At 34.8% G+C, this 142,997-nt stretch overlaps 16 protein-coding genes, 1 long non-coding RNA gene and 4 other non-coding genes across 27 annotated transcripts; 15 read left to right on the forward strand and 6 right to left on the reverse strand.

Moving 5' to 3' along the window:
- Window positions 1-4,801: 4,801 nt before the first annotated feature.
- On the reverse strand, window positions 4,802-5,815 carry LOC130510555 (calmodulin-binding protein 25-like). Its single transcript, XM_057006976.1, has one exon. The coding sequence runs from the start codon at window positions 5,680-5,682 to the stop codon at window positions 4,978-4,980; it is 705 nt and encodes a 234-aa protein (XP_056862956.1). The 5' UTR covers window positions 5,683-5,815; the 3' UTR covers window positions 4,802-4,977.
- An 8,850-nt stretch (window positions 5,816-14,665) lies between these two features.
- On the forward strand, window positions 14,666-17,052 carry LOC108829422 (UBP1-associated protein 2A). Of its 4 annotated transcripts, none has more exons than XM_018603077.2 (2): window positions 14,666-15,848; window positions 16,549-17,052. In XM_018603077.2, the coding sequence occupies exon 1, from the start codon at window positions 14,736-14,738 to the stop codon at window positions 15,825-15,827; it is 1,092 nt and encodes a 363-aa protein (XP_018458579.1). In that variant the 5' UTR covers window positions 14,666-14,735; the 3' UTR covers window positions 15,828-15,848; window positions 16,549-17,052. The 4 variants fall into 4 exon arrangements, with proteins under 4 accessions (XP_018458579.1, XP_018458581.1, XP_018458582.1 ...); XM_018603079.2 differs by having other exon boundaries at window positions 16,558-17,052; XM_018603080.2 differs by having other exon boundaries at window positions 16,574-17,052.
- A 200-nt stretch (window positions 17,053-17,252) lies between these two features.
- LOC108829423 (ABSCISIC ACID-INSENSITIVE 5-like protein 2) lies at window positions 17,253-19,188 on the forward strand. Of its 2 annotated transcripts, XM_018603081.2 has the most exons (3): window positions 17,264-18,444; window positions 18,541-18,612; window positions 18,931-19,188. In XM_018603081.2, exons 1-3 carry the CDS (start codon window positions 17,746-17,748, stop codon window positions 19,012-19,014), a joined length of 855 nt encoding a protein of 284 aa, XP_018458583.1. In that variant the 5' UTR covers window positions 17,264-17,745; the 3' UTR covers window positions 19,015-19,188. The 2 variants fall into 2 exon arrangements, with proteins under 2 accessions (XP_056865350.1, XP_018458583.1); XM_057009370.1 differs by having other exon boundaries at window positions 17,253-18,612.
- Window positions 19,189-20,670: 1,482 nt separating this feature from the next.
- LOC130512036 (U2 spliceosomal RNA) lies at window positions 20,671-20,866 on the forward strand. Its single transcript, XR_008945600.1, has one exon. It is a non-coding gene; the product is annotated as a U2 spliceosomal RNA (small nuclear RNA).
- Window positions 20,867-23,511: 2,645 nt separating this feature from the next.
- Window positions 23,512-23,707, forward strand: LOC130512037 (U2 spliceosomal RNA). Its single transcript, XR_008945601.1, has one exon. It is a non-coding gene; the product is annotated as a U2 spliceosomal RNA (small nuclear RNA).
- A 3,280-nt stretch (window positions 23,708-26,987) lies between these two features.
- LOC130512042 (U2 spliceosomal RNA) lies at window positions 26,988-27,184 on the forward strand. Its single transcript, XR_008945606.1, has one exon. It is a non-coding gene; the product is annotated as a U2 spliceosomal RNA (small nuclear RNA).
- Window positions 27,185-27,996: 812 nt separating this feature from the next.
- Window positions 27,997-30,252, forward strand: LOC108829418 (uncharacterized). Its single transcript, XM_018603072.2, has 2 exons — window positions 27,997-28,576; window positions 29,615-30,252. Exons 1-2 carry the CDS (start codon window positions 28,114-28,116, stop codon window positions 30,130-30,132), a joined length of 981 nt encoding a protein of 326 aa, XP_018458574.1. The 5' UTR covers window positions 27,997-28,113; the 3' UTR covers window positions 30,133-30,252.
- A 5,856-nt stretch (window positions 30,253-36,108) lies between these two features.
- LOC108829425 (calmodulin-2) lies at window positions 36,109-37,571 on the forward strand. The gene is made up of 2 exons (XM_018603083.2): window positions 36,109-36,358; window positions 36,975-37,571. The coding sequence occupies exons 1-2, from the start codon at window positions 36,283-36,285 to the stop codon at window positions 37,346-37,348; spliced, it is 450 nt and encodes a 149-aa protein (XP_018458585.1). The 5' UTR covers window positions 36,109-36,282; the 3' UTR covers window positions 37,349-37,571.
- Window positions 37,572-37,709: 138 nt separating this feature from the next.
- On the forward strand, window positions 37,710-39,756 carry LOC108829424 (putative transcription factor bHLH107). The gene is made up of 2 exons (XM_018603082.2): window positions 37,710-38,436; window positions 39,125-39,756. Exons 1-2 carry the CDS (start codon window positions 38,197-38,199, stop codon window positions 39,578-39,580), a joined length of 696 nt encoding a protein of 231 aa, XP_018458584.2. The 5' UTR covers window positions 37,710-38,196; the 3' UTR covers window positions 39,581-39,756.
- Window positions 39,757-49,288: 9,532 nt separating this feature from the next.
- On the forward strand, window positions 49,289-53,412 carry LOC108832060 (CDPK-related kinase 7). The gene is made up of 11 exons (XM_018605549.2): window positions 49,289-50,219; window positions 50,290-50,420; window positions 50,518-50,559; window positions 50,644-50,752; window positions 50,842-50,920; window positions 51,399-51,695; window positions 51,784-51,896; window positions 51,976-52,083; window positions 52,501-52,563; window positions 52,649-52,816; window positions 52,901-53,412. Exons 1-11 carry the CDS (start codon window positions 49,743-49,745, stop codon window positions 53,036-53,038), a joined length of 1,725 nt encoding a protein of 574 aa, XP_018461051.1. The 5' UTR covers window positions 49,289-49,742; the 3' UTR covers window positions 53,039-53,412.
- A 3,147-nt stretch (window positions 53,413-56,559) lies between these two features.
- On the forward strand, window positions 56,560-57,285 carry LOC130511958 (sigma factor binding protein 1, chloroplastic-like). The gene has a single exon (XM_057009921.1). The coding sequence runs from the start codon at window positions 56,645-56,647 to the stop codon at window positions 57,110-57,112; it is 468 nt and encodes a 155-aa protein (XP_056865901.1). The 5' UTR covers window positions 56,560-56,644; the 3' UTR covers window positions 57,113-57,285.
- Window positions 57,286-61,229: 3,944 nt separating this feature from the next.
- On the forward strand, window positions 61,230-62,093 carry LOC108832059 (sigma factor binding protein 1, chloroplastic-like). The gene has a single exon (XM_018605548.2). The coding sequence runs from the start codon at window positions 61,397-61,399 to the stop codon at window positions 61,850-61,852; it is 456 nt and encodes a 151-aa protein (XP_018461050.1). The 5' UTR covers window positions 61,230-61,396; the 3' UTR covers window positions 61,853-62,093.
- Window positions 62,094-66,266: 4,173 nt separating this feature from the next.
- LOC108832061 (uncharacterized) lies at window positions 66,267-68,216 on the reverse strand. The gene is made up of 4 exons (XM_018605550.2): window positions 67,875-68,216; window positions 66,910-67,516; window positions 66,562-66,826; window positions 66,267-66,476 (listed from the first exon to the last, which is right to left on the reverse strand). The coding sequence occupies exons 1-4, from the start codon at window positions 68,002-68,004 to the stop codon at window positions 66,426-66,428; spliced, it is 1,053 nt and encodes a 350-aa protein (XP_018461052.1). The 5' UTR covers window positions 68,005-68,216; the 3' UTR covers window positions 66,267-66,425.
- Window positions 68,217-83,428: 15,212 nt separating this feature from the next.
- Window positions 83,429-86,427, forward strand: LOC108814813 (uncharacterized). 2 transcript variants are annotated; one of them, XR_008944137.1, is made up of 6 exons: window positions 83,429-83,623; window positions 83,761-83,870; window positions 83,933-84,091; window positions 84,200-84,303; window positions 84,465-86,021; window positions 86,105-86,427. It is a non-coding gene; the product is annotated as an uncharacterized LOC108814813 (long non-coding RNA). The 2 variants fall into 2 exon arrangements; XR_001943704.2 differs by having other exon boundaries at window positions 83,430-83,631.
- A 5,811-nt stretch (window positions 86,428-92,238) lies between these two features.
- On the forward strand, window positions 92,239-93,940 carry LOC108830813 (bZIP transcription factor 17). Its single transcript, XM_018604387.2, has 2 exons — window positions 92,239-93,521; window positions 93,621-93,940. Exons 1-2 carry the CDS (start codon window positions 92,648-92,650, stop codon window positions 93,938-93,940), a joined length of 1,194 nt encoding a protein of 397 aa, XP_018459889.1. The 5' UTR covers window positions 92,239-92,647.
- A 50-nt stretch (window positions 93,941-93,990) lies between these two features.
- LOC108830814 (psbP domain-containing protein 6, chloroplastic) lies at window positions 93,991-95,573 on the reverse strand. Its single transcript, XM_018604388.2, has 3 exons — window positions 95,216-95,573; window positions 94,384-94,700; window positions 93,991-94,295 (listed from the first exon to the last, which is right to left on the reverse strand). Exons 1-3 carry the CDS (start codon window positions 95,520-95,522, stop codon window positions 94,125-94,127), a joined length of 795 nt encoding a protein of 264 aa, XP_018459890.1. The 5' UTR covers window positions 95,523-95,573; the 3' UTR covers window positions 93,991-94,124.
- A 10,206-nt stretch (window positions 95,574-105,779) lies between these two features.
- On the forward strand, window positions 105,780-107,834 carry LOC108861461 (WAT1-related protein At3g56620). The gene is made up of 7 exons (XM_018635326.2): window positions 105,780-106,061; window positions 106,170-106,232; window positions 106,330-106,446; window positions 106,574-106,802; window positions 106,905-107,063; window positions 107,156-107,307; window positions 107,408-107,834. Exons 1-7 carry the CDS (start codon window positions 105,874-105,876, stop codon window positions 107,622-107,624), a joined length of 1,125 nt encoding a protein of 374 aa, XP_018490828.2. The 5' UTR covers window positions 105,780-105,873; the 3' UTR covers window positions 107,625-107,834.
- A 567-nt stretch (window positions 107,835-108,401) lies between these two features.
- LOC130511428 (uncharacterized) lies at window positions 108,402-109,231 on the forward strand. The gene is given in 4 exon segments (XM_057008417.1): window positions 108,402-108,512; window positions 108,514-108,624; window positions 108,626-108,768; window positions 109,159-109,231. Coding segments are annotated over 4 exon segments (438 nt in total).
- LOC108829414 (uncharacterized) lies at window positions 108,946-111,790 on the reverse strand. Its single transcript, XM_018603069.2, has 5 exons — window positions 111,202-111,790; window positions 110,586-110,698; window positions 110,129-110,503; window positions 109,440-110,049; window positions 108,946-109,352 (listed from the first exon to the last, which is right to left on the reverse strand). The coding sequence occupies exons 1-5, from the start codon at window positions 111,440-111,442 to the stop codon at window positions 109,270-109,272; spliced, it is 1,422 nt and encodes a 473-aa protein (XP_018458571.2). The 5' UTR covers window positions 111,443-111,790; the 3' UTR covers window positions 108,946-109,269.
- Window positions 111,791-121,412: 9,622 nt separating this feature from the next.
- On the reverse strand, window positions 121,413-121,519 carry LOC130512077 (small nucleolar RNA R71). Its single transcript, XR_008945638.1, has one exon. It is a non-coding gene; the product is annotated as a small nucleolar RNA R71 (small nucleolar RNA).
- Window positions 121,520-127,795: 6,276 nt separating this feature from the next.
- Window positions 127,796-130,385, reverse strand: LOC108830812 (E3 ubiquitin-protein ligase RZF1-like). Of its 2 annotated transcripts, none has more exons than XM_057006835.1 (2): window positions 130,220-130,385; window positions 127,796-128,967 (listed from the first exon to the last, which is right to left on the reverse strand). In XM_057006835.1, exon 2 carries the CDS (start codon window positions 128,856-128,858, stop codon window positions 127,932-127,934), a length of 927 nt encoding a protein of 308 aa, XP_056862815.1. In that variant the 5' UTR covers window positions 128,859-128,967; window positions 130,220-130,385; the 3' UTR covers window positions 127,796-127,931. The 2 variants fall into 2 exon arrangements, with proteins under 2 accessions (XP_056862815.1, XP_018459888.1); XM_018604386.2 differs by having other exon boundaries at window positions 127,796-128,914; window positions 130,220-130,384.
- Between the last annotated feature and the right edge of the window lie 12,612 nt (window positions 130,386-142,997).

Here is a 142,997-nt window from a genome sequence, read left to right on the forward strand (position 1 = left end):
TTCGCCCGAGGAGACGCCAAACGTGCACTTTGCGGGATTCAACTTCATCCCGTACTTGTTTAAGATGGCGAAGCATTCCTTCAGGTGAGTTAGGTGGTCGTCGGCTCGGAGCGATTTGACGAGCATGTCGTCGATATAGACTTCCATTGTCTTCCCAAGCTGCTCGGCGAACATTCGGTTGACAAGCCGCTGGTAGGTTGCTCCAGCATTTTTTAATCCGAATGGCATCACCTTATAGCAGTAGGTTCCCCGATCGGTGATAAAAGCAGTTTTCTCCCGGTCGTCTGGGTGCATCAGGATCTGGTTATAGCCCGAGAAGGCGTCCATGAACGTCAACATCTCGTTACCGGCCGTCGATTCGACTAAGCGATCGATGCTAGGCAACGGGTAGCTGTCCTTAGGACATGCTTTGTTGAGGTCGGTAAAGTCGACGCAGACGCGCCATTTACCGTTCTTCTTCTTGACGACCACCGGGTTGGCTAGCCATTCCGGGTAACGAACTTCAGTGATTGAACCGGCACCGAGTAAACGCTCGACTTCCTCTGCGACTGCTTTGGATCGCTCTGGTCCCAACTTTCTTCTTTTCTGCCGGATGGGTTTGAAGTTGGGATCAACATTGAGTTCGTGGGTTGTGATAGCCGGGTCGATTCCCTTCATATCAGACATCGTCCAGGCGAACGTGGACAGGTTTTGCTTAAGGAACTCGAGGATCTTCTGCTGCATTTCGTCGGGTAGGAATGCGCCTACTCGGACTGATTTGCTCGGGTCCGACTCGTCAACTGGTACTTCGAGAACTTCTTCCTTTTGCGGGCAGACTTTGCTCGCGGGAGGAGAGACCGAGTTGACAAGTGACTGGGAGCGCTGGATTTTAACCGTGGCGATCAGGAGATCCCGCGCGGCTTGCTGATCACCCTTCAGAGTTTTGATCGACCCGTCTGATCCTGGGAACTTAACACACTGATGATACGTCGATGCGATTGCTCGCATTGAATGCAGCCATGGGGTGCCGAGTATAACGTGGTAAGGGGCTTTGGAGCCGACCACAGAAAATTTGACCGTCCGAGTGACTCCGCATGCGTGAACCGAGAGGCGGATCGTGCCCGCGATTACCTCTGACGAGCCGTTGAACCCTGTCAGGGTCCGAGTAGAAGGCTTGACGTCATTGAGGTCAATTCCCATCTTTACGAGGGTTTCGCGAAAGATGATATCGACCGAGCTCCCGGTATCGATAAGTACTTTTGTGACGTCGTACTTGTCGACACCGAGCACGACGAGCAAAGGATCGTTGTGAGGGAGGTGCACGCCGAGTGTATCGTCAGACGAAAAGGTAATCGGCTGATCGTCTACTTGCTTCTGGGGCCATCGTTGGGAAGTAGTTGCTTGCCTTCGGTGGTCTTTGACTGCTCTAACTGAATCGCCGCAGGGAGGTGATCCACCCATAATGACGTTTATCCGGGGACGAGTTTGTGCTCGCTTCGCGCGGAGCACATCGCGAAGGTCGTTACTCGTTTCGACAGTATCCCTTTTCTTGCGGTTAAGGGTTGTCCGCAGGTCGCCGATCTTCGCGTTGAGTTTGTCTCGCAAATCGCAGTTCGGCTTGTCGGCGCACTGCCTTTGGGAGGATTCTTGTGCCGAAGCTTTCGCGGCGCGATTCGAGTCGATCTGTCGGCGGAGATCGGAGGAGACTGGCGTTTCCTCGGTAGTGGATCGAAACTTTTGATTGAGGAGGGACCGAAGATCCGTAGTGTCGTCTGGGGTCTCCGTATCGTTGTCCTCGTCCGACGAGGATCCTGGTTCGTTCTTTCCTTGAGGTTGGACGCGGATTACTTCAATGCGCTGGCGGTTGGCAGGCTGATCGTCGTCCGCCGAGTCGTCATCATCGTCGGTTTCCCGGGCGACCTTCTCAGCGTCCTTCGATCGTTTGTCGTTTTTACGGTTTTTGCCTTGCGATTTGCGCTGAGCCTTCTTGTCTTTGTTTCTGCTCCAGCTGTTTTCCCCTTTTGGTTTGGGTTTTGGCGGCTGGATCTTGTAATCGCCGCTTTCGATCGAGGAGAGGAACTGGGCGTAGAGAGACTTGCACTCAGTCGTGTCGTGTCCCTTCACGTCGTGATACTTGCAATGCTTCGTGAGATCGATGGGAGTTCTGGTCGGTCCTGGAGCCGACTCGACTTTAGCCACGACACCAGCACCCGGGGTACTGGGAGACGCATCTGGAGAGTCGGTCTCTCGCTGATAAACATTCCACTTTTTATCGTGCATGACCATGGTTGAGACAGGGGCGTTGTTCGCGTCCACGACGTAAAGGAGACCTCCTTTTTTGCCGCCGCTATCAGCTGGTGCGTGCTGGCGCGGCTCTGGCCGAGCACCCGCACTTTTGGCTGCAACCGGCTTGGCAGCGTTCTGCTTCCGAATTATTGCCTTGGTATCTTCTTCCATTCGGATGAAATTGTGAGACCGGGCAATAGCGTCGGGGAGCGAAGTCGTAGGGTTGGAATACAAGTCCTTACGAAACTTCGAGTTGACGAGGAGAGTGTTCATCAAAGCGTCGATAGCGATATGATCAGGGACGTCGACTCGGGATACGATCGTCTTGAACTTTTCCATGTAGTCCTTGAGGCTTTGGTCTTTTGTTTGCGCCATATTCCACAGGCTGGAAGCGGTTGCTGCTCGCTTGGTAAACATGATGTAAGTCTTGAGGAAAACGGCTGATAGGTCTCTGAAACTGCGAATCGAGTTCTCGCTGAGCTGTGAGAACCAGGTTAGCGCTTGTTCGTTGAGTGTTTCGACGAAGAGCTGACAGTATCCTGCGTCCTTCTCTTCGTCGGAAAGGCGAGCTCTGGCCATAGCTATGTTGAAGGCTGTCAGGTGTTCGACGGGGTCGCCTCCGGGTTTGTACTCGGGAAGACGGAGCTTTTCTATCTTGCGGAGCTGGACCCTGGTTAGCTCGCTAGCGAAGGGCGAGCGCGAAGTAGAGGCGATGACGCTGTCGATCTGAGGGGCTGCGCTCGTCGCTTGGTGAATCTGCGAGCTCATTTGCTGAAGGCTGAGTTTGAGCTCGGCGATCTCGCGAATCGTCGTCGGATCTGCTGTCGTCGGAGTAGGGTGTACGGCGGGAGGACCGTTAGGGTCAGATTCGTCCACAGCGCGGTCTTCTGCCGGCGTCGGAGGGAAGAGATGCCGGCAGACGGGCTGGGAACGGTTCGTCGGTCCAGCGGGAGCAGTGAGGGCAGCCACGAGAGCAGCGAGCTGCTCATTCGTCGTTTTCTGGACTTCTTCTTGATGCGCGAGGCGAGCCATCACGGAGCTCATGAAGTCCGACGAGAGAAGAGGAGGAGGAGGCGGAGGCGTAAGCTCGGTCGCTTCGCCGGAAGAGCCGGGGTTCGAGTCACCAATCGTCATACTAGGCTAAGAAACGTTACTCTGATCGGCCCCACGGTGGGCGCCAATTGTTTAAGGTGAGTTTGGTCAACAAAAAGTAGAAGAACTCAAGAGTGGGATGAACAGAGACGTTTTATTAGAGTCGGAATAACGAGGGTACAAGAGTAAGAAAGCCGGCTAGTCGATGCTCGGTGAGATCCTAGCCGGAAGTACAAGAGAGCGGCGAGATACAAAGAGAATAAAGGAAACCCTAATCTTGCCGCAAGTCTGTCTGTCTATGTGGTGATGCCTTTCTTTCCTGTCCTCAACTCCTTATATAGTCTCCTAGGTCGGTTGGCTTTGACCTAATCCGTCCCCTTCGTTATGGGCCTTTTGGCTTAAAGGCCCAGTCGAGAAGACTGCTCGGCCCGAGCCGCCTGATCGTTTCCATCGGCTTCTCGTCGTTCAGCTATAGAGGTCTCGAGCCGAGTCGCGGCTCGTCAGAAGCCGTCTCCGAGCCGGTCATCCTTTGAATGGTAGTAATGGGCCTCCTATTCGCTGGGCCTTGTGGATGGTGCCAATCCATCCCCAACAAGATCCAACAAAACGATAAGATCATCCAAATCGTGTCCACACTGATTAAAGGTTTCAGAATTTGAAGTCTGTTTAAAGTTTACGTTATGTGTGTTAATGGGTGAGTTTAATCACAACAAGACATAGGCGGTGTCGTGTAGTGTTGGAGTCAAGTATTCAAACGCAAGTGACGTTTTACTGTCTAAACTAAGAACACGACTGATGATGGATGGATGATCACTGCTTCCTCTTTTGTAGCATTGACGTTGACTCAGCTTTTAAACTCGCCTGGCCCCAAGGTGGTATTGGAAAATAAAAAACTGAAACTTTGAACAACTTCAGATTGCTTGGGACTTTTCTCCTCCTCTTTAGATAACTTACTTAATTTAAATACTATATCAAGAAATAAATAGTCTATTTTCTTTCATTCTTTTTATATTTCACAACTTAACCTTTTTAATTAAATTTAAAATAGTCTATTTTAGTTAATTTTTTGTCTGATCACCAAACCCATTACAAGTGTTTTTTAACCTTTTTTTTTTTATGAACGATGTAATCTTTTGACTTGGGCTCTAGCACTATAGTTTACTTTGACATGGTCTCATGGGTGTAGTTCTTGGAAGATAACCTTCTCTTTTGTATAAACTGGTTACTGATTAGTTGTTACACTGAGCTTTTCTTTTGCAACAGTTTCTGGTATTCAATTAAAGAAAATTATATGGATTTGTATCAGTAAAGAACACATAATAATTGGTGGTGTGGTGGTAACGTATATGATTGTCTTATGTGTGATATTGACAACAAATGTCCATAGGGACCATCAAGAAAAGATATTCTTTATCTTGTGTGTTATTTTGTTAATCGTAACAAAAACTAAAAATCGCCATTAACCATTGATTAATTAATCTCCCAACAGTATGAACAAGAGACTCCATAGAATAGATAGCCACCAAGCTCAGGACAATAACAAGAGATGTTCATAACAAAACCAAGAGAGCTACATGGGACTACTACATCTACAAACACTAACTTTTAAATCCGATTCGATCACATAACTTTCCACGACTCAAGCGTCGGGAAGTAACTATCTAACTCCACGGCGGAGCCACCACCACCAACAACACCGGACTTCACCGTCGCCGCCGTACGCACCGGCGCTGAAACAGAGCTGAAATCGTTGACCATGTTCTCCTGGTGATGGTTCGACAAAAACGACGACGTATCGAGCGTGGGAACAGCCGAGGAAGATGGTGGAGGAGGTAGCCTGCTAGCGAGCCTATGCGGCTCCGGCTTCACGACCGGAGAGAAAATGCCGGGGGAAGAAGAACCGACGAACTTCGCGCCGGTGACTTGCTGAACCATATGCCGGAAGTTAGCCGCGTCCGCCGTTATAAACGTGGTCTGAGACTTCTTCGTGGAGACTCGAGACCGGCGTTTCGCCGGTTTGTCTCCGGGACCAACACGCTTCCGCTTCACACCTCCGACGACGGAGATGTCCGGATCTGAGACGAAGGAGACGTTAGAGAGGGTCTGAGGAGGAGAAAGATCGGAGACGGCGGCGGCGGCGGCGGAGTCAAAGTAAGCTGAGGGAGAGAAAGAATCGCCGGCGGGTGTGGTGGATGTGGAGATGGATCTGTGAAGAGCTTTGGCGAGTACGTCACTGTCGTGATCTGGAATTAACCAAGAGTCGATGTTGAAGCTTTGTCGGAACGACCAAGGCTCAACGCTCGCTAATCCATCAAACGACGCCATTTTTTTGTTTTTTTTTTAACTGCGGTGAAATTTGGAATTGAAGACGGTAAAAAAAAATCGAATAGAGATTTTTGGGGCTCTCTGTTTTTTGTTTATAGGAGTGGAGAAGAAGTTAGAGAGTGAAATAATGAAGGCGGAAGGGGAGAGATAATAAATAGGACGGCGGCGAGAGAGAGTGTATAGAGAGAAAACGCGTAGAGAGGAGAGAGAGAGAGAAAGTCAGACACGCGTCAGCAGTGTTGTACGGATGTCTGACTCAGCTCTGTTTGGTCTACGGTCTTAATTGATTAAACCCATAAATCCATGACCAAACTTATCCCGTATTAATTACGGATAATGACGTATAATAATATACTAGAGTTTTTTTTTTTAATGTGGACAGAGTTCTTTAGCGTTGTTTTAACTGATGCATCATTTCTATCAAATTTTCTATGAAGTTATGAATTTGTAATGTGATATAGTTTCTTTTTTTTTGTCACGGTGATATAGTTTCAAAACTATTAAATAACATTTTAAAAACCTATGTCGATGTAAATTATTTTTAAAAATTTAGGAGCTACATGCTAATATTTCACTTGTCTATATTTAAGGCCGGTTCTGTTCATAAACACATGAATGCAACTTGTTTACATGATCTCTTGTCGTGCACCGACTACATTGTCTGTTCCGTCCAAACCGTTTGGATGCAAACTTGAAACAAATAGAAAGAACGAAAGGGAAACGTGCTATATTACGTAATGCAAGTAAAACCTGTGTGAGTAATACTAACAGAAGAATATATAGTATTTAGCAAAAAAGAAGAAGAATATATATAGCACTTAGCTAGCTCCTAGACTCCTAGTCTTCTTTTAATGTGCCCTTTTTTTTTTTTTTTGTCATCTGATGGATTTTTATAGATTTAAACCGAGAAATACATACACAAAGCCGGCAAAGATATTATCTTTCTATCTTTCCGGAGTCATAAGCCGACAAGGTACATAATACCCCTTATGTATAGACGAATATGTATTTGATTTTAAAACGGTTCTTGTTTTGTGTTGATATTTGTTAAACTTCAAAAAATTAACGGTCGGTGAGACGCATCGTATCAAATTTTGGTTTCTATTATAGTGTGACAATGTACACTTATCTAAATTCTCTTGTCTGTCTAAATCTATACGAACCTACAAAAAATGAAACAAACATACATATCTAAGATTGCAAGGAAGAACATTAAAAGAATATCTGATAATAAATCCCACCATCCATGGTTTGACCCATTCGCCAACATACTACGTACGTGATCAAGTCATTTTCCTGTGGAGTATATATTATACATATATACCAAGAGTTTGACCTATTCAATGGTTTTTTTTTTCCACTTCCTTTATTTTAATGAGAAATTTCCCTATTGTCAAATGGGTAAGGCAATTAAAAGCTAAGTTAAAGTTGAGCAAGTTAATTGTATGGTGGTTTAACCAATGACAACACCAAAATTTTCCCGAAAAAATTGACAACAATAAATAGACACTGATTATAATTTATTGACTGTCGTTTTGATATTTAAAACCTAAACATGTAGCTTGTCTCTGTTGATCCGGAACAACCTATAAGGCTATAGCTTAGCTAAACTGATCTTCAATCTGGTATTTAAGTGGAGAGTAGTTTCGAGGACTGTTTAAATCCCCACTTAGATAACGTTTCTTTGCTAAACTGGTTTAATACCATTTCATCCGGTTCAATCTGTGTAACTATGTAAACCATACCCCGTTCGGAATGATTGTTAATCAAATATATTAAAAGAAAGCTAAACTGATATTAATATATGTGATTCAAAGTCGCAAGTTTATTGACTTTTAATTCCACCAGTGACTGGCCAATTTACACTCTTTGCATAGGTTTTATATTGTATAATAAAGGTGTACATCTTCAAACCCAAGACTGGTATACAGCAACGACGGAGAATTATGTCTATTTAAAATATTAATTAGAACAATACGTACTCATTCTAGTGTGAGATTTGAATTTCAGAATATTGACATATTTCTTCCACAGAAGCAGTACAGTCTTATACTGTATATAGTAGCTGAAATATGTTTTCAAAATAAGACATTGATTTGGGATCAATAAGATTCTGAATATACATAGGTGAAAAGGATTGGTTCAAACCTCAGTAGAAAAAAAAGGATTGGTTTATACTAATTAGCATGATTTCCCAATGTGAATGCTATTTTATACTATGTGAAAGTTTTATCTGGAAAACATATTAAATATCATGAATTGCTTTTTAATTTTCTTACACATGCATGCACTAGACTGGACATATATTTCGTTTAAATTTATACTTCTATCACATACATGCAAATTAACTTAATTAGTCGTATGTAACTGAAAGTAACAAGTGTGTCAAAAGCGACAAGTTTTTTTCCTAAAGCGACACACTTGTTACAAAAAAAAATGTTCTAAAATTATACTAAATGATACTGTAACGTGGGAGTCGTGACTGACTGTGAGAGCATCTCCATTAGTGAGACTGGGTTCGAATTCCAAAACAAAATTTTTTATTAATTTTTTTTTCTTTTTAATTTAAAAAAAAAAAAAATAGAACGGAACCAATCGCGGGCCGCCACGTGGCGTGGAGCCCGTAAAACAGTTAAGAAACAGGTTCACTCAGAAGGATTTTTAAGAGACAGGTTCAAAGTGAAAGTGGGTCTCACGATTTTTTTAATATATTTTTTTTTTTGGAACAGTTAAGGATTAGGGGTATAAAACCCCTAATGGAGATGCTCTGAGACTTTTGCATGAATCATGCATGGGGTAACTGAAAATAATTATTCGCCTCGCAATCTTTTTTTTCTCTTTACGCAAAACGCGTCTCGCTCTCGCGTCTCCCAATGTCTCATCCTGCTTGGTATCTTTACACTGTTCACCTCAGAGCCCCATTCTTATCTCTTCTTATTTTCTCCATTTCTTTTCAATAAGAAAAACTAATTCATTTGCACATGGCTTTGTTTTTTTAATTTATCATATAACCTATCAAATAGTCTTTTCTTTTCCTTCGCTGAATAATTATGTTTACTTCATATGTGATTATAAGAGCATCTCCAACCCATAACACTATTTTTGTGTCAAAATCACACTATTTTAGTGTAATTTTAACACTAAAAAGAAGTTCTTCTCCAACCACAACACCAAACTTCACACCAAAAGTTATTTTATAATATTATATGTATTTATCTTTTTATTTCTCATTTATTTATTTGTAAGTTTTATTAATAAAATAAATGAATAGTGTTTTAGTGGAGTGAATAGTGTTTTGGTGTAGTAAATAGTGTCACACTAAATTTGGTGTGAAATTATAGTGTTGCACTAAAATGGTGTAATTTTTACAGTCCCATTGGAGATGGTTTTAGTGTAAAAACTACACTAAAATAGTGTTTTGCAGTCCCATTGGAGATGGCCTAATACTGCATGTATATACCTGCATACATGTATCTAACTAAAATAGAAGCCACCAAACAGATGATAAAACATTTTAATGTCTTAAGATTCAATGTTTTGTAACATTTTAATCGTACAAAAAGCTTCAAAAAATGGTACAAAAAGCTTCCGTATTTTTTTGTGCAACTTCTCTTCTTGTTGATCTCACTTGCGAATTGAATTATTTAGCACAAATATTTAAATCATATAATAAGTCGTGATTTAATATTGTCCCTTACGATTTGTTTTCGCGTGCCTATTTCATCGCAAGTTCCTAGTATCATAAATCGCAGAATCTTAATTGGTCTTGTGATGTCAAATAAAGATAATACTCCACTTCATCTGGTTTCGATCAGATGTCAATAACTCCATATATATTTCGTTGGAGACATACTTAACTATGTTAATGTATTGTAACTCAAAAACTTGATTATCACAAGTATTAAATTGGAGAACGCATATGATACTTGAACTGAAGTCTCATTTTCTATATAGTTTTCATTCTCCTTACTACGTGAATATATCATTTCTCCCTTTTCTTTAACACAAATCTCATTTCTCAAATGTCAGTTAAACTGAATATAATAGAGGGAAAATTGGCTGCTATGCCCATAAACACACCCGTAATTAGCGAAGTATCTTTGAGGTGAAGTAAATATTTTTGTTCCGATTTTGACCCTACTGGTAGTTTACTAGGTGTGTCAAAGTGTTGTGAGCTTTCCTGTTGTGTCAGTGTGGTTGTCAGTCTTCTAGCTTTCTATATATATCTCTTATTATCCTAGTTCTAGTTTTCTTTTTCCTCTATCCTCTTTTTCTTCTTCCTCGATTGAAGTTCTTTTCATTTCTTCTTTAGTTTCTTTTTGTTTTTCTTTTGTTTTTTTTTTCTCTTCATCTTCTCGATTTTAAGTTTTTTTATCAAATTCATTTTTTTAACATTCTATTCACTACCAATTACATAATCTTAAGGAATTAGATTCTTAAAGAATGAAGATGAAGATTGAGAGGAGGCAAGCAAATTCTACCTAAAACTGGAAAGTTTTTAAAGAATCAAGATGAAGATTAAGAGGAGGCGAGCAAATTCTTGATTTTATTTTTTAATAGTTAACATTTAGGTTAACAAATATTTAACTTGTTGCACGATATTAGTTACACAAGTTCATAAGTGATTTTTTGGTAAAATTTTCACTATGACTATCTAAATTTGAAATAAAGTTATGCATTTTTATAGTTAATGTTATTTTAATGTTAATAAATCTTGTATCATATTACAAAATTTATTAACTCACTAACATATTTCGTAACATGTTAACAATTTTTTTAACATGTTAACAAATTTTGTATCTTGTTACGATTTTTGTTAACTCGCTAACATATTTTGTAAAATGTTGGTGGTCCAATTATTGATGAGTTATAATGTAGTTCTATCATAAACTTAGTAAAAGTAGATGTTATTTTAATGTTAATAAATTGTGTACCATGTTAACGAGATTATAGTTGATGTTATTTTACAGTTAACAAATTTTGTATCATGTTACAATATTTGTTAACTCGCTAACATATTTTATAACATGTTAACAAATTTAGTATCTTGTTACAAAATTTTGATAACTCTCTAATATTTTGTGTAACATGTTTAGTGGTCAATTTTCCCGTTTATTTATGGATTAATATCGTAAATAGAATGAATGAAAAAAAAAATAAAAAAACCTGAGAAGAAAGAAATGAGATAACGAGAATATAGATGATTTTACAGAAGCTTTATTTTCTGTGTATGTTTAAATATAAAAATCTAAACTGTATCATGAAAAAGAAAAAAGAGCAGTGTGTTCTTAGAGATAAACTGTAGGAAGAAATATGAAGTAGGAGAAAATAAAATGAAAAAAAAAGAAGAAGAGAACGGAGGTAAGATAAAAAAGAAAGCAATGCTACATTATTTAGCACACTAAACCGAGCAAACGAGTGGAAGAGAAGTCATATAGCTGGAGGCCTAAGATACTAAATAGGAACCTATGATATCAGGTATGTATCTTCAGAAGTCAGACAAACTGACACAATTGCTGAACATCATGTCAAAGAGAAAGACAATTTAGTAACTATAGAAACCGAATTGTATGCTCTTGATCTATTATATCAATCAATGGATACTTTCCTAATATAGATCTCCAATATGGATATTACACTAATTCTCCCTATAATAGATATGCCTTTTAATGAAACTACAAATGGTACCACCTGTACCACTTGTAATCGTTATCAATAACTCTTATACCGTTTTTATATCTATCAATGAAAGATCTTTACATTTTTACCAAAAAAAAAAAAATTCTATCAATGAAAGAGGTAACACTAATTGGCATTGATATTTAAACGAGGGGTAATACATTGCGTGATCGATATGAATCTAATTGCGTGAACAAAACTATCTTGAATTGGTTTAATAATATATATCCAAATTGTATAGATTAGAAAATTCAATTCCATATACAAAGCCAGACCATTCATTTCGTGTTTAAGATGCAAAGAGAAGAAGTGGACCATAAGAAGAAGAAAAACAGATGGACCAATCTTTTACATAGATCACCTTGTTGTGCCTTTCATTTTAGTGGCAATTATTGTAGTCATCAATTTTGGATGACGTAGGCATTGTTCATTCGATTTTATTCGTTTATGTAAATCATTAAGGTTTCGCATCATTTATGTACAAAAATAAAATAATTAATCAATTAACATCACGGAAACTTCGGGGGGTGTATTCAACCAAGAGTTTTAGGTAATTTGTATTAAAATAACAAATCTACTGTTATTCAAACATGAATTTTAAAAACTCATTTAAAATTCACTGTTATTGAACTTGACATTTCGTGAACTACTCTGAAATCTACTGTTATTGAAAATATTTTAAGTTGTGGAGTTTTAAAGTTTTGAAGTGATTTTAGGGTGTTTGGGTGGAGTTTCTTAGTTAAAAAAATTAAAACTCAAATTCCATTGTTTTAGGTGATATTCTAGAGTAGTTTAACAAAAATCACCTAAATCTCTGCAACTTATTAAAATCATCTAAAACTCCATTAAAAATCAAATCACATCAAATGTTAAATTGAATACATCCCCATTATAGAGTTTAAGATATTTTATACTCAAGTTTTATTCGTTTAGAAACTCAAAAACATATAGTAGTATTTTGAAACGAACTGTTTATTCATATATTAACAGTGAAAATGATTGTCATTTATTTAAGAAAGTGATACTTAACTTTTCTTTTAAGTGATATACTTATAGAAGTTATAAATAATAACGAGTCAGCACACAATATATCTATCTTATTAAAATAGAAACATTCTGTTAGACTTAACATTTATTTTGTAAGTTTTTAAATTAAATATACCTTTATACTTTATAGTTAAACCTACATTAAATCACTAATGTTCATTTCTTTATACTGCTATCAATGTTTCCAACAATATACTTGTTTCTTTATACTACTATCAATGTTTCCAAACAATATATTTTTATACTACTATCAATGTTTCCAAACAATACAATAATTAATCTTAGTTATTTTATATCTATCATTTTCTCTTTGAAATTTTGTAGAAACATCATAATTTCATAAATTGCAAAATAATGAACTTTAAAATTTGGATTATAATATTACAAATTATGAAAATATTACAATTTAAATCAAATTAGATTACATATCGGTCATCTATCAGTTCAATCGGCTAGTCTCGGGTTTTAGTGGATTTTTTAATATGAATATTTTAAAAACTTAAATTAAATTGTCAGATCTCCGGATTAACCGGCATAATCACAATCGGGTTGAATTTAAAAACACTGATTTAAATACAAAAATATTTTAAATACACACTCTTTAAAAATTACCAAAATATTTGTTAAGTTATTAGTGAATTTTTTTATCGTAAAATATTCCGCGTTTCCAAAATGCGGGTCAAGATCTAGTTAGTTGTACAACACTTACATAGTCTCGATCATTGACAATTAACCATTGTGAAAAGCTGAGAAACACATCAATATCAGCAACTGGACACTAACTTCTTTTTTCATTTAGTCAGCTTGGTGTCAATTATGTAATACTACTATATTATTATTAATTTAATACGGTCTTCAATATATTCGTATTCGTTGAGTCGACTCACCTGCGTTCAAGAGGTCCCGATAAGCATGAAACTGCTTAACTATACGTCAGTGAATTTTGAAACTCATTTTCTTTCTGTTCGATACTTTTATATTTTTTTCTGTTCTTGGTTAACGGATGTTTATATCATACTAATTAAGATCTAATTACATTTGTAAATTGTAATATGAGTTAAGCGGGTCTCAATTGGTAAAAGAACCCAAAAAATTTAGTTAATCCTACGAAATGCTTACTGTTATATTTCTGATTTGTATTCATTGGAAAAATGCAGTATTGATCATAATATGGGAGGAACAAAAGTCGAGAGACGCCAGCGATGGCGTCACCTTTTTCAAACGATGTAATCATGACAATATCATGACGGTGGGCGTCTAACTCTTAACTTTATATCCGTTATTAATTAGTTTAATCTTAAAATAATTCAAAAGTGATCAATAAAAAAGTAAAATTTGAAACAAAAAGAAAGAGGGACACGTTAGAATGTTGACTTGAAGGAGCGGTCGTGTCAGACGCATTGCCCCCAAAGTTTCTTCATCACTCCCAAGACACTGCCCACTCTTGTTGCCCAAGCTTCTTTCGCCTTTAAGACAATTAAGATTCCTTTTCTTTTCCTAAAAGGTCTGTTATATTGTCCTTTTTGTAGAAAAACAATTAAATCTGATATATAGGATCAGCTGATTAGAACATCATTCTGCAATGAAATTTGTAAAATTTGTAAAAACAATTATAGTCCTTTTTGTAAAAAAAAAAAGATTTTTTTGGTGGAAAATACTTCACAATGATCTCCCAGTTGCAGTGAGCTTAAGTAAGAGAGGATGCAAAATAAATATTTTATGTCAAACATGTGGAGAAGATATTGAAACTATAGAGATCATATGCTTCTTCAGTGTCGAGTTATTTGGGAGATATGGACTATGACACTTAGTGATATTAGCATACACCTGAATCGTAGAAGCACTGTGTACGATTTATTTTCTTATATCCTTAACACAGGTGCTGAAGATCAGAAGTCCATACTTCCAATGATGTTAAGCTGGAGAATATGAAAGATGCGTAACAAGATGGTATATGAAAATAAAAGAGAGCATAGAACCCAAGTCATTCATGCGGTCATAAGAGATGCAATAACTTGGACAGAGATCAACACACGTGGTGAGGAAACAAACCAGGTTACGTCTATGCCACAACCAGGTTACGTCTATGCCACAACACACGTGGTAAGGATCAAGTTCTACGTTATTCTACTCGTTTGCATTTTCCCTAAATGGGCCTTCGAACCTTAAGCCCAAAATTAATATAGGACTACATTTTTAATAGTCAGGGGTAAATTAGTAAATCTGGGATCATATAGCATAGATAAGAAGAGGATCAACTTCTTTCTTCTGGAAGAAACCAAAGAAAATTTCGAAACCCTAAGAAGACTCGCTGCTCGATTTACACCATGACGAAGAAGAGAAAGCTCGAACCATCGCAGAATCAGATTGAAATCGATAATCAGCTCAATCAATCAGGCGGCGATCACGACGACGATGAGCCGATTCAAGATCTGCTGGAACCGTTCTCCAAGGAACAGCTTCTCGATCTCCTCAAACAAGCAGCGGATCACCATCCCGACGTCGCGAATCGAATCCGCGAAGTAGCCGACGAGGATCCATCCCACCGGAAGATCTTCGTGCACGGACTCGGGTGGGACACCACAACCGAAACCCTAATCGAAGCTTTCAAGCGACACGGAGAGATCGAGGACTGCAAGGCCGTGTTCGATAAGGTCTCGGGGAAGTCTAAAGGCTACGGCTTTATACTGTTCAGGTCTAGGTCGGGTGCTCGCGACGCGCTCAAGATGCCTCAGAGGAAGATTGGGAGCCGAACGACGTCGTGTCAGTTAGCTTGTAAAGGACCTGTCTTTAGTGGTGGTGCTCCTGCTCAGGGTTTGAGCACGGAGAGGAAGATTTATGTTAGTAATGTGGGAGAAGAGGTTGATCCGGAGAAGCTGCTGGAGTTTTTCTCTAGGTTTGGTGAGGTTGAAGAAGGTCCGTTGGGACTTGATAAGTTTACTGGGAGACCTAAAGGGTTCTGTCTTTTTGTGTATAAGTCTGCTGAGAGTGCTAAGAAGGCTTTACAGGAGCCGCACAAGACGTTTGAGGGGAATGTTTTGCATTGCCAGAAGGCTATAGATGGTCCCAAACCAGGCAAGGCGCAGCAGCAATTCAACAGCAATAACAATGGTTACGGTGGTGCGCCTGGTGGTGGTGGTCATGGGCATCTCATGGATGGTAACCAAGTCATTGGACAGGCTTTGACTGCTTTGTTAGCATCGCAGGGAGCTGGTTTGGCGTTTAACCCAGCTATAGGTCAGGCCTTTAACCCAGGGTTAGCTGGAATGCCAACTGGTTATGGTACTCAAGGTATGATACCTGGGTACGGTGTACAACCTGGGTTGCAAGGTGGTTATCAGACTCCACAGCCTGGTCAGGGAGGCAAAGGCAGAGGGCAACATGGTTTGGGGCAATACTCTCCTTACATGGGCCACTAGATGTATCATGTAGCGACTCAGGTATTGCAATGAATAACTTCTTTTCACTTGTTTCATTTAACTTCATATGGAACTAACCTAACCTCTAAAGAAAAGAACTTTCAGTGTCTTGACCCATACGGTGTGCTTACATGATAAGAGACGTTACTTTTTTGCAGTTTTATTTGTAACAGCTTGTTACTTATAACTGTTTTTTTTTATTTCTGAAGGGTTTTCTGTTTTTGGACCGATTGAGATTGTGAAAAAGCTTTTCTTATTTTCTTAAATTGATTGTGCAGATATCCGAAAACAGTGTTTTTTAATATTGGCTTGGTGATTCTTCTGAAGTTTGTAAGGAGCTTGATGCAAATGAAGTCTTTATGAAATGTTTACTCTTTGGTCGCTCACAATGCCATACTCATAAAACCTTTTAATGAGTTTTTTTTTATTTTATTTTCACCAACTATTATCTTTATGCTATTCCTAGAAACAGTTTGTACTATTTTCAGTGTTGATGTCTTTTATATCTCAGTTTTCTGAAACATCCCCGTAGAATTTTCATTTGTAAAACTAAAAACAAACAACTATGCTCCTTGTTCGCGGTCTTCAAACTAGTTTTCAGGATTTTATAAATAGTTTTATTCGATCTATCTTCTTCACGGTTTTCATGTATTTGTGTATGTTTGAACAACCTAGCAGTATATCAATCTTGAATATTTTGTAATATGCTCTGGGTTGTTAGAGCTGACAGGGGCATATATGCTCAGGTGGTTTGGAGCCAAGGCCCTCTCTCCTATCCGCTTGGGGAGCTGAAGCTGCTGCTCTTGTATGGGCAATGAACTGTCTTAGATAGTCTTGGTTTCAGAGAGGTCTTGATGCAGGCTGTAAAGGACCAACAACATGGCCAAGACTATACAAAGCTTCACAAGAGACATCCTGGTAGTCTTGAAGAACTTCTCATTTTAATTTTCGTGGAAGACAAGCGAATGAATCTTGCTGCTGATCTTATTGACAAAACAACCTCTTCCTCGCCTACTTCTTTTCGCTATTGAATTATTGTATCCCCTATTGGCTTGAGTCCAACCAGTGATCTGAACTATAAAGGGAAAGAACCTATGTTTGTTGTTCTCAGTTCCAACACAGCTAAAAAATCCCATGTACTTCAAAATCTGTCTTCAGACAACACATTTGAGCTGTGTTTTCTCCAGACAGACGACTAAGATGTTTTCAGTTAAGTCTTTACATATCTGGATTGTGCTTTCGACGTTTTTGTTTACCCCAAAGGCTAAGCCAGTCTAAATGCAGAATTGGTTGAAGTTTAGCCGAGCACATGTAGTGTAGTGTTGTATATTCCGAGAGAATAAACTTGAAATCCACCTCTCTTCATCGAAATCAAAGTAACCACTAATTGCAATAATTAAAATAAACCAATCTTTGAAAGTTAACGAAGTGACACTTACTCAATCAAAAGGTTTCTCCTTACTTCTCTCCTGCGCGAAACAAAAGAAGTGAGAGAGAGAGAGAGACACAACACACAAACAACACACAGAGAGTTTAGGTCTGCTTTTGTAAAATCTCCATTTCTCTTTGCACTTAAATCATTTCTCTTTTCTCTCCCACTCACTCACCACTTCAATAAATAAAAAACCCAAATCTCTCTCTCTCTCTCTCTCTCTTTGCATAGATCTGATTGATCCTTTTCAAGCTCAAATTCGTTTTACCCTTTTTCCAAAGATCCTACCTTTTTTAATCTCTTCCTCGCAAAGCGTTTCTGCATCTTGCATTCGCTAGCCACTCTGATGCTGCATGCAGCTCCCAAGACCCTTTCAGATTGCATGTTCCCCAACTCCACCTTACTAAAAACCGTTCCTTTCCCCTCCTCCTCGATTTGAAAATTCAGATTAAAAAGTTTCAATCTTTTTATCTATCTGTGTTGTTTATGGATTCTCAGAGGGAACTTAAATCTAATTCCTTGAATAGGCAAGGCTCTCTTTACAGCTTAACACTCGACGAGGTCCAAACCCATTTAGCGGGTTCGGGTAAAGCACTCGGAAGCATGAACCTTGACGAGCTTCTCAAGAGTGTCTGCTCCGTTGAAGCTAACCAACAGCAGCAGCAGCAGCAGGAGGATCTCTCTCTCTCTCGTCAGGGGAGTTTGACTTTACCACGAGATCTCAGCAAGAAGACTGTCGAGGAGGTTTGGAAAGACATTCAGCACAACAACACTAATGGAAGTAATGCTCAGGAGAGGAGAGATAATAATAAGCAGGCTACGTTGGGTGATATGACGCTTGAGGACTTGTTGTTGAAAGCAGGGGTTGTGACTGAGACGGTTACTGGTGGTGGTGGTGGTTTAGGGGAAAACAACATACCTCAGGCTGCTGGTCCGTGGGTTCAGTATCATCAGCTTCCGTCGATGATGCCACAGGGTCAGTCTTTCATGCCGTATCCTCCGGTTGGTGACATGCAAGGGGCGATGGTGTCTCAGTCTTCTCTTCTGATGGGTGGTGATACGCAAACAACTCCAGGGAGGAAGAGGGTTGCTTCTGGAGAGGTTGTGGAGAAGACTGTTGAGAGGAAGCAGAAGAGGATGATTAAGAACCGAGAGTCTGCTGCTCGTTCTCGTGCTAGGAAACAGGTAACTGCAAATTGCCTTGCTGAAGATAGAGTGTGTGTTGCCTTTTCTCTTTGGTGTGTCTTAACATTGGGTGTTGTGATGATGATGGATGAGCAGGCTTACACTCAGGAGCTAGAGATCAAAGTTTCACGGTTAGAAGCAGAAAACGAAAGACTCAGGAGGCAAAAGGTAATCTTCTTCTGCAGCCTTTGGACCTTTTGGTTATATACATGCATTGATTGTGATTGGTATTTGAGATTGAAGGACTAGTCATTAGTAGTAGTGAGAATTGTCATTTATTAAGTTTTGGATTCGAATTAGAGAGAATAGTAGATGATATGATAGAAGTTGTAGTAAAGTATGGCACTAGAGAAACGCTATATAGATTGTTGTTTCTTTGCTTCTTGGAAGAGTCTTTTATGGGTCATTAAACACAACATATTAACACATGACAAGACACATCTTCCTCTGTAGCAGAATCTTACATTGTTTTCTTTACTTTTGCAGGAGGTAGAGAAGATACTTCCAAGTGCACCACCGCCTGATCCCAAGCGGCAGCAGCTCAGACGAACAAGCTCAGCTCCTTTCTGATCCCAAAAAACTATGTTTTTTTTTTGTTTGTTTCTGTGCCGGTTTGATTATAAAAGAAAAGAGAGGAAGGCAGCTTTTGTTTGTTTGTACATTCGGTTAGACTTTCTTTTGTCTTGGAGCGATTCTGTTAACTTTCTTAAAACCATCATGAGTTAATTTTAGTAGCAACAGCAATCGTATTTGTTCAGTGTTAATTATCAATTTGAGAGGTTGAGCGGAAGAAGAAGAATACAACAATACTTTTAGACAGTCTGTAACATGGATCACGCAGGAAGGAGAACTGTTTCAGTTTGCAAAGCTTTCTACTTATTGGTCACCTATGAACTGTCTACAAGCTGTTTGTGGAAATGCCTAGCTGAATTGTTTAAATATTTGATTGGACCGTTTTGATATATTGAGCTTGAATTCAATTACTTGAACTGGAGCTCTTTGTTTCTCAGCTTGTAGTTGAAACCAAACACACCAAAGGCATGTTTTGATCAGTGCTGCTGTGTGGCTTTTAATATAACAACTGCTGGAAATACAATGAGGAATTTTGGTAAGAGTGCTCATCTCATTCCTTCTTAGAAAACCTTGTCACAGACAAAATATGAATATCTCTCTTAAACCAGCCATGCACTAACCTATGGTTATATCAGAGTAAACTATATTCTAAGCCATGATTTTGTTACTTTATTGTTACTTTGTTGTACTATAGGACAAACAGGAGACTTGGGATGTTCTATCTGCTGCATTGGCTGTCATTGTAGTAGAATGCATCGGAGCTTTGATGTACAGAGCATCCGTCCCATTAGTTAACAAAAACGCGGAGCGTAGTCACCATGTTTAACTATTGGAAGACCGGACTCGCCATTGGATTGTTCCTAGAGTCTCATTCAAGTATGAAGTTAGGCACAACAAATCTTTTAAGCTCTGGTGATGATTCCAGTGAATGAAAACTCTTGGCTGCGTTACAGGTTTTTAGCAAAACCTGGCTCAAGAATTGACAAGAGTGGCCAGCAAAAGCTGTGTCCATTTTATACCTGAAACCAATACATGAATGCTGTGAAGACTTAACCACTCACTCAGGTCTCGGACTTTTCTAATCGCTAACTGCAAGACGAGGGACCAGACCTTCCTAGCTACTAAAAAGCAAGTCACCAGCAAATAGTGTTCGAGTCTTGTGAACATTGCCATGTATTTTGCTTTTGCCATGTATTGCATCATTGTAGATTGATAAAATTATAATAGCATTGATTCTCTGAAACATCGTCTCACATTGCTCTGTTTTTTAAGTCCTGTTGAGAAAATAACAAAAATATATGACTTTTGAACTCTCTGTACGCACAAATCACTAAGCTTCAAGTATCACGAGCTCACAGGTATCTTATGGATCTACATAGTTCTGAAATCAACGCCAAAAGAGCACACAAAGGTAGAAACAAAAAAGAGTATTTGAGACCTTATTCAAAACTGTTCAAACCCAAACAACGATGCTTTTCATAATCTCTGACAAGAACCAGATTGCCAAACCTAAAGACGAAACGGGAGACTCGACGTCGTATTGGGTGCTTTATAGATGAGTGACTATTTTAAAAAGTCCCACATCGGTGAGCCAAAGAAGTTTGGTCATATGCTTCGCAGTATATAATGAAGCGGAGTCTAACATAACAAATCATACCTTTCTCGGCCTTTTGGCTAAGATCAAGTGTAGTATCTGTTCTTATCAGTTTAATATCTGATATGTGGGCCATCGGCCCGCTCGATATTAACTCTATTTTTTGAGGGAGAAAGCCTATCAAGATAGCTTGCTATCTGGGCTTTCACGAGTCGCCCATGCGTTGCACTACTGCACGGGCCTGGCTCAATCCACCAATATTTAAGTCTAATTTAAAATATAAAACGTTATCTAGTTGAAATATCAGAGTAGGGTTTACCGCCCACATCACTTTTCAGTCTTACCGGCCCACATCATTGTTCAGCCTGACCGGCCCACGTCACTGATCTGTTAGATATTTGGCCCAAATTAAATCTTTCTTGATAGTTGTTATTCTGAGCTTGGGTTTCCAACTTCCTAAGAAAATTTGGCAATCTTATCAGTTCAACATGTAATCTCAATTTGTATTTGAAAATAAGCAATGGCAATTGAGGGCATGAATCTCGACAATGTTTTAGTGATTCAATTGAACATAACATAGACGACGGAGGAACAAAATCAAACAAAAAGATAACAATAATATATCACCAGAACCCAAATATTCCACCAATCAACCATAGAGAGCAAAATAATAATAGAACATAACCATGCAAAAACTCATGATAAAAGTACGAAGGAAGCTCGAAGCTAAATGTTTTCAAGTGTCAATTCTCAAGGGATGCAATGCTCACATTGATTGTGATTGGTGTTAAAGTTGAAGGGCTAGTTATTAGTAGTGAGAACTGTCATGTATTAAGTTCTGGATTCGAATTAGTGGAAATGGTAGATGATAGAAGATGTACTAAAGTATGGCACTAGAGAAAGGCTACATAGGCTTAATCTTTGTTGTTTCTTTGCTTCTTGGAAGAGTCTTTATGCGTCACTAGACACAGCATATTAGCACATGACAAGACATATCTTCCTCTGTAGCAGAATCTTACATTGTTTTCTTTACCTTATAGGAAGTAGAGAAGATCCTACCAAGTGCACCACCGCCTGATCCCAAGCGGCAGCAAAAGAGAGAGGAAGACAGCTTTTGTTTGTTTGTACATTCGGTTAGACTTTCTTTGTCTTGGAGCAATTTTGTTAACTTTCTTGAAAACATTAAGAGTTACTTTAGTAGCAACAGCAAATCGTTTTGTTGAGTGTTGGATTATCAAAACAAAAGGTTGAGCAGAAGAAGAATACAACAAATACTTTTAGACAGAGTCGGTAACATAGATCACACATGAAGGAAAACTTGTTTGAATTTGCCAAGCTTTCTACTCAAATGTAGACATTTATCTTAACTTTGATCATAAGAACTTGCTTGGTAAATGTAGAGCAATAGCCAAGCTTGAAGTTAAACCAGGCGACTCTATGCCAAGAAATTCACAGAGACAAAGGTGCTTTCTTACTTAGTATTTGCTTGGAGTTTTGTTCTCTTCTCTCTGCCACTTCCTCTGTTGGTCAGACACCAAAGGCAAGTTTTGTTTTTGTAATTTGGAAACATCAGTGTTGCTGTGTAGCTTTTCTATATAATGACAGCTGGAGATACAATGATGATTTTTGGCAAATATTGCTCATTCTGCTCATCTCATTCCCAGACAAAACATGAATATCTCTCAACAGACCCTAACCAGCCATTCACTAACACATGGTTATATCAGAGTAAACTATATCTAAGCCATGATTTGTTGCTTTAATGTAATAAGGAGTAGCAAGGCCCTTCAGTTTCTAACCCTATTTACTTGTACCAAACTCTTTCGTAAGTTTTCACTTATTGCACACTTCAACTTGTCCATTCTTGTGTCTTAGTTGAAGATCATGTGACTAAATTCATCTTTCGTTTTGCAGGAGAATGTCATTGACAACAATCAGGAGCCTGGTTGGTGGGGACAGATTAGATCCACCATCCGGTTCTTCAAGTAACAAAAGCTCCAGACGTCCAAAGACTAATCAAAGCCATACAAGATCTTATCAGAACTAAGCTTCTGTTGAAAATCCAGGAGATTAAGAAAGATCTCCCCAAGAAACTGTGCAACTGCTATCTGCTGCCTTGGCTGTTATTGTAGTCGAATGCATCGGAGCTTTGATGTACAGAGCCTCCAGTGAGCTTTGATGAACAAATCTTTTGAGGTCTTGTGATGATTCCAGTGAATGAACACTCTCTTGGCTGTGTTACAGGTTTTAGCTAAGAACATGGAAGAGACAACACAACTAAAACCTGGCTCAAGAGTGGGCAGTGTGGCCAGCAAAATGTGGCAAGCTGCGTCCCTGTTATGCCTGAACTGAAAACCAATACATGAAGGTTGTGAAGACTTACAAACTAAGGTCCCATACAATTTTCTAATCGCTAACTGTAAGACAAGGGACCAGACCGTCCTAACTTGTATTGTGAGTCATAACTATTGCATCATTGCAGATTGATAAGTTTATAATAGCATTGATTCTCTGAAACATCTTCGTCTCCCATTGCCCTGGTTTTGAAAACCTGTTGAGAAGTTAACAAAGATATGATCATTGAATTCTCTGTTCTGCAATCAATGCCAAAGGACACACACACATAAGTAGAAACTAGACAGAGCACTTGAGAAGATCTTCTTCGAAACTGTTCCAGCCCCAGACGGCGATGCTTTTCAAAATCTCTGACAAGAACCAGATAGCTAAACCCAAGACAAGTACATCGAAGAACCTAAAGAAGAAGATCGTGGATATTCGACGTCGTATTGAGTATCTATAAACGAGTGCCTTTTGTTTTTAAAGTCCCACATCAGTAAGGAAAAGTAAGTTGTTCATAAGCTTTGCAGTATAAATAAGAAGCCAAGCGCCACTTCCAAATCATACCTTTCTCGGCCTTTTGGCTAAGATCAAGTGTAGTATCTGTTCTTATCAGTTTAATATCTGATATGTGGGTCATCGGCCCGCTCGATATTAACTCTATTTTTTGAGGGAGAAAGCCTGTCAAGATAGCTTGCTATCTGGGCTTTCACGAGTCGCCCATGCGTTGCACTACTGCACGGGCCTGGCTCAACCCACCATTTATAAAGTCTAAAATTAAAATTTAAAACGAATCTAGTTGAAATGCTAGATTAGTGCTAAACGGCCCACATCACAGTTCTATTAGACAATTGCAACAACTAACTTTCGCCAATAATTAAGTCAAATATTAAAATTTAAACGAATCTAGTTGAAATACTAGAAGTAGGGCTGACCGGCCCACATCACTTATCTGAACAGAGTATTTGCGTTTCTTTAAACAATTTGGCCCAAATCATATATAACTTTACAGTTAAAATCAGGTCTTAGAGTGATTTTTCTTGGTCACCAGTTCAGTGATTTCTAACTGAATTATCTTTCTGTATTTTCACATTTAACAAAATAAAACTTAGAAAACCATAAAAGGAGGGTAATTTCTAATAACTAATGGTATATTGTAATAGTAAAAGCATTTATACTTCAGTATTTGACATGTGCCAATGGACCAACCTTAAATAAGAAAAAACTGTAAAATAAGTTTTGCTTTCTTCTTGGTTGAGAAGCTCTTTCTGTGGTTCTCATTCAACTTATTCTTCTTCCTCTTGTTCAGTTTGATTCCTTCTTCATCATGGTCATTATTCTTTTTTCTACTATGTTCATAAAGCATTCACCAAAGTGAGCCAATTCAAGTTGAAGTTCTGGTGATGTTTTTTTATTGGAACTCTTTAATTTCATTTAAGAAAATGGAGATAATAAAACATGCCCTTGTGTCATTCAACTTTTCTTTTCCTTTTCCTCTAGTTCTTCCAACAAAGTTTTTGTCAGTAAATTAAATTGGAGTCTAGTTGAAAGTTCATGTTCAAAAATAAAGTCTAGTTGAGAGATCATAATCATTTTTTTATTGGAATTCCTATGGGAAAAATGTTAAACAAATCCTAAACTTTGCGATTTGAACCATTATAATCCCCAGTTTTCAAAATAACCACAAAAATCACATATTTATTATCAACTATTTAAAAAATCTCTAGCTTTCGTTGAATGGATCAATTTAAACCTGACGTTAATTACACTAACAGAATATTTAAACTCAGTTAATTCTCATTGTTAACCAAAAAGACACAATGTTTTGTCGATTAAAAAAACACATCTCCTCTCATTATTTCTCAAATTGATTTGAAGGTTTTCTCTAAATTACGAATCCTAAATCACGAACCACTATCAAAAATCTTCGACGAACCAGATCGTATAGAGAAAAGATGGGTAATCAAAAGAACAAGAAGTCTTGACAAGAGAAATTTGGTGGTGTCAGCTCTGTAGCGTCTATGTCAGCGGCGTCAGGACAATCTCGTGGCGAGCTTCTCGGAGAATCATCCAAAGCCGTTGGGGCCAAAAGTGGAGTCGACGATTTAGATAAAAGGAAAAAGAGCAAAACAGATACTCTCGACGGCGAAGAAGAAGAAAATGTATTTTTTAATTGACAAAACACGGCGTTGTTTTATTTTACGAAGAAAATTAACTGAGTTTAAATATTCTGTCAGTGTAATTAACGTCGGGTTTAAAGTGATCCATTCAACAAAAAGTTAGAAGTTTTTTAGATTGTTGATAATAAATGTATGATTTTTGTGGTTATTTTAAAACTGAGGATTATAATGATCTAAATCCCAAAGTTGAGGATTTGTTTAACATTTTTTCCGAATTCTTATTAGTGTCATTTAAGAAAATGGAGGTACTAAAACTTGCCCTCGCCTCATTCAGTTGCTTCTTCCCCCTCTTCCTCTTGTTGAACTTTCCCTACAAAAATCAAATTTGGAGTCAAGTCAAAAAAACATTATTTATTTTAAAACTCAATTCAGAAAAAATGCAGATAATAAAACTTTGAGTTGTTGTGATATTCCCCATGAACTATACATACCCACGCTCAAACCCGCCAAATTCTTACTCTCATCAAAGACCCTCCCAAATTAAATAATCCAACCTAATTCCACATATTTAATAAAATTAGTAGAATCACGTTTGATACTCTTAATCACTTTTGTAAATTTGGAAGCATCAGTGCTCCTGTCTGGCTTTTTATATAATGACTGCTTGAGATACAATGATGATCTCATATTCTCATTCCTTTTTTAGACACCCTCGTCTCAGACAAAACATGAATATCTCTCAACAGACCCTAACCAGCCATGCACTAACGCATGGTTATACCAAAGAGTAAACTATATCCAAAGCCATGATTTGTTGCTTTAGTGTATGTAATAAGGAGTAGCAAGGCCCTTCAGTTTCTAAGCCTATTACTTGAGTTGTACCAAACTCTTTCGGAAGTTTTAACTTATTGCACACTTCAACTTGTCTATTCTTGTGTCTTAATGAAGATCATGTGATTAAATTCATCTTTCATTTTCCAGGAGAATGTCACTGACAAAAGCTCCAGACGTCCAAAGACTAATCAAAGCCGTACAAGATCTAAGAACTAAGCTTCTGTTGAAAATCCAGGAGACAAAGAAAGATCTCCCCAAGAAGCTGCTCTTTCTCTTGGTGGGTTTCTACGCTGCAACTGCTTTCTCTACGTTTATTGGACAAACAGGAGACTGAGAAGTCCTGTCTGCTTCTTTGGCTGTCCTTGTACTCGAATGCAGAGAATCCATTCCATTAATCAACAAGTCGCGGAGCGTAGTCACCATGTTTAACTGTTGGAAGAGCTGACTCCCCCCTTGGACTATTCCTAAGATTCATTCAGAATATGAAGTTAGACACAACAAATATTTTAAGCTCTTATGATGATTCCAGTGAATGAACACTCTTGGCTGCATTGCAGGTTTTAGCTAAGAACATGGAAGCGACAACACAACTGAAACCTGACAACACAACAGAACTGGAAGCGACAACACATCATTGCTGATTGATAAATTTATAATAGCATTGATTCTCTGAAATATCGTCTTCCGTTGCTTTGTTTTTGAAGTCTTGTTGAGAAGTTAACAAAGATATGACTTAGCTTCAAGCATCACGAGATCACAGGTATCTTTTGGATCTACAATTTTTTTATCAACTTTTTTTTTGGATCTACATAGTTCTGGAAATCAACGCCAAAGAGCACACAAAGGTAGAAACAAAAGAGAGCATTAGAGACCTTATTCAAAACCAGACAACGGTGCTTTTCAAAATCTCAGACAAGAACCAGATGGCCAAACCTAGACAAGTATATAGGAACGGGAGATTCGACGTCGTATTGAGTGTCTTATAGATGAATGACTATTTTAAAAAAATCCCACATCGGTAAGCTAAAGAAAGTTAGTCATAAGCTTCGCAGTATATAAAGAAGAGGAGTCTGTCTTAACAAATCATACCTTTCTCGGCCTTTTGGCTAAGATCAAGTGTAGTATCTGTTCTTATCAGTTTAATATCTGATATGTGGACTATCGGTTCACACGATATTAACTCTATTTTTTAAAGGAGAAAGCCCATTAAGATTGCTTGCTATCTGGGTTTTCATGAGTCGTCCATGCGTTGCACTACTGCACGGGCCTGGGCTCAGCCCACCAATATATAAGTCCAAAGTTTAAACTTAAAACGAATCTAGTTGAAATAATGTAATAGAGCTGACTGGTCCACTCAACTAAAATTTTCTTTTAACCATTTGGGCCCAACTGACATTTTCTTTTAAAGATTTGACCCAAATTAGAGTTTCTCAGATACTATATCAACTCGTGATGGGCTTTGCATTATTGCAGCAACTCAAGGTCTCTCACTCTCTTGTCCAAAGTGTGAAGTACATAAAGCTTACTGGTTTTCATAACTTGTATTCAGAAAAGTCAAAACTATATAGTTCTCACCATTGGCAGGCCATTGTATTCTCCCACTTTCGTACCGGATTTGCTCCTTCAATTGACTGATACATCATTTTCGGTTAACTTACAGGTTTATCTGGTTGACATTGAAGAAACTTTGTTGCAGTGTTGCAGTTAGCGCTGTACGTAATCTTCTTCATTCAAAACAAAGATGTTCTATCACTCTATGATCTATGACCAAAAATCTTTGTATCTATACATCACCAAAATCATTGTGAATTTTCTGTTTAAATAATATAGACTATTAAGCTTCATTAGTGGAAAATTTTAATAATAGAAATATAATTTTTAATTAATACGTTTCTTACTGAAAATTAAAGAAATATTTTATTATAAATTTCTTTATACAAGAAAGAAGAGGAATAGAGTGGTAAAAAAACATTATAAAAACACTGGTAATTCAAGTATTTGCCATGTGCCAATATGGACCAACCTCAATGTATAAAAACGTAAAATAAAGAGAAAAGAAATAAACAATAAAGGAAATAAAAACCTAAACAACAAAAAGGTATAATGATTTAATTACCGTTGGGAGTGAATAAAAAACATTATCGATGGGAGTTTAAGGTTTTAGATAGAGAGAACACAAAGAAGTCAGAAAGAAACAAAAGACAAAGGAGTATGAAGAAGAGCAAACAAGAGAGCTTGCTTTCTCCTTCATCCTCATGGCGGGAGACTCATAATCCTCCTCGGAGAACTTCAAACTCCTCCGCCGTATCCTCCGGCTGCCTCCCTGGATTCTTCAACCTCTTCCTCTCCACCTTCAACTTCTCCTCCAACCGCCGCAAATCCATCACTCAGGGATCTAAAAAACAAGAACAAAGAACGGTCATCTACGCTTCTCCTTCAGATGATACATCAAACCGAGATGGTAGAAGAGTCGTAGAGCCGCCGCTACCACACAACGAAGGACTGGAGGGAGATGCGGCGAGGGTGAGTCTTGTTGGAGCGTTAGAGAAATGTGATCGGGACTTAGAGGAGCTACGGAGAACCATCAACGTCATCAAAACAAGCTACCTTCTTCACAAGAAACTTGAGGTTTCACCGACGACGGCGCGTGATAGTTTCAAGTTCTGTAGCACCGGTGAGTTTCTCTTGGTTCCCATGTTAATAAATGTCTCTCATCATGTTAATACATTTACTAGATATTAATCGTAAAATTAAACGCAACTATACTTAACCTAAGTTAACATAGCAGAATGAGAATGCCAAATATTTTTGTCTCTTTGGTGGTGGGGAGGTCATGAGTATGTCCGATAGTGGAAGATAGTCTCATCATTTTCTTTTGTTTTTTTTATTAATACGAATAGTTTATATATAGAGATAAACAAATTTCATGCATGCTTTTTACCAAAAAAAAAGAAACAATTTCAAGCATGCATGGAATATGTTACTTGATTGAGTCAGTTGAGTTCGCTTCAAAGTTGTTGGCAATTGTCATTGAGGATAATGCTCAAATTGATATTAAGTCAAAAGATTGGGGAATAATTAGTAGTGAGTCTACTGACGTTTAGCCTTAGTCTAATCTAACATGATGTGTATCTAATTAAAGTGCAAAAGAGAGTGGAGAAAGAGGCATGTTAGACAAATAATGAAGGAAGAAACAGCTTTTATGGGAGCTTTATTCCTTTATTCATGAAGCCCACTTTTACTTTCTACATCATTTGGGCCCCCACCCATAATTTGATTTATTACTGATTCTGACCCACAAACTGTTGAATGGTACCAAATCAAGTATACCACTTTTTAAGCAAGATAATTCTGCATAGCACATAATTCATGTGTTGTCCAAAAAAGCACATAATTTATGTTAATTTCTTTTTGAATAATACATAAGAAAACAACCAAGAAAACGTTTTTTTTTTTAATCTATTGCTTAGAAAAATATTTCTGCTATTTAAAAGGGACATGTTAAGAATGTATGTCTTGTTTAAAAAAAACATGGATGAAATCAACTTTGTAAAATTAGTAACTTGGTCTTATTGTGATAGTCGAGATATACAAATAAGGATTTGGTTTACAGCAATATTATTATTTTTTTGATAACGACAATGATAAATAAATAATATACTAATTAAACAAACCTTGTCGTATAAATTATTGTATTTGCTTACAATGGCAGGTGATGTCGTCGTGGGGACGCAAACTAATAAGAACATGAAGGCGACAAGACACGAAACAGATACGGACACAACAATGCTGTCGAAGGTGATGAAGAACGATCAAGAGTACAAGGACAACATAACCTACAAAGTCAACCACAATAATCTAATCACTGATCATTACGCCATTCATGACGTCATTTCGAGGAGAACAACGATGGAGACACGTGACACGGCGCCAATTATGGTGCAGAAGGTAAGACAGAGCTTGCTGGAGAGCGTGAACGAGGTTTGTGATGACGTGGAATCTGGTCAACGAAGAGAGGTCGCTAAGATCGGTTTGGCTCTTCACGACCACATCTGTCGGGATTTGATCTCGGAGACAGTTCACGAGCTCTCCTCCTTCTCCGACTACAACTACGACGAGTGTCATAAGTCTACTGATTGTTACGGGGGAGAAAATGGACGCCGACACATCCGGCGTGGCAGTACCAACTCACTTCCGCTAGACGCGTGTCGGAGGAGACTAGTGTTTTGATGTGTCGATCTCTTTAGGTTCTTTGTCTGTCATAGTCGCGACAGTTTTCACCTACAACACGTTTTGTAGGTCTTGTTTTATAATGTTGTTGAATTCATAATCTACTAATAATTAAGACGATATGCACTTTGAATAGGGTGCAAATGGTTGGGTTTAATTAATGATAAACTAGGATCCAACGGCGTTAAAATTGGTTCAGAAAGTTTTTTTTTTTTTTACTAGATGGTTCAGAAAGTTAACTGAAGCGAATATCGGGTTTGTTAATATCTATCTTATTAAAACAGAAACATTCTGTTGGACTTAACATTTATTTTGTAAGTTTTTAAATTAAATATATTTTTATACTTTATAGTTAAACTTGCATTAAATCATTAATGTTTCTTTCTTTATACTATTATCCATGTTTCCAAACAATATACTTATTTCTTTATACTACTATCAATGTTTCCAAACAATATATTTTTTATACTACTATCAATGTTTCCAAACAATACAATAATTAATCTTAGTTATTTTATATCTATCATTTTCTCTTTAAAATTTTGTAGAAACGTCATAATTTCATAAATTGCAAAATAATAAACTTTAAAATTTGGATTATAAGATTATAAATTATGAAACTACTATAATTTAAATCAAATTAGATTAAATATCGGTCATCCAACAGTTCAATCGGTTAGTCTCGGATTTTAATTTTTTTTTTAATATGAATATTTTAAAAACCTAAATTGAATTGTCAGATCTCCGGATTAACCGGTATAATCACAATCGGGTTGAATTAAAAAAACACTGATTTAAATGCAAAAAATATTCTAAATACACTCTTTAAAATTACCAAAATATTTGTTATATTATTAGTGAAATTTTTCATCGTAAAATATTCCGCGCTTCCAAGCGCGGGTCAAAATCTAGTGTGTATTATAGTTCGACTAAATTTGAGATGATAAGATGTGAATGTTGATCGTGTATAACCCAAAAATTTAATTAAGTTACATTTAATTAATTTGTTTGTTTTTGTTGTGATGTCCTGTTGACTAAGTAATTGGATTGTTATTATTTTTGTTATGATATAGATTAATTTTAGTAGGACTACTTAAATTATTAAAAATCTAAATAGTATTTTGTTAGTAGATAAAAGTAAGAATTTAATTTAGTAGATTAGATTTGTCTACAGTTTACTATTTGCAGGAGCATATGTTTGTTCATGCAAACAATTTCACTTGTTCCCTTAGACAAAGAATGAAGAAAACTTACAAATTTTAAAAACGAAAAATTCATCTAAGCTACATCTATCTTAAAAGAGAAGTACACATTTAAAAATACCTTTAGTTTTCACTTTTATTTACGCTTCATGCCACTGTAATATTAATTAAGCTTCCTATTTTTATGCTTGTCTTTTTCACTTCAGTTAATGAGTTTTCCAAAATTAAATACACAATTAAATAATACTTCATATTTTAATGCTTTGTCTTTTCCACTTAGATTAATGTGTTTTCTAAAATTAAATTTGAATTAAATACATTTCATTAACTTTTCCATTAAATCAATATCAAATTAAAAAAAATTACATTTTTATTGGACAAACAATTCATATAAATTATAATATAAACTTTTCATTTAACGAATCTGAACGAAAAAAAATATTACCAAATTTGAACAGAAAGTAGATAATATCCAACGGATTTACCATTTTGGTATCTAAAGAACCATAACCAAACCTGATCCAAACGAAATATTTCGGATATTCAAATGTATTTAGATCATATTTATATACTTCAATACGTTAGCTATTTTTAGAGTTAATATCCAAGATATAAGCTATTTTAAAGTTGTTTAAAATATTTGAAATATAAAAAATAGTCAAAAGTAAACATCTAAAGTAGACAAACAATAATCAAAACACCAAAAATACTTAAAATATATATTTATTCTCCATCCAAATATTCAAGTTAAACCTATTTTAAATTTTTAATTTAGGTACTTTGGCTTACATTACTCAAATTTACATGTTATATTATTTTTATTTTTAGATTTAGGGATATTTAAAGATATATAAATTTTGAAAATTTAAAATAGTTTAAGCGGGTTATCAAACCCGCAAAGATCCGAATCAAACCGGAACCAAAATTTATAAATACACGAATAGAGCTATAATCTTTAAACTCGAAAAATCTCAAACCCGAATAGATTTTAACCGAATTCGAATAGGTACCCAAATATTCACCTCTAACTTAGTCAATATAAAACGATCAACTATTATAATTATTCTATTTAGTATAAATAAATAAAAACTAAAAGTGAAATTAATACCCGTGCGGTCACACGGGTCAAGATCTAGTACACTATTATTTTGCCAACTTACATACATGACTTTTCTTTATAACTCATGTTTTGTTTTCTACATATATGTAATCTTTTTGAAATAAATGTAACATTTATTCAATCAAAAACTTGTGTTACTTTCTTTCGATAAATCTATACTATTAAAGCATGATCCTATTGTGTTTTTTACCTAAACCTACCCTTTCTTTAACTAACATTTATTATTTCATTAAGGGCAATCAAGTAATATTAATAACACATTTTTATTGAGTTATTTTTTGGATCCAGCCCACTGCCCACATCATCTCTCTTGGGCCATTTGGGCCGATTAAGAAATCACATCCAATTCTTATTTTTTTCTCCAAATTCAAATAATTTATTTTCAACCATTATTTATATTTTGTGTAGTGAACAAAAATTAATAACTTAATTATTATGTTTTTTCTTTTTAATATAATTTAAGCATTCATAAAAAAATTTTGAATTCTTTCATTGAAAAGTATAAATCTTTATTAAAAGTATATAATTTTTTATTAAAAAATTAACCACATAATAAAATTAATATATCAGAGTTATACCAAGTTAATTCATTAAAAATAAAGTTTAATTTTCTAAACATAAATACTCACTAGACCTGGACGTTTGGATACCCATTCGGGTACGGATCGGTTCTTTCGGATATCGAGTTCTTTGGGTTTTGAAATTAAACCCCATTCGGGTTTTGAAATTAAACCACATTCGGGTATTATAAAATTTCGGGTCAGGTTCGAGTCGGGTCTTTCTGGATCCGGGTGGGTTCGGTTCTCATGCATAAGAACTTCCAAAATAACCAAATAACCAAAGTATCTAACGGGTTCAGTTATTTGTACTCAAAGTAACCAAAGTATCTGATTCGGTTCAAATTTTTGTATCCAAATTATTCAAAAGTAACCAAAAATATACATTTTATATAGTTTTTTGGGTAAACTTTTATCCAAACTATCATATTTTATCCAAAAATACTCAAAAGTACCGAAAATAACTACTATAATTAACTTATAATATCAATTTAAAAATTAAAATAATTATAAATATAATTATAAATATAATTATAACATATATATTTTAGATATATTTTGGATATCTTCGGGTACTCATTTGGTTCTCGGTTCGGATCGGATTCGGGACCGATTCTTCGGATATAGCAATTTAGAATTCATTCGGATATTTATCCTGGGTCTGATCGGGTTCGGAACCCTGATTTTCGGGTCGGTTTCAGGTTGGTTCTTCGGGTCCGGATATTGTGCTTTGGCCTATACTCTTTTAAAATTAAACACGATAAAGAAAAATAAAAAAGCTTAAGTCTTTTATAAAAAAAACAAATATACAAAAATATGACATTTACTAAATATTTGTCAATTTAAAAGAAAAAATAAAGGAAAATAAATCCGCGCTTTGAAAGCGCGGATAAAAATCTAGTCATTGATTATTACCATAACAGGTCCCAATCTGTATCTTCTTGTTTACTCATACTAGGAAATTGAGTAGATAAATATAAACTGTGGTTTAAATTACTTCCAATTTCCAAAATCTCACTAAAAATTTCCAAAGTGGTGGTTACTTCCGCTTTCTTTAAATTTTCATAATAAACCCTCAACTTTTAACAAAATTATGAAAGTGGCTCACGTGTTTGCTTTAATATTATGGTAGACAGAATTATAAACACAATTGACGTGATGTTTAACTCTATTAGTTTTACTTGAACATATATTTTATTAAAATTAATTAATTTATTACCAAAACATATTTTATTTTATTTATAGATAAAATTAAGGGGTTTTTTGTGAAATAACAAAAAAATAATGGGAAATTGGATTTTTAGTAAGAAGGTAGAGAGAGATAAGAAGAGAAATAAGGAGAGAGAGAAAGAGAGATTTTGGTTAGTTTGTGAGAGAAATCCAAAAAGTGAGGAATAAATATGGGGAAAATCCCATGAAAAACCTTCAAAGTGGCAAGTACTTCCACTTTAAACCTCCAAATTTTATGTTTCCATAATAAACCTTGAAAATAAAGATATTCTTAACAAAAACCTTCAAAATGACTAACGTGTTTTATGTGATGTTAAGATAACTAACGTGTTTTATGTTTCTTAGAAACGACGACGAAGAAGATAGCTTCTTTAAAGTCTCTGATGTATCTGTTCATCATTTTCGCCTACGGTATTGCAATTTCATCATCGGTTTTTGCCAGAGCACAAGATGAAGAGAAGCAAAGAGAAAATCATAGGATAAAGAGACAAGAAGCATTGGGCGTAGGTTCCTTCTAGATTTCAAGGAAATTCCGAAGAGAAGCAACATCACCTTCGAATAATCTCTTTGAGGTACTATCTTACTCCATGGACTCGAAAATCTAGAATAAGAAGATTCAAAATATTAGAATTATCTTATTCCATGTTGTGTATAACACGATCTCTTTTTCACTTATAAATGTTTTTCTTAGATTTTCTATTATTTTCTTTCACAAACACTTATGATGGCTCATGAGTAAAATAAAAAATGGTTTGTTAAAAATATAAGTAATTACAATAAATCACATGTTTTATCGAAAGGAGACAGAGTTAATAACAACATTAATAGAGTTTATTATTCTGTTTATTTTAACATCACATAAAACATGTTAACCTTTTGAAGGTTTTTGTTAAAAATATCTTCAATTTCAAGGTTTATTATGGAAACATAAAATTTGGAGGTTTAAAGTGGAAGTGCTTGCCACTTATAAGGTTTTTCATGGGATTTTCCCAATAAATATGTGTATGTTAGAAATAATATAAAGTAATGATATTTTTAATACTTTAATCTTCTTAATCCATATCTATGTGTCATAATATGTGGTGCTTCTTTAGTTTTTTCTTTTATTTGCCAAGCTTTTAATTTCTAAAGGTTATAAGATAACTGTTTCAATTTATTTTGATTTGTAAAAGCAAACTAATTCTATTGTTGATATAATCTTCATATATGAATTTGTTTATTATTAAAAAAAAATTATGATAAATTTTATTTGTTTACATTGCACCGAAGGAAAGATATTAAAAGAAAATTTAGTTTATTAAAAAGAAAAAATTAATAAAATATATGTTTAAGTAAAACAAATAGAGTACCGGTTATAATTCTGTCCATCATAATAATAAAGAAATACATAAGCCATTCTCATTTTTTTTTTGTTAAGAATGTTCTTAGTTTGAAGATTTATTATGGAAACTTTTTTTTTTCAACAAATAGTTTTTTATTATTATTGTGGAATCTTAAATCTTTTTTTTTTTACAAAATGGCGGAATCTTAAATCTTAAAGGTTTAAAATGGAAGTCATGGTCATTTTGGAGGTTTTTAATGATATTTTTCCTAGATGTTGAAGGTATTTTTTAAAAAAAAATTGGAAGAGGAAAAAAAATTCAAAACATTTGTTGACTGATTTACTGATTAGTGAACTAAAATAAAGACCTTAACCAATATAAGGACGTTATGCTGCCGTGAGAGTCAACGTTCCGCGTACAGACCGCGTGAGATGGGATTGGAAGAAAATCATTGTTAATGTCATTAACGTAAATTAAAGCAACGAAAGAGGATGTAAAAGAGATTTCACATCCGGTACGGGATTATAAAAGGATTAAGAGTCCCGGTTCGGAGTAAAAGTCGTTAAGTATCCGATAAAGACGGTCTCTCTCTCGCTCCCTCGTTGAAGCCTTTCTAATTTCTCTTCTTCTTCCTCCTCCTCCTCTCGATTCTCGATTGGAGATTAAAATCAGAAAGGTATCTACGAAAAAAGCAAAAAAAAAGAGAAACAATCTCAAGAATGGCGGATCAGCTCACCGACGATCAGATCTCTGAGTTCAAGGAAGCCTTCAGCTTATTCGACAAGGATGGTGACGGTACGTTTGTCTCTTCTCTCCAGCCTCCATATGTTTAGGAACATACGTTTTTGGAATGCTTAGGAGTTAGGAGTTTGCCACTTTGTATACATGTGATTATCTGTGTCTTCGATTGGTTCGATCACTGGTTATTTCACTATATCGTATGGATCTGCGTTTCTTGATCTCTTGACTCGTTCTTTAGTTTCTCTATCGATTTCCCCGAAACGATGTCGTTATAGGAAAAGATAGAGAGACAAACTTTGAATTTGGATCTACCTATGATGCTCTGCTTCTCTACGGAGTTTTGTTTTGAATTTGTTTTCTGCTTTGTCTTAAAAAAAAAGAAAAAGACAGAAACTTGTTGTCTGCTTTGAGTTTTGTCTGAAAATGATAAAAAGAGAGAAACTTGTCGTCTGTGTTTCAAAAAAAAAAAGAAGGGAAACTTGTGGTCCGCTTTGAGTTTTGTCTGTTTTGTCTGAAAAAAGCATAAAGAGAAACATGTTGTCTGCTTTGAGTTTTGTCTGAAAACGATAAAAATGAGAAACTTGTTGTTGTCTGCTTTGAGTTTTGTAATTGTTAATTTTTTTTGGGAGTACGGAATGATGTAACAATCCTTGATTTTGATTGCTTACAGGTTGTATTACCACCAAGGAGCTTGGAACCGTGATGCGTTCTCTTGGACAGAACCCAACAGAAGCAGAGCTCCAAGACATGATCAACGAAGTTGACGCTGACGGTAACGGAACCATTGATTTCCCGGAGTTCTTGAACCTCATGGCACGTAAGATGAAGGACACCGACTCCGAGGAAGAGCTCAAGGAAGCGTTCCGGGTCTTTGACAAGGACCAGAACGGTTTCATCTCAGCTGCTGAGCTCCGTCATGTGATGACAAACCTGGGAGAGAAGCTCACCGACGAAGAGGTTGATGAGATGATCAAGGAAGCTGATGTTGATGGTGATGGACAGATTAACTATGAGGAGTTTGTCAAGGTCATGATGGCTAAGTGATTAAGGTTTTTGTTACTAAATACTCTCTTTTATATTTTACTATTATGTTCTAAAGTTTTTTATTCATGGAACTTGGTTCTGTTTTATGGCTGTTTAAGATGCAAATGTTGTCTCTTTTATGCTCTGTTTTGTGTCCGAACATTTCAAGTCTTGGTCTTTGTAAGTTTGTAACTTTGGTCTAGTTTCGTGGTGTTTGTTATTAATGGTCTCTAGTAAAGCATTATATCTTGGTTTTCTTAAATATAAAAGAATCTATCTCTAGCTCATGGAGGTGGCAGTGTCTCACCATAAAATTTGCAATTAATTTAAAATAAAGACTTTCTAGAACACGAGGCTGATGTGCAAACAATAACTTGTCAATAAATCCTTCGAACCTAGTGTGATCACTGACGATGCAGTTGAATATTTTGGCTTAATTTTTTATTTTTGTAACATATATTTATGTTAAAGCTAATTTTATAAAAACGAATTTTGGAAATGTTCCGAGTCATTTGCAAACCATAAACGGTCGAGTTAAAGTAATATTTTCTTTCTTTACCTACTACGACCGTATAAAATATTATAAACAGTAGAAAACGGTATCCATTATCGATCAAAACGCATGCAACGTTTGCAGGAGAAATAATATGACTTGTATTCAACTTTTATTTGAACAAAAAAAAAGTATTCAACTTTTATTATAAATAAACATTATTCTCGATGACACTATACAATATACAGTCTCTCTCTCCAATCTCGTTTTTGTATAGTATAAATATATATACAACCTTCCTTTTAGGACAGAACCCACCGAAAGCTCCAAACACAACAAAAACAAGAAAGCTGCAGAGAAGCAAACAACAACAAAAATGCAGCCAGAGATTTCAGATCAAATATTATATTCTTTCCTCACCGGGGGATCCTGTGCCTCGTCCACCACCACTACCAGAAGGTCGTCCTTTTTCCCTTGTGCCATGGAAGACACAAGCTCTCAAGACAAAGCTCTTGCTACTAATCTGAGGAAACATAGAGAAAGTGAGCGAAGAAGAAGAGAAAGAATCAACTATAATCTTAACAAGTTCCGGAACTTAATCTCTTGTGACTCCAAGGTACACATATTACTTCATGTTATTAATTTCTCACTTACTGAAAGTTTGATAGAGGCTAATATATAATCTACTAAATTACTAATTTCAAGTGGAAGCCCTAAAGCATTTAACAATTTAAAAGGTAAAGATTTAACTTCTATCTTTGTCTACCTAGTCTGTATACTTAGCTTAATAGAGGGACTTAAAATGAGAATTCGAGTTTTGGTTGTTATCTCATCAGAGTTCTTAAACATGACTCTTTTCAAAAAAAAAAAAAAAAGTTCTTAAACATGACGTTTTTGTGTGTATTATATTTATTTAGTTAGTTAAGTGCTTAACTAATCTTGCTTGGCTAATTCATCAGTATAACGCACTGTGACTACTGTCTACTGTCTTAGGATTTGATTTATTGAAGTTGAAAATTTGTAATGTTTTCGAATATTAAAAAGCTGCAAGTACTGGGAATATCTAGAAAATTGAGGACAAATTTATGAACAGCTTTCAAAGTGATTTTTATTCTCTGAAGCTGTTAAATCATTTTGTCGGAAAAGTTCTCAAGCTTTTTAAAACAAAAAATTATTTGAAACAAGTTGAACATGCAAGACAAGATTCCTCGAACAAAGAGTTTCCAGATTCAAGATTTTTTAGTTTACAAAAAAAGAAGATCCAAGACTTTTCTCTTTCTTACGTTTCATATGTTTCTTCACAGACCGACAAAGCCACACTACTAGCCAAAGTGGTCCAACGAGTCAATGAACTAAAACAACAAACCCTAGATATCTCCAAAGAGACCGTACCGTCCGAGACAGACGAAATCAGTGTACTCAACTTCGAAGACTGTTCCAACGAAGATGGTCGGATAATCTTCAAAGTATCGTTCTGCTGCGAGGACAGGCCAGATCTCATGAAAGATCTCGTGGAGACACTTAGATCTCTTCGGATGGAAACTGTCTATGCCTATATGACAACAATCGGTGGTCGGACAAGAAATGATCTCGTTGTGGTCGGCAACAAAGAGCAGCACAGTGTCGAGTCCGTGACATTACTACAGAACGCACTTAAGTCGTTGCTCGAACGGTCAAACCAGTCGGTGATGATGGGACATGGTGGTGGGGAAGAAAGGTCCAAAAGACGTCGTCCTGTTGATCACATCATACGGGTGTGATCTGATGAGACATGAGCACTATATAAAATAGTTTTGTTATAGTCAGTATAACATTTATCTTTTATTAGATAAACAACGTGGTTATTATTGACGAACCCTTTCGTGTTTTTTCTAAAAGGGCATATCGTGTTTATTTTTTCCACGAAGAGAAAATACTCTATATGGTTTTTGAGTTATCATGTTATGCTGCTATGAGTGCTGGTGTAATTATGAGTGCAAACGAGGTTTTCATTTAATTGTTGGAATATTTGTTGAGGGTCTGATGCTGAAGAATATCTAAAGAAGAGATGTGATTGGGTGAAGATTGTCAAGTACATGCAGAGAAACAAGACTTCCAAAACATTAAATATATACGTTATATAAAAAACCCTAGTAGCATAAAATGGTGAATGTAAAGTGAACGTACGACGTAAGACAGTGAAAAGAAGGTGTTTGTAGAATCTTAATGAAAGAATATATATGGAGGTGCTGAGTTTCAAAGCTAGCTCATGTCATCTTGTCCTCCAAAGATCTCTTCCTCTTGTGTCGTATCTTTCTGATTTTTTTTGTACCTTCACTCTTTCTTTTTGTTTTTTGTTGATGAAAATTTATACTTGATTTTTTGGGAGCACATGGAAAAAGCTGGTTGAATACACAACTAAGGAATCTTTTTATTGTCAAATAATGTCATTGACTCATTGTACATATTTTCACATTTCCCAAAATGTGAAATGTTGTCGTTTATAATCTTATGACTTATCTCCTGTTAATCTCACTGGAAATTCAGAAATCAAACCGAGTCTATCCACAAATAATTAAATACTAGCGTCAATAATAGCAATTTTATGACAATTACAACAGAAGACAGTTCAAAATTACATTTAATATCATATCCATCATATGTAACATTAGTTTTACATAAACTCATCAGGACTCTCTTGATGTGAACATACGAGTAGGCTTTGGGCTTATAGTGCTCTTTAAATGGGTTTAGCCCAATTTGATCGGAAGATAAAGATTGATCAAATACACTAGTACAGTATATGGTAATACGTTTATTTTGATCACCATATCCCATGTTTTACGTAGTTAATCTTAATAACTGAGTTGAAATTTGAGAGAACTATAGTAGTACGTACTCTTGAAGTAGATGGGTTTAGCCCACTTTGGTTTTGGAGATAAGATTTGTTAAAATATAGTACAGGATATGGTGGTACATTTATTTTCTGTGACACTACTCGAGCATCAGATGTGTCATGTATGACTATATATAGTTAGAGTAAGATTAGTCTACAGCGAGAAATGGTCTCATAAGAAAACTCAAATAACTATATCCTATGTTTTAAATATTTAGTTTTAATACGACAGAAATCTTCTGAAAATAAATATCAGAGTTCTGTTGATAGAATCAATTAACAAGTACAAAAATTTCTGCTAAGTATAGTCTTTTTTTGAAAAAAAGACTATACTTAGTATAGTCGGTTCAAAGTATAACTACATTATGCTATAATACATAATAAAAGTATGTTTTTGGAATAAACGTTAGCTTAAACGTAGCTTCCAGACTACCAGTTTAGGCTTGTTGGCGAATCTAAAGGCTTCTTATAAAGAAGTGGTCATCAAGTGGAGGAGTTGAAGGTATCAATGAATAAGAATTCTTTGCTTTTGTCGTCATGACGTGCATGTGAATATACATAAACATTGATTAGTATGTATTTTAACATATAAAACATGTAAACGCCATTTGAAAAACACAAATAAACGTAATTACTGTAATATTCTAACATGTACAAAGAACACTAGTTTAGCACTTAGCACTCATGAATATGTTCTGGAAGTGGTAAGAAGGTTACAATCATTTTATCTAATCTTTTCAATTCATATGCTAAGTATCATTCAGATTAATTATTATGGATGATGATGATTAGATTGGGATATGTAGATTTTTTTGTCTTGACGCCAAGGAATATTTGTATAGTCTATAAGAGAAAAAGGAAAAAATCTGTGACAATGTTGTTCCATTATATTATATTAATATAATCGTACACAATGACTGACAGAAAAAGGGGGAAAGAATCTGTAGATCCAATCATATAGTATAGTTTTTATTCGTCTGATTATGCTCTGTAATGGTATGCGTCTTCAGAGCGAGTTTTCTTCACGATCAATAAATTTCAACCCGTTGCTTACGCGTATTATATGGGGAATTGCAAAACTATCATATCTTTTTTTTTTTGCTAAAAACATATCAAAATTTAAAGTTGTCATATGCTACAATAGATATAATAACTTTTTCATTTTAGCAATCCTGTAAAGTGGTGATTGTTGGTTACTGATAGAGTAAAAGCAGATATAGAGTTTAGTTTTTTTTTTGAAATTAGATATAGAGTTTAGTTAAAAACTGTTACAACGCAAATGCCTAAATAAGTAGTCTGTATACTCTGGCGAATAATTTTTTACTGATCAATAATGAAGAGGAATATGAATATCTTCAACGTGCATGTGCTTTCTAGCCATCTTCTTCTCGTATTCTTCAGTATCTTTTATTATTCGCCATACCAAATAAGGTTATTCTTACTATCATTTATGTTTATTTAATATAGTCCAATGATTACTACGTTTGTTTCATTAAAAACATAATTAAGTTGACAATGGTTATTCTTACTATTATATTTATGTTTATTTAATATAGTTAATTACCACCGTCTCATCCTGCTAATTACCACCGTCTCATCCTGTTATAACTTATATACATCCAAGGATTTGTCAGAAAAAACATTCAAGGACACGTATTTAGAAAAAAAAATCGAACATATATGAAAATAATCAATCTTCTACAAGCAATTCATAAACACTGCACTAAAAGGACAATGCGTATAATGTATGCTCTTATAATGGAATATATCATTTGTGGACCCTATATTATTAGCGGTAATACAAAAACGAGTATGTACGTACGCTCACAGTAATGATCAATACAATCCAGTATATAAATTTTAGATCCTATGAGTGTGTTCACTATTCTTGTATGTTGTAGTATCGCTTGTTCTTGTATGTTGCCCGTTGTGGATTCTAGTATCCGGGGATATCTATGTTTTCCTTCGGTTTAGCTGACAAAAGATTTTGTATCCGATGGTGTTTTATGAAACTGATCTTTGCTTTCAATAAAATATGTTGACGGAAAAAAGAGTGTTCACTATTCAAGTTTAAAACAGTACAATACAAAAAGATGATGATATATAGATTAACCAAAGCATAAATTGCAAAATAGAAGATTATCGTTAAAGGATTGTAGTAAGATATGCTTTCTATGGTTTTGTTACAGGATTGAAAGAAGGTCTAGTTGTAGAAATTTGCTGATGTTTTAAGTTATGTTTTAGTTTGGTCTTTGGTGCCCTTGTATGGGTTTTAGTATCCTTTTTTGGACTGTTGTTTATGGGGATATCAACGTGTTCCCCCCCTGTTTTTGTATCACAACTTGCATTTTATCCAATGTTTAATATTAATCAATTGACAGAAACAAGTTGCAAAATAGAAGTTTAAAACTATTTCCAAATATATGATTAAACCAAATAGGATTTGAGAAAACACAAATGATAGAAAGAGATGATGAGGCCAGTTAACAATTAAGCATGATAAAGAGCGGCCGAAACACATATACATCCAAAATACCCTTAAGTTCGTCAAAGTTTGGAATTCAACAAACAAGCAAAAGTCTCTCTCAATACTTGTGTTTTACACAATCAAACAGCTTGCCATGTTCACACAAAATATACAATAATAACAAATTTCACACCAACTACATATTTTACTATATTAGTTCATCATGTTCATGATACGGGGGAAAGGATTTAAGAATAATAAACCAATGAATGAAACATTGGGTTTTGTGTTGCATGAGGACAGGCTGGTTTGGTTAAGGTAGGATCCAAAAACTAGCAAACCCCACTCTCAATGTTATCATTGTTATTTCAATGTATGTAATGAGGAATATGACTTTCTTCTTAGCAACTAAAACTCTACGGTTATTCCATTTTAATGAAATAAAATGTTTTGAAGCAAGAAAAACAAAAAGCAAATCTTTAGTTTGTTAGATTCTCTTTCTATGATGCTCTTTTTCTTGTTGCTCTATTTTTATCAAGTAGGGGTGTGATTGGTAGTAGCTCTGGATGCTCTCCACATTCCCATTTATTTCTAAAGCATAAAAACCAGAACAATCAAGCATTAATTTATTTTTTAAAGTCACAGCTCTTGAAATAACCTAAAGCTGTAGAAGTGTTCTGTAGAGCCAAATATCCAAAGCAATTTTTTATTGCTTTCTATAAAATTCTACAGCAACAAAATCTAAAGCTACAACAAAAAATCTACAGATTTTTTTCTACAGCAATAATTTCGAAGTTACAGCCATTACTAATCGGACCCTAGGTTTTAGACATCCATATATTCTTTTGTTAGATTCTCTTTGTATGATACTCTTTTTCTGGTTGCTCTATTTTTTTTGTCAAGTTGGTTATATATATATATATATATATATTCATTCAAGTTCATTTTTTTTTGATATCTCTGGTGTCTGGGCAGCCACTTTCCTAAATATCTCTGGTGTCTGGGCAGCCACTTTCCCAAATATTCATTCAAGTTCATATTATTTTTTCTTTAGGTTTTCGAGTTTTTGGTTTCAGTTTCATAGGCCATTTTCAAACATATGTTCGAATCGGGATCAATTATTATTATTTTAGGGTTGACTATATTTTATATCTACGTCTAAGATCAATTTTGTATTTGAATTCATTAAAGTTCGAGTAACAATATTTTGAGTTCAAATACTTTTAAATATCATATCAAAATAAACATAAAATTAAGTATTTAAATATTTCTTTATATTTCAAATATTATCTTATATACTTCTGATCAATTTTTTTAGATTTTTTTAAAAAGTTAATTCAGATTTTCTCATGTTTTAAGTTATTGATAATACCTCAGATTTATTAGTATTGCCGTAAAAAATATACTCGTGTATTTTCACAGCTTATATCATATACACAGAGCCGTGCTGACCCTTAGAGTAAAAAGGCAACCGCCTCAGGCCTCGTGTTTTCAACTAGAATTTAGGGCCCCAAGTTTACGTTACCTTAGGTTTATTGTTAGTTTATTTATATGGGATATACACTAACTGATATTTAAATGTATTTATGAAATATTGATTGGTTAATTCATTTTGTTTCATTTTACACAACAATTTTTTTCCCATGACATTTACTAGAGCTGGGCAAAAAATCCGAACCCGAAAAACCGAACCGAACCCGATCCGAAAAAGTAGCACCGAACCCGAACCGAAATTGATTAAATATCCGAACGGGTTCAAAATTTCGGTATTTAAAGAACCGAAACCGAACCCGATCCGAACCGAAATATTTTGGGTACCCGAATGTATCCGAAATAAATTTATATACTTAAATATATACATTATTTTTATATATAATGTATATTAAAAATATTAAAAATATATAAGATACCTTTAAGTTTTCCAAAATACTCAGAAAATATATGCAAATAGTCAAAAGTAAATGTTTAAAATAGCTAAAGTATACTGAAGACATCAAAATAGTTAAATATCTATTGATTCTTTATCCAAATATTCAAAGAAAACCAATTTATATGTTAAATTAAGGTATTTTGACATATATGTTATGAAAATTTATATGTAATATATTATCTTTCTTATAGATTTTGAAAATTTAAAGTATATAATGAATTTTGAAAATTTAAAGACATTTTAAATGGGTTATCCGAATCCGAACCGAACCCGCAAAGATCCGAATCGAACCCGAACTGAAATTTAGAAATATCCGAATGGAGCTGAAATCTTTGACCCCGAAAACCCGAAACCCGAATGGACTGAACCGAAACCCGAATGGGTACCCGAACGCCCAGCCCTAACATTTACCACAAAAAGTTAAACTCTTCTTGAACATTTTTATTATTGTTTCTTAAAATGATTTTTACATCATGTTTTTCATTTACTTAAGAAAATTAATTCATACTTACATAAAATTGTTTTATATAATTTACACTAATATCAAAGTAGGAAATTCAAACTAAAATATATTTACAAATGCTGTTCCAATAAATATATTTATAAATATAATTCAAAAATCCGATAATTCATTATAAACAAACAAAGCATGTCAACTTTATCTTTTAATAATATATTAAACACCCAAAATTAGAAACTACGGTTATTTTTTGTTTTAACACAATTTTTAAGCTTATAGTTCAATTTTATCTAAAATAACAGATATTTTTTTTAAATGTTAAATTGCCTTAGTCCCCGTAATCTGTAGGCACGGCACTGCATATACAAATTATATTTGTTAAGAGTTTCCGTTGCTCCTTGATTTTGAGTTCTTCTCTGGTGTTTCGCACTGTAGTAACCAGTGGCGGCGTCTATTTTTCCAGGGGTTGAGGAGACCCTTGTAGGTCCTATGTGGGAGCGTGTATCGAGTGTAGTGGCAGTTCATCTGTGGTCACAGCTTTTCCTCTTCCTTTTCGACGGCGCATGTGAAGTCTTGGCGAAGGTGCAACTCTCCAGGTTCCGTCTTTCTGTTCCCGGTATAAAACATACCTTTTCTCTATTCCGTATTGTTCTAATGTGTTTGTGTTTGAATAAGAGAGACTATAAGAATCACTGTTTATTAACTTAAATAAATGACTCAAAACTCAAGTTCTCACAATAATCTCTCTAACTCATAAGTTCATGGTACACCTCACCATCTTCTTATATAGAGATATAAATTTCCTAATATTACTTAGCTTATCTAAAAAAATTATAAGTAAGTTGTTATTTTTTATTTTAAAATGTATTTTTTAGATTTTGGATAATTCTTATCATTATTAAATTTAGTCAACTATATAATAAAAAAGTAAAATTCGTTTTTATTTTTAGCTTATTTATATATTTTATTCATTAGGGGTATAAGCGATATTAACCACTCTAACTTTTAACGTGAAAGCTCCGTTGCGAAAAATCACTTCGCAAATAATAGTATAGATATAGATAGATATATATCATTTATTAATAAATAGTATTTATAAATGATATATATATATATATATATATATATATTGTTATCATTTATTAATGTTAATGCTAAAACTTTGAAATCATTTTAATTTCATAATTTAATTATTTATTATTCATTGAAAATATCATTTATTTGTTTTAGAATTGGATGTCAAATCACACACAAAATCATCTATATCTTCTGGTTTTGTTAATAACAATACATTGTGAACCGAAAACAAATTATTCAATCACAATCCAACCTACAATAAGTTTTCAATAACCATAACAATATACATATTGATAAAACCTAGCTGATATTTGTTTTCTATTATGTAAAGTAAAGTCGCAGGCATATACTAATTTAGTTGTCTTCTTTTGTACTTATCCATTTTTTTAATATGGGATTATCAAAACAAAGATTTTCTCTTTATTTGATAGTATTTTTCTTTAATATGGTTTTGTCTATTTATTATAATAATGAATGATTAATTAAAATAAATTAAATAATAATTCATTAAGGATACAATCGATATTAGTTAATCTAACTTTTAACATAAAGTTCCGTTGCGAAAAATAATTTGGCAAATAATAGTATACACATATAGATTTATGTATTTTTGATTCGGGTTTCAGATTATTTTTCTTAGAGCATCTTTAATGGAATAAGTAAGGGAATATATCTTAGATGTGAAAATTAATAAAATAATGTAAGATGTGAAGTTTAGTAATAATTAGTAGTGGGATAAGTGGGAGGATATAGAACTTGTATCTTAATAATTATATAATTTAATAATGTTAAAACATATAATAATTTTTATAACATTAAAAATAATTTTTAAATTGAAAACATAAAAAAGTAATACTAAATTTTATTTGAAAATAAAAAGATACCCAATATACAATTTCAACTTATTATGAAAAAAATGAAACATAGAAATGAAAAACATAAAAAGAAACAAACATATTAATTAAAGTACACAAACATTTTATTTAATGAATACAAAATTCACCAAAATACTTCTTGCATAGTAACCAAAAAACACATCTCTCATTAGTTTTTTTTTTTTTTTTTTTGAACACAAACTTCTTTCATTAAATCAACTTGAAGAGTTACAATAACAAGAGGGAATTAGACATCCTCTTAGAACATAAACATAAGCTACGGTAGCAATTAAGATCAAACATGATAGTTCTTCATCAGAAGATGACAGCGAATTCAAGACAAGGCTTGAATGCGTCGAGGGAGCATGTACAACAAAGTCGAACAGCTGGGATTTAGTCACCTTATGTTGTGACGTTGAAAACCAACTCTCACCAACGAGAAGAACCGAAGTATTCTCGATTGCACCTTCTGGCCCCGTAGAGACCGCTACACAAGGTGGCAAACCGGTGAGTAAGTTGAAGCAAACTCTCGGTATTAAACCCGAGGAATCATCTCCTTTCACAGAAAAGAGGCACGGTAATAAGATTCTCTCCTTTGTAGAAGAGGATGATGGTACCGGTGACAAAGTCGGTGAACCCACCGAACAATTTATCCTATAAAATTGAAATAACAATACGCGCATAATATAGATCCCAAGGAACCCCTAAGAAATCTTTAAACTAGTCAAGATAATCAAACCCGTGGTTAGTTGACTCTCGTTGTGATAAGCAGTGGGTATTGATTGACTAAGCAAAGGGCGGTTTTCTTCCATAGTGGTACTGGGCCAGACCCACAAACAATTGAAATTCGGCCCATTGACATCCAGTCTGGCTGGAGAAACCCTGGAACCGGGAAGGGAGGCGGAGCTGGGACGGAGAACATCCGGTCTGAGCTTGTAGAGAAGGGTGCGTGCGGCAAAGCTAAGGAGCACTTCGTCGTCGGGATGAGGGACGGTGGCGCAAGATGGAGAGGGGAAGGCAGTGACAATCAGAATGTTGGGGGTCGAGCAGCCGCTGAGAATAGAAACGGAACCCCGTTTATAATTCGAAGATGATGCACTGTGGTGGCCTGAGGTGCTCTTTATGGCTGAGTTTTGAGCTTTATCCGAACGTAGCTTAGATCCGGAACATCTAACAGAGGTCCTCTCAGATCTGGAGCGAATGTGGAGGCCGAACTCAAAGCAGGGAAGGAAGTGAAAGCTGAACCTTGTATAGCTTTTTCGGGAGGCCCCGGTGAAGGATTCAGTTCCGGTGGTCTTGAAAACCTGAACAGAGACCACGAAGGTCTTCTCCAGTCTCGACGACACCGGATCCAGAGAAACTGATTGAGTAAATGCGAAGCAAGAAACAAGACGAGAGCTTTGACTTGGAGCAAGAGAAACCATGAGGAAGATGAAGCAGATCTCCCGACGCTGGCGGTCAGAGGCCTTGCCGGCGTCAAGAAGCAGCGGTGGCGGTGTTGTCTCGATTCTTGAACCAGAGAGAAAAACTAGGGCGAACTAGTTGTGATATCTGTCTATATCTATCTATGTAAACTGATAAACGAATCCTCTCATTAATTTTTCATTTTTTCCTTTTATTATATTCCTATAAGATGTGTTGAAATATTGCAATAAAGATGCTCTTAGGTTCTATTGCTAAGCATCTTCTTTTACTTTTGTACCTCTCTTCTATCTCTCTCTCAACTTTTATTCTTAGCGCCTTTTGCCTTCTTTAAAAAAAAAAATTTTCCTCGCCTTTTACTTTCCTTCTCATAGGAGTGAAATTTAGCTTCCTTCCTTTGCCCTTTCTTCTCCGTCTTTCCCATATCTATCTTTCTTCTCTTCCACTCTTCCTCCTCTGTTTCTCAGTTTTCTTCTCCCTTAGATTTTGCATTCTCTCTCTCGATTTCGGAAAGTCCAATTCCTTTTTCCTTTTTCTTTTCTGATCTCTGTGATTACGTCTCTCCACTATTTTCCCGGGAAAAGTTTGTTTCGCATCTTTCCCGGAAAGTTCTCACCTTTCCGTTATTTCAACCTCTGGGGTTTCTTTCTCCACACGACACGACCGTTGTTCCTCACTAATCAAAACTAATCCAATCAAAAACCTTCCGACATCACATTTGTTGTAATTGTCTGAAAGCACCCCACTTTCTTCTTCTGCTTACGTCAAGTTCTCACCTTTCCGTTATTGTAATTGTCTGAAAAGCATCCAACTTTGATGGGTCTCTGTCACGGGAAACCCATCGAGCACCAATCAAAACAGAGCCTCCAAATCACCAACAACAACGAGGAGGAGGAAGCACCTAAGAAGACTCCTCTCAATCTGTTTAGTCCATTACCTAGCAGCCTCTTCAAAACCTCCTCCTCCTCACCTAGCGTGACCCCCACGCCACTCCGCATCTTCAAGCGACCTTTCCCACCTCCCTCCCCCGCCAAGCACATACGCGCTTTCCTCGCGCGTCGTCGTCACGGCTCCTCCACCAAGCCTGACCAAGCTTCCATCCCTGAAGGTAGTAGTAGTGAGTGTGAGGTGGGACTCGACAAGGCTTTTGGGTTCTCCAAGCAGTTTGGTTCCTACTACGAGATTGATGGTGAGGTGGGTCGTGGTCATTTTGGGTTTACTTGCTCTGCTAAGGGCAAGAAAGGTTGCTTGAAAGGTCATGATGTTGCTGTCAAAGTCATTCCTAAATCAAAGGTTGGCTCACATTGTGACTTGCTCAGCTCTTACCGCTTTGATCTGTAATTAATTGTTTGCCTTCTTTTAGATGACTACGGCAATTGCAATTGAGGATGTTAGAAGAGAAGTGAAGATATTGAAGGCTTTGACTGGTCACAAGAACCTAGTCCAGTTCTATGACGCCTTTGAAGATGATGAGAATGTTTACATTGTCATGGAGTAAGTACAAACGTTGCTTTGTAGCTTTCCTGTTACCAATTGAATTTATTGAGATAAAAGTGAATAAAATCTATTTTTTTTTCTCTTTTGTTGTCAGGTTATTGAAAGGAGGTGAACTCTTGGACAAAATACTTCAAAGGTAACTAACTGCAGATACATGATTCTATCTTGTCTCTATCAAATACATGACTGGTTGAGTTTTCTTCGTTTGGGGGCTCATCAGGGGAGGCAAATACTCAGAAGAAGATGCTAAGAAAGTAATGGTTCAGATTCTTAGTGTAGTGGCATACTGTCATCTTCAAGGTGTGGTTCACCGTGACCTCAAACCTGAGGTAATAGAACCTAAACTCATTGTTTTTTTTTTTTTTAAGTTTCCAGATTGTTCTCTCATCCTTGATGTTTCTTTCTCTGTTTTTGGTAGAATTTTCTCTTCACTACAAAGGACGAGAGTTCTCCTCTGAAAGCCATTGATTTTGGTCTCTCCGACTATGTCAGACCAGGTAAGAGGTTTCAAATGTGTATTCTTTTGAAGCTTATCACTAGGCCTACGTTTATTAACCAAACCGAACCTACCGAACTAAACTGAAAAGTTCGGTTTTCAGTTCAGTTTGGTTAGGAGGTTTGGTTCGATTCGACAATTTAAAAAAGATTCGTTTTTTTGTTAGTTGATTTTCTAAATATCTTTTTAACAAAGTATACCAGTCTTAACCAAATTTCCAAACCAAAATAATCAAATAACTAAACTAACCAAAATCCGAACCAAACTTAACCAATATTATCTGAATTTTAACCAGTTTAACCAAATTCGACGTAGAAATTTAGCTAAAACCGAACCGATTTAAACACTTTTTGGTCCAATTCGGCGAGATTTGAACTCAAGCTAACCAATCCGAAAACTCTGAAGTAACTGAATGAACCCGCATGCCTACTTATGACAATGGTAGAAGTAAAAATTAACATTTTGTGCCCTTTCTGTAGATGAGAGGTTGAATGACATAGTAGGAAGTGCTTATTACGTGGCTCCTGAAGTTCTACACCGTACATATGGAACTGAAGCAGATATGTGGAGCATTGGAGTGATTGCTTATATACTTCTCTGTGGTAGCAGACCCTTTTGGGCCCGTTCTGAATCTGGAATCTTCAGAGCTGTTCTTAAAACAGAACCCAATTTCCAAGAAGCTCCTTGGCCATCTCTTTCACCTGACGTCGTAGATTTCGTGAGACTTTTGCTGAACAAAGATTACCGTAAGAGATTAACCGCTGCACAGGCTTTGTGTAAGTCTTCAAAACCAAACTTGTTGCTTCTAATTTCATAATACTTTTTTAACATATAGTTTGAATGACTTGGCTTTATTATATCCAGGTCATCCGTGGCTGGCTGGTTCACATGAACTAAAGATACCATCTGATATGATCATTTACAAGCTTGTAAAACTATACATTATGTCCTCTTCTTTGAGGAAGTCTGCTTTATCGGTAAGCTTGAGTTATCTTCAACCTCAAGCCTAATGGGATGGAAAGTCCATAACTGATTCTTTCTTTGTCATGTTTACAGGCTCTTGCCAAAACATTAACTGTGCCGCAGCTGAGTTACCTCCGTGAGCAATTTAATCTGTTGGGACCAAGCAAAAACGGATATATCTCAATGCAGAACTACAAAACAGTGAGTTTCTGTTTCTTCTTCATTCTGGTATATTTCTGTTTTCTTCCAACTAGGCCTGTGGGTTCGGTTAGTTCGGTCGAAATCTTCAACCGAAAAAACTTCGGTTTGGTTTTTGGTTAGTTCAGTTTCAATATTTTCTACCAAAGTTTTTGGTTAAATTTTTGGTTCAAATTGAATAGAATCCAAAAATTCGGTTAAGTTAGGTTATTTCATTTCGAATTTTGGTTAGTTCGGTTCGGAATTTTAATTAAGATTGGTAATTTTTTATTATTTTTAGATATCCGAACTAATCGGTTAACAAAAACCGAACTTTTAGGTTTGGTTAGGTAGGTTCGGTTCGGTTAATAACGGCAGGCTTACTTCCAACTTCTCTTTGGTATCTTTCTGTTTTCTTACAGTTTCATTTCAAATTTGTAGGCGATCATGAAGAGTTCGACAAAGGCCACAAAGGATTCAAGAGTCTTGGATTTTGTAGACATGGTATGGCAATAAGGATTAAGTTATATTAATTATGTTTTGGTGGGTTAAGATGGTAATATAGTTCTACAATTTTTTGGATTTGTAGATTAGTTGTCTCCAGTACAAGAAACTAGACTTTGAAGAGTTTTGCGCTTCGGCTTTAAGTGTTTATCAGCTAGAAGCGATGGAGACTTGGGAGCAACACGCACGCCGTGCTTATGAGTTGTTTGAGAAGGATGGAAACAGAGTTATCATGATCGAGGAACTTGCATCGGTATATCCACATTCTTACCCCTTTTTTCTTAAATTATATCTTCTCTTGATGTGTTTTTCTGCAAATGTGTGTTTGGTGGCACAGGAACTTGGTCTTGGTCCATCAGTCCCAGTTCATGTTGTTCTTCAGGATTGGATAAGACATTCTGATGGGAAGCTAAGTTTCTTGGGTTTTGTCAGACTCTTACACGGTGTGTCCTCTCGGACATTGCAGAAAGCGTAGAGAGAAGCTTCTTACCCTTAGCCTTGCCGCTAGGAAATGAACCTTACACCAAGTCTAAATATTATGACTGTAAAGGTAACTAGTGATCAGATCAACTGTTGCAGAGCTACCATATTTGTCAGATGAAGTTGCAGCCTAGGAGATGTAGCTCTGGTTCGATATGTGTTCTTTTTGCTCTTTTTTGGGTAAAGATAAAGAGTCTTTATGGTTTACGAATGATGTTAGTGATTTTAAAAGGGGTTGTAAAGAAGAAGAAACATATCTATTTCCCCTATTGAAGTTGTCTCTTTCTTCTTCTTTGTTCCTTTGTAATAAGAACACACACCTCTGTTCTTACCTTAACAAAAGTATCAAACTTTTTACATTGATGTTCATTGATGAACAAGTGATCTTGGTTTATAATCTGGACCGAGTTCACTGCCGATAACCGAACTTATGATCTGATCTGAATTAAAAAAAAAAGATTGCTTTATAGGACCTTTGTAATGGCTCAATCCAATACATAATAAAGAAATGTATACTTGATCGAGATGATAATAAAACTACAGAGGAAGGGTGAGTTCTGTCACACTTGTTTGTCTTCTAGACTGATATGTCTTAACGTAAGGGTCACGTTTGGAGTTGCGCATGTTTTTATGGAGTTAGTCGCCAGAGAGTCTAACAGAGAGTCACTACTCAAAGGTATTGACCTTTAACCTAACCGCAAGTCCTCTTTCATGGTAATACACTTGCTTTTATTCTCTTAGTCTCCTCTAAGCTACCTGTAGTCGTACCCTTTTAACTCCTTTGAGATTGTTGTGTAGGTTCGTTGAGTGCAAAGATAGAGGCAACCGTAGCGCCGTCATGCTTCCATATTCATTTCTCCCTAATATGGCAGCTGAACAACTAAGAATTGCGGCAGAAAAAGTAACTGTAGAAACTGAACTTAGTGACAAAAAGTTGTTTTTATATATAAAATGCAAATTATTTTACCATAAGAGAATGGTTACAACCTACAATAGCTATAATAGAAACATACTTCTCAGGCCAAAAAAATAAATAAAACCTGTGAGAAGCAATGTTCTGGTAGAACAACAAAAGTTAGCTGAGAATTAATCTAGAAGCCTAAAACTAAACCACAAAGATATCAGGTTAAGAGAGGGAACAACGATATTTATATGATGAAACGGATTTAGTAATCATCAATTTGTTTTAACTATGATAATTCTTTCAGTGTTGTCATTTACACTAATATTGTGTCCATCTATTATTTGGAATTTGTCCAGTGTCATCGCCGGAAAACTATGAGCTAACACATAACTGTGAATTGAATTTACCTTGATATTTAATGGTAATAAAACATTAAAACTAAATTTCAGAGAGTTCTTGCAAATACTATATCTCAATATGTATATAGGTAAATTGAACAAAAAAAGAATAGGTAAGATTAGATAGATTTTTAGTCAAAAGAAAAAGATTAGATAGATTTTATATTGGTAACGTGATGTGTTTGACTAGTATGGTCAACCTTCTTTTCTTTTGTTAATATGGGATATTGTTAAAGATATATTTGTAAAACCTTGTCCATCCATTCTTTGATGGACAAGATTTAGGTTCACCCACTATGGTAAATCTTTAAATTCACCACATCATTTATGACTAATGAAAATGACATGTAGATAATTAAATAAAACATATTAAATTTATTTTAAAATAGTTAAAAAATAATGACAATTTTAAACCACAAATCTTAATTTTTAAATCCTAAACATTAATTTCTAAATCAAAACCCTATACCCTAAATCAAAATTCTATACTCTATACTCAAATCCTAGACCCTGACCTCAAACCCAAATTCTATACCCTAAACCCAAACCCAAATTCTAAACCCTAAACCCAAACCATAAATCTTAAATCTAAACCAAGTATCCTAAACCCAAATCGTAGACCCTAAACCCAAACCTTATACCCTAAACCCAAATTCTATACCCTAAACCCAAATCGTAAACCATAAACCCAAACCGTATATCCTAAAACCAAATCCTAGACCTTAAATCTAGATCGTAAACCTTAAAATTTAAATTTAGATTTAAAGTTTACAGTTTGGGTTTAAGATCTATGATTTGGGTTTAGGATATACGGTTTGGGTTTAGGGTCTAGAATTTGGATTTAGGGTATTAGATTTAGATTTAAGGTTTATGGTTTGGGTTTAGGGTTTAAGATTTGGGTTTAGGGTATAGGATTTTGGTTTAGGGTATAAAATTTGGATTTAGAAATTAATATTTAGGGTTTAAAAATTAAGATTTGTAATTTAAAAGTGGCATTATTCTTTTTAACTATTTTAAATAAATTTATAATATTTTATTTAATCATCTACATGTCATTTTCATTGGTCATAAATGGTGTGGTGAATTTAAAGGTTCACTATAGGGGGTGAACATAACTCTTGTCCTTCTTTGATGGTACGATGCTGATTTTTAGAAAATCAACTTTGTCATACCAGTTTCTGCAACATTTTTAGAAATGGTCTATAGGTCGTATGTGAGTCCTTCCTTACGATGTAATCTAACTTTTACACCTTGAAGGAAACTAAGGAAAGAAAAATAATGTAGCATCATTTTTTCCACAAGGAACACAAAAGTCCTCTGGACCGTTCGTTTACTCGGACGTCAATGCACGTGCTCACTGCCCTCTCATAGTCCACCGCGTATAATATTTGTTTATTTATTAGCCCAATAAATAAATTTCATAAAAATAATCTTAGATAGTTCTAAAATCTTTTTTTTTCAAAAATATAATCCTTAAAAATTAAAAATGTCACTAAAGAAATAAATATACATTTATATCTTTGAAGTTAACTAATCTAGACTTTAGAGTTTAGAGTTAAGGAATTGAGTTTTGAGTAGATTTAAAATTTAAAAAATGAAAAATAAATATTAAAAGTTCAAAAGAAAAATATACTGTTCTTTTTTATAAAAACTAACTAAATGTATATATGGAAAAAGAACATTACAGATGGAATGTGTTTTTACGTAATTTAGTTGTGTAAACTCTTTTTAGAGAAACTTAATGGTGCCTCCCATTCTCGAATCTATATGACTATTCAAGTTCAAACGAATCTGTACGAAAATGAAAAAGTTTCTCCAATCATGTATACGTTGCTTTTTCTTCCAACAATGATGAATTTTACCATCTTGATCACTGGTTGTGTGACGTCATCTCGTTTGATATACGGTGATGTCATAAAAGAGACGCCATATTTATTTGAAAGCAGTATTCACGTATCATGTGAAGGAAATGAAATCCATGACCATGAGCCGCCAAGCCATGCTCACCACTCAACGTTCCTTCTATTCTCATCATGCGTGGGATACACGCTTCACTATCCGCATATGGATTTTTTCGAATGATTCCACCTATCCGAAGGCACGTGAAGTACACGAACCTATCTCTTGTTTCGTTTCTCCTTCGGTCTTTCCCATTAATTTCCACTCTCCTTCCGAAAAGCATAAAGAAAATGTTATATATACACTTGTGATGATGCTAGAGATTAATTAAAAGGTATAACTCTATATAAGTATAAGAAAGAGATATAAACTCATCAGGATTCTCTCACCGAAAAACAACATGAAGTCATCATCATCATCATCATCATCATGGAGGTTTCTCACCACCACAAGCCTAGACCAGAGAAACACATCTTCGGTTACACCAAAGCAAATGAAAAAGACGGCTTCAAGGAACAAACCTATCAAAGTCCGTTACATATCTAACCCCATGAGAGTCAAAACTTGTGCGTCCAAGTTTAGAGAACTCGTACAAGAACTCACCGGCCAAGACGCCGTCGATCTTGAGCTTGAGCCCGAGTTTTCCCCTTCCGCTGTATCCGACCACAGCCCTTCTCCGCCACCGCCGGAGAATCTTGCGCCATATGTTCTTCATCAGGAGCCGTTCGATGATCTGGTGGCTGGACATTATGAGCCGTTGGATGGTGACCAGATGTTTTTGTCGCAGATGTCGGGAGGTTTTTCTGGATATTTGTCGAATGAGTTTTATAATGTGAATGACTACTTTGGAAGAATCGGATCTATGTGAAGATCTTCGGAGTATTTAGGGGTCTCAATACAATTATGAAACCATACATATGTTTAAATTGCTACATGTAAATTAATTACTTATACCAAGGTTTGTGAAGAGAGTTGTAAGAGTATTGAGTCATTTGTAAAAGTTTTTGAATGAACCTCTTGATTTATTGTTTTGTTAGATTATTGTGATATGTTTTTTTATTTTTCAAAAATGTTTATTTAAGTGCCTTAAAAGTTATAAATGAACAAATGTCACTAGCCAGCAAAAAATGATATACTAATACATTTTGTAAAAATATCAAAATCAAATTCAATTAAAGCGACAATTTTAAAATTTTGGATTCCCTGATTTCTTTGTCAAAAAGAAGAAGAATTTGTTAATTATAAACTAGTGCTTTGAATTCTGTAACTCAATAATTTATATGTTCGATCTTCTAATTTTCCGACAGCGAGACAAGTACTCTTTGAGACATTCTCAGAATTATCATGATGAGCAAGCTAAAACATATGGTTGAAGTGTATTTACAAAAAAAAAACTGACCCTGATGTCGAATCGAGTAGTAGTGCCTTAGGCCTTGTTTGGTACATCAGATGAAGAAGAAATAGCAGAATGCTGTAGAAGCAATATGCTGCAGAAGCTGTATGCTCTCATTAAAATTTTAATAAATTGATTGGTAGAGCAGTAGCATTATACAATTTTAAAATTATCATAAAAGTTATTATATAATATATTTATTTGAAACTAATATATATTAAATTATAATATATATTAATAATATATTTGTTATTAAAAATAATGAAACTTATTTAATTTATAAATTAAATTAATTTTTAAATGTGAAATAATATTATTAAAAAATAAAATTTATTTAAAAATAAAATTTATTTTTGGATATAAAAATAATTTGATATAATTAAATAAAATAAATAAATTAAAAATAATTTATATAAAATCATCATTATTTATTTATTGGTTGAGCAATAAATGATCCATATATAATATTATCATAAAAATAATCTATGACATATAATTTATTTATTTAAAAATAATATAAATGTTTTTATTTTATAATATATAAATATATATTATGTTATGTTTTTTATAAAAAATAATGAATGATATGTGTAATTATATAAATTTTATTATATTTTAAATGTGAAATATTGTTATTTAAAAATAATAATAATTAATCACTACTTTTAGTTTTTTTGAAAATATAATTTTTTTATTATAAACATAACTTTTATATTATTAAACATATATAAATTAATTATATAAAATTATTTTTGAATTTATATATATTCTAAATGCAAATGCTCTTCCAAAAGCTTCATATGAGAACATTGAGTAAAGAGCATTTGGAGAGGATTAGCATCATGTAAATGTTTTTCTAAATGTTTTTGTTATCAATGTTGATTGGATAATAAAGAGCATAATGCTAATGCTAATGCTCTACCAATCAAGCCTAAACGGTATAATATATTTTGACCCAAAACAAAAGAGTATTTCATGCTACAAAAATCACATTACACATGTTCGAAAAAATTCCATTGTATCGTTTTCAAAATAAACTTCTGATTATATAACCAGCATTTACTAGTGATAACAATATTTATAGATATATTATATACAGATGAAAGCTCATTAAACAGCTAAAACAACAATCGCTACGAAGTACCAAGGAAGATAAACGGTTTCTAAGTATAACCGATGGTTTTTTTATATCACACGGCTATTCTATTGTTAAAACATGAAATGATCCGAGTAACCAAAACGAAATATAACAACCAACGTAACAAATATGTTATGGAAAGACCTTTTACTTCTAACTTAAGAATCCAAAATTTTATTTTGCCCACTTAAGATGTGAGTGATCTTGAAATCTGATATTTTTTTATCGCTTCCAATTCTGCGGTAAAAGTTGACCATGCATCAGACTCCTTTAACATTGCAATCAGTTTCTTACAATCCGTATCGAAACTCAAGTATGTCGAGTATTAAAACATGTTTTCCATAGCCCTATATTGTGCTTCCACTTTTGTATGCAATAAAGACTCTCGTCGTTTTAGGTTTTGCGTCCCCAATAATTAAATCTTTCCCAAGCTGTTCATCTAAACACATTCACAACCACTAAATTGAACTGTAGAGGTTCATGAAAAATCTACCATGCAGATATTACACAAGCATAAGACTTATCGTTCTTCTAAAGATTTTCTGTAGAGTTGGAAGTATCATCTCATCTGCGTTAAAGCAAGCTTGACATTTGCTTTTTACATATCAAACGAGATCCAAAGGATCTTTATCTATCTCTCTAAAGAGTTCCATTCTCAACTTTCCATATATATATATATAAATATATATATATATATATATATATATATATCAGATTATACATGGATAAAAATCTCTTTCCAATTCTGGTTTCTCTTTGTTGTTCTTTCTCTAAAATAGATAGTTCATATTAACAAAACACTTGATACCGAAAAGATGTCTGAGGTAGATGGAGTTGTTGATAAAGACTATGTCTGTAAAGATGGTGTGCATTCGATATCCATGATTTATTTCTCTTTATCTTCCTCCAGTAAGTTACATGCTACCCAATATCCATATTTAATAGTATAATGTCCATTCTTTATATAGTTTCAGCAGAAAGTGTTCTGACGATAGGTCGGACTGGTGGCCAAGCTTCTTATTAGATATACATCCTCGTGATGAACAATATTTTCCAGTAATACAACATATCACTCCTTTGATTTCTCATTAAATAGATCAGTGATTATCATTCTCAGTACACTGAAACAAAAGGTCTAGCGAGTATTATAGGTATCCAAGGGTCCGCCTACATATTAATCTCGTATCTTTAATCTCGTATCCTGAATGGATTTTTTGTCGAATTTTCAATAATAATAATTTGTGTGCTGCAGAGATACTAATCAACATACTAATCAACGTGAAAATCTAGGCATGGACATTCAGGAATCCAATCGGATTTCAGTTTTTCGGGTTTATCAAAATCAACCCATTCAGATTATTTGAAAGTTTGGTTCATGACCAGTTCGGATTTTATCGGGTTCGGACCGAGGTTAGTAAATTTTCAAAACCCGGTACAACCCAATGTATTTTCGGGTTCGGGTCCCAATCGGTTCTTTAGTTTAAAAATATCTGATTTGTATCTACTTTGTAACCAAACATAAGTAAAATCAATTTTTCTGGGTTTTAAATATCTAATTTATACATTTTTGTAACCAAAATATAAGTAAAATATATTTAAAAATAAGAAAAGAACATCAACCATGATCATTCAAAATCAAACGAAATTAGAGAAATATATTTATTGATTAAAAAACCAAATAAATGAAAGCATAAAACGAAAACCACGTTCTCATGAAATGAGAAACATTGTTTAATGAGAATAAAATCTAAATTTAAATATTTCAAAATTCAATAGCCACCTTTAACCATCAACCTTCATCCTTCATATGATAGATAAGTATTTTAGATGTTTAACATATCTTAATATATTTTGAATACATATTAGGAATTGAGATCATGTTTGGTAGAAGATCTTATGGAGTTTTGAATGTTTTGAGTTCTATCGGATATCTATTTAGATTCGGGGTATGTTCGGATAATATCCATAACCCGAAATACCATAAAACAAAATTCATTCGGTATTTATGTTGGGTTCAAATCGGTTCGGATTCATTTTTACCGAATCGGATTCGGTTCGGATTTTTGGGTTCGTTTTTTTATCCAGTCTTACAAAAATCTACTTATAAAAAAAATTAAAGATATACGTGTACTACAAAATGTAAAAACAAAAGTCTTTTAGGAGAAAGTTAATGGTCTCTCCTATACTCGAATCTATTGGACTGCTGAAGGTCACACGAATATGTACCAACATTAAAAAAGTTTCTCCAAACACGTATGCGGTGTTTTATTCCAACATTGTATTTTCCATTTTGACGACTGGTTGCGTGACGTCATCTCATATGATAGAAGGTGATGTCATAAACGACGTCATAATTTATGTGACACCGTATTTACGTGGAGGAGCTTCAACGAGATAGCTCCATGACCAACCAAGTGCAAATATTTCCAGTGATTCCACCCATCCGAAATTCCGAATGCACGTGAGGTACACGAACCTCTCTTGTTTCGTTTCTCCTTTGGTCTTTCCCATTAATTTCCACTCTCCTTCCAAAAAGCTAAAATAAAGTGTTATATATATGATGATGATGCTTGATGTTAATTAAAAGTTATAAACATAAGATACAAACACATTGAAACAACATGAAGTCATCATCATCGTCATGGACGTTTCACACCACCACAAGCTTAGACCAGAGAAACCCATCTCCAGTTTCAAGAAAAACACCAAAGCAAATGAAGAAGACGGCTTCAAGGAACAAACCCATCAAAGTGCGTTACATATCGAACCCCATGAGAGTCAAAACTTGTGCCTCCAAGTTTAGGGAGCTCGTACAAGAACTCACCGGCCAAGACGCCGTCGATCTTGGGCTGGAGCCCGAGTTTTCCCCTTCCGCTGTATCCGACCACAGCCCTTCTCCGCCACCGCCGGAGAATCTTGCGCCATGTGTTCTTCATCAGGAGCCGTTCGATGATCTGGTGGCTGGATACTATGAGCCATTGGATGGGGATGAGAAGTTTTTGTCCGGAGGTTTTTCTGGATTTTTCTCGAATGAGTTTTACAATGTGGATGACTTTGGAAGAATCGATTCTATATGAAGATCTTCGGAGTATTTAGGTGTTTCAAGTACATATCTACAGAATCATGTAATGCCGTGCATATTGTTTAAATTTATATATGTATATTAGTTACTTACCAAGGTTTGTGAAGAGAATAATTAGAAGAGTAATTAAGGCATTTGTAAAATGTTTTGAATGGACCTCTTGATTTATTATTTTGTTTGATTATTTGGATATGTTTGATTTTAGAGAAATGAGTTCAAATAGTTTCAAAACGTGATTTTTTCCGTTCCTGATCAAAATAGGTTTTATTAAATAACAATTGTACCATTTTACATATATATTAAATAAATAAATATTTAAAATGAAAAAAAAAGAATTTCAAAATTGTTTTAATAGAAATTAGGTTAAAATTTTTCCTTTTTAGGCAAGCCTCTTAAATGTGATGATATATTCATCAATTTGATTATATGCATATTTTAAATTGTATGATATGTTCCTCAATTTTTTTGAAATATGCAATCAAATTTTTCAAAAAGAATTGAAAATTCATTTTTTTTTGTTTTAATATTTTTTTATTTCTATATATTTGATAAATAACTAAGAAAAAGTACAAATGTGGATATAATTATTATTTACACATTGAAATATCATTTGGTTACTTTGATCTTCGGAAATTATTTGGAGAACAGAAAACTAAAAAGAAGCTATTTTAACAATTCGCCCTCCAACAATCAATTACTGTATTTGCTTGGTTTAACCATAGAAAAGAGTCACCCCAAAAGAATCAGTGTGATATTTGTTTTTGTTTCCAATGAAATTTGACCCCGTAGATTATTAGAACTCTTGTTGTGCACTTGTAATAGTTTTATATGATTATTAGACTTTGATATGCGTCAGCGTGGATATATTTTTTTTAAAATTATATTGCTATTTATTTTTCATGTCACTATTATGTATCATATATGTGTTATTTTATAATTAATTGTATTTTATATGTACCATCATATAAGTAATAATATAACTAATAATACTTTATACGTACTTTATAAATAATCACATATATTATATTTTTAAAATTTAATGTGAAATATAAAAACTATAATTTAAGTTGGTGTTTGAAATTAGGTTTTGTATTGTATTTTATATATATAGAAAACATTTTTTATAACCGTTATTGGAAAATATTTTAGTAAAAATCAAATTTTGAATATATGTCTACTTTTAAATCAATTTTTGATATAAATTAATTTAAATTATTTTATTGATTTGAAATATGTATATACAGTTTAAATTTTATTTTATAATTATTTTAGACAAAAGATATTTTAGATATTTAGATTGAGTCATTTTCATATATTTTAAAACTAACCCATATAGATAATTTCTCATAAATAATGAACTTCCAATTTTTCTTAATAACTTAAACTCATTATGTTTTTTTTCTTAGCATATTGCTATCCATGTTTCCAAAACAAATCTAAGGTACTTCAATTTTAATAATATATATGTATTTTTTTCAAAACTATGTTGCTATTTATTTTTCATGTCACTATTATATATCATATATGTGTAACCGTATAATTAATCGTATTTTATGCGTACGATCATATAAGTAATCATATAATTAATAGTATTTTCTACGTACAATCATATAAATAATCAAATATATTATATTTTAAAAACTTAATGTGAAATATAAAAACCATAATTAAAGTTGGTATTTAAAATTGGGATTTGTACTATATTTTTTATATATATTGAAAACATTTTTATAACGGTTATTGGAAAATATTTTAGTGAAAATTAATTTTAAATATATGTCTATTTCTGAATCAATTTTTGATATAAAACATTTTTAAATTATTATTTTGATTTGAAATATGTATATAAAGTTTAAATTTTGTTTTATAATTATTTAAGACAAAATATTTTTTAGGTAACTAGACTGAGTCATTTTCATATATTTTAAAGTTGACACATATAGATAATTTATCATAATATAATATATTTCTAATTTTTTCAATAGTTTAAAGTTTAACTTCATTATCTTTTTCTTAATATATTGATATCTATGTTTCCAAACAATATTTTATTTTTTTATACTATTATGCATTTTTCCAGACAAATTTTAAAGATACTTCAATTTTAATTATATAAATACGTGAAGACATCAAACAGTCAAAGACTCAAAATATTATACTCAATTTTTATGATTCTCTAGATCCAGATTTGGCAAGAACATTGAGACCAGATATTTGTTGGTGTTTGATTTGTTAAAAAAAAAAAGAGGACTTAGATTTTTCATATGACTATATATTCAATAATGCAATAAAAGTGTTGAAAAAGAAAATAAAATGATGTGGGTTAAACTGATTTGAATTCTTTTAACATATTCAATGAAAAAAAAACGAAACCATCAAGTTATCTAAAACTATTTTTATAACAAGTTGCTTTTTATATTCTTTTTTACATCAAATTCATTATTTTATATTATATAAATATAAACTTGTTTTTCTAAAAAAAATTGAATACATAATAATAAAACAAAATAGAATAAAAATATGAAATAAATAATACCGGGAAGACTTGACAGGCCATCTTTTGCACAACTGTTTGATATATTTCAGACAATCCTCAGTGGGATGCGGCATTCATTTTCAGACTTACAGCCTGAACAGCTTGCTATGGCAACCCATGGTTTTGTAGGTGCAGATCTAGCTGCCCTGTGTTGTGAGGCAGCCTTTGTCTGTTTAAGACAGCATCTTAACCAGAGAAGCTCTTCTAGCAATTTGCCTCTTGAAGGAACACCTATTAGTGCTTCTGATAGTTCGACAAATGTAACAGACGTATCATCTGATTCTGCATCTTCATGTATCACAGTTTCACCCACAACCTTAGAGGCTCGGTGTTCATTTAGTTTAATAGCAGAAAGTGGCAACTCTCGTTCTCAACAGATGCTTAGCAAAGAAGGAGAACATACCTTGGGTATAGGATTTGAAGATTTCGAAAAAGAAAAGATCAAAACCAAACCTAGTGCCATGCAAGAGGTATTGCCATTTTATTTTATCTCCTAGGAAGCTAGACTAACTTTCTGGTTGATGTGCAACCAGGACCGGCGCAGAGGGGAAGCCACCCAAGCCAAAGATTGGGGCATCCAAATTAATGGGACATATTTTTCAATTTTTTTTAATATTGATAAATAAATAAATTTTGTGGGTTATTTTGTTAAAATATTACTTATTAGGTATTTTTAGTTAGAATAAGATTTGTTGGACTTATCATTCAAATTAATGGGGCATATTTTTCAAAAAAAAAATTAATAGTATTGATAAATAAATGAATTTTATGGATTCTTTTGTTAAAATATTACTTATTAGGCATTTTTGTTTAGAATAAGATTTGTTGGGCTTATGCTTATCATCCAAATTAATAGGGCATATTTTCAAAAAAAATTATTAGTATTGATAAATAAATAAATTTTGTGGGTTCTTTTGTTAAATATTATTTATTAGGCGTTTTTAGTTAGAATAAGATTTGTTGGACTTTTCAACAATATTTATGAATTTATTAAAAATTAAATATATAAGTAAATCTATATTTTATACGATAGTAGACTATGGAATTTGATTTTTCTAAATAAAAATTTATGTTGTTTTTATACTGTTTTGTGGTCTTGATAAATTATGTACAATGTGTTGACAAAAAAAAATATGTACAAGGTGTTGATAAAAAAAATATGTATACAGACATAATTTTAAATTTGTATTGGGGCAGTATAAAAGATTAGTCTGGCACTGTGTGCAACCTCTCAGGTGATATTAGAGGTTCCTAAAGTTAACTGGCAAGACGTTGGTGGCCAAAAAGGAGGTGAAAAGTCAGCTAATGAAACAGTAGAGTGGCCTCAAAAGCATCAAGACGCATTCAAGAGAATAGGGACAAGGCCACCAAGGGGGATACTGATGTTTGGTCCTCCTGGATGCAGCAAGACCCTTATGGCAGGTGCAGTAGCTTCTGGAGCCGGGCTAAACTTCCTCACAGTCAAAGGTCCAGAGTTATTCAGCAAATGGGTTGGTGAATCCGAGAAGGCTGTCAGATCCCTTTTGCAAAGGCAAGAGCAATGCTCCCTCCATTATCTTTTTCGGTGAGATAGATAGTCTAGCCTCCATTAGAAATGATGGTGTTTCGGTTTCAGATAGAGTTATGAGCCAACTTTTTGTGGAGCTAGATGGTTAGTAACAACAATCCTTAGGATTTTGATATGTTGATACAGTTTTCATATTGCTTTTACTTTCAAAACTCGGGTTTTCATTTTTGTATACAAACCGTATGATATATAGAGGACTTCGTTGACTGGTTTGTGTCTAGTGCAATGACACCCTTGAAGACAACTTTTGAAGCCAACCATGGACATGTAACGTTCGATTCAACACTGACGCAGTTCTAATAACGATTTGACCCATAAAACTAGCAGTTCACTGATAAGGTTAGGAGAAAATAAAAGGATTATCTTCTTCCTTCCGACGTTACAAAAATTTCCATAACAACAATAATAAGTTTTATATAAAAAAGCAGGTAAACAGAGATAAAGATTGACTTGAGGACTTCAAGCCTAGCGGTTCTGCATGTACTCGAAGCTCAAGGGTTGCTGACAGAACTGTGCCTGGAGAAACAACAAGTCACAACAGCTTTCAGACCATGATGTGAGTTGAAGAAGGCAGAAAAAAAAGAAGAAAATGTTTATTTACCTGAAGAGAGGCATTTCTGAGCTGCTCATATGAATGAGCATACATCATAGGCCACTGCATATACATTGCATCCGTTGAAGGCTGGTGTACAACTGTAGTGCCATAAGGACTCATGATAGCGCCGCTTGCAGGTGGTCCAAAGCTGAGAGAAGCAGCAGGAGTGTGGTTGTATCCGGTAAATCCCATTTGGTAGTATGGTTGCTGCATCATGTTGAAGGGTGGTGGTACATTGAAACTCTGATTAACCGGAAGGCTCCTAATGTACCTGCATTATATCCACACACATAAAAGCCTATCAAGTATTATCAACCAATCAACGCATATAAGCAAGTAGATGCTTTACAATACCTTTTGTAGTTGCGGTCATAATCAGGATCAAAACGATCTTTCTCACTGTCTCTAAGAATCGCAACACGAGATGTTGGACCGGTCTCCCTCACGCTTAAGCTCTTAGATGCCTGACTGTCATCTCTCCTCTCATAAACCTGAGTTTCAGATTCAGATTCATCACCAGTGAAGCCCGTGAGACCATTGAATATCCTTGCTCGAGCCCTGTCATAGTCTTCTTTCCTCTCTTCCACACTCCTGAGAGGACCACGTCTCTTCTCCACTTCCCCACCTTCGTATCCAGACCCTTTAGAAGGCCGAGTCTTGATTGAAACTTTCATGTGCTCGAACTTAACATTCTCTGACTGCTGCTTAGCCGCGGCGGGGATATCAGACAGCCTAACAACAGAAGGAAACCTGCTCGCCGCCGGCGACGAAGTTTTGGTCACGAGGATTACGTTCTCGCTGCCATCAACACCCATTTCTTGAACCGATGTAGCTAGTCCGTAGTGGTTAGCAACGCGGTGAGCTGCAAGGCGGAGATAGGAAGTAGGAAACCGCTGGAACTCGAACTGCTGCTGCTCAGGGCTCTGTAAGAAGCGCTGAACATCAAGCTCCATCCGCAATACTGACGCAACAAGAAAAAAAACAAAAAGGCTTTAGACACATAAGCAGTAACAACACAACAGCTAAACTCAGTATATGAAGTAACACTCCTTGGTTCATGAATCAATACCCATACAATAAAGTTTAATCCTTTACAGTTACAAGGGACATGAGCAGCAAGTCAAAATCTAAGTAGCAGAAAGTCAAAATCAGTCAAAATTGACCTAATTATTCGAGTATTTAAGATACTCTGAGCAATAAAAATCAAAACTTTATTATGCTGCGATTAGGGTTTGTGAAAATTGAGCAATAAAAATCAAAACTTTATTATGCTCCGACTAGGGTTTTTGAGAAGATGAATCAGAGAAGGAGGAGCTTACTGGTGAGACGATGGCGAGGGTTCTGCAAAGCCTCGACGAGAAAAGGATCTACTGCAATTCCGTTCTCTCCCGTAGCAACACCGCTGGTTACAGCGGCGGTTTCCGACGGCGGTGAGAGAGCTGGGTCCATGAGATTAAAGGGGAGGGATGTCGTTGACCTCACTCAAGCTTCGATTTCTTACACTTTTTCTCTTGCAGCGAAAAGAGAAGAAGTCAAGAGGAAGAGGAGAATCGAAACCGAAGCATTGACGGCGGCTAGAGAGAGAGGGGGAGAGAGAGAGAGGAAGAAAGAGTTGAGAGATGCGAAACCTTATCTCTCTCTCTCGGGAAGGCAAAGTAAACGAGAGGGAAAGGAAACTTTATATTTCTTACTTTTTAATTACAATATATATCTCATTATTACATGAATTTTCTTTTTACAATATATTTTTTTAAAAAAATTACACACATATACATATACTTTGGTCTAGCCAAGAGGAAAAAAAAAGAGATTTTTCATAGTTTCAAACCGATGATCGGAGGGTTCTCAAGCTCCGACGTCGATTTTTTAATTCGTTTTGTTTCTCTTTTTTGATCTGTTTTGTTTTCAGTAACCATTTTATTGCCAATTTATTTTGAATCTGGCAAGATTTTTTATTCTTTTGTATGCTTTTTCCAATTGCTTTGGAAAGATAACTTTCGGTTCAGTTGAACTGTTTAGAAAAGATAATTGACAGATCTATTGCGGATGATGGCGACGGGTCTTACCGGCTTCAATCGTTGATGGTTCTTCATTCGATGGTGATGGAGTTCTTGATGCAAATTATGGTTATTTCGAAAGACAGCATGAGTTCTATGGAACGGGATCTCTTTGACTCTGCTAATACAGCAAAATAAAGAGTTGTCTTATCTCGATGGCTCCTACTAGAGTAATAAAAAGAGAATGACAATCGTTTTCAACTTACTCTGAAACGTGGTGCTTTTGGACTATATGAAGATTATCTTTTTTGAAATTCATCTATTCTAAAAGTAAATATGAGCTTTTATATGGAAAAAATTTTTAGTCATCCATACGCAAAATAGATGTGTTAGTTTATTTCAGATCTCTACTGATGTATTATTTTCTATATTATTTTGTTGGTTTTCATTGTTTAGAACTTTTTACTTTGTCTGGTTTAATAATACAATCCAACGACAAAAAAAAAAAAATTTTGGTCTATAACAAAAGCAAAAAGAAAAAAAAACAATCATGGGAAAAAATTAGTCAGTTTTACCAAAAGTTTTGTAAATCACTTGATTTTACATAGATTTTAAAATAGACACACTTATATATAAATATAAAAAAAAAACATATTTGTCATTTTGATATCAAACCGTGGCCAAGGGCCAAGCCTGATACTCTATATGGCGTGAGGTATTTGTCAATTGATTTAAAAGTTTCGGATGTTGCAATCAGTGTGTTTTTCTTTTGTAACTTGCTTCTTAGATTTAAACAAAGACCCAGAATGTTTTACACGTATATTGGCTATAGTTAGACCCGGGAAAAGTGCCTATTCCAACCTGAACAATTTGGATCGTGCCAAATACAACCCGAACTAATGGTTAGTGCCAAATACGATCTGAACTCAATTAAAACTTTAAAAACCTACCCGAACTTTTTAAAACGTGCATAAATCTACATTGAAATATTATTAAAAAGTTGAAATTACATAAACTACTATTTTTTCATCGTATTAAATTTTAAAACTTTGGTGATAATTTTTTCTGATTTATATAAATACATAACATGTTTTTACTTATTATATCTTCAATAAACTTATATATTACTAAAATATAAATAATAAAATATTTATAATTAAATTATCTTAGATATACTTAAAATTTTAAAGTTATTTATAAAAAAAATGTATAGATTATTTTTATTTTTAAAACTTAAGTGAATTTTTTTCAAAGTTATTATTATATATTTTGATATTTTGTTCAAAATTTTTGAAATTATTTATATTTTGAAACTTTTACCTTTCAAAATTGAACAAAATATTAAAATATATAATAATAACTTTTGAAAAAAAATCACTTAAGTTTTAAAAATAAAAATAATCTATACAAGAAATTTTTATAAATAACTTCAAAATTTTAAGTATATTTAAGATCATGTAATTATAAATATTTTATTATTTATATTTTAGTAAGATATAAGTTTATTGAAGATATAATAAATAAAAACATGTTATGTAAGACCCGATCCCGGCCGACTAGGCCGCGGTCGACGCCTCACGTCGTTCGGTCCACTTCCTGGCCGAGCCTCTTATATTTTTCGCCCTTTTATTTAAAATATTGCCTAAAGGCGAGGGCTAACTTAGACCTTAGCTAAAGACTTCCTTAGTCATTTCCTAGCTTAGATCAATTCAACAGATACACAGCGGAATATTCTCTAATTAACCATTGGTCTAAAACCAATCTAACACTTGTCTGGTAGAATCACCTTAGCCTTGGTCAGTTTACTCAACTACCAATCAGCTTAAAGGTCAATCCTAAACCCAAACCAAGTCATACGATTTTGAGGTTCCATTCCCCTAAACCATTCTATCTCGATCTATGCAAACATAGCTAGATCTTACCTTGGCCACATCTACGAAGCTGGTTAGCTCATCGGACCACCATTGACTTGAACTACACTTGCTTGTGTACTGGACCACGATCACTCAATGATCTTACTTAAGGTCCTTATAATGATTCCTGCATTAAACAGCTCCCCTAGGTACTTAGTCATTCAACCAACCATCCCCACAGACATAAGTAACCTTTGAGAAGTCTTCGAACGGTTAAGAGATATTCATCTGGCCCTTTTTGGCTCATGCACACTCCCTTGCCTTATAGGCAATAGTACCAAGTCCTTCTTTTGGACTAACAAAGCCCATCATAATCCTAAGTCAATCAACCAACCATCCTCACATGACTTTGGATTCGATGAGTCTTCATCTGGCCTGACCGGCCTTGGGACTTAACCCAGACAAAGATATGACTTGTTCATACCAACCGATGTATTCGTTAATCAGGTTAGTTTCGACACCGGGTTCCATTATCTATGGTCAGGTCGTCCATACTTAACCATGATCAATCCCTACACGGCATTCCTTGAACAGTCACACTTAGGCTTAGTACTTATGGTCAACGACACATAATACTGGCCGTACACTTCGTCATGACTGTTAGCCAATCTCGAAGTTATCAACCCTGAGGTTGACATCTTGGATAATCACATCAATGCTCATACTCCAGCAACGTGACTATCTATACCAGTACTCGGCCATCGATCCACCGTCATGGAACATGAACCGACCCTTAGTCATGATAAGCCATCGTCTACTTAGCATGTACTGACATAACCGGCCTTCCATTGCCATCATGCGGGTCCATGCCCTACATAAGGGATATGGCGCCTATCTTACTCACCAACCCGAGGTTGATCGTAAGATATCCCACTTAGCCCTTGCGGGTAGAACCATCCATCCATTAACCATGGATCATGGTTCAGACATCAATCATGATGTATGGATTGCACTAGCCATTAAGGCCTTCGCTATTTCCTTACACTCATGTATTGACCTAACTGACAACTCACTGCCATCGTGTGAGTCCATGCCCAACACAATGCAAATGGTGTCCTTATATCAATCGAATCACTCGTACCCTTTTTGGTCTCATTCCGTTCGTACCCTTTCGGTCCCGACCCGTTCGTATCCTTTCGGTCACGATCCGTACACATCCCATGGATCATGATACGTTCGTACCTTTTGGATCACGACACGTTCGTACCTCTTGGATCACGACACGTTCGTACCTCTTGGATCACGACATGATCGCAAATCTTGGATCACCGTACATTAGCCTTTTGGATCACAATGCACCCTTTGGTCATTGGTACCGTTTGGTCCTCGTACCCTTTGATACTTGCAACCCTTGGTATCTCGTACCTTTAGGTTACTTGCATCCTTTGGTATCTCATGACTCTTGGCAACACGCAACCTTTGGCGACTAGTACCCCTTGATCCAATCTATTGGTTATGGTTAGCGATCAACGTAACCGACCATGACACCAGGGTCTATGACTTGGTAACATGGATAACTACCACGTTCTCCATATGTATATATATATCATATAGACATAATAATATAAAGATACATAGATAGAACCACTTACAGCCGCTATAGCCCTTGCCGATTGGTATGCTCGTCTCTCGGCTAACCGCCCTTGGACCCTTGGTCCATTGCGCCTAATTCCCATCAGGAATAGGTCTTCCTATTGGCCTTAGTGACTTGTATAAGCCACGGCCTCATATGACTCAAGCCATAGGCACCAGACTCGGATCAAGCCCTTATGGCTTTGATCGCAGATCTTGCCCTTATGGCCTGGATCCTCGTTTTTCTTTGGGGGATCTTTGTGTTTAGGACGTGTGTCCTTTGTCTCTGACTGTATCAGACAGAGAAAACTGAATGAATAAATCCCTGGACGTGCTCCCTATTTATAGGAAACCAAAGGCCATGTCCAAGGGACACATCCCTTCAAAGCATCCTTTCGGAACAGATCTTGGCCATCGATTACAATCAACGGACCAGATCGTACATGTTCGGTCTTGGCATTTACCAGACCCATCTAGGCACGTCCATGACAAGCCCAGGGTGATACCCAAGCCCATGACTTGCCCACATGAGCCCAACAGCCCACGGACCCAATGACAAGACAAACCAGCCCGCCACCGGCCCGGACCCGGACCATCGGCCCAAAACCCGAACAGTCCATCCAGCTGAGATGAGCTGACTCCCAGCTGACCCAGCTGAGTGAGCTAGTAGTCCAGCTAGTGGAGCTGACTTAGTACTGATCGAGCTGGAGTACACTCAACTGAGCTTCCCTGAGCTGGTCGAGCTACTCGTACACTTCGTCCAGTTACCGTCTAACTCGTTCTAGCTGTCTATTTCTTTCTCACCTTTGTTTGGCTAAGTATTTATCATACTTAACCTTGTTTTTGGACTATGGAACGCTTGCCTTTGATCACAAGGATCGGCTGGTTCGTTTCCTCGAACCATAGTCCGTCCAGACAATCCTTCCCAGGATTGGGGGCGTGACAAGTCTCCCCCCCTTAGGGTGGATTCGTCCTCGAATCCTGATTCATTTGTTTCCTCAGAAACAAATGGATCAAACCACTCTGGGTACTTAGCTTTCATTCTAGCTTCTGTTTCCCAAGTGATTATCTCTTAACCAACCATAGCCTTTTCAGGCTTGGTCACATTGCGATCTTAGTCCCTACTAGACTAACCCGCCAGACACTTGACTTCGGTCCATCACTGGACCTTGTCAAAAATTTGATCCTCGTCCATTTACGGACTTGATCATATTCTGGTCCTGGTCCACTCTGGGACTCGACCCTTACACCCCGACCATAGGTCCAACTCCGAATAGGTCGTGGCCTGATCCTCATCCATTACTGGACTTGATCATTTTCATCTCAACCTTAGGTCAAACTCCGACTTGGTTGTACTGCGACCCGGATCCTCTCTGGGACGTGGTCGCCTTCGGCTCGGCCATCTCGGCAGGAGCCATCAGATACATACTTTTGGATAACAGATTATCCAAAACAGAATCAAGAGTTACCATCCTTCTTTTTCAAAGAGGACTGGTTAACTCTCATCAGATACGGACTCTTGGACAGTAGAGCTGTCCATGGTTCTAGTTCAATCATAAATGGTTCCGGCCTAACAGTATCAGGGTAACTCCCTGTAGCGCCTGAAACACATCTCGGAACTCAGACACCAACGAATCCTCTGCAGGGTCTTTCAGACAAACAGAACAGTCGGGCTCCGTAGTTGTGATTGTGGCCAAAATGGACTCGCAACCCTGTTTCAGCATCCGTACTGCTCGGACTGCTGATACCACTACTTTTCCTAGAGCCGGACTCAGACCTTGGTACTGAATCGGGTGAGGTCCATTCTCCAATTGCACACGACCCCTATGGCAATCGAGAGTGTCCCGATACCTTCCCAACCAATCCATACCTAAGATCACCTCGTGATTCTTTAGGTGGACACAAATCAGATTCACAGGGAAATCTCTTCCCTGAATTGACACTGGATATTTGACATATTTCCCAGTGAATGCATTACTTGCCCTCCGGCTGCATTCACTATCACCGAAGTATCCCCAGCGTCCAGACAGAACAGACCCCTTTCTGACCAGTTCCGGACTCACAAAACTATGTGTAGCCCACTGTGTCGAAAAGTACGTGTGTTTCCGCACCACATATCATTAAGGTTTCCAGATGAGCAGGATCTCGATTTGATTACACATTTGGAAAATGTCCCATACCATTCTCCAAAGCGTCTTACTTTTGCGAATGCTCACACCATTCACAAGAGCAATTTTAATATACCTCAATCCCCATCATGCTAAGATACTTAAGATCATGTTCTTCCATTGATTGGAACAAACATCATGAGTTTCCTTATTATTTCCTTGGACGGATTAAGATTGGAATGGGTTCATTCCATCCAACTCGATATAAGGGAACCTATCTTGACTTGTACCGAGTCATATCTGATCCATCTGACCAAAACTCCACTCGTGTAGTCATGTAGTGTATCCCTTAAATCAGCTTTAACATCGCATATGCTTACTCGTTATGAATGGCCAGCAAAGGATAACACTTGACATCAGTAGAGTGCTGCACGTTTATTTCAACCTAAGCCACTCCCCGGTCCATGTTACTCCCCTTGTTCAGGTCATCCATAAACAAGTCTTGCATTGCTTCCATTCCTCCAATCCGTCTATTACTTCTAAATAACTAGATCAACTAACCTTTCTGTTTTTAGGATCTTGCCCTCGGAGAGTCATCTTGGCTAAGCTGGCTCATCTTGGAACTTCTCTGTTCACAAGAATGATACACCTTACCTCAGCTCTCTCTTGGCTCACCCCAACTAAGGTTTCATAGTCATCATAGTTTTCAGAAATAATTTCGGTTTGGAACTCAACATCTTTGAGCGCTGTCCTAAACAGGATCAAGCATGCTCTGATACCAACTTGTAAGACCCGATCCCGGCCGACTAGGCCGCGGTCGACGCCTCACGTCGTTCGGTCCACTTCCTGGCCGAGCCTCTTATATTTTTCGCCCTTTTATTTAAAATATTGCCTAAAGGCGAGGGCTAACTTAGACCTTAGCTAAAGACTTCCTTAGTCATTTCCTAGCTTAGATCAATTCAACAGATACACAGCGGAATATTCTCTAATTAACCATTGGTCTAAAACCAATCTAACACTTGTCTGGTAGAATCACCTTAGCTTTGGTCAGTTTACTCAACTACCAATCAGCTTAAAGGTCAATCCTAAACCCAAACCAAGTCATACGATTTTGAGGTTCCATTCCCCTAAACCATTCTATCTCGATCTATGCAAACATAGCTAGATCTTACCTTGGCCACATCTACGAAGCTGGTTAGCTCATCGGACCACCATTGACTTGAACTACACTTGCTTGTGTACTGGACCACGATCACTCAATGATCTTACTTAAGGTCCTTATAATGATTCCTGCATTAAACAGCTCCCCTAGGTACTTAGTCATTCAACCAACCATCCCCACAGACATAAGTAACCTTTGAGAAGTCTTCGAACGGTTAAGAGATATGCATCTGGCCCTTTTTGGCTCATGCACACTCCCTTGCCTTATAGGCAATAGTACCAAGTCCTTCTTTTGGACTAACAAAGCCCATCATAATCCTAAGTCAATCAACCAACCATCCTCACATGACTTTGGATTCGATGAGTCTTCATCTGGCCTGACCGGCCTTGGGACTTAACCCAGACAAAGATATGACTTGTTCATACCAACCGATGTATTCGTTAATCAGGTTAGTTTCGACACCGGGTTCCATTATCTATGGTCAGGTCGTCCATACTTAACCATGATCAATCCCTACACGGCATTCCTTGAACAGTCACACTTAGGCTTAGTACTTATGGTCAACGACACATAATACTGGCCGTACACTTCGTCATGACTGTTAGCCAATCTCGAAGTTATCAACCCTGAGGTTGACATCTTGGATAATCACATCAATGCTCATACTCCAGCAACGTGACTATCTATACCAGTACTCGGCCATCGATCCACCATCATGGAACATGAACCGACCCTTAGTCATGATAAGCCATCGTCTACTTAGCATGTACTGACATAACCGGCCTTCCATTGCCATCATGCGGGTCCATGCCCTACATAAGGGATATGGCGCCTATCTTACTCACCAACCCGAGGTTGATCGTAAGATATCCCACTTAGCCCTTGCGGGTAGAACCATCCATCCATTAACCATGGATCATGGTTCAGACATCAATCATGATGTATGGATTGCACTAGCCATTAAGGCCTTCGCTATTTCCTTACACTCATGTATTGACCTAACTGACAACTCACTGCCATCGTGTGAGTCCATGCCCAACACAATGCAAATGGTGTCCTTATATCAATCGAATCACTCGTACCCTTTTTGGTCTCATTCCGTTCGTACCCTTTCGGTCCCGACCCGTTCGTATCCTTTCGGTCACGACCCGTACACATCCCATGGATCATGATACGTTCGTACCTTTTGGATCACGACACGTTCGTACCTCTTGGATCACGACACGTTCGTACCTCTTGGATCACGACATGATCGCAAATCTTGGATCACCGTACATTAGCCTTTTGGATCACAATGCACCCTTTGGTCATTGGTACCGTTTGGTCCTCGTACCCTTTGATACTTGCAACCCTTGGTATCTCGTACCTTTAGGTTACTTGCATCCTTTGGTATCTCATGACTCTTGGCAACACGCAACCTTTGGCGACTAGTACCCCTTGATCCAATCTATTGGTTATGGTTAGCGATCAACGTAACCGACCATGACACCAGGGTCTATGACTTGGTAACATGGATAACTACCACGTTCTCCATATGTATATATATATCATATAGACATAATAATATAAAGATACATAGATAGAACCACTTACAGCCGCTATAGCCCTTGCCGATTGGTATGCTCGTCTCTCGGCTAACCGCCCTTGGACCCTTGGTCCATTGCGCCTAATTCCCATCAGGAATAGGTCTTCCTATTGGCCTTAGTGACTTGTATAAGCCACGGCCTCATATGACTCAAGCCATAGGCACCAGACTCGGATCAAGCCCTTATGGCTTTGATCGCAGATCTTGCCCTTATGGCCTGGATCCTCGTTTTTCTTTGGGGGATCTTTGTGTTTAGGACGTGTGTCCTTTGTCTCTGACTGTATCAGACAGAGAAAACTGAATGAATAAATCCCTGGACGTGCTCCCTATTTATAGGAAACCAAAGGCCATGTCCAAGGGACACATCCCTTCAAAGCATCCTTTCGGAACAGATCTTGGCCATCGATTACAATCAACGGACCAGATCGTACATGTTCGGTCTTGGCATTTACCAGACCCATCTAGGCACGTCCATGACAAGCCCAGGGTGATACCCAAGCCCATGACTTGCCCACATGAGCCCAACAGCCCACGGACCCAATGACAAGACAAACCAGCCCGCCACCGGCCCGGACCCGGACCATCGGCCCAAAACCCGAACAGTCCATCCAGCTGAGATGAGCTGACTCCCAGCTGACCCAGCTGAGTGAGCTAGTAGTCCAGCTAGTGGAGCTGACTTAGTACTGATCGAGCTGGAGTACACTCAACTGAGCTTCCCTGAGCTGGTCGAGCTACTCGTACACTTCGTCCAGTTACCGTCTAACTCGTTCTAGCTGTCTATTTCTTTCTCACCTTTGTTTGGCTAAGTATTTATCATACTTAACCTTGTTTTTGGACTATGGAACGCTTGCCTTTGATCACAAGGATCGGCTGGTTCGTTTCCTCGAACCATAGTCCGTCCAGACAATCCTTCCCAGGATTGGGGGCGTGACATGTTATGTATTTATGTAAATCAGAAAAAATTATCACCAAAGTTTTAAAATTTAGTACGATGAAAAAAATAGTAGTTTATATAATGTCAACTTTTTAATAATATTTCAATGTAGATTTAAGTACGTTTTAAAAAGTTCGAGTAGGTTTTTAAAATTTTAATTGAGTTCAGGTCGTATTTGGCACTAACCATTAGTTCAGGTTGTATTTGGCACGATCCAAATTGTTCAGGTTGGAATAGGCACCTTTCTAAGTTAGACCCATGCTTAGTTTCAGAATCACATAAAAGCTCTATTTCATTGTAGTTCAAAATTATTTTTCAAATAAACGCGTTTAAGATTTGCTCTAGCAATCTATCTAATTAATAATTGTTTATAAAATAGATAACTAGATTTTGATTTGCGCTTTTGAAAATGCGGATTTAGTTTTGGATAAAATATTAGTTGGTATTAAATACTATTTTAAAATATTTATTTACATATTTATGTTAAAAATATATATTCAGTATTTTCCTATCCGATCCAGACCCGCAGTTGAACCTATAAATCCATTGATCGGTAAATCAACTTCAAATTTTATAAAAAAATCATTAATTAAAAATCTGATAAAACTCGATAAAATCTAAAATATTATCATTGACCTGTGATATAACTATGGTTGACCCATTAAAAACCCATAGCAAACTGTTAATATATTTAAAAAGTTAAATTTTTATATACTTTTAAACTATACATAAAATTGAAAAACTCTAGTTTTGTAATTTTTGTAATTTGATGAATTTTTTTACTATTCAAAAAATGATATTAGAAATACCAAAATTATTTATATTATGATATTAGTTTATTTTTGTTATTTATATATCTTTGAAAAATAAGTTTAAAGATGTCGAAAATATTTCAAAATATAATTTATTATAGATTGCATTAAATGGAATCAGGTATGTAAAGATCTTAACTAATACATAATTGACCGAGATATCTAATCTATTAAAATTGAAGTACATTTTGTATTTAACCCTAATTTTTCCTTAATATTTACGAGTTATTGCCACTGGCATAAATACACAGTCGTTTTGTCTAATAATAAACAAGTGACTTTTCAAATTGTCCGCATTACTTTTTTTTTAACTTGAAGCAAAAGCCCATTTGAAAAAAGCGAACGCCTATTTGAAACATGCTATCTCAGTGAAACTCAGGCCAACATTAATTCATTGACACAGACACTATTCTAATCTAACGCATACAATTTATTTTATTTTTTGAAAAATGCATACAAAATTTAGGTATCTATAAGTCAATTAGTAACAATATACTAACTACATACTTATACTTTTCATTATTTGTTAGTAACAAATTTAGGTATCTATTTAATAAATTTAGAATACAATATTTTTGAAAGCTATGTTATATAGTTATTTTTTTTGGGAACACATGTAGTTATTTTTTCATTATTTATTAGTAATGTCTAAAAATTAAAACCACATAAAAGAGTTATTTACATATTATTATTAGTAATATTCGATTTCAAGTATGGATCATTTTTCAGATATTATATCCTTGAGTTTTGAAATTAGACTCTGTTCGAGTATTATAATTTTTTTTGGTAACTTTTGAGTCATATCTTTTTGATCCAATTAGGTTCAAATTTTTTGTATCTATCCTATTAAAGTGAAGTACAAATGAGAAATAACCCTTATTTTTTCTTATTATTTACAACAGAATGCCATTAGCAATTAAACACAAAGTTTTGCTTAATTATTCAAACTAACATTTCGCATTTCACGCAAACATTAATAACAAGGCCCATTATACGTTATATTTTTCAACATTTTATGGGCTATGTTATGGTTTAGGAGGATTTATCTATAGCTAAACCTAATTATCTTATGTGTAACCATATCTATTCATCCCTAATCTCTAACCAAAAAATTTAGATTCATATTCATATTTCGCATAACCACCCAACTTAATATACACATAAAATCTTTAAAACGAAATTGGAACAAGAGTTTGTATAACCAATTGCCAAATTAACATATGAATAACCTAAATGCCAAAACAAACATATGTCAATAACCTATATTATTAAAACTGAAATACAAATTATGTTTACTTGGAAACATGAAAAACAATTTAAAAAGATGTTTGTTTGAAAATTTGGATAACAGTTTAAAAAATGTTTGTTTAGAAACATGAATAACAGTTTTAAAAAAAATATATTTGGAAACATGAATAATAGTATGAAAAGAGACATAATGTTGTTTGGAAACATAAATAACAGTATATTAAGAAAAAAATGAATTTATGTTATTAAGAAAAATTGAAAATATATTATATTATGAGAAATTATATATTTGTGCCAACTTTAAAATATACAAAAATGAGTCAATCTAATTATCTAAAAATATCATTTATATAAAATAATCATACAACAAAATTTAAACGTTATACATATATATATATATATATATCAAATCAAACTAATAATTTAAAATTGATTTATATCAAAAATTCATTCAAAATATACATATATTCAAAAAATTATTTCTACTAAAATATTTTCAAATACTCATTATTAAAAAATGTTTTGAATATATATATACAAGAAAAATACATATAAAGTTGGCGTTCAAGTTCTCATTCGGGTTCGATTTGAGTCTATTTGGGTTTGGGTTTTCGGAGTCAAAGATTTGAGTCCCACTCGGATATTTTAAAATTTTGGTTCAGATTCGATTCGGATTTTTGCGGATTCGTTCGGGTTTGGATAACCATTTATATTATTTCATTATATACTTTAAATTTCTCAAAATCTATGAACAAAATTATATATTACATATAAATTTGAATAACACATGTCAGAATACCTAAACTTAACATATAGATTGGTTTGATTTAAATATTTGGATAGAGAATCAATAATTATTTTATGTATATATTTTGGTGTTTTGAGTATATTTTAACTATTTTAGATATTTACATTTGAATATTATATATCTTAATTATTTAAACCAACTTAAAAGTATCATACATATTCTGGATGTTTTTATATACATTAGATCTAAAATAATATATATATATATATATAAGTATATAAATCTATTTCAAATAAATTCGGATATCCGAAATACTTTGGTTCGGATCGGATTCAGTTTAAGTTCTCTAAATATAAGAATTTTGAATAATTTGGATATTTAATCAATTTCGATTCAGGTTTGATACTTATTTTTGGATCGGGATCGGTTTAATTTTTTGGACTCGGGTTATTTGTCCAACTCTAATATTGACACTAAAAAATATATATATTTTGTTAAAAATATACCCGCACGGGCGTGCGGGTCAGAATCTAGTTTGTTCTTTACTTCTTTAGACTTACCTTATTTGAACTGTATTTAAAGGTATATGGTTAATAATATTATATGTTAGGTAAAATTGTATAACATATAGTGTTTTAAAAGTATTCTACCTACTGTATATTTATATATATAATTCATTATCAATGGAATAAAACACACTAATTCCTCTCTTCCCTTCTTTTACTTACAACACGTTATCAGTATAAAATTTTAATGGTTTTGAGCTAATAGGTATAGATCTTGAGCTAATAGGTATAGATTTTTATTCTGTTATAGTCTATGTTCAATCCTTCTTCAAATCATGTTTTATCAATTCATGGTTTGTATGAGTCAATTCTTACACATTATGAGCTTAGAAGCTTTAGTCGACAATTCTAATTTTGCCTTGTTTCAAGGAAAAAAAATCGTTCGATCATAGATCTTGTTGAGTTGATAAGTTAGTGCTCTATCTTGTTATATTTTATACTCATAGTGCTTTTTTAATAACATATGTGTTGCTTCATATTTTATTATCTTATGTCATTACGTTAGTATATATGCTTATTGTTTCATTACTTATTGTTAATTTTTCATTAATCATAAAGCTACACATGTCAAAGTCATAACCCTTGTTCTAAAATGCGGTTAATGCGGCCGCATTTGTGGCGGTTAAAAGTTCCACGGGAACCCTAGCGTCGCGATTTGCTGTAATAGGTTTGATTACACGGAATGACTTGAAAAATATGTTTCTTTTGCTCTTTTGGAGTTTAAAATCGATTAGTAGAGGATATATATAAGGTGTAAACAAAAGTTAAAAGTGGAAAATGAAGAATTCTATGAAAATTTAATTAGCGGCTGTTACAGAGAAATTGTAAACCCTTACTACTTTTTCAGAGGAACAAAAAGATAATATTACGATTTTGCCACTCGTAAAAATATAAAGAGCAAAATAGACGGCTATTTCGTCGAACTCAAGCTCTGTCAATCACAATATCGATATTACCACCAAACCACACAGATTTCTTTCGTTTTGTTTAAAAACGTTACAATTTATATGTAATTATAGCTCTTAATAATATTTTAGAATTTACAAATGTTTTAGTTTTACGGCTGTTGATATATGATAATTAGTAAGAAATCTTATTTTTATTTGAAAAGGCACCATATAGTGTATAGACATGCTTTGAAAGCAGATGATTTAAAACATGAATAGTAGTATAAACAAATGAGTATATTGTTTGAAAAAATGAATACTAGTATAAGAAAAAAAATATTAGTGATTTAATGTAGGTTTAACTACAAAGTAGAAAATATATTTAATTTAAAAATTTACAAAATAAAGGTTAGGTCCAACACAATTTTCTGTTTTAATAAGATGGATTCAGATATTTAATTGAATAGCAATAAATTTTAATTTTTATTGAAAATATTGTAAATCAATAACACTAGATTTTAAAATCTTCTAATAAGGAGATTTCAAATACAATAACCAACAACACTAGATTTTAATAAATTAATTATTGAATAACACTAGATTAGAAAACCTATAAAATTAATTTAAAATAAATCATTGAATAACATCCTTAGAGATTTCAACTAAGTTTCCAATTAATTAAATTCAATGGCATGCTGTTTTTAATTAACACTGGATACATTATTATATAATCTCAAATTAAATAAATTCAGTGGCATGCTGTTAAGTTATATATGTAGGTGATCTCTTTGATTAGATTTCTTTTGTTATAATTCAATCAAAGAGAAACAAAACAAAAGCAATAATGTGGTCTAGATCAAAAAGTGAAGCTGTCAAGAGAGTTGCTCCTATTTTGGAAAAGGAGACAGCAAACACAAGTGAGATGGAATGGCTTCGCTACACAGAGACAATCCAGAAAATAACAATGTTTATTACTGGATTTGAGCTGAACAGTGAACAAGCCGAGGAACTGAAGAAAAATATGTCGAGAGAAACTTATAAGCAACTAAGCTGCAACTCAGTGTGCCAACTCAAGGCATTGAATGTGAGAACAAATGAGTCTTGCACTGTGACGCTTATTGAAAAATCAGCTAACAAGTTGATCTTGAAATGGACCTTTGAGGTGGGAAAGACGATTGACCACTACAAGAAAAAGTAGTATTGATAGCAGAATATGATAGCACAATTTTCCAAACTGCTATGATAGATAAAAAAAAATTTCGGATTGATATTGATAGCACTTTATTGATGTCATTGTGTAAATTTAGTTGAACGGAATAGAAATACATTAATACCTCCATACTTTGACAAAAAATTCACAAGGGCCAACTATTCCCTCGTTAGGATATCTTTCATTACTTAAGGTTTAAAAAAAATCAGTGTCACTAAAGAGACTTGAAAAAAAAAGAGTCATCGAGTGAACTCACTCTCGAAACCTAAAACACAACCGTGATTCTCTTTTTCCATTCTAGTTTCCTCTTTAATTTTCTGCGACAAGTGAGTCAGTGAGTTCTATCTACCACTGTTTTTTTTTTTTTCTGATTCTGAACTTTTCCTAGATCTAAGTTTTTGTTTCGAAAGTCACATCTTTGTTTAAGGCAAATCTTCTAATGTCTTTCTCTTCTTCTCCTCAGCCACATAACAACGAGATTGACAAGAGGAGAATGACCGGAGTTGTGAACGGATCTAATTTCAGTTGGGTCGGATCGAGGAAGAATCCTGACGACTCTCCACCATTCGCGAGGTCAGATTTCTATCTCTCCATCACTCTCTCTCTCTGTTCTGAATCTGACGGCGTTTTGACAGAAGCGAACCCACGGCAAAGCTTCTCTTCCTCGGTAGTGGAGACGGAGAAGACAGAGAAAGAGGACGACGGCGGTTACAACGACGACGCGATTTAGCTCCGCCGAGATGAAACCGACCCAGTTCTAGCTCTGTCTTTACCTCTCCTTTGTTCTCTACTAGGTTTCAAATTTCAAAGAATCTCCTTCTCTAATCTTTTAATGTTGTTCAGTAGATCTGGTTTCTGATTTGAATATGTTTTTTCTCCACTTCGATTGGTTTTGATTTCAGGGTAGTGAAGTCTGAGATCACAGTTTTGACTAAAATGTGTGATGATATGAGAGCTAAAGTCTCTGACTTACCTGTTAAAGCCTCATGTTGGAGAAGAAATTGAGGTAGTTCATCTGAAGATCTTGAAATCTATTTCTTATTAACTTATGAAGCTGCATATGCAAGTAGATGTTTGATTTATTGAATCATTTCTATTTATTTTGTTTCGCACTCTCTCTCTCTCTCTCTTAGTGTTCTGATTCTGGTTTTGTTTTTGTGTTCTTAGTTAAACAAGGTGGAGGAGGCTGAAGAAGCTTGATGGTGGTGGTCTCGCCACTGATGCCTTATCACAAGAAGCATGGCTTGAGACGAGAAGACAAAGGGTTGGTGATTTAATATTTAAGTGATTTGTGTAAGACTTGAAAAAAGATTTTATGTAAAAACATATGTTTTATAAATTTACTGAATATAATTTTGAGCTCAGTTCATGGAATTGGATCAAACCAAGGTTAAAAGTGTTGAACTTTTGTTCAAGGCAAGTGTGAAATGAAGAAGTAAACAAAATGTTAAAACCAAATATAATTTTGTAAATTAATATTGGAACCGGTTTGTTAAAATATTAACACATTCAGATTTGTTAAAATACTTTTTGTTTATTTGTATTTTTTTATTCAAAAAAACCCTAAACATTTTTTTAAACCCTAAACATTTTTTTAAACCCTAAACATATGCTTTAGACTTCAATATTTTCATAATATAATTTCAGTATTAAACTTAAACTAAAAAATTCATTATTTCAAAAAAATATTATATCAAATTGAAAATCTAAATATTAAAAATTAAATCTTAAATCTGCATCTTAATCCTAATACGCTTAACCCTAAACTTAAACCGACATATAAAATCATGAATATAAGATTTTCAAATTTATAATATTAATTTTAAATTTAAATCCAAGTTTATCCAATACTTAATCATATACTTCATTCTAAATCTTAACCCTAAACCATAAACCAAATACCTCATACTAACATATATCATAATACACTAAACTTAATTTTACATAAATTATATTCCTTTTTTTTGTCAAAACATAAATTGTATTTCTATAAGAAAAATATACTACTCCGAACTAATAAATTTAAAATTATACATTTACAAAATAAAATTAAGCCACCAAATAATAACCCAAGAAATACAATCTAGTCTTTTTAATCAAACCCTAAACCCTATATATATCATACTCCAACCAAATACCTGAACAATTATAATATTAATTAATAGATTTTTGAAATTTAAGTGTAGAATATTGGTTATAAAATCTCAATTTTATTCAAACATCAATTTTTAAAATTATAAACTAAAAGTCATCAAAATATTGAAAGTAGAACACCAAAAGATAAAAATAAAAAGGAAAAAATGGGTAACTAATATAATAAGAAAGAAAATTACTGGCCAATCCGCTCTCATCACACGGATCACCCTCTGAGCCGTAATACAAATAAATCAGCGGATGAGATTGTTTTATTTTTTATTTCCTTTTCTTTTCTTTATTCTCTCTCTCTCTCTCGCCTCTATCTCCTTCTTATTTTCACAGATCTCTTTTTTTCAGATCTCTTCATCTTCTTCTACAATCTCTTTTAATTTGACAGACCTCTTTTAGTTTTTCATCTCACAGACATCTATCTGTCTCACTCTCCTAATCTCTCTATCTCACACACGACACATCTCCAACCATCTTCTTTAGAAAGGCGGATGAGGCATCAAAGCGACGGTGGAGGCGCGGCAGACTCGTCACTTGTCAAAGCACTGCGTTGGCTTCACCTCCTCTCCACCACCACAGGTCAACTCACTTCACATATCTGCTCTCTTCTTCTCGTCATCTTCTAATAAACTTATGATTAATTGATTTTTGTTTGTATACAGATTTATTAAGGAGCAGGGAAAGAGAGGCATTGGTGTGAGGCACGGCAGACTCGTCTCCGGTCAAGCGTGGTGCAGCGGTGGTGCAAGCCGGTGGTGGTCGTGCGGTGGCGTTGCGAGCAGCATGGTCGTGAGTGGAGATGCGAGCAGCGGCGGGGACTGAAGAAGTTAATTAGGTTTAGTTAGGGTTAATTATGTTTAGATTTTTTTTGGTGAACGGTTTAGATTTAGATTTCTAAACCGGATTTGTCTGAAACCGGGTTTAATTATTAAACCAGCATTTGTAAACAAGTTTTTAAATAATATATTTAATATTTTAAAACCAATTATCAATTATATAAAAAATCAATTTTAATTTTAATTTTAATTTGGATTAAAATATACTAATTAATAATTTAATTAATATTTTTATATAAATAAACTACAACTCGGATATACACAGCTTAATATCAGTGCTACTAAATATAAAATAATGACACCAAGAATAAGTTAGTATAACATGAATCATAGCAAAGAAATATAGCTACAAATGAATTATTTATAGCAACGTATATCCACTACTATATAGTTTAATATAGCACGGTTCATGTGTTATTAATAAATATAAAATAGCATTAATAATATGCTATTATATGTTACCTTATTATAGCGTCCGGTAAAAATGCTATCATATCATGCCATCCTATTATAGCGTTGGCTGTAATAGCATTTATGAAAATGCTATAATAATAATAACATAGCGCTAATCGTCTGCTATCAATGGCCATATTTGTTGTAGTGGACTTTGATTTCACTAATAGCTTCTGGAAGGATGATGATCACAGCGGATGTGATAGAATCTTCTATGCAACGAGATAGTCAAGTAACTAGAAGCATCAACTATATCATCATCAATTAGGGTTGGTTGTTAGCTATGAAAAAAATTATATTATATGCTTTTATTTTATCTTATCTAAAGATAAACATATGCTAATTATTATATATGATTTTATTTTATTTCATACATATGAATAAATAATATTCCTTCTGTTTCATATTAAGTGTCATTTTAACATTTTTTCTTACTATAAAAAATGTTACTTTAGAATTTCAGTGCATATTTTACATATTTTCATTTTAAAATTAATTGCAAAATGCATTGATATTATAAATAATTTTATTTTTCTCAAATACTATTGGTTAAACATATATAATTAATATAAACTTAATTGAATTTTATTTATTTTCTTAATCTGTATGAAAAATGTTAAAGTGACATTTATTTAATAACGGAGGAAGTACATAGTATTTTTGAGTAAATATAATATATATAGTATGTTGTTTTAAGGATTTTGAATTCTTATTTTCAGCATTAATCTAGAAAAGATTATTGGATATTGAGACTGGTGAAAGTTTTGTTCGATAGAAGCACATTAAAAACAATGAATTACTCAAAATTCTGTGAAGACAAGTTTCATCATGGTCGAGGTTAAATCACCAATCCAAACAAAATTCTAGAAACCGTTCGAATTTTTTTAAAATCAAGTATTTCTGACATGAGCAATACTGTTGTTTTTATCCACTCTCTTCAGGAGTATTAGCAAAATGCTTAACTTCTTGACGCAAGCTTGACAACAAAGGTTGAGACTGCATATCAGTCTGCTGCCAAATCTGGTCTGCATAAACCAACAACCATAGCTCGTCAAAAGGAGATTTGGGGTATTAAAATTGATTAAATTGCGTTTTTGTTTGCAATGATCTCATGGTAATTTTAACTACGATTCGTTTACACGGAGACATAGCTTATGAAGACGGCCTCATGGTATTTGTAACATTTTTTTTTGCTAAAGAGCGTCGATGGTAATTTTAACATAAATGCAATTTAATCAAATTTCAGTCACATTGTATCTTCTATTTCTTTATTTTATAAGAATTTTAACTGCTTAAAAAAGGAATGAACAATTGAAAGAATTCCTAACGGTTTGTTCTAATCTGAAGAATAAAATGAGGCCGTATTCATTCATAAACTCTCCATGTAAATGAACCATAGCGGTATATTTTCTCCGTTTCATAATACTAAAAAAAGATTAAGAAAATAAAAAATTTCTAAAATTTATTTTAAAGATATAATTTTAAAGCAGTTAACCAATTATAAAAAGAACGTAAAATCTAATTGGTTAAACAATTTCTAATAAAATTAAAGTTAACTTTAAAATCTCAAAACTTCATATAAATTGAACAAAATAATCTGTCTAAAACATCATATAAATCGAAACGGAGGAAATATTACTTAAGTCTCTTTCAAAAATTTAGTATCGGATCTTCTCTTCAACATTTTCTTTCGAGATAATGGTAGTATAACCATTATTCTCGACAGAATTCGTTATACTTCCTATGAAATAGTTTTTTTTTAGCTATCTAAGTAGACTAATTCTTTTTAGGCCATCATTTAATGAGACTATCATAACATTTTTCAGGCTGGATTAATAAGTTGGGGTGTTAGTCTGCTATAGTATCATGATTAGTTTCTTTGATGTACAACTTAAAATTAATTGGCTGGTAAGAAGAATAGCTCAAGTCTATTATATATTAAGGTCAATTTGCTCAATATTCATATGAGCTCTGGCAATTAAGAATATAGCCATACATGGAAAAGTGTGTCAATTGGTATCATAATAAGACATTATAGTCATTTACGGAGAGTGAGCGAGTGTGTTATCAAACGCTCGAACTATATACTATTCTATATATAACATAGATATAGAATATATTATTCCAAACATAAATGTAAATCCTAAACCCTAAATCCAAATCCTAAATCTTAAACCCAAATCTAAATCCTAAACCCAAACCATATATCCTAAACCCAAACTATAAACCCTAAACCATAAACCCTAAACCCAAACCCTAAACCCAAACCATATATCCAAACCAAATACCCTAAACCCAAAACCTAATCATAAACCCTAAAACCTAAAACCCAAACCATTATCCATTACGTGACTATGTTATACATATTATGGTATGAAAAACTCGATACACCCACAAACTTTGTATATATGAAATTCTCTAAAAATAATTAGAGAGAGAGCTGATGAGTGGCGACGGTGTTGGAAAACAAAACAATGTAACTGATCAAGTAGTGAGTAAGAAGAATCATGAAGCAGATATGGATATACAAAGTGCAAAAGAAAAGAAAAAGAAATGTATCATAATATACTGTAATTTAAAATACAGTATAGCATGAAAAAATTGAGAGAGAGAGAGAGAGAGAGAGAGAGAAACCCTAAACCCAAATCATATAGTATAGGCAAAGAAAAATAAACAAACACAAATCCATATACCCTAAACCCAAACTTAAACTTCTAAACCCAAACCCTAAACCCAAATTCTAAACCATAAACTCTAAACTCAAACTATGAACCGTAAACCCAAACCATATACCCTAAACCCAAACCACATACTCTAAACCCAAACCCTAATCCTAAACTCTAACCCAAACTTTTATCCATTACGTGACTATACTATATATATTATGGTATGGAATACTGACACACCCACAAAATTTGTATATATGAAATTTGTATATACTGACACACCCACAAAATCATATAGTAGAGACAAACTAAAGAAATTTTAGAGATAGAGATAATTAATGATAACAGTGTTAGAGAATAAAACAGTGTAACTGATCAATTAGTCAGTAAGAAAAATCAAGAGGCAGAGAATGAGATATAAATTACAAAAAATAGAAAAATAAATTTATCACACTATACTGTAATTTAAAATAGTATGGAACATATGACGTATGATATGGAGATAGGGATTATGAAAAAAATAGAGCATTTTACAAATATATGTCAGTTTTACAACATTTAAAACATGTCATATACAAAAAAGAATCTATATTTTTAATAAGTATATAAAAAATTCAAATTATAATTTTTTAAACTTGTAAAGTGAATTAGAAAAGAGAGGTGAAAGTGAAAAAAAGTAATATGGCAATTAATATATAAATATCATAGCCTAATTGTTCTTATGGTTAAAGACTTAGTTTAAATCCTACTATGTATATGCATCCAAATTTCCCTATATATTACTTAAAGTCTTTTTCATATTTTTAATGTAATTTTTTTTGCTGACACTGCTTTTATTATTTTTCAAGGTGTTTTTAATGTTCTAAAAATCGCTAGGCGGTGATTAGGCGTTTTATAGAGGATTATTGTTTATACGGGCTTAAACCGATTTTTCGGACGCCTAGACCAATTTTTAAATAAATCGCTTTAAAAAAATTGTTTCGTTCATACTTGATTTGGCGGACGCCTAGGCACCGTCTAGACTGATTTTTAGAACACTGGTTTTTCCTATCGACGGGGATGATTCATCTACGTGTAGAACAGGTCCTTCAATTTATGTGGGCTTAGAAACCCAAAAAAACATATTATGGGCCAAAAGATAATTAAAATGAACCTTTTTACTGAAGGGTAGAAATGATAGCTTGAACATTCAACCTCTAAACTTTACACGTTAACTGAATTAACCAAATGACCAGCTGAAAATAACTAGTACATGTGGCCGAAATTTTAACTTTATTATGTGCTGCCGCAAGCACATGCTTGTATTGCTTCCCCATCAACGCTGGTAGAGTCACTGACTACTAGGGTTGACATACATTCCTTTCACGCAAAATGCTGTGAACTTTTTGGACACTCTTCTTAGCTATAGCCATAGATGTAAGTAGAGCAAGAATACTTATTTCTTTTGTTAATTCAGACCAAAGAATACTTACAACTCCATTGTGTATATCGTACATGTCACGGTATAATTTGATACTAATTAAAGATGCTTATTCTATGATTACAATGTATGTTGTTTTAATTACTTACAATCTGGCACCTTAGTACCCACTTGGAAGTAGTGCAAAATGATTGACCTAAGAGACATAGCCGAAATTGGAAGCTTAGACTTGGTGACGGCAAGCGAAGATGAATTGTTACACTTCATTCGAATCAAAATCATGGGTGATAGAGAAGATTATGTTTTGGACGCTAAAGATTTTGCAATCAATATGAATCGTCTGTGCAACTTTTATTTTTCCCGTTAATTGATTATATTATTGATGCGATGAAACTGAAACAAAACAATTGTCACTGGTCAGAGCATCTCAAAAAACATTTTCTATTTTGAAGTTTCTCAAACTCAATATTTGAAAATTTAAATTAGTTTTTTCTAAAAGTAAAACTTCAAAATTATTTGTATTTTACACTATGGTCTTTATGTTTGTGATACTTAATTTAAATTCATAAAACTTTATAAATAAATAGCACATATATAAATATATTATAGATATATTAATTAACAAAATGATACAGTAAAATATATAATTTTACATAGAAATACATAATTAAATATTAAATTACAAATAAAATACTACATTATTCTATAAAAATATTTTCATAATACTTCTATATATGATCAATTATTGCATTTATTAAGTTTCTTTTCTAATATTATTGCTATCTAAATCTACTTTTGAAAAAACTTATTTTAAAGTTTTTATTTAATTTTATTTGTAAAATTAAAATTATAAAATAAAATTTGAAATATTTATGATTTATATAATTTTGAAGGATTAAAATGATTAAATGAAAAAATATTTAAAAATCATAAATATAACATGTAAACCTAAGGACCAAAATACAATTAAAAATATGAAACTTTGAATTTGAAAATTTGAATTATGACTCTGTATATTTGAAGTTTTACTACTCAAAACTTTAAAATTTCAAATTTGAAGTTTCTTTTTGGAGAACAAAAGACTTCGTATTTGAAGTTATAGAATGTCTTATGGAGATGTTCTTACCTAAGCCGGCAGACAACACAGTATCTCTGGACCCTAAAACCCATAAAGGGCAGCAGAAGCCCAAGCAATCGTTTGTGCAATTAAAACCAAAATTCTCATTTACTATTTATCTAGCCAAATACAACAAAAATAATAACCATTCAATGTATTTTATCTCAAGGTTTTTTTTTATAAACAATAATAGTTTCGCACGTTCCATTAATCCCAATCGAATACACTTCGCAGATTCATAGTATTTACCTAAACTGAGTAAAAGAAATCAATAGTATGAATATTAAAATAGTAGTAGTGTAGATAGACACATAATGATGCCAGAAGGGAGGAGACATGCGTGACGTCAAAGAGACTCCAAAACGACACACATTTGGAATAATAAAATCTATCAAATTAAATAATAATAATAAATCAGATCAGATCCGATCCAAAGAACATAAAATAAAATAAAAAAGACGTTAAAGAGCATATAAACCCTGCATCACTCCACCTTAATGCAGTCAACGTGCTCCGAGATGGATACTAAATCTCCCCACGCGCTTTTTCTCGCACGTTAAGTATTCACTCCTTTTTCTGCACTGGATTGAAATCCACGCGCTAATGTGGGAGTAGAATAAGAGCAACGTCCACTCGCTCTATAACGGTATAAAGACATAACCTCTCTTCTTCTTCCCAAATTAGTAACCCTAAAACCTTAAACATTTCCAACAATGGCGGTAGACAGTTTCTACGGTTCTAGCTTCGACCTTCGGAACTCGATCTCCGATCTCGGCGTTGACTTCGAGTTGACTTTCGACGACCTCTGGTCTCCTTCTGAGAACGAGTCCTTCTTCGTCTCTGTTGATAAGACATCGATAGCAACGAAGAGGAAGAAAGAGATTGAAGAAGAAGATAGATGGATGAGCTCTAATAAGTACAGGAGAATTGATGAAGATGGTGATGAGGAGAAGAGGAAGGCGAGACTGGTTAGGAACCGTGAGAGTGCTCTGCTTTCGAGGCAGAGGAAGAAGCATTACGTGGAGGAGCTTGAGGACAAAGTCAAGAGCTTGCAATCCGTTATAACGGATTTGAACACTAAAGTCTCTTACTTTATGTCTGAGAATGTTACCCTGAGGCAGACGGTGGGTCCCGCCGGAAAAGGCATGTGCTGGCCACCGTTTGTTCCGGTGACTTATCCACCATGGATGATGCCGTTTCCAGCTTATCAAGTAGTGCCTTTGCTTCCTATTCCTCGTTTGAAACCACAACGGTCCGTGGCTAAGGTGAAGAAGTCAGAAGCTAAGACCAAGAAGGTTGCTAGTGTTAGTGTTCTTGGTCTTGTCTTTTGTCTGTTTCTGTTTGGTGCATTGGTTCCTTTTGTGGTTAGAGGAAGAGTTTTGGATGTGTCAGTTAATAGTAGTAGTAGTAGTAGAGGTTATGATAGTGAGCTACTAGTTGCATCACTATTTGTTCCGAGGAATGAGAAGCTTGTGAAGCTAGATGGAAACTTAATTATTCATCCTGTTTCGACAAGCAAGGAAGACAAACTCAACTCAACAGCAGCCAATGGTGAAATGAAGCAATGGTTTAGTGAAGGTGTTGCAGGTAAAATCACATAACCTAAATATAATTAGTCTTAGTGAGTTGAACTGTTTGCATTTGCGTACCATAACACCCGTTCTTGTTACATGTATCCACTACTAGGACCAATGTTCAGTTCGGAGATGTGCACCGAAGTGTTTCAGTTTGATGTCTCCTCAACCTCTGGATCCATTAGACCTGCTTCTCAACAGCCTAAGAACAACAGAAGAAACCTAACCAAAGATCAAAACAGCACTAACAAAGAGAACTTCAGCAGAACCAAGCCATTCTCATCAACGGTTGTAACTATGCTTACTGATCCCAGAGAAGAAGGCGGCGATGGAGGTACACAATCACTGTCAAGAGTTTTCATAGTGGTTCTTGTTGACGGTATGAAGTATGTAACCTACTCATGCGTCCTCCCTCATCTTGTAACCACTTGATTTTTCCTCTGTATATAAATAAAAACCACAAAGAAGAAGTTTTCACACAATGAAAGTAATAACCATCAGGTCTATTCAATGTCACATGTTTGAAACACTAGAGGCAGATACAAGAGGATGAAATGTTAATCCAACTCAATACAAACCGTTTTGCTCTATAGTTTTTAAGAGTCATAACAATAATTTACAGCTGAAAAGAATCAAGAATGACTTGAAGAGTCTTCTGTGAGCTCTGCCATTGCTTCTCAGTAGCACTCACCACAAACAGAACCACCGTGTTCCCCTTTGCCGTCGCTTTCGCAAGGTTATGACTTCCCGTTAGCGCAAATGGCGTCTCCAATACATACTTATAGTACTGCCACAACAACAACGACAACAACAAAGTCATAAAACTCTCCTCAATGATTTGATTAGATCAATTCATTCATTCATCACTTATTTACCGTTTGATCACCGATCTTTTCGATCGATGTATTCACAAGCTCATCAGAATCATAAGAGTTTCCAGTGACAAAGGGACCAAGAGAAGCGATCACTCTCTCAGGCTCACCGAGATCTTCAATAGTTGCATTCGGCTTGTTGGTCAGACGAATCAGAGGAGATGCAACTACTTGAACTTTGCCTTGCTTCTCGTTCTCGAACTTCACTTCTATCCATGGCTCTGCGCATTTCGGTTGGCAGTAGTTGCCTGACAAGATGTTGGCTATTCTCAGCTGTTTCCAGTTCGGTGGTAGAACAAACTGATACGGCTGCACGTTTCCTGCAACCAGACTAGATTTCAAACATCATTAACTCAAATGCTAACCAAAAAAAACTAATTCATACTCATTTACAGAACCAAGACCAGTTTAAAGTATGTCTTAAGAGTCAAAAGGTAATAATAAGTTTGGACACATTTATCCGGAACCGAAAAACAGAGAACCTGTACCAAACTGAAATGACCGGATTTCATAAATATCCAGACGGATCTTATATCACTGGAGTCGAAAGACCGAAACTAAACCAAGAATCGAATGGATATCCAAATTTTTAAAATACATGTTATATACTTAAAACTATATTTAGATTTTAAATAATCAAATATCCTAAAAATAATAAATTATAACCGAACGGTTCATATATGTCTAAATCCAAAAAACAAAATACTCAAACCAAAACCGCGCCCAAGCCTAGGTAATACTTTGAACAGACTATAACCATTTCTTTTCTTGATGAATGTCCCAAGTTATAATCAATGCAAGAACACGAAGAAGGAGAAATGGGAGTAGGCATCACCTGCGCGGAGAGCAGGAGTATCAGAAGGTTTGGCTTTGAAGAGGACGAAAGAAGGGTCAGTCTCAGAAGGTGGTAAGAAGGATCCCACTTCCACCTCACGGGCCTCAGAGATAGGAGCTTCCTTCAAGTTCAGAATCGCTGGAATAGCCACCGTTGTTTTCAGGAGTAACTCTCTCCTTCTCGGTTGTTGTTGTTGTTGTTGTGAGGATGCAACAATGAAGCTACTAGCTCTTGTTCTGACTGAAGCTGTGAATGTAGGAGAGACATGGAAGATGTTTGATGTCGGGACGAGAGATGCGGAAGCCATTTTTTTTTTTGGTTATGAGAGGTTGAAAGTTTTCAGGGGTTTGTGAATATCACTTTTGGATAAGGCAATTTTTAAGACAAAAGAGTCTTTAGGTCCACACAATCTATCTATTGCGTAACTCATTACTTGGATCCATATGTTTTGATCAATGTAATAAATAAATAAAAAATTGCAACTTCTTTGTCAAATTAGATCCTAAATCAATGTAGGGCCTTGTCTGTAACAGTCCTCTTTGGTTTGACCTCCAATCAATCGGACAGAATAAGGGTAAAAAGGGGTAAATATAAACAACTCAATCAACGGTAAAAAGCAAATGTTGACGTAGGATGTAGTAACTATTCAGGAAGAATGTAAAAGCATCATTATTGGTGTTTCTTATCTCTTGGGTTCTTAATACACATATATGTGTATGTATATATTATATAAGCGTATATAATTGTTTGCTAAGGACTTTACGGAAACCGAAACTGAAAGCATTTTAGCAATGGCGTAAAACAAATAGGATTCAGATCAAGAGTGCATACACCATTCTAACAAGCATTTTAGCAACACAATTCAATCAAGATTTCATCAAACAAATATCAGTAAACTGAAGAAAATAATCTTTTACGTTTGGACCAAGCCATCTTTTTACCCTCAAAAGAGAGAGAACAGAACTCATTTAATACCTTCGGCCTTCTTTAAGGCCCAAGATAGCGGATTTATTGGGCTCAATTCGATATATTCCAAACCCAAATTCAATACCATGAGCTAAGATGTTCTTTAACCAAAATCTGTAACACGAGATTGGCTATAATAAAATGGAATGGATTATCGAACTGGTTGGTAATGAGAGGTTTGTGGCTGAGGTTCTGACGAAGGAGGTTTTATAAGAGAGATCTTGAGTTACTTGTAGTAGAAGCAACCTTATGTGTGTTCTTTCTGATGGACTTATTTAATGAATATGGGCTTATATTGAGTTACTTGTTCTAGTTTCAGATGACAAAGGAAAAACAAGGTAGTGACTATCTATTCAAAACTAAATCAGAGAAAGATCCCTACTCGGGTGTTCGAATCTCACAAATGTAAAACCCAAATAGCTTGCCTGTCATTTTATCTTTAAAAAAAATTATACTTGCATAATATCTACTTCAATTATTTGAAAGATATAAAAGCTCGTCAAGACTGCCCAAATGATTGGACATTTTGTTTTCAACATTATTGGAAACTTATAAGAGTCATAGATGTTTATGTTATAGTCTTTAGATATTTATGTTTTTGCATGGATTCTTTGACCAAACCATCTTTTGTGCTTTACCATTGATCATCTGCAGAAATAAAGAAATTGATGTTTACAGTCACGAAATGGACAAACTGGTTTCCATAATACATTTTTGTGAAGGATGGAGATTTTACCTTTTGAGGTGTTTTCTTAACTCACGCATGCATCTTTCTACTCGATAATCTCATGACCTTTACGTTATATGTCAATATCTAAATACATCCATTAGATATTTCATCAAGCTTGTAGATAATTCCAACATCAGAACTAAAGTTATTGATCCATATAATATCTCGCACCTCGACTGTAAAGAGTTAGAACAAATTTGATCTATCGGGTTTGAGACTTGACAGTTTTTTTTTTTTTTGAAGTATATGGCATGAGCACTATGTATTTATGTTTCTCCAGATCTTCAAAATCAAAATATAAATGTATTGGAAATGAGATGATATACTATAACTTGTTATGGGCACAAATAAATATCAAAGATCTTAACATATCTTGGATTCCTTTTCATCTAAAAGGATAATATTACATTATAAAAAGATGGAGAAAAAGCTTGAGAACATACACTTTTCTATGATATGGGAATCATGTGTTTGCTAGCGAAACGCTACACATTCAAAAATTCAAAGCTATAAGTTGTTATATGTCTTGTTATCGTTAGAAAAGAGAAAAAAAAAGAAGAAGAAGCAAACACGACGAGAAAAGTAGGGTGCGTAGTTGCTTTGATTGAAAAATAAATTTGGAAATGAAAACTTTTGATGATATAAAAGCTTATGAATATGTTATCTATGATTAATCTACGTGCATTGTATTTGTGTGTATCAGTCAAACTTCACTATTTATAAAAGCAACTCTCTTTTTGAACACTTTTGAAAAAAAAATATACTTGTTTCTTTTTACCTTTCTTTTAGTTATATTAATTGAAAGTTATAATCTTTTGTTTTAGCTTAATCTTTGACCATCAATTCATCAACAGTTTGGGTTTCGATATTTTGAACAGTTCCATAAACTAATTATTTTGTATGTTTAATCATTACCATTTACAAGACTGTTAGCTTTTAATTGGTTTATTTTAAACCGAATATAAATAAAATAAGATTGTAAATAAGATTGTACGATTTTATGTAAGCGTTTCAAATAGTTAATTTTTTTTGTAAAAAGATTTTCATAATAAATGCATAAATAATACAAGTATTAGCATTCACTCATAAGTTTTAGAAAGTTCGCAACAAGCAAAAGGGATAAACCCTAATGAAAGATCCACTTACGAATCATAAACAACAAGAATTTTGAAAGATACAAATCAGTGAAAATGGTTCCTTCGGCCACCTCGACCACATTTACCTCTTCCATCAACTTTCGTCCATCCCAATTCTTGAATCTTTTGAGTTAGTTTTACTGGTCTTCCTTCTCTAGTTAAGTAACTAGAAAATTCTCCAACAACATCAAAATTGTCTCTTTCCCATAAGATACCGGAGGTTCCAGTTCCATGTGAGATTGTTGATTGTTTTTAGCGATAGGAGTGAAGACACCAATTGGTTACTCAATTTCAGAAGCAGAAGAATCTTCCAAAATGATAATATGTGATGGAATTTTTTCCATAATCTGTGACTGAAATGGTGCAGCATGTACAGCTACTAACATAGGCAAAATAATATCTTTGAGCAATGGGCAGGATGTACCTCATGCGAATGTGTGGGCAAACTAGCAAGATCAACATTGGACGGTTTAGTGACATGAAACTCAATAGGAGTCCCTCGTTCTTGGTGGGAGGGAGGAGAATGCGGTTCTGGTTCGAAATGGTCACCATGTGTACTCATTGTGTTATGCATCACTTTAACTATGTCCACGACTGGGATCTCTTCGTTAGTAACCTGAGTTTCTTTTGCAGCCTGAACTTCAATATGAGCTTCAAAGTGCTTAGGAGGAAGTAAACATCTCTTCTCCTTATTTCCAAGTGCTCTGCATCTTCCACATGCACTAGAAATCCAAGCATACTCCACAACTACCAAGAAGATATTGTCTTGCTTGTCATCAAACGCAATGAGTTTTGGGAACGGTTTATCTAGTTCAATCTCCACTAAATTTTTTGTTTCTCTTATGATTGTTGGATCCAATAGTGGCCTGTGCGTAAGCATTGGCTCTCCCGAATCTGAAGCTATATGACTGATACCCAATATTGAGAAGCATGAATCCAGTATATTCTTTAGGGTCACCCATACTGGTAATGTAGAAATCTCAGGGGTTTTCAAAGAGTTTACGGGATTCGAAGGGGCCACGAAAAGGAGACAGTCATCCACATGTCACACTCCACGTTGAACAACCTATTTACGAATATTTTCATGAGAAATCTAGAATAAAAAGACGAATCTCCTAACTTTCTACAAGAAACCTTACATTCCCGTCCTCATAACCTATTCAAGACAGCAGATAAGACCCCTAGGTAGACTTGAGCACTTAGAAATTGACCTATTATGTATTCCTCATTATTCTCCGGTCCTAACTTTAGAACGCTAGAAAGAATAGCCACCTTAGGAGTGTCATCCAGTCGGTAGGTTGGTTCAGCAGCATGAAAGAGGTTCCTTGATGTTTGGTTCATCCGGGCAGCCCATAGAAACCAAAGACTTCCATCATCCTTGAAAGTTGAAGGCAAATATTTTTTCTACAGGCAATAAAGGTGTTGCCTGAACAGGAAGAAACCTCCTCTTCTTTTGCTTCTAACCATTTGCAACAGATTCACGAAGCGAAAGCCAGAAGGAAGTGATTTGGTTTTTTACCTCTTCAGAAATGCCAATCCTTGGTGTGGCAGGTTTAAAGGGAGTGGGTGGGGCGTGAAGTGGAGTGGCTTAGACCAAGCTCCTAAGGAGCGGACAAATCCGGTGTCTTTTTCAGATTCATCGTCTTTGTCATCTATTCCAGGAATAACATCGATAACATAATCTTTTAGTGATATTGTTCTCCCAGATACATTGAGCTCGTGTGTGAGAGAACCTGTAGGAGAAGGATACTTGGTGGTTTCGACAGCTATGATTGCAGGAGGATGAGAGACGATGGTTTGAAGAGCGGCGGTGGTTTCAGTAGCAAGAGAAAGGACGGCTGTGGTTCCACTAGCAAGAGGAGGGACGGTGACGAAAGCTGGAGGAGCTTTAGATTTTGTTTCTTTCTCCAGCAAAGGTGGAGAGACCGGACTGATGGGTATCAGACTTACTTACCAGCGTCCTAAGTATGGCCATCGAGGGTCCGGAAAATGAGCCTGTTGAAGTGAAGCTTTGTCTTAAGCAACAACACCAGAAGGCTTTGGCTGAACTTCAATTATTGGAGACGGAAGGTATTGCGAGTTCCCGTCGTTTAATTTCGTATCAGAGACGCCCGTCTCTTTTAACGAGAACGAGAGAAAGAGGACGAAGAAAAAGAGGATATAAGAAATCGATGAACAGAAAAACCTAATAGAGACGATTGTCACTGGAAAAACACCGAAGAATCGAGCGGATTTGAATTTTAGATTTTTTTTCTCTGATCGCAATTTGGGAGCGTGTACAAAATGCCTAATTTTTTAGCGGTAAGTTTTTTTTTAAAACGTTACAAATTACAAGCGAAATGATGGAAAGTTCAAGTTGAATCATTATTAAAACAATTAATATATTCGGCTTATTCAAATTCAAATTCAGGCAGCCGGATGTAATCGACTAATAGTCCAGAAAAGGAAACGAAAATATGTATCGGAAATATGTAACGTGAACATGCAATATTGTGAACCTTTCTTGAATCATTTGTACCAGGGGCAGATGTACCTTTACAGATACTGGGGCACGCCCCCTGCTCTTATTTTATTTTTTGTTAAACACTAATTCTAATTTGATTGAATTGTTCTTAGATAAGTGAATAAACAAAAAAAAAATGCCCCCAATTCATAATTCTTTTGTTTTTGGTATTGTGTCCAATTTGTACTATATATAATATCGTCTAGATAGTAGTATAGAACATTTATTTTCAGCTGAAGAAGACACCAAGGAAGGGAAACAACAAAAAAAAAGTTGCAGATGCAACAGAGGCCCATTTCACTTTTACAAGTTCCATAATTTTCTTGCGTTTTATGTTCGTTTAAGACTCCATATTTTCGGCTTTTATCCCTTTTTCACGTACTCCATGCTTTTGGCCGGTGGAATCAAAACTTTATTCTATGTTTTATTTTTGTAAATTAACTTTATTCTATGTTTAATTTGTTTTTTCTCCATATGTTTTTATAAGTCTTTACCTTGTCAATTCACGTGAGAATCGTGTTAACAGAAATGATATATTATACAAAGATAGAGAGACTGCCACAGGGCATATAAGAAAAAATAAAACAAAGCAATAAGAAGATAACGATCCTATGTTTCGGTTCAATTTCGGTTTGATTTTTCTCCTGTTTAATTTTATATTTAAATATATATATGCTAATCAAATTGATAGCGATTTGGCTTATTTGGATAGTAATTATGGTTTTGGATGAGAAGGGCTTGTATCTTAGTGGTCCTTTTTTTCACAGACAATTGTCAGAAGTCACGAGTTCGATTCACTGTCAACGCGGTGGTATTATCACTCTCCAAAAAAATATTTAGGGATTTTCCTACATTTGAGAGGGTCTAATAACTATAAAAAGTTTACCCAAAACAGTTTATTGCACCAAAAAAAATTATGGTTTTGGACTTTGGGTGTGAGTTATAGCTTGGTCTTCTATGCAACTCTATATATTCTTAATTATTTATAGTTTAAGCGACATTATTTATAACGGGAAAGGCTTTAATATTCAATCAAGTGACGCATTTGATTTTTTAAAAAAATATTATGATTTTAGTGATTTTGTATTAGTTTAAGAAAGTTGTGATGATTTTCGTTAATCCTTAGAAGCATCACATAAAGGGTGAAAATATTGTGATGAGACTAAAATGCTAAATATGTGCAAGTCAAAATATTATGAGGTGAAAATATTGAGATAAATTTAAACGGCTAAGAAGTATATGACGACAAATACTTACAATGATAAATATTGATGAAGTCTGAAGGAAATAGAGTGAGCTTGCACAATCTTAAGGAAACATAATTAATCATACAGAAAATATGATATTGTTTGTTTGAATATCATTTTTTATTTGTTTTTTGACATCAAAAATGATTTTATTATATAAATTTGGAGAACTGAAATAATAAAATTCTATTCAATTAGAAATCTAGCATTTTTAGCTAAAAGGTCTCTAGTTGAGTTGCAAGAGTAAGAAACATATATATGAGGCTGAAGGCATGAAAGCGATCCTTGCAAATTTCTTTAGTTATGTTAAAAGCTTTGCCAAGTCTCTCGTTGTCGCGTCATTGTGATCACTTCTTGACTATCCATTTCAAAGTTTTGGGTTGTGGAATGTTGAAGCATGCAATGCATTTCCTAACTGAGTGTTTCAAGTTCGAATGAAGTGAAGATATCCAACGATGAAGGTTGCAGGCTCGAAGTTTGAAGTTTGAATATGGTTAGAATGGTAGAAAAATGGAATATTATTCTTTCTCAAAAAAAAAATTGAATGTTATGTACTGACAATATGCAAGAGCTTATACTGTATACTTTTAATTAAAAAGGTTATAAGATTTATGGAATAGAATCGGTTGTATATGTTTAATATTTCAACCACGAAGTCATTAGATAAATTGTCGGTCTAAAATGCGAGTGGGAAGAGATAAAATTGCAAATGCTGGAATATGATTAGATGCCCATTTGGATTTGTTTGCCTCTTTGTTTCCATTTCTCTTTGGTACCCAAAAACGCACCCACATTCTTCATCCCACTTTCATGCTTCTTGTCTATCTGTTATTGTATCTATACTATTAAAGCAGGATCCTATTTAAAAAATTTAGGATCATGCTCTTGCATTTTAATATATTTACAAATCTCTCCTATTGACATTTAATTTAAACTAAAAATAGAATATTCTCTGTAACTATGATAATTAATACTTTCCATATTTTGTGAATGATAATAATTTTAATTTTATTATGCAGATTATACTTTTAATTTAATTTGAATATCATTTTTCCATTTATAATATTATATAAAGATCGGATATGAATATATACATGCATATTAAAAAAATATTACTATGAAATTTTTTACATAATAATGATATACCAATTTTGAGTGTTCATTTTTTTAATCTTATATTAAAATTAAGTTTTAGCTCTAAATATAAATAAAAATACAAACTTATCATAGCTTATTAGTAACCAAAAAAAGGAAAAAAAATGATATCAATAATAAAGTTTCCTATTACAATTGTTTCATTTTCTTCGAATGACATAATACAAATCTCATTAAAGTCTAAATAATTTTTTCCAATTTTATATAATATTAAGAAGTGTGAATTATTTAATAAACATTTCAAAAATATTTTTTTTCAGCGGATCATCTCATATCGGATCTTAGGTTAATAGCGAGTTATTAGATTTTTACCAGGTTTTCGAAGATTATAGTTACAATTCTTTTTAATAAATTGAATTGAACTATAGACATATCAGTGGATTTATCGGTTCAAACATACGTCTGAGTTGAATATGAAAACATTGCTTGAAAGTCAAGTATTATAATAGAACAATTTTTTGAATCACAAATAGAAAACTTTAAAATTATTTATTTTCTAATCAAAATTATAATTTCAATTAAATTAAATTTTATTAAAATAAAAATATACCCGCGCTTTTAAAGCGCGGGTCAAAATCTAGTTTTTATAATTAAATCTACTATATCAATTTTATATCGAGAATTTAGCATCTTTATAAATACCCATGTTTTATTCTCAGCGGTCAGTATCATCTCGTGTGATCATTCTAATATAGAAGTGATTTATGAATCTATCTGAGCCATGAATTTGGAAGCATATCATCCAATTCTCTGAGCTTAGAATATATTCGAATTTTGGAATGATTATATATATATCTAAGCATTTAGAAACAATGACGTCGACACGTGCATACGCGACCTATTCAGATAATAAATACATTATGGTAAACATATATTTTTGTGAGTTACAAAAAGTGTATATATATATATTATTTTTTTGTATGACTATCGCTAAAGTCTAAATATCATATGGTACGCTGATGCATTAAGCTCGGAGTTCGGGTTGAGTCAGTCGCATAAGTTTTGTGGCTGCCTCTTGATACATAACGACGATCATTTTAAATTATAATTCGTTAACCAACATTTTTTAGTAAAAAACGAAAAAAATGTTTGATATTAATCTCACGGTCCTCACCTCGTCTCCATACTTCTCTAATCTACCATTTTTTCACGTTCTGATCCACTAACACTAGAGGATCGAGAACTTTATCATAAAAATCGATAATGTAGTAATTTTTAATACAACTCTAACACTCAGAATACAATCATGTGGATATTTTGCTCGGTTAAAAAAAAAAATATATACCCCTCTTTATCTTTCGCTTTCTTGTAAATATTTATTTTTCTATATGAATCATCTGGATACTTAATTTCTATATGTTCGAACTTCTTCTGATATATCCACAAAATACATATATAATATGAATGATTCACTCTTTCGCCGAATTGATTTGGAGAGATGAGTTTGGCAAAAATCTTCCCCACCTTTGTATAGTATCCAATACTCTCACTTAAAGTGATATTACTAAATTACTAATGCATACTCTAGAGAAGATAATGGATGATGCCCAACTTGCTTTTTGATTTTAAGTTTTAAAATATTGAATCGCTCGCAACATAACATAAATATTTGTTCAATATAGTAATAAAACATATCATGATAAACTAATTACTGAGATGTGCAGATCTTTTATTCAATATAGTTAGCGAAAATCTTTTTTTTTTTTTAGTTCAACTAATGTCTTAAATGTTTTTGTTACTAGATGGTTGACAGAAGGATTTTTTTCTTAATATCCTGTGTTTTGTTTTGGAGAAAATGCTAATATCTTGTGTTCTACACTTTATATAATTGATGCAGTCCATGCAGATTAATATTTATGCATGCATTCATTTGTTAAATCAAGTTTTTATAACAATCATCACATATAAGTTGTGTACAATTCGTATGGTCTTGCATATTAGTATATGTCTATATGCGTAGATCCAAAATCCAGTTTATTATCATTTGAAAATTGGGTGTGTGCTGAAGGCCCTTTCTCAAAAAAGAAAAGAAATTTGGGTGTGTTTGTGCTAATTGCATCAGCATTCACGGGGAGACTTCAATTATCACATCTCTATGGATATGGTTAACGTCCCACAGAAAAACAAACCACTCACTTCAAAGCAATTTGCAACATCACAGATATTATTTCATGATCTACAAAAGCTACAAACTACGTAAGCTTGGGTCCTACTCTCTGTTTCCACTGCCACTTGTAATTCACTCGGTCAACTTGTGTGTTTTGTTTCGCTTCCCTAAATCCCATATTAGGGAAGCGATTGTGTGTACTGGTTCGTTACGTATGCATTTATGTTTCCATATTTCATCTATTTATTTCAAGTTTTGATATTTTTTTTTTAGTTTTTTAATATTCGATACTTTTTCTTGTTACGTATATGTTAACATTATTAATTTCAAATCTTAGATTGTTATATAAGTTTTCATTTGTTGTTTAAAAAGATTTTAATTTAAGATGACTTTTAGTTTGATTTATAGTAGCACGATTATTGTGTTACTAGCTTAAAATGTTATTTCCATTTCATTTTTCCTTATCTTGAGAATATTTTTGGTGCAGTCCCCTGAAATTTGTTTTGGAGATAATTATAAGAAAACGGGATAATAAAATGTGAACGTCACTAAAAAGAAAATAAAACGGGATGCTGAAAAAAAAGTAATAAAACGGGATAATAAAATGTGAACGTCACTAAAAAGAAAATTAATAAAATGATAGAATAAATAATTATAATCAGAAAAGAAACAAAAGGGCATTCGAACTCATCCGAATATGATGCTCTATAAATACAAAGAACCTCGCACCACTTTGTTCATAGGAAGAGCACAGGCCAACCCCCACAAGTGGTATTTCACCTCTATTCTTATCAAATAATTTTTGTTGAGAGATATGGTGTTAAAGATGTCGGAATCAGCTAAGCCCTACTTTGCAATGGTATGCCTCCAATTCGGATACGCTGGCATGAACCTCGTTACCAAGGTTGTGCTCGACGGCGGCATGAGCCATTTCGTTCTTGTGGCTTATCGTAATGCCTTTGCCACGGCCGCTATAGCGCCTTTCGCTCTTCTCTCGGAGAGGTAACATATTAGTTATATATGTATATACTGAAATGTACCAATATCGATTCTCACTGGATACAGATTAAAATAAATCTGACAGAAGTAATTTTTATTTGGATTCTTTAGGAAAGTGAGACCAAAGATGACGTTCCCGATATTCATGCAAATATTTGTACTAGCTCTTCTTGGGTTAGTCCTTTTGATTTGTATCATTTTCTCGAAACATTCGCTTGACATGTATATGAATATTTTAATATTGATCTTTTTGGTAAATTCTTTACTACAGGCCTGTGATCGATCAGAACCTGTATTACGCTGGACTTAGACTCACCTCACCGACTTTTGCCGGCGCCGTTACCTGCATCGTGCCCGCTTTGACCTTTATCATTTCCGTAATTTTCAGGTATTTAAAAAAGCATAACTTAAAATTAGTTTTATATATAATGGTAGGTAAATACAATTAGTTATTTCATACAATTTGGTCCGTTGATAATGATACATGATTTAAATGTTTTGGTGATATAAAAAAGGATGGAGAAGGTGGAGCTAAGAAAAGTAAGATTCCAAGCAAAAGTGGTGGGGACATTAGTGATAGTGGTTGGAGCCATGTTGATGATTTTATTTAAAAGTCCTCTGATCAACTTTCTCCGGTCTCACCTCATCCGGGAAGCTTCGTCGTCCGCCGGTGAGGACTACCTCAAGGCCACCGTCTTCCTCCTCATCGCTTCGTTTTCTTGGGCTTCCTTTTTCGTTCTTCAGGTACTTGGATTAAAAAAAGATTAAATACACTTTTAGTTTGCAATATTTTAAATTGATATTTTGTTCTAACAAGTTAGAAAAATATGTTCTTTATTTCTTTAGGCGGCTACGTTGAATAGATACTCATCTCACCTTTCGTTATCGACGATGGTGTGCTTCATGGGAACGTTACAATCCACAGCCCTAGGGTTTGTGATGGAACCAAACCTTTCTGCATGGAACATTGCCTTCGACATGAACTTTCTGGCCTCTGCTTATGCGGTTCGTCCTTCTTCATGGTTGCAGATATAAATTTGTGTAATATATCGAATTTCAATATTCAATTATTTGATTTGTGAATGCATATTTTATAGGGTATAATGTCGTCGAGCATAGCGTACTACGTGCAAGGGATGATGACGAAGCAAAAGAGCGTTGTCTTTGTCACTTCCTTTAACCCTCTTATTGTCATAATTGTATCCATCATTAGCTTCCTTATCCTCGGCCAGAGATTATACCTTGGCGGGTAAGCAACCAATGGATTTTGGTTAATTAGGTCACATGCACTATCTTCATATTGTATCTAAACTATTACTGTTTTTCTTATCAAAATTCTGAAATCTTAGGGTTCTTGGAATGGTGATACTAATGGTGGGAGTATGTGCGATTCTGTGGGGAAAGGAAGCTGATCAAGAAGAGAACAGTGAGGATAAGTTTGTAGAAGTTATCAAATGCTGCAAAGATTGCGGAAACAATAGTCTCTCGATGCCAAGAATTGATGAGGAAGTAGATGTTGAAATGCAATCTACCAAGAAAGATAAGATGGGGGTGGATTTGTTTTAGTTCTCGTGAGTAGAAAAATGTTCACGAGCTTAATTAGATTTTTAAATCTTTTATTTTTGTTAGATAGAGGAGCAACTCTCTCTGTTCTATATTCTGCTCCAACCTTTTGGTTTTAGGTTTTGTTTATAATCTTCTTATTTTATAGTAGAGTAATTATGATTAAATAAATAATGTGTAAAACTTCTTAGATTAATAATCGTGTTCAAAGAAGTTGCAGTATATCCCATTACAATTCAAATGCTTACTCATAAGAATAATGGTTAAGAATAATGGTTATGAAAAAAGAAAAACAAAACATACACTTGTGTGATGATGAGGTGATGACTAGGAACCATGATGAAGTGGCGGTGGAGATCATGCCCAACTTGGCATGAGGATCAACACTATTTATTATTTTAGCGGTGGAAATCAACACCATTTAAGCTATAAGTATAAGGATCTAGTATCTAGAGATGATGCAACATATCAACCGATACATTGTTTCTTAAAATATATTGTGGAACTTCTTGACCTTTGTACAATTACTTTTCTATTGTTGCAAAAAATACCAACGTTGGCGTTTTTGCTAGTGACTGGAATAATACAGATAAACATCTCATTAATCACAATGCATAAGAAACATATATACCTTTCATTAAAACAAATCCCAAACTGTTACAACATTTGTTTCTTACATTTGCTCTCCGGACTAAAGTTAAAAAGACGAAGCAATTGAAGTACTGAAACAATTCTCAGCACAAATACATTTTATATTAAAAAAAAAATACATTTTATATCATGGCCTTCAAACCAACTACCACCATCAAATCCATGGCTGTAGCCATATTCACAATTACAGTCATGGCTGCATTCACATGTGCATCGACTGGTTTAGCTCAATCTCCTGAACCTGACCGACCGCTACCTTAACCAATGTATTGCGAAGATATCTTCAAGGTGTGCAATGTATGTCACAGCCGAAATGTATCACCATGGTCCGCTGAAACAGAGCGGATGCTGTCTAGCTAGAAATTTATCACATGGGACAAATTTGTCTTAACATTGTGACAAGGCATGTGATTGAATCCCTTGTACCCAAACTTGAAGTTGTTCAGAAACAAGAACTTATTGAGAAAGCCACGCGGATACGTATCTTTTTGTCCCGGTTTAATTTTTTTTTAACTTCAATATATATGAATTACAATTCGGGTTATACTAGTAGAGATTGTGTTCTTTAGCTACTTTTTTCTTTCCTGATTCTGAACGTTGTAAACAATAAAAGTCATTTCGAGTCAATAATACTGATGGATCATCATCATCATCATCTTCCAGTGGAGAATGTCTTATGTTAAAAACACAAATTGGATGAAACAAAACTACTTTTATATACAAAAACAGATATCTTATATATAAGTTTTTTTTTCTTTTCTCTTCTCTGATGTTAGGTGCAAAGACACACTTTTGTGTTGCTAACCTCAACAGCTCTTTTACAAAAACTCTCTTCATTTTTCCATACATACAGTTTCTTTTGTTGGCCTCGTGTTCATTTATACAGTTACATTGATGTTGGGACCGGAGAAGTTCTGCTTTTCCGAACTGCTGCTTCTTTTTTACAGCTTGAACGTTGAAAGCAGTTTCTTCCTGGCGCCTCTTTTTTTGTTTGGTTTTACAGACAGATGATTAGAGCGGTTACTATTACAAGCAGCTTTGATGACACCCTTTTGAAGGTTGGACCAATGCTCGCCGAAGCTGTTTAAAAGCAGAATAAAGATTTGAGATGATCAAACCAACAAATCTGTGGATCCTAAGTTGTTTGAAAACAGAAGAAAGACTTACATGGAGTGGGAGAAGGTGCAGGTGTTTTTTCACTGTCTGGTTTTGACTCTGGGGAGATTCTTGCTGGAGGTGGGATATGAGCAAATACCACGTGGGGAAGTGGACTAGTTACTGGAATGGCATGATGATGACTTGGCAGGGTAGGGTTTGGTGCAGGAGTTGGTGTTGGACTATGATGGTTCAGAGCATTGTTTCCTTTTGGTCTCCTCTGGTCGTAAGGGCAAGGAGGTGGGCTTCTACGGTGTAAATGTAAGTGTTTAGTTGGCGCAGATGCAGGTGCAAGGCTCTTAGCTGCAGGTGAAGGTGAAGGTTCGGGAGCAAGTTCCTTATGGTGATGATGATGATGATGGGGGTAGTGTTTGTGGGTTTCAGGTTGAGGAGAAGGAGAAGGAGAAGGTGAATGTGGTAAGATTGAGGAAAGACGAACTTGCTTAACCTTACCAAACACTGTGTGGTTTAGACCAAGGTTTTTCGAATGGGAGCTAGTGATGGTTTGAGCAAGCTGCTTCAGCCTTGATGAGGTTCCGAGTGTGAGCAGAACAGAAGAATGAACTATAGTAGGAGGCGCAACCGTTGAGCCTCTGGAGTTTGACAAGGTTATGTACAAGTTCTGCAATTCAAACAACTCTGAGCTTCTTCTGAATCATTCATTACCAATAGACTGATCCTAATTGAAAATGGTTAATTACCTCATAGGGAGCCAGGTTTATACCCTTCTTCAGCTGGCTAGTGAGTTCCTCAAAGTTAGATTGAATTTGGTAAATAGAAAAGTTTAATGTGAAGTTGAAGAGAAGCTGTGCTTTCTGCAAAGGGAACACAGGCTGGGAAGAAGGGATCACAGTGATGCCTCCTGGGAACTTTAACACCTCAAAGAAGAAGGCTTGTCCGAACAAGGATTCAGTTAACCGGAAAGACAACTGTTTTGTTACCAAAATTTCAAAAGCTTCCTTGATCAGACTCTCAATTTCGGTAGGTATTTTAGAGTTCTTCTTCTTGGGGTCGATTGCAAAGATAACCATTGTTCTGTTTAGATTCCCCCAGCGTTCAAGCGCTAGTACCTTAACCTGGCTCAAGAAAAGAAGCAGAAGTTACAGAATGATTCATAAATTCATGTAAGTGTGTTGAGGAATAGGGAAGGTAAGTTACTTTGGTCATGGGGAAGCTCATTTCATCAGTGATATCATTTTCAAGCTGCAACAAATTGTCTTTCAGGAAAGAAACTGGTTTCTCAACATCAAAACTCGCCACTATTCTGTGATCTGCAAACAGAAACAAACACCAAAAAAAGGAGACATAGTTGCTCTATCATGAAACATAGAGACATATCATGACACCATATTATAAAAGAAATTTGCAACTGAGAAAGTTACATAATACAAAACCAAAACAGTCTTAAATGTACCAAAGCAAATGAAAGCAATTAGATTAAAGACTCACTTAAACCGTCTACCTAAACCGTCTACCGTAAACCGTCTACGTTTTTAATTGATTCCACCAGCTAAACCGGCTCTAAGAACAGGCATAAATGCAAACAAATCATTGATTTTCATGAAATACCTAAATATAGCTAATTTATAAGTCCAAATTCAATGAAAATTCCCTACATCATCTCCTCAAAAAAAAAAAAAAAAACTAAAGTAAAATCAATTAGAAAAAATTAATCAAAGGGTTGTCATGTTATAGAAAAAAAAGATTCGAGCTTTGTGACAGGCTCATTCATTGAACTAAAAGATTCGATCGAAAGGTGTGATCTTTATTATACCTTTAAACCTGGGATCGAGATCTAGATCGTCACGATCTGATGATAACCCGAGGAACGGAGGCAGCCAGAACACGGCGGAGAGGAACAGAGCGGCGGAGAAAGCGAGAATCAAAACGCATCTGAGGCTAAAACATCTAAAGATCCGATCAGAACAGCAAATACAGCTTGAACATCTGTTTCTGTTGTCTGCTACGTTGTTTTCTGGGAGATTCTGCTGCTCCTCGTCGCTGTTCTTCCCCATAAGAAAGACAGATTCATTCACGAGTTCCTTCTCTGATTGATTTTTTTAGATTCTGCCGCCGCACCCATCAAAAGGCCGGCCTTTTTCTCTGTAGATTGAAACCAAAAAGTCTTCAAATTTTGTGAAGGAGGATGCTTCAGAAGCAAGCAAGAGAAGGGTTCAGGGGAGGACGGAGGAAGGAAGGAGTGAAGTAGCTTTCTCTCTCTCTCTCTCTCTGTGCAGATGACAATAGGTAGGAACCTCTTCTTGGTGTTGTGTCTGGCTTTATCTTTATGTTTACATTTTAACATTTGTTTTTTGTAATTTTTAGAGCAGTTGTAGTACTAGTGGGAACCTCGTGTCAGTTTCAAATTCGAATTTTCGTACTATTGTTTATTTTTATATATTTTTTTAGGAAAGCTAAAAAAAATTATTGTATGAAAAATACTGACATAAGCACATATCTTTCCGAAATAGATGCAATGCTCTCATTTGTATTGATCTTTCATTCGTTTGTGGATTCTTGATTTATAGGCAAAAGAAAAATAAAAGTTAAAAAGAGAAGATACATAAATAAATAGCAATGACCATATGCTATATAATATATGCAATCTTAAAAAATTTACTTAACTATAACGAACGTTTTAAGGGTATCTTGAGTTTTGTGAATTGTATACTAGTTTATACTTTATAGTGAAGGTTTAAGAAAAGGGCTTGTTTTTCTTTGAACATATTTTTAAGGGTTTGTTTATCCATAATTCTATTTCTATGATAGGTTGTACGGAAAACTTCATCAAACGTCCTTTTTCCGATTTAAAATTAGAAGTGGAATCAGAATCTTGTGAAAACTTGTAGAATCTCGTTTTTAAAATATGTTTGTAAAATATTTTATTTAAAAATATATTGAAAACTTACGATTCTATTTTGAAATCATACATTCGTTTAAAAAAAACCACAATGTCATAAATAAATAAAAAGAATAAGATCATGCATCAATGTTTTCAATATATATATATATATATGGAGATATGCTACCAATTCGTACTCACTTCTAATTTTAAAAATATTTCGTTTCTACGTATCCGTTTTCGTGTCCATATAACCAGATATCCAATTTGATTTCTAGAAATAAAATAATTTTTTTAAAATAAATAAATAAAAAATCTAAAATAATATAAATAATAATATTTTATCACAAAAATAAATAAAAAACTTTTTTTTAGAATTCTAATAACTAATATAATAAATTTAATAAATAAAAATATTTTAAAACTTATATTAAAAATTATATTTATATAAGATATATAAAATTATTGAAATATATGTATATGTAATATGTATATAAAGTATTTGATCAGATATTCGTTTCTAAAAATATTAGTATTTGTGATTTGCTTTTATTTTTTACGGATATTGTATATTCATATTTTTTCTTTGTTAAATTACTGATATCTGAGTTTTTCAGTTCCCGAATTGAATTAAAATTTTATACTACGTTTACTTTGTCTTGGGTAAATGGGTTGAAACCATTTTTCACCTGTTTGGATGGAATAGAAAAATTCAGCATAATTTGTTTTTTTTTTCTATTTTTATAAAGTACTTTAGTCACACACTTAAAGTAAGAGGTAAAATCATACCAAGAAAAGTAGAAGATATTTGAACAAAAAAAAAGAAAAGTAGAAGATAAAAATTAAAAATGGCACTGCATGTAGATAAATACTAGAAATATAGAAAGTTAATGTATGAATGTATGATGATGGGACTAGAAGTAAACTTGTTCAGAAGTAGTTGTGAAACTTTGATCACGCAAGAGAAAAAAATATTTGAAAGGAAAAAAGTTAGGTCAAAGACTTTTGTCACTTTCCCTCTACGGCAGATATCTTGTGGCTTAAAAGCTTCTTCTTCGTCGGTGACAATTGAGTTTTAAGACAGAGCTAGTTTTACGACATTTGTCTTCATTCCTGAACCGTGTGGGAGTGATTTGTGGCTATAATGCTATTTACTGCTAAGTCAATTGCAAACAATGTGTGATGTGGCTAATTCCATTCATGATTCCCTGCTTATTCAACCAAAATCTCAGCCTTAAGAAAAAAACAGAGGTCTTCGATTGCGTCCTATATCCAACTTATATTTCTAAGAGAATATATCTGCATTATAATTCTTCTGGTGGAACATACATATAGCTAAACGTTAAAATCAGAAAAAAATACAAGATAAAAAGGAATCGAATTGAACTAACATAGTTTGGTTATCTAACTATCACTTTCGTCTAAACTGAGACAAAACCTAATATATATTAATAATGAGATGGAGAGATTCCAAGAATGGTCAAGCTTTGCTAGCTGCATCTACCATAGTCTTCAGGTTCTAGTATAATGAGCTTTTGCAGATACAATAATTAAGAAAAAAAAAAGAAAAGATCAAATTTTTGTTGGCGCCAGCAGAAACATTCATTCATCTACAAAAACATAAATTGTTTTAGTACTAATTCAGTAACATGCTAACTTGTGTGTGATATATCTAATTTATTAAAAGAAAAGTACATTTCGTAAAATCATGTTATTTTATATATTAAAACAAAAGTTATAACCTCAATTCATGTGTGATTTTTTAAAACTCCTCCTAATATAACCACGTTTCCTACAAAACCGGATTGGTTAACAAATTGATATTTGATTCCTTACTATTATTTGATTCCTTATTAAATGTAATCCTATTATTCTAATTATGAACATTTGATTTTCTCTACCTTACCATCAATCCAGATATTTATGTATATAAAATGAAAATCAACACCCGCACGGTAGTGCAGGTTGAGATCTAGTTTCCATTAATTTAACTTATTTTAATGTCAACTTGATTAATTTCAATCACAATAACCATAAAAATATCAATGTTTTGTGTCCAAGAAGTTTTCTTGACTAACTTAGAAATTTTACTAGCCTTAATAGTTATTATAAAATACTACTAAATGAACGAAACAATTCTTTACCCGGAAGAGAAATTTACCCAATGGATCACTTTTTGACTTTTAATATCAGGATAAGTCACATTCTTATACCAAGGCACTTTTGTAGTGGTCCAATACGTGTATGCACCCTTTTCGGCCTAACTAGATGTTGTTTAGTTTCCTTTTGTATTTAGGGCTTCTTTTGGGTTTTGAAATTTGAAATTTTGGACTAAAACATTTTTTGTTTATATTTTTTTTCATTTCCATTTCTTCCTTCGTGGTTCTTCTTTTTACGAGAAAAGGTGGATAGATAGAAGAAACTGTAGGTTTGTGCTATGAAAACGAAATCGAGGCAGACGGCAAGTGAGATTTCGAAACTCATGCGGCGTACGGGATTCCGAAAGAGAAATGGTGGGCGATGGCGACGAGATGAGGAGGAGTGGGCGGCGTACGGGGTAAGAGCAGTCATCTGGTAAATCAGTTGATTTTTTTGGATTTGTGTTCTAGCGGGTAGGGTTTAGTAGTTGGGATGGACGACCGTCTGTAATATTAACAGAGTTCTGACTTTGTTTCTGTTTTTAGCGGAGGGCCGTAGCGCCGGCGAGGGTTCATGCATGAGGACGACGCGGAGGCGCGAAGGTAAAGAGCATTGCGTAGGTAAGGAAAATTTCAACAGGGGTTGCTAATTATATTTTGTTTGGTGTCTGCAAAGAGAATTGATTTTTTTTTTACCCAGAGGATGAACCGGCGGAGCAACGGCCGGACGAGAAGTTGTCGCCGAGGTTGTTCGCCACTGATAGGTACCCGAGCAAGCATCAGAATGTGTACTCCAAGTTGAAAAGTGTGCTATGTTTAGTGAATGTTCTTAAGTTTTTGTCCTTTTTTTTGTTTACGATCACAACGCCGTGGAGTTTTCAGGCTACAGAGTCAGGTTAGAATCATCTCCTTATAAATTTCTGTAACTTCTTGATATTTTTTTGTATATCTATTTTTTCTTAGAGTTGCAGAGCATGTGTCTGCTGAAATGCCCAACTAAACTTTAAAGATAAACACAATGTCATACTTTTGCTGATAGTTTTTCTTTTGTGTAAGAGTAGAAAAGAACATGTTACTTTCTGGATAAGTGTACTCCCTGCTCTTAATTGGTGCGTTCTTGTGTATGTGTAGGCCTTTTATACTTTCTGGTTGAGTGTGCACCCTACTCTTTAATATGTGATTTCTTGAAGCTGTTTTGTTGTGCATGGTTTTTTTTTGTATGTCTAAATGACTAGGAGGTCATTCTTACAGGTGTTGTCTCTCTCTATGCAGTTGGTGACTTGAATCGTTTGATGTATGCAACATGATGTGTGTTGCTGACTCAAGACACATGCTTTACATTGGAGCTATGTTCCAAGACAAGTGCTGAAACAAGAAACAAGATTAGGAATTATAAATCAAAATTGTATCCTCTTTGTATAAATGAGTAGTGTACATATGTCTCGTTGTACACATGCACATTATTTTTGATGATCAAAGTCATAGCAACGTGTACATAGAGGATAAATAATGTACATGTATACGTTAGTCTTGTTATCCATGTGTACACCATCCTAATGTACATTGGTATAAATAAATAGTGTATATAGATATGTACATTATTCTGATGATCAAGGTCATAGCAACGTGTACATCGGTCTTGTTATCAACATGTACTCATTCCAACAAATAATTTTAAAGTCAATTTCTAAGGCTATCACATTACTATCAAAGATAGTTGAACGGACTATGAAATGTTTACTTTGTTGTTGTGTATAGAATATGCATAGGTGTCTTTATAACCACAATTCTTCTCTAATTTCTAAAATATTATTGACATTTCTTACATTGTCTTTGTTATGTGTATATATATACAAGAGTTGTTGTGTATACATGTACAAGACTGTAAACAGCCTCTTCTTTCAATGGAATTCTTCAGCCCTTCAATAAAGATGGTTCCTTTAGTGGTTCCATGAGAGGATTCATGATTCTTGAAGTTTGGTGGGATGACAGCATCCTGAATGGAAAATTCACATGAGCCAAGACGAATGTACATTGAATGTACATCGTATACATATAGACATATTATAGAAATACAATTCATCTCAAAACACATATACATAGAAGTACATTATCCACATGTACACCAAAGTTCTATATCCACATGTACAACATAATACGCGTATCCACATGTACAACATAATATGCGTATCCACATGTACATGATAACCATCTTTGATGCATTTGTTGACTTCAAACTCAACTTGAAACGTCGACATATCCGTCCATACACAGCTCAACAACATCTCTCTCATTCTCATTGCTTATAGATATCTATCAGTGACACAAATACAAAGAAAAATCTAATCTTTATAACATCGAACTCAATTCAAAATATTTCAACAATATCCAAGCGAGTGCTTTAACTTCTTCTACACATATGTCTCCTCTTTAAGATGACCCATAAGAATTTAAAGAATAAAAAGATGTAAATCATAACATAAAATGGTGGCTGAGACGCCATAGAACAATATCAGATGCTCATACGTCAGAACAGTGGCTGCGACGACAAAGAACGGTGTTCGAGACGACAGAGAACGGTGGAGGAGAAACCAGAAAAAAACCCAGAGAAGAGATCGTAATACCACGCACGGAGACAGAACGGATCAACTATATCTCCGTTGCAACGATGTTGCAACCGTCTCTACCGCCGTAATACCTTTTCAACATCATCTTCATTGCTACTGTCATCTATGTCAAGAGTAAGAAATTGGGGTTAGCTCACTTAACAAAACTTATGATGCAATAATCTGATTTAATTAGAATTATTTGAGAGAGGTGTGGTGGTTGAAGGTTGGGATTTCTGAATTCTCTGGACAAAGAAAAAGACATACGGTGAAGATGACGATGTGTGTAAAAGATAGGAAAAATCTGGACCATTCATGTTAAAGATACAAAAGTAGATCTAATGGCCACAAAATAAAAAAAAATATTAATCTTGTCAAGTTGTGCCAGAGTCAATCTAGTCCGTCGGAAATGAGGGGAGATGTGCGGCTGAGGTTAATTCCCGCTTATTCTCTAGTTAAGTCAATAAGCTTTAAAGTCACAGTTAGTGTATTTTAGTTAGGATTCAATAGGTGGTTAGAAGAAAGTGTCTGTGTAGAAATAAGTGACTTATCATGATATTACAAAGAGGAAAAGTGACCTTAAGTGTAATTCTTTCTACCCGGAAACTATATAGCATTCAAGCTTTTTCTCAAAATATATATATATATATATATACAGCATTCTAAGGTTTTACTTTTTCTCTAACCTCCAAAACAAAACTTATCTCTGTAAATTGATCACTTACATGCATTGGTATATATTCTCACAGGTCCCTCAGAAGCTCATTATGAAAACTGTTGCTGCCTCTGCTTCCTCTTTTGAGGTTTCTGTCGATGAAAAAGAATGTACAAAATAAGCTAGACAATATTTTATGTCTCTACAGCTTGACATAGATGTTTTGTTATTCATTTTTGCTTGTGATATATTAATGATGGAGTAGAAAAGAAGAACAGTAAAATCATCTCATCATCATCAGAAGTTTTGCCATATAACTATGGCTGTTAAATAAAAAAGTGAGTATAAAAGTATAGATGAAATTGTAGAAAAACAGAGCTGCCACAAAAAAATGTAAGATACTAGCCATCCAATAGCTTCCTACGATTTTCTGAATTTGAGATTTAAGTTTTTCTCTATAAAACTCCTTGTGATTTTCCTGTTTGGTTGCTTTTGTGATGTACTGAGATTTATGTACCATAGTGAATGAGCTTTCATGTTTCTTGAGAATTGTTTGATCTATAATTGATTCCAGTTCATTACTTTATAACCATGTGTAATGGTTAGTTGATATCTCATGTTTTTATAGGTTTTTAGATTCAAGTTTTAGCTTATTATGATCATTTTAGGTTGCATTTAGGTGTTTATATTGCATTTGCATATTCATTTGCATATCATAGGGGTTGGAGTGCACAATTGGAAGCTTTGGGTAATTCTGCAAGGTCATTTCTGCAATTTACAAAGTATTGGGCCGATTTGAAGACCATCAAGAGACGAGGGACCAAGGCTGCAAATATTCATAAGTTTGGGGTCGATCTGTAAACCAGCAGAAGTACAGGGACCTGTTTTGCAATTACTTCAAAGATCACCATTGACGTTCTTCTTCACCTCCTTCCCGACGATCCCGACACCGACAACGATTCAGACGGAGAGCCGACCACGGCGGAGGCTCTGAGCACAGCTATGATCACGGAGGAGCCAAGCGGAGATGGAGAAGCTTGATTCCACGAAGAAGAAGACCCGACCTTGAGGCCACGGTGAAGACGGAGACTTGATTTCGGCGGAGATCACTACGAGTGAGACGAAGCAGATTCACGGCATGGTTGAGGAACAGAGCACGGTGGCGTGAAGAAGACGACTTGGCACCACGAACTGAAGACGAAGAAGGAGTCCGAGCTCGAGCAATCGCTGTGGTTCAGAGCGGTCTTGGAGAGCAGGGTATCTAACTCCGCTCGGCTTTACAAGAAGAAACGAAGCAAAGTGGCTGGAGCGGGGTGACCCAGCGAGGTCACGGCACCGCTGTGAAGATCAGAGCGGTCACACGGAGCGGAGGTGATGAGGTCGCTCGGGTTTGCACGCAAGTTGGAGCTACTCTGGAGCGGAGTATAGTGGGAGCGGGTTAAGCACCCCGCTGCGTGTTATTACTTGGTCGTTTTTATGATTTTTAAGGGGTTTTTTAGACTTTTCTATTGGGACCATTAGGTTTCCAAAGACCATATAAATATTCTTGTAATCCCAAATTTGGGAATAAACTATTTTTCTCTGCAAAACACATTTGTAAACCTTGAAGAAAGTTTGGATCTTTGATCATTTTTCATCTTATTTTCTTTGTGTTTGTTGGATTATCTTGTTCACTAAACATGTTTAACCTTGAATCATCTTTGGTTTTTGGGTTAATCATGTCTATTAGTGAGTAGATCTATCTAGGATTCATGGGCTAGGGTGATTAAGGGTGATTAGTGAAGATCTAGGGTGTTTAGTGTTAAATCTACTTCTTTCTTTGCTTGTTGAGGGTTCTCAATGCTATTTTGGTCTTGATCATACCAAAATAGATCCTTAGGCATTTCCTGCCCGAAAGGTGTATGATGAAATGCCTGAACCAACTCTTCAATGCTTTTAATGCACTTTGCCAAAGAGATTTGTTGTTAAAGGTGTTAAGATTGCTAGTAGACTTGTTCTCCATGATTGCTTTAGTAACATTCAACCAAAGGGATTTGATGCTTGAGTTGCTTTAGCAAATGAACATTCATCTAGGGATAGAGCTTGTTTAATATTGTGTCTAGGCATAAGGAAAGTGTTTGATTGATAGCTTGTCACCTTTAGATTGGATCTACATCACCCAAGATCAAATGCCTAGCCCCATGAGTCCACTTGCTTCATATTGAGAAAGAAAGTTCACTCTTTTATAGCAATTCTAGTCTAGTTTTAGTTCACTTCACTTCACTCAATTGGTTGCACTTAGATTAAGCATAGACTTGCATTCCCTTTGCATTAGAATCACTTAGGATTGGTTCGACAATCTTTTATATTACAACATTTGATTAGGAGCCTTGAAATTCCTAGCATCAAATTGGCGCCGTTGCCAAGTTCTATTGTGATTTTGACATTGGGATTTAGTCACTTGCTTGAGACTAAGGGCCTGACTGGTGTAACCGCAGCGGTTGCGGTTGCGGTTGCGGGAGTTTGCGGGTGCGGATGGTTGCGGTTTTAAGCGTTTCTAGAGATTTGTACGACTGGTACAGATGTTAGAAATTGTTGCGTTTGCGGAGTCTTATGACTGGTAAACTACCAAACGTAACATCTGATAAATAATAATTTAACAATATTTACATTTTATGTAATTATAAAAATTTTTAAAATCATAATAATATGATAAATATAAAATTTATATTTATAAAATCATATTATTAAATTTTAAAAATTTATAGAAAATATTTTAGTTTTAAAATTTTAAAATATAAATTGAAATATAATATGAATACATTTTATAATTTCTATTATTTCAATTTAATTTTTATTGAATATTTTTAGTATTATTTTTATTTATTCTGTTTTTAAAGAAAAAATATTTACCTTCCTCCCGCAACCGCCCGCAACCGCAAACGCTAGCTGGAACCAGCTTTTGATTTTAAGAGGTTCGGAGCGGTTTGAAGCGATTTGTAGTGTTTTCTTTGATTGTTTCGAAACGCCAACAACCGCTATGAACCGCAAAAACAGCGTTTGCGGGTGGTAGCGGGAAAACCAGTCAGCCTATAAGTCATTTTTATTTTATTGCGATATTGGCTCTGCTTCTTCCTCTTTTTGCATTTCAGGTGTATGAACTTGAGAAGTAGAGGGACTACAAACCTCACTCCACTAGTTGTAGACATCAGAGTTTTGGAACGAGAGAATAGAAGGAGGAGGAGAGAAGAGGAGCAACAGGCTCATTTCAACATATTGGGTTTTGATATGGCTCACCATCAGAACCAAAATCAAGATGGAGAGATCCCTTTGGGAGCTGCCCAAGAGGGAAATGGTCAAGGAGCTGCCAACCTTCGACCACAACACCCACAGCGCCAAGCTCGCGCCATTGGAACCTATGATCGCCCTCACATTCATGGTCATAGGTTGGGAATCAGAGCACCACCTGTGGCGAACAACAACTTCGAGATCAAGTCAGGGCTACTCAACACCATTGAGCACAACAAGTTTCATGGCCTGGCAGCTGAAAATCCTATTGATCACTTGTACAAGTTTGATCAGTATTGTAGTTTGTCCAAGACAAATGGTGTCTCTGAAGATGCATTCAAGCTGAAGTTGTTTCCCTTCTCTTTGGGAGACAAGGCACATCAGTGGGAGAGGTCTGTCCCAAGTGACACTATCACCACTTGGGAGGGATGTAAGGAAGCCTTCTTGGAGAAGTTCTTCTCTACCTCAAGGACAGCTAAGATAAGGAATGAGATCTCTGGTTTCCAGCAGAAGAATCTAGAAAGCTTCAATGAGGCATGGGAGAGATTCAAGGACTACCAAGCTCAGTGTCCTCATCATGGTTTCAGCAAGGAGAGCTTGCTTAGCACTTTCTACAGAGGAGTTCTCCCATCTTGCAGACACAGGCTTGACACTGCGAGTAATGGTTTCTTCTTGGGCAGAACTGAGCAGGATGCAGAGGAGCTGGTGGAGAACATGGCAAAGAGTGACTCAGTCTACAATGAGGAGTATGATAGAGCCAACAGAGGGAATGACCAGCAGACAAGGAAAGATATCAAATCTTTGCAAGACAAGTTGGACTTGGTTCTTTCAAACCAATCCAAGAAAGAGCAGGTTAGCTTTGTTGGTGATCCTAGTCAAGAGGTTCCTCCTAAGGTGAATGAAGTTGATGGTTTGGAAGGGCAAGAAGAGTTGTGCTTCATCAATGCTAATGGCACCTGGTATAGGAAAGAGCCAAACTTTCAATACCAAAACAACTACCAGCAAAGACCTCACTACAACAATCAGCAAGGAGGACACCAGGCCACGCAAAGCTACCCTCCTGGTTTCAGCAACCAAAGTAATCAGTCTACTCAAGCTCAAGGCAGTTCTTCTCAAGCTGCATCTTCAGATTCAAGTGTGGATTCTATGTTCAAGAAACTCTTGGAATTTCAAGCCAGAAATGAGAAGACAATGGTTTATGAGTTCAAGAACATCCACACAAAGATTGATGGGAACTACTCTGACCTCAACAACAAGTTCTTACAACTTGCATCTCGCTTCAACACTTTGGAGAGTCAGGTCGCCTCTATGCCATCATCTTCCAAGAGCTCAATGGGATCTCTACCAGGGAAACCAGAAAAGAATCCCAAGGAGTCTTGCAATGTTATCATCTCTACTACTTCTTCAGAGATTGAGCTGAGTGATTATGAGAAAGAGGTAGATGAGATTGAGAAGCTAGTGTTTGGGACTGAGCTTGGAAAAATTGAGAAATTGGTTGTAGCAACAGCTGAAGCACAGATGGTGGATAAAGCTATGGAAAGGGTTCAGGTACAAGCAGAAAGGAAGGTTGAAGCAACGAATCTGCTGAGAGTTGAGCCTAGTGCTGAGAAACCAGTTGAGAAGAGAGCTGACCAGAAGCTGAAAGAGGTGACGAAAGACGACACTGAGATTGAGCTGTCACCATATGACAAGCTCCCTTTTCCACAAAGGGTCCTCACCAAAGCTCAGAAAAAGGTTATCTCCAAGTTCAGGAAAGATCTTAGTGATGTTGGGGTCAGGCTCCCAGAAATCTCTGGTATGCGTGAAGCTCATGTCCAAATGATGCTCATCAAGGACATTCTAGACCACCAAACAGAAGTGGCCGAGCTTTTGGACATCTCCATTTTGAAGATTGATCCACCAGTCCCTCCACAGTCCCTCCCTAAGCTAGAGTCTCAAGGGAAGTTCACATTGTCTTGCTCCCTTGGTAAGATCACTATGAATGATGCTTTGGTTGATTCTGGTGCAAGTGTGAATGTGATCTCATTGGAAATGGTGAAAAGTCTTGGTATTGAGAGCATGGAGCCAAACACATCTTCTCTTATGTTTGGGGATTCATCTTCTACAACCCCCATTGGCCTCATAAAGGATTTCCCTTTGAAGATTGGAGCATGCACAATTCCTATAGACCTCACTGTTCTGAAGATGGCAACTGAGAAGAGAGTTCCTTTGATCCTTGGCACTCCATTTCTCACAACAGTTGGAGCATGTATTGATTTTCCAAACAAGAAGGTCACACTCCTCAATGTGAACAAGGTTGTCTCTTACCCAATCCAATCTCCAATGGATGTTGGGTATTGTGGAACAATCACTTGTGAAGAACCATCCATTGAGAAGACCCAAGCTAAAGTGGCTATACCTGGGAAAGAAGATTTTGTTGGAGAGTCCTCTAAAAAGATGTGTGATGAGCACTTGGAAAGTGCTAAAAAGGAGGAGGTGAGTAGAGCCACAAAGGCTGCTCATGACATGAAGAAGATAGTGAAAGAAACTCATCATCCACCTCTTGATAAGACTCCTCACACTCTCACTCTCCACCCAATGAAGCTCAAGGATGGAGCCATTGAGTACAAGATCAAGTGCAAGGGCAGATCCAAGCCATTCTCAAGTGCAAAGGCCATCATCACTCTTCAGCTTCAAAATGACCCCATCAAGCTCCAAGAGCTCCTCTCTCAGGTCCTCACCATCACTCTTGAAGGTGGGAAGGATCCTCCTTCTCACTAGTATAAGAGAAAAGGTAGTCAAGCTAGTGACTCAAAACAAGCTCACTTGGGAGGAATTCCCATGGTTATCCTTGTATATAAATTTGCTATTTCATTTCTTTATGTTTTCAATAAGTGTGGAAGAAGTTTCAGGCCAGCTCGAAGCTCAATCCCTTGACACCCATTACCACACCTCACTCTCCACTTGAGGTATCACTCCAACCCTTCTTTGTACATACCATTGCTTTTATCATATTTTCGGTATCTCTTTTTCTCTTATTCATACAGAGACTGTGTGATTTAAGTGTGGGGGAGGTACCAAGTATTTAATCATGTTTGCTTTGTTGATTGTGCGTCTCATGCATTGCATTGTACATTCATATATGCATAGAAAAACCATAAAAAAAAATTTTGAAAATTGCATAAAGAATCATGTAGTTGCATCACTTGCATTCTTAGGATTGAGTCTAGATCATATAGATTGCATTCACTTGCATATGGAGCAGCTGTTGATAATGCCTTGTAAAGAACACTTGTCTGCACTGAATTTGACACCCTAATTAAACATATCAAGTAGCTTAAGCATCTCTTTAAAACCTTGCACGCTTCGAGCTTTGAAAGCTCTTCTTGAAACATGTGCTTGCTTGATATTGGCATTGTTCTTGAAACCAGCTCCAACCTGAATCTTGATTTAAATGAACTTAATCTCTCTTGCATATGGGCATTTGCATACTTGATCATGGATCTCATACACATTTGGGTTATCTTTTCCGTTGTACCACTCTTTGTTAACCCAAATGGCACTCCCTTACCCTAAAACCCTTACCATTCTTTGAAGCCTACATTGATTTGTATCAGTGAGGCCTCTTTTGATAGTTTGTCATGTGCAAAATCTTGAGAGTATTGGGAGCGACATGGATTTGTTCTCATCTCTTACTAGCATAGGGTCATCATTTGAGCTAGCTTCTAGGATGGTGAGTGGGTGTATGTTTCTTAAAGGTTTAATGTCTTGGGTTTGGGGTGTGAGAAAGATGAGCAATAGAGTGTTATGAGAAATAAAAGCCTTAAGGACCTAGAATAGAAAAAAAAAAAAAAAAAGCTCTTGTTTGTATTGTTTGAGACCTTCCTCCTATATATAAAAAAAATGAAAAGAAAAGAAAAGAAAAAGAAAAAAAAAAGATTCAAAAAGATAGTGGGGAAGGGAAAATAAAAAGAATTAGAGCTTAGAAAAGGTCCTTAGTGGTTAAGTCATAAGAAAAGAGAGTTGTTCATTGGGTGAGTGATATGAGTGTTTGTTATTTTGAGGTATGGGATGAATGAAAGGGGTGTAGAATTTGTAATCACTTAGAAATGGGTAGAATGATGAGAATGGATCCATGTATGCATGAATTGCTCCTAGTCTTAGATAAATTTTGCATAATGATCAAGCTCCTTGATTCTTGAGTGATTGCCACCTTAAAATGATGCATTGAACCCTCTTTTTCATCCATATTAGACCATTTGATCACCTAGCCAAATGATTGAGATCATGTGCCCATTTGTGAGAATTCACCTTGTGTGTGTGTGTGTGTGAATCAATGTGAGGGCTGGTTAAGAGGACTTGTTGGTTGATGAGTATTGCATCTTGTGTAGAGGCATAAGAGTATTGATAGGCCTAGAGAAGCTAGAGTATAATAAGAGAGTGTGCTCATGCTATTTGCTATGTTTCTTTAGGATGTCAAGTTGAGTGCTATGAGTGTTTCTTTTGGTTATAAGCTCCCATCTTTATATCTCTCTTCCTTAGTTCTTGAAAGTTTACTTGTGGACAAGTAAAGGACTAGTGTGGGGGAGTTGATATCTCATGTTTTTATAGGTTTTTAGATTCAAGTTTTAGCTTATTATGATCATTCTAGGTTGCATTTAGGTGTTTATATTGCATTTGCATATTCATTTGCATATCATAGGGGTTGGAGTGCACAATTGGAAGCTTTGGGTCATTCTGCAAGGTCATTTCTGCAATTTACAAAGTATTGGGCCGATTTGAAGACCATCAAGAGACGAGGGACCAAGGCTGCAAATATTCATAAGTTTGGGGTCGATCTGTAAACCAGCAGAAGTACAGGGACCTGTTTTGCAATTACTTCAAAGATCACCATTGACGTTCTTCTTCACCTCCTTCCCGATGATCCCGACACCGACAACGATTCAGACGGAGAGCCGACCACGGCGGAGGCTCTGAGCACAGCTATGATCACGGAGGAGCCAAGCGGAGATGGAGAAGCTTGATTCCACGAAGAAGAAGACCCGACCTTGAGGCCACGGTGAAGACGGAGACTTGATTTCGGCGGAGATCACTACGAGTGAGACGAAGCAGATTCACGGCATGGTTGAGGAACAGAGCACGGTGGCGTGAAGAAGACGACTTGGCACCACGAACTGAAGACGAAGAAGGAGTCCGAGCTCGAGCAATCGCTGTGGTTCAGAGCGGTCGTGGAGAGCAGGGTATCTAACTCCGCTCGGCTTTACAAGAAGAAACGAAGCAAAGTGGCTGGAGCGGGGTGACCCAGCGAGGTCACGGCACCGCTGTGAAGATCAGAGCGGTCACACGGAGCGGAGGTGATGAGGTCGCTCGGGTTTGCACGCAAGTTGGAGCTACTCTGGAGCGGAGTAGTGGGAGCGGGTTAAGCACCCCGCTGCGTGTTATTACTTGGTCGTTTTTATGATTTTTAAGGGGTTTTTTAGACTTTTCTATTGAGACCATTAGGTTTCCAAAGACCATATAAATATTCTTGTAATCCCAAATTTGGGAATAAACTATTTTTCTTTCCAAAACACATTTGTAAACCTTGAAAAAAGTTTGGATCTTTGATCCTTTTTCATCTTATTTTCTTTGTGTTTGTTGGATTATCTTGTTCACTAAACATGTTTAACCTTGAATCATCTTTGGTTTTTGGGTTAATCATGTCTATTAGTGAGTAGATCTATCTAGGATTCATGGGCTAGGGTGATTAAGGGTGATTAGTGAAGATCTAGGGTGTTTAGTGTTAAATCTACTTCTTTCTTTGCTTGTTGAGGGTTCTCAATGCTATTTTGGTCTTGATCATACCAAAATAGATCCTTAGGCATTTCCTGCCCGAAAGGTGTATGATAAAATGCCTGAACCAACTCTTCAATGCTTTTAATGCACTTTGCCAAAGAGATTTGTTGTTAAAGGTGTTAAGATTGCTAGTAGACTTGTTCTCCATGATTGCTTTAGTAACATTCAACCAAAGGGATTTGATGCTTGAGTTGCTTTAGCAAATGAACATTCATCTAGGGATAGAGCTTGTTTAATATTGTGTCTAGGCATAAGGAAAGTGTTTGATTGATAGCTTGTCACCTTTAGATTGGATCTACATCACCCAAGATCAAATGCCTAGCCCCATGAGTCCACTTGCTTCATATTGAGAAAGAAAGTTCACTCTTTTATAGCAATTCTAGTCTAGTTTTAGTTCACTTCACTTTACTCAATTGGTTGCACTTAGATTAAGCATAGACTTGCATTCCCTTTGCATTAGAATCACTTAGGATTGGTTCGACAATCTTTTATATTACAACATTTGATTAGGAGCCTTGAAATTCCTAGCATCATTAGTCTATGAGACAACTAAAGATAGATTGTGTTTAGAAATTGATTGTTTGTAACAGATGTTGGCATAGGTGTTGGGGAAAAGTGGTGTTAAGAAAATGTGAGTGGACATATAATCAAAAAATTAATAACCAGCTAAGCTATCTTGTTAAAAACGAATGATGCAGTTTATAAGGTAGACTTTGAGTAGTAAAAAAAGTAAAATGAAATTTTTTTACTTGAATGGCAGAAAGATTATTTTCTTGCAATGTTTTTCATTTATCACTTTACATAATATACAAAGTCTACATAATATATATATACAGATTGTAAATAAAATCTTTAATTATTTTTCATATAAACAATATCCAAATAAAAAGTATCCACCAACATTACTAATAAAGTTACACAATATACAAAACTAAGCTATAGTAAATTTTAAAATAATTTTGTTTTGTATAAAAAATGAAAAATTTATATAAATTGAAAAATGTATCTGCACGGGTGTCCGTGCGGGTGTGCGGATCAAATTCTAGTAATAATTAAAACACAAAGTTGATAAATCATAAGCTACATAATGATAAGATCTACCAGTAAGTGAATGCAGAACAAGACAAAACAATGAAACAAAATACAAAAGACCAAAGTGAGATACAAAGCCTTAACAAAGATTTAATAGTCAAAAGGCCAACCACTATAACCCCTATTGGATTGTTGTTGATGATGTTGTTGGTGATGATGATTATATTGGCCTTCTTCAGCAACGGCTGTATTGTTTGTGTCTCTGCGGTTATGTGTAGAGCTTGAGCTAGACGAGCGGAATGGCCAGAGACTAGAGAAAATATTCCTTCTTCTATTCGTGCTTCTGTTCTGATCACTCTGTGCACTTGAAGACGATCCTCCTGATGGTAACTCCTTACGACAAACCGGGCATGTGTTATGCTGAACCAGCCAAGGGACAATGCAGTCAGAATGATATACATGTTTACACGGCATCTGTTTTGCTTCCGACTTCAACTCAAACTCGTCTTTGCAAACCGGACAGTGAGAGTCTGACGACTTGAGATGCTTCTGTGTGATCTTTATGGTTGGTAATGAATCAATAGATGATTTTGCTGCAGGTGGTGGACCTCTATGGTGACTAGTCCCCGATGAAAGCTGCTCAATCAGTTCTTCAAGACCTGGTCCGTAGAAGTAATCTCCAGCATTGGTGTTGCCACTAGTGATACCAATGGCAGGTGACCCGTTGAGTAACGCTTCGACTGAACTATTATTATTATTAGCTTGGCCACTAAAGATCAAGAAAGGAGCTATACTTGAGAAGCTTTCAGAACGACCAGATCCACCAAGTCTTCCGGTTAGTTCTCTGTCAGCTAAACGGCTTCTCATAAAAGCTGAGAAAGCTTCAACGAGATCAAACGTTGGATCACGCTCAACATCTCTGTGAGCTCTAAGCATATCTAAGGTGCTACTATGAGGCGTTACATCGATTTCTTCGACAAACCCTCCTCCACAATAGGGACAGAGAGAGTCTCTACCACGAAGGAAGACACCACGTTGACATCTGTGACACCAGTGAGTGTTTCGACCACTAGACATCCTCAGGACAATCTCCTAATGGCTGGTTCAGATAGAGTCAGGTGCTAGTTATTAGCCTGCAAAAAATCAACGCAGGAGAGATGGTCACCAAACCCATGCTAACTTGTCGCTGAGTTGGTAAACCAAAGAGGCTTAGCCATATCCATACAACAAATTCAAAATGTAATTTAGCAAAAAAAAAAAACTTTAGAAACACCTGTTTCACTTAAAGCTCCCCTCAACGTATACTAGACCTTTTAGAACATTCTAACACATTATACATCAGCATTACAAGTCTTCAAATCTAATCCGTTTTAGAATATTCTAACACATTATACATCAGCATTACAAGTTTTCAAATCTAATCCGTGATCATGCCCGGATCTTGACATAGCAGCTTAAAATATTGGCCTTTGGCCCCAGAGAGTTTTAGAAGTTTTTTTACTAAGGATAAGGATAGAACTCAAATTACCAAAAATGTTTTTTTTTTTTAAATTAAAATTCCTTAATGTTTTTTTTAATTCTTTAAAAAATGTTTATAACCCTCGAATTATAAAAATCGGCCCTGTCCGTGATCAATCATGATTCAACCACTTTCGAGCTAGCTAGAATTTAAATGAGCTATACAGGGATGGTCCTAATCATATTCAAGTGAAACATTAACATATGATATGAGCAGAGCCGGACCTGAGATTTTGGGGGCCCTATCCAAAACAAATTTTTTTATTTAATCTTTAATCTTTTAAAAATATTTTTTTTGAAAAAAAAGTTAATTTAAAACTATTTGTTAAGATAAAATATTTGTTAGTTACTTAAAAATTAAAAGAACATTTTAGTCTTTATAATTTTTTTTTATATAATTAGAGTTTTCAAAATCTATTTTTTTATCATTTTCTTACTATTTTACATTAACCATTTATATATTTAGCATATACAAAAAAAAAAAATTTTTAAAAAAGGGGCCCCACAAGAGTGGGGGCCCCATTCGAATGTTTCGCAAGTTTAGGGTCAAGCCCGGCTCTGGATATGAGTCATGACCAAATTTTTTTTTGTAACAATTCTTTATTAAATTGTTTATAGCTCCTAAAATTTCAACAACGGCTTGGAGTCATACCGCGATCCCTACATTGAAACTGAAACCATGAAGAACGTATAATGCAAACGATCTATAGGCTATAGCAATAGACACATCTCTGATACGGATAAGATGAATCAAAAAACAGATCTTATTGCACGTTTTATGCGACGGAGCTTTGAGCAAACCAGATCCAGTGTCCAACTATACGACAAGAAAATGAATTCCAGCGACGAAATAAAAAACCAAACTAAGATTCGCGACACAGTAACTTGGATTAAGAGAACAAACTCAATGAGTTACGTACCTCACATGGATCCGAGAAGGAAGACGAGATTACCCTAGAGATGATGTGATGAGATTTGATGTTGGAAGAAGAAGAAGACAATGAGAGAGAGCGAGCGTGGAAGAAAAATCTCTCGGTCACACTATTGAGAGAATATTTGACTGTTAAAAAAAGGAAGAAAAAAGTACCTTATCCTTGGTGTAATAAAGAGGCTTTGTCTCTGTTTGTTCTGTATGAACGTAAATAGTTTAACTACCACGTGTCTTGTTATTAACCTTAGTTTTATCCGTATTTTACGGTTATACCACTCTGACAAGTTTCCGGCTTTTTGTCACGCTTTCTTTACTTCCGACGAAAGGTTACTCTCTCAGTGTGCTCGTGACAAACCGCAGTCACTTTGTTTAATTTTGATCCTCGCGTCCTAAAAATTAGTGACAAATTGTTTAAACTAAGTAAATTTGGTGACTATTCCAACTTAATGATTGCAACTTAATGATAAATGACTAATACTAAAGTTCATTTGGTGTCTAACTATGGTGATTTTTAATAAATGTCAAAAATTTAAGTAAACTGATTAACACATGTCAAAGTTGTCTTATGACTAAACTTCAAAGTTGTCTTATGACTAAACTTTGTGAATCTCTCTTATAAATATATATCTTATATCTCCATTAATAATATACTCGTACACTTGTGAACACACATATATACATTCAATTAACAAGTGAACACTAATAACATACAAAGTTACAGCAATACCTCAAATCTTTCAAAGTAAGTATTGAGAGTATAGGGTAGTTGTTATGTTCGTAGATTATGTTATGGTGATGCAAAACAGTCTCACGTGATTTTATGCTGGAACTCAAAAATCGTACAAAAATCGTCTTAGCTACAAACGATTTATTTAGTTAAGAAAATTTATCAAATTACGAATCCACACATTTTTCTATTTTTATATCGACTTTAAAACGTTTTTACCGTTCTATATTATCGTTATCATCACATTTTCTTTCATAATTTTTAATTTTGATCCTCGCGTCCTAACAAGCAGATGGTACAATTTCATATCTCTAGCGTAACAATGTCATCTTCCAAGGCAGCCAATGATACATATGCTCTCGTGATTATCCACAGTACCAAGTAGAGCATCAAAAACACCTTCAGTGGGATGAACATCGATTTGTTCAAACATGAACTTGTGTTTTCTAATTGTTACCTCTTGACGGTTAATATATATCACTTGTAATCCTTTACAGGAATTCAAAACGACTCGATCTAATATGACTAAATGAACCTAATGGCACCTTTAAAACCTACTTAGAGGAAATGTCTTGAGGTTAACATTAATAAAGCAAAATATTGTACCAAGAAAATCCAATCAAAAATCTCTGTTTCGATTATCCAGGCGCAAATGCGCCTACAATCCACCGTCAATGCTAGAGACATATTTAGTCCAGCAAAACACGAGTTCCTAGGATTATTTTCCCCAAACTTGACAAAACTCAAAACAAAAAATCACAGTTCTAAAATGCTCTAAATCCAATCCTGAACAAGTCTTCGTAAGTTCAGCGCATTAATGCGCTATACATAGATTATCTGCAATTATTGACAGGTTACAAAAATACTCAGTGTAGTCGGACTGACTGGAACCTAATGATGATATGCAGACAGATATAATGAAAACACTTTACCTCAAACCGTTTCACATTGTAAAAGTAATAAGTAGATTTTGATTTACGCTTTTACAATGCGGAAATGAGTTGTGGTAAAACTTTAATTTAATAAAAATCGATATTTGTTTCTTGCTTTTTTTATATTTCGAATTGATTTGATTTTTATCCTTTGTTAATATTTTATGACTATAGTAGATTTGAAAATTAATTTATTGCTTAAGTTTATTTTTTGACTTATAACTGTTCTGTAAAATATCAATATAAATCATTAATAAATTTATATATTATATTTGAAAGAAAGCGTAATATTTTAATTTATATTAATGATATATAATTTTTTATTAATGTGTATATTTTTATTTTTATAACTGTGTGATATATAATTTTATAGCTTAATTAACAACAATTTATTGATTTAAGAATTTTTTAAAAAGTAATCTAGTTCAAATGACATTTTATTTTAATATCAGTCTCACATTTATAAAAAATACAAATAGATAAACCCGTTTAGTTAATTACATTAGCTAAACTATTTTGAGATATTTAACCCGTAAAACCTATTTATAATATTTTAAATTTTATATATACAAAATCTCTATATATAAGATATGTTCAAATTATGTTATTCCAGATTTGTGTTTATTTAGGAAATTTACGATTTATTAAATATCTGATATTAATTTATTTTAGGAATACAATGTGGTTTCGATTTTATTATTAAAAGTTGTTGTGTATCTGTTAGTTTGCAATATTTTATGAAAATGAAAATTTGAAAAAATATACTACATCAAATTTTTTATATTTAAGAAATTATTTTATCAAAAAATTAGAATAACACAATTCGACAGATTTCAAATGGTTGTTATAAATTTGTGACGTTGACACAAATAACTGTGAAGTCACATGATTTTATTGAAATCTATATTATTAAAACAGAAATACATTTTAGTATTGTTTGAAAACATAGATATAAATGATAATTGTTTAAAAACATGGATAACAATATTACATTAATTGTATTTCTATATTTCACTTAACTTACCAATTTTATTAATTATATTACCGTTAAAATAATATTGCAGATTTTTATTTATCAGTTAATCAATATTAAATTTGTGCCAATTATAAAATCAAAAATGTAAAATAACTAGGTTTTGCATATGGTTAAGCGTTCAGTTTAGTTTGTTTTACTAAAATATTTTTTATTTTAGTTTCAATCGTTGGAAACTTACCTATCCAAAAACATAATTGAAAAGACATGTTATTGTGAATAAAATAATAACTTTATCAAAAACTATATTCAAAAGACATTTATTGTAATTTAGTTTTTCACTCCATATAATTACTTTACTAAATAAATAAAAAACTGTTTCTATTTCACTTAATTTAGCCAAACACATAGAAAAAGTCATTCTTATTAGTTTATAAAATCAGTTATGCATGAACATTGAATATCCATTTAGGTACAAGTTCCTTTCGGGTATCTTTTGTTTTTGAAATTAGGCTTCACTTGAATATTATAAACTTACGTGTGAGTTTTGATTTCAATCCTTCTGGGTCTGGAAGAATTCGGTACTGATGTATAGGAAACTAAAATATCTAATAAACAATGTATCTCAATCGGGGTCAGGTATTTATACCAAAAATAACTATATTACCTGATTCAGTCGAGGTATTTGAATAAAATTAGTTATATTATGACACATCTAAAATATATAACACTAACTATGAAATTATAAAAATGTAAGAACAAGAACATGCGCGGGTGCGCGGACCAATCTCTAGTATAATATTAAAACAATTGTATAGTAGGATTTCTAGTTATTTTATATATATATATTTGAAATCTATATTATTAAAACTGAAATACCTTTTGATACTTTTTAGAAACAAGGGTAACATGATAAATGAAAATTATTTGGAAAGATGAATATCAGATTAATTATTATTTTTTATTTACACATTTAGTCATTATATTTACAATAAATTAAGTATTTTCTTTTTATATTTATAAAAATTTGCCACAATATTTAAAATCAATTTAAATTAGTTAATTTCAATCACTACAAGAAAACAGGTCTTTAACGACTACGGGATTAGTTGTACCTTGGTCGTAAAAAGGGTATTACGACCAATGAACAACTAAAAACAATTGGTCGTAATCTGCTGGTCGTAATCACTAAATGGTTGGGCTTTGGTCGTAAAGTTACGATTAAATATATTAGTCGTAAGGGAGTCGTACCTTTACGATTAATATAATTGGTCGTAAATCAGATGTAATAAATGTAGTCGTACACGGGTCGTAAATGGTTAGTCGTAAAGTAGATGTAATAAATGTAGTCGTAAGTGGGTCATAAGATTTTAGTCGTAAAGTAGATGTTATATATTAGTTGTTAAGTAGTCGTAAAGTATTTTTTAAATAGAGGTAAGTTAGTCGTAATATAACGACTAACTTACATCGAATATGTAGTTTTAGTAATTAGATTTTAATATTAAAATTAATTTTAATAATTCAATTTTACAAAAAAAAAAGATTTTTTTTAAAAATAAAATATTTTACGAATTTCATTTAAATTCATAAAAACATAATAATATAACATTCATAAATTCAAAGTTTTCAAAATACAAAATAATTAAAACCGAAAACTAAGCATTAAGATCATAAAAGAGCTCAGAACTCCTCTCCTCGGCACGCCGAGTCAAATCGTCCTGCTCTTCCGGAGTCGGGTTGGGGACGAAGGTCGGACGCAGGTTCTTCCACGATGCTATAACCGACGGGTCGACGTTCGGAGTTGTCTCTAGAAGCATATCGAACATGTTTGCCATCGACTTAATCATCCCGTTGTGGTCGGCTAACTTCTGGTTCGCAGTTTCCAACTCCCTCCGGACCGAGGACTCTTCTTCCCTTTGAGCAGCGTGTTCAGCTCTCGCCATGGGAACATCATTCACACTCCCGATCCCAATTATACGTCCCCTTCTCTTCGGAGCAACCTATATATAATTTATAAATAGATATTATTAGTACATATGTAAAATAAATATATGCATGTATATAACTTAAAAAGGTCGAATATTTTACCTGCTCGAAAATTCGGTCTTGTTCGATGGCCGAAAGCTGGACCGGTGGATCATCCGGGTTTTGTTGCGTCCGCTGAGTCTGGACCTCCTGAATCCGAGCTTCTACATCGTTGTAGATCTGCTCTGCTCGTGGATGTACGAATTGGCCATCGGCATGGGAGTGGGTCTCCTTGTAGAGTCGGCTGAGAGTCGGCGGCGCTCCTTCTTTGGCAGCCTATATTTAAAAACAACAACAATATATATATATATATATATATATATATATATATATATATATATATATAAATATATATATATGTAATGAAAATTAAGAAAAAATTTAAAACTTACAATTTGCAATGCCCTTTTGGCATATGGAGTCTGTCCGGAAGTATGAGGTATTGGCAGGTTACCTTGAGCATCACGGATTAGCCGGGCGGCCGAGCATTTAAGAGACCTTTGGACTGACTTAGGCAAAAGCCAATAAGCCTTCAAGCCAGTCCAAACGTCATTGCTGAGGTACGTTTGTTTTGCATCATCCCCGATATACTTCCACTTCTCCTTCCAGTCGCCAACAATGTTTTTGAGACGGAGCATTGCCTTGTTGTTGAACGCTTTCTTCACCGTCTCATTGATCCCAGTGGACCAATGCCATTTTTGCTACAAAAAATAATGAAAAATATTAATTAGCCAAATTATTTAAAATTTTAAACATAAATAAATAAATTTAATTTAAAACTAACCGCGAAGCACTTGAACCAAGTAATGCGAATGTGGTTCGGTGTAAGAGTCCAATTAGGATGGGCAATCCGAAAGTTTCCTCTGATGATGTCCCCAACGCTCTGGCCCACATCATTGTCCGCTTTAAACCTACAAAAATTTAAAGAATTTATATATATAATTAAATATTAAATGTAAATTTTAAAATAATTTAAAATTAATTACCAAGTCGTGCCGGGTCGTAGATATGGATCGAGGACGGGTAAACCTTCTCTTCCTGGCATCCTGAGAATGTCTTCCACAGAATATCTTGCATAAGGTGCATCCGGTGGCACCATTAAATCTGGATGAACACCAGGAACGGCAGGAGCCTCCTCTGGAGGCTCGTATGGAACCTGCTCTGGAGCCGGCTGTGTCGGCTGTGCCGGCTGTGGAGGTTGTTGTGGATGTTGTGGCTGCTGATCATGAGGCTGCTGATCATGAGGCTGCTGATGATCACGACCCTCCTCATAAGTAAAGTATGTAGTCGGGTCGACGTACGGCTGCGGATAGTATGGATGTGGCTGATCGTATGGCGCCTGCGGCACATACGGGACGCTAGGAATTTGGCTTTCGGGGACAGTTTCGGGGGTGCGGGAGGTAGAAGCTGATGGATCCGTCTGGCCGAGAAAGGTACTCCCGTAAGAAGTCCTCCCGCCACGGTTTCTAAGTCTCTTTCTACCGCTAGTAGCCATATAAGATCGTCAATCTGAAAAAAAATTAAAAATTAAAAATTAAAAACAATTCAAATAATTAATTAAAAAATTATAAACACATTTTAATATCATCCTAACTAATTCCAAACTTAATCTAATAACCTAACTAAATTCCAAACCTAATCTAATCACCTAACTAATTAACCACCTATAACTAAAACAAAAAAAAAATTACCTAGAGAGGGAGAAGCTCTAAGGTTGTAAGAGAGAGGGGAGTGAGAATGGAATGAGCAACGAAATGGCTTCGCGGTGAGAAGTTTATATAGAGATTTGGTTGTGGTCGTACATTGGTCGTACTATTACGACTAAAGAGGGACCAGTAGTGGTACATTAGTCGTAATTTTACGACTAATTAAGGACTAAATCTACGATAGTCGTACACGGGTCGTACAGTTACGACCAACTTAATACGAATTAGTCGTACATTGGTTGTAAATCTACAACTCGTTTACGACGAATGCAATTCACGACCACATTGGGACCAACGTTTATTAGAAAAAAATTCGAAGAGGTTTATCAAAAATTATGATAAACCTCTATTACCAATTTTACATAAATTATGAAAAAAAAAGAGAAGAAAGATACTGGAATCACAAGTAGAAATGACGAAACATAAGGAATTGTCTGTTTCTACTTATGTTTCCATATCTTTATCCTTTTTTTTTTTCTAAAATTTGTATATATGGATTAATTTTCATGTGAACAAATTTTTAAAGTCTACAAAAAACAAGGAAGAGAAAAGATATGGAATCACAAGAGAAAATAGAATCAACATAACGAATTGATAACCGAATTCTATTTCCACTTATGATCTCAATCTCTCTTCACTTCCTTTTTTTTTAAGATTTGTAAATTTTGTTTATAACTGAGATGGTAAAAAGGGAGTATATATAGGGGCACATTCGACATGTGAGTCGTACGTTGGTCGTAATTGTACGACCAATGAGGGGCTAATTGTCAAATTAGTCGTATATGAGTCGTAAATGTACGACTCCCTTAGGACTACTTTGTAATGTAGTCGTACATGAGTAGTACTTACGACTAATTAGCTTCGTTATACCCTAAACCCGAAACCCCAAACCCTCAAACATCATAGTGTCGTAAAGTGGTCGTACTTAAGCCCTAAAACCTAAACTCTAAACCCTAAACCCTAAACCCTAAACTCAAAATCCCAAACCCCAAACATCATAGATAAACATCATAAGTTTAATACTCTTTCATACTCCAAAAATCATATATATATAATTATCATAACATTACAATATAAAGTTAAACACAAACGTTCTAACATAATGGAAAAAAAAACGTTCTAACATAATGGAACTTGACACTCGTCATCAGAAACATCATCCGCTTCATCATTTTCTTCAAATTCATCTTCATTTGCTTCATTCGTTGCATCGTCTGGAAGTTCTTCGTATCCCGGATTATGCGGATCAATAAGTAAGATATCATCTTCTACTTGTTCGGGTACTTCAACTTCATTTACTGCATCTTCTTGTAATGGCGGTGGGTCATCATTCACAACTCTGCCCCGAGGTGTAACTTTTATAGCGGCTAACCAAGATATTCCAGATTGTCTGATCTTCGGGTATGGAACAAAACAAACCTGATCTGCTTGAGAAGCCAATATGTAGGGTTCAAATTTGTTGTACCTCCGTGAAGCATTTATATCAACAACACCAAACTTGCTATATCGAACACCTCTATTGACTGTGGGGTCAAACCAATCACATTTGAAGAGCACGCATTTCAGCTTCACTACACCGGGGAACTCCACTTCGATGATCTCTTTTAAGATTCCATAGAAATCTGTTTCACCTTTCACACATACTCCATAGTTCATTGTTGCTCGTCGACTTCCATATTCGTAAGTGTGAAAAGTGTATCCTCTTGTGAAATACATAGATGCAATGGTGACCTTACCGACCGGACCTTGTATCAATTCGTGAAACCATTGAGGATAAAATTGATCATCATAATCAACCTGGAACATCAACATTTATTTGTATAAAGACTTAACCAATCATATAATTAATTTTCATGTTAATTAATTAGATACACGACGTACCTGCGTTTTTAACCATTTCACAAAGTGTTGGTCTTTCCTTTTGTTGAGATCAGCAGTTGATATTCCTGGTATAGCTTCTTCGACTTGGGCAACAAAATCACTGTTTTAAAAGAAAATTATCATTAAGTGTTATATATGTGTGGTAAAATTTAACAGAAATAATAATTTCAATTACCTTTCAAATGATTCAATCTCCTCGCAGTTAAGAAGTATATATGTGTGGGCACTATGTGCGTCTTCAGAACTTGACCACCAAACTTCTTTTAGTTTTCCACCAAGCCGTCCAATCTGAGTAAATATGTCTGGAACATCTTCAACAATATATGTCGGCATAACACCACCATCATCATATCTGCTCGTATTCTTTTTTTTGGTCCGGACTTGTGACGCAAAGTAGTAGGACGTAAAGTGAGATGTTTCCTCATTCAAACTCCCAGCAACTATTGAACCTTCCACCCTTGCCAGATTTTTTGCTTTGCCTTTCAAATATTTCATAGCTCGTTCGTAAGGATACATCCATCCATTATGAACAGGTCCACGTAGCATTGCCTCATACGGAAGGTGGATAACCAGATGTTCCATGACGTCAAAAAAGGACGGAGGAAAAATTTTCTCCAAATTACACATCAAGATCCGGATATTCGCATCAAGTTGTGTGATGACGTCTACAGTTAAGGTGCGTGCACTAAGATCTCTGAAAAAAGCTCCGATGCCTACACATAATTTACAATCATAAGTTTTTTTCCAACAAGAAGAAATAATAACTTTAATTATTTGTTACCTGCAAGTGCTTCGTGAACCTCTTTTGGAACCAACTCCGCAAGTGCAAATGGCAGAAGTCGTTGCATAAAAACATGACAGTCATGACTCTTCATTCCTGAAAACTTTTGTCCCTGATGATCAACACATCTTGATAGATTTGAAACATATCCATCAGAAAACTTCACATCTGACGCCACCCACTTGAACAACGCAGCTTTTGCTTGTGCTGACAATCTGAAAATGGGAACTGGAATTCTCCCATCGTTCATAATATGCAGTTCAATCCGAGAACATAATGCAGGTAAATCCAACCTTGAGTTCTTGTTATCTTTTGTCTTCCCAGGGACGTTCAACAACGTATTCATGATGTTGTCAAAGAAGTTCTTCTCTATATGCATCACGTCCAGATTGTGGCGCAGCAGCAGATCTTTCCAATATGGAAGTTCCCAAAATATACTCTTCTTGTGCCAATTATGCTGAGTCCCGTAACCATTAGGCATATTCGGAGGATTATGCCAATTACCGCCTTTGACAACTGTGCTTTGTCCACCATAGTAATCAATATCCTTCTCGATTTCCTCTCCAGATAAATATGGTGGAGCGGTGTCCTTTACTATCCTTTTTGACCGAAAGTGTTTCTTGTTCCTTCGGTACGGATGGTTAATGGGAAGAAATCTCCGATGACAATCAAACCAGGACGTCTTCCTACCATGCTTCAACTGAAATGCGTCTGTGCTTCCCATACAATATGGACAAGATAGCCTCCCATGCGTCGTCCAGCCCGACAACATCCCATATGCAGGAAAATCACTAATAGTCCACAGTAGAACTGCTCGCATTGTAAAGTTTGTTCTCGTTGAACAATCATATGTCTGCACGCCTGTTGACCACAATTCCTTCAATTCTTCAATCAAAGGTTGTAGAAAAACATCAAGGGATCTTTTGGGATGTTTGGGTCCAGGTATCAATATACTCATGAAAAGCAATTCTTTTTCCATACACATCTCTGGTGGAAGGTTGTATGGCGTCAAGAAGACTGGCCAGAGAGAGTATTGTCTTCCAGACATTCCAAATGGACTAAAGCCATCTGTGCAGAGCCCAAGATAAACGTTGCGGGGGTTGCTTGCAAAATCAGGATAGACATTATTCAAATGTTTCCACGCTTTGGCATCAGAGGGATGATTGATCTCTCCTTCCTTCTGATCATGTTCTGCATGCCATCTCATCGACGCTGCCGTCTTTTCAGATTGATATAATCTCTTGAGTCTATCCTTGATTGGTAAGTACCACATCCGCTGGTACGGCACCCTATTTCGTCCACGTCCTTGCGGTTTATATCTTGGTTTCTTGCAAAATTTACACTCTAACAATTCTGCATCTTTTCCCCAGTATATCATACAGTTGTCTATACACACATCAATCATCTCCGAAGGTAAGCCAAGACTATGAACAAGTTTCTGAATCTCATAATAAGATTCAGCACACAAGTTATCTTCAGGCAAATACTCTTTAAACAACTCAGCCCATGCATCCATACAAACTTCAGGTAAGTTATGATCAGTTTTGATATTCATCATCCTAGCTGCCAAAGATAATTTAGAAAGACCTTCTCTACAACCTTCATAGATTGGCTCATTTGCTGCTGCTAGCATTTCATAAAATCTTTTTGCATCCAAATTAGGCCCCTCTACATTTTCAACCTCCTCTATTACTGATGTTGTTTCACGAAATGCATCAGTAACCATATCATGCATTCTATCATGATCTAACATATGATTTTCTTGAATAACACTTTCAGAAGGCAAATGTGGTTCATCTCTGTTACGAACATTTTCAACATGATTACTACCACTAGCTTCATTCCTATTATCACCTTCTCCATGGTTAAACCAAATATAGTAATGTGGAGTAAATCCTCTATTTACTATATGTTTCCAAACGGTTTCACTAGCAGCAAACTTCGTATTTTTGCATTTACGACATGGACAGAACATTTTACCCGTTTCTTTTGTGAGAGGCGTCTGTCCGGCCTAGTACATGAATATCTCTGCTCCGTTCAGAAATTCGTCTGTTACTTTTCCTGTTGAATCTTTATGTGCATACATCCAACTCCGAAGCGCATAAATATTTTCGGACATTTTTTTAACTATTTCCCGTTTTTTTTTGCTCTTTTTGTTTTTTTTTGTGCATCTTAAGAATGAGGGAGAAGATCATATTTATAGAGAAATTTCGATTTTGGTACGTACAATGTTACAACTAATTTACGTTTAAATTATAACTTAACTACCAAAGTGCAACTTTGTTCTCGTAAATCAGATGTTAATTAGATGTAAACAACTTTTGATGTACCTAAGTCGTAATATTACAACTAATTTATGACTCCTTTAGTCGTTAATTAGATGTAAAATATTTAGATGTAAGTTAGTCGTAATGGTACATCTAATGTACGACTACATAAAATTTTAGTCGTAAATGAGATGTAACTTTACGACTAACGTACGACTAGCAAATTTAGTTGTAACTTTACGTCGACATTACGACTAATGTTGACTTCGTCGTAAATTAGTCGTAAAGCAGTCCTTAATTTACGACCACCATTTGGTAGTCGTAATCTTTGGTCGTTAGGCATGCGTTTTCTTGTAGTGAATGGTTGTTATTTCTTTGTGGTGAAAATAAAAAATCCAACTGAAATATATAATATATTATATAAAACAATTTTTAAATATAATATTAACTTATTTAGTTTGGTCAAATACAAAAATTTTGAGAGTTCAATTTTCAAGAAAATTTAATATCATAAAATTAATAATAATCCACAGAAAACTAATGTAAAAAAATAAAAAATTAGTATTTTGTTTCATTTTAAAATAAATTAACAAAAAGACAACATGTTAATATATGAATAGTACAATTACATTAAGTTCTAAAATATTAATATAATATTATGTACATATAGTAAAATGATTATCCAACATCTGTATTATAAAATAATATATTTTAATCTATATGTAAATTATGATAAATGAAAGGATTGCAATTGCGATGGCTATAATTTTACAAAAAGACAACATGTTAATATATGAATAGTACAATTGCATTAATTTTACGTTCAACAAAAATTAAATCAAATACCAGCACATGAGTGTGGATCAAGTTCTATTTGGAAACAAGAACAACATAATATATGATAATTGTTTGAAAACATGGATAGTAGATTAAATATTTTATTTTATTTTATTTACACATTTAGTCATTGCATTTACAATAACTTAAGTATTTCATTTTTTATTTCTTTCTACTTGCAAATTCTACCACTGCATTTAAAATCAATGTAAATTAATTGATTACAATGGTTATTTCTTTGTGGTGAAATAAAAACATAAGATGAAATATATAGTATATATTATAATAAATTAAATAGTATTATCTTATTTAGTTTAGACTAATATAAAATTTTTGAGAGTACAATTTTCAAGATAAAAAATCATAAAATTAATAATGCAAAATATTAAAAGTTTTAGTTTGTTTTTCATTTTAAAATAAATTAACAAAAGAAAATCAGGTTAGTATAGGAATAGTACAATTATATCAAATTATAATCTTTTAATATAATATACTATAATATAAAAATAAAAAATTATTATCAAACATCTATATTATAAAAAATATTCTACTTTACATGTAAATTAAAAAAAAACATAAAAAATATACATGAGATGTTTTTTTTTTTTTTTTGAAACACGAGATGTTTTTATAAAAGC

Source organism: Raphanus sativus, chromosome 4, assembly GCF_000801105.2.
Source record: "Raphanus sativus cultivar WK10039 chromosome 4, ASM80110v3, whole genome shotgun sequence".
Classification (NCBI taxonomy): Eukaryota; Viridiplantae; Streptophyta; class Magnoliopsida; order Brassicales; family Brassicaceae; genus Raphanus; species Raphanus sativus.

Bases quoted from the DNA above. Each gene is read 5' to 3' on its own strand.
- LOC130510555 (XM_057006976.1), bottom strand. From the start codon at position 5,682: ATGGCGTCGTTTGATGGATTAGCGAGCGTTGAGCCTTGGTCGTTCCGA.
- LOC108829422 (XM_018603077.2), top strand. From the start codon at position 14,736: ATGACGAAGAAGAGAAAGCTCGAACCATCGCAGAATCAGATTGAAATC.
- LOC108829423 (XM_057009370.1), top strand. From the start codon at position 17,746: ATGGATTCTCAGAGGGAACTTAAATCTAATTCCTTGAATAGGCAAGGC. The intron at 18,613-18,930 runs GTAATCTTCTTC...TTACTTTTGCAG, and splicing joins AAAGACTCAGGAGGCAAAAG to GAGGTAGAGAAGATACTTCC.
- LOC108829418 (XM_018603072.2), top strand. From the start codon at position 28,114: ATGAAGAAGAGCAAACAAGAGAGCTTGCTTTCTCCTTCATCCTCATGG. The intron at 28,577-29,614 runs GTGAGTTTCTCT...TTACAATGGCAG, and splicing joins TTTCAAGTTCTGTAGCACCG to GTGATGTCGTCGTGGGGACG.
- LOC108829425 (XM_018603083.2), top strand. From the start codon at position 36,283: ATGGCGGATCAGCTCACCGACGATCAGATCTCTGAGTTCAAGGAAGCC. The intron at 36,359-36,974 runs GTACGTTTGTCT...GATTGCTTACAG, and splicing joins ATTCGACAAGGATGGTGACG to GTTGTATTACCACCAAGGAG.
- LOC108829424 (XM_018603082.2), top strand. From the start codon at position 38,197: ATGCAGCCAGAGATTTCAGATCAAATATTATATTCTTTCCTCACCGGG. The intron at 38,437-39,124 runs GTACACATATTA...GTTTCTTCACAG, and splicing joins TAATCTCTTGTGACTCCAAG to ACCGACAAAGCCACACTACT.
- LOC108832060 (XM_018605549.2), top strand. From the start codon at position 49,743: ATGGGTCTCTGTCACGGGAAACCCATCGAGCACCAATCAAAACAGAGC. The intron at 50,220-50,289 runs GTTGGCTCACAT...GCCTTCTTTTAG, and splicing joins AAGTCATTCCTAAATCAAAG to ATGACTACGGCAATTGCAAT. The intron at 51,897-51,975 runs GTAAGCTTGAGT...TCATGTTTACAG, and splicing joins TGAGGAAGTCTGCTTTATCG to GCTCTTGCCAAAACATTAAC.
- LOC130511958 (XM_057009921.1), top strand. From the start codon at position 56,645: ATGAAGTCATCATCATCATCATCATCATCATGGAGGTTTCTCACCACC.
- LOC108832059 (XM_018605548.2), top strand. From the start codon at position 61,397: ATGAAGTCATCATCATCGTCATGGACGTTTCACACCACCACAAGCTTA.
- LOC108832061 (XM_018605550.2), bottom strand. From the start codon at position 68,004: ATGGACCCAGCTCTCTCACCGCCGTCGGAAACCGCCGCTGTAACCAGC. The intron at 67,517-67,874 runs GTAAGCTCCTCC...TTGTTGCGTCAG, and splicing joins CCCTCGCCATCGTCTCACCA to TATTGCGGATGGAGCTTGAT. The intron at 66,477-66,561 runs GTAAATAAACAT...TTGTTTCTCCAG, and splicing joins TCAGAAATGCCTCTCTTCAG to GCACAGTTCTGTCAGCAACC.
- LOC108830813 (XM_018604387.2), top strand. From the start codon at position 92,648: ATGGCGGTAGACAGTTTCTACGGTTCTAGCTTCGACCTTCGGAACTCG. The intron at 93,522-93,620 runs GTAAAATCACAT...ATCCACTACTAG, and splicing joins GTTTAGTGAAGGTGTTGCAG to GACCAATGTTCAGTTCGGAG.
- LOC108830814 (XM_018604388.2), bottom strand. From the start codon at position 95,522: ATGGCTTCCGCATCTCTCGTCCCGACATCAAACATCTTCCATGTCTCT. The intron at 94,701-95,215 runs GTGATGCCTACT...GTCTGGTTGCAG, and splicing joins TACTCCTGCTCTCCGCGCAG to GAAACGTGCAGCCGTATCAG. The intron at 94,296-94,383 runs GTAAATAAGTGA...TTGTTGTGGCAG, and splicing joins AAAAGATCGGTGATCAAACG to TACTATAAGTATGTATTGGA.
- LOC108861461 (XM_018635326.2), top strand. From the start codon at position 105,874: ATGGTGTTAAAGATGTCGGAATCAGCTAAGCCCTACTTTGCAATGGTA. The intron at 106,447-106,573 runs GTATTTAAAAAA...GATATAAAAAAG, and splicing joins ATCATTTCCGTAATTTTCAG to GATGGAGAAGGTGGAGCTAA. The intron at 107,064-107,155 runs GTTCGTCCTTCT...CATATTTTATAG, and splicing joins TTCTGGCCTCTGCTTATGCG to GGTATAATGTCGTCGAGCAT.
- LOC108829414 (XM_018603069.2), bottom strand. From the start codon at position 111,442: ATGGGGAAGAACAGCGACGAGGAGCAGCAGAATCTCCCAGAAAACAAC. The intron at 110,504-110,585 runs GTAACTTACCTT...TTCTTGAGCCAG, and splicing joins TGAGCTTCCCCATGACCAAA to GTTAAGGTACTAGCGCTTGA. The intron at 109,353-109,439 runs GTAAGTCTTTCT...GCTTTTAAACAG, and splicing joins TGCACCTTCTCCCACTCCAT to CTTCGGCGAGCATTGGTCCA.
- LOC108830812 (XM_057006835.1), bottom strand. From the start codon at position 128,858: ATGTCTAGTGGTCGAAACACTCACTGGTGTCACAGATGTCAACGTGGT.